Source organism: Staurois parvus, unplaced genomic scaffold (assembly GCF_062004578.1).
Source record: "Staurois parvus isolate SC_StPar_1 unplaced genomic scaffold, SC_StPar_1.0 ptg000350l, whole genome shotgun sequence".
Lineage (NCBI taxonomy): Eukaryota > Metazoa > Chordata > Amphibia > Anura > Ranidae > Staurois > Staurois parvus.
The window spans coordinates 465,667-609,845 of record NW_028318146.1 but is presented as its reverse complement, the minus strand read 5'-3'; the positions used below and the strand labels follow the sequence as shown (position 1 = coordinate 609,845).

General features: G+C 43.0%; 1 protein-coding gene and 1 pseudogene across 2 annotated transcripts; both read left to right on the top strand.

Annotated features, from left to right (window-relative positions):
- Positions 1 to 23,065: 23,065 nt before the first annotated feature.
- On the top strand, positions 23,066 to 139,744 carry CHRM4 (cholinergic receptor muscarinic 4). Of its 2 annotated transcripts, XM_089684558.1 has the most exons (3): positions 23,066 to 23,207; positions 36,449 to 36,693; positions 134,371 to 139,744. In XM_089684558.1, the coding sequence occupies exon 3, from the start codon at positions 134,412 to 134,414 to the stop codon at positions 135,873 to 135,875; it is 1,464 nt and encodes a 487-aa protein (XP_089540684.1). In that variant the 5' UTR covers positions 23,066 to 23,207; positions 36,449 to 36,693; positions 134,371 to 134,411; the 3' UTR covers positions 135,876 to 139,744. The 2 variants fall into 2 exon arrangements, with proteins under 2 accessions (XP_089540684.1, XP_089540683.1); XM_089684557.1 differs by lacking the exon at positions 36,449 to 36,693.
- On the top strand, positions 87,316 to 87,431 carry LOC149456689 (U2 spliceosomal RNA; annotated as a pseudogene).
- Positions 139,745 to 144,179: the final 4,435 nt, after the last annotated feature.

The following is a 144,179-nucleotide window of genomic DNA, read 5'->3' as shown; positions in this document are numbered from 1 at the left end:
AGGAGGAGATTCCTTCTTCTTGCTATAGCAACCAGGAGTGTGTTTAAATTTGTTATGCTTTGCTTTTAGCTGCCCACTTACCTCCATAGCCTGCTGAAAGGTACCACACTGCCCTGCCCATATATCCCAGACTCCACTGTCCCACCTGCAGGCCCAGTGCTGGCAAGAGGGATGTTGGTGGGCGGATCTGAGGGAGACCAGCAAATGTCTGTTTGCTGATCTCTCCTCCAAAATTGATTGATTTATTCTGTTTGTGTGCACCAAAATTACCAAGTATATTTTTACTAAACATTTGCCTTTCAAGAAATATAAAATATTGGAAATTCTTGAAAATATGGGAGCCGTGTTTGCAATATGCCTTTCCCACGATCCCCCCGGCTAGTCTGGGGTTGTGATGTTGCTCTGTATTGGCGTTCTTGGACCCCTGCTCTTGGTCTTGTTATCCTTTTCTTTTTGTACTCCTCTTTCCTTTTCTTTTCCTGTTTGTTTCTGGTGTGGCAGTGGATAGCTGCCTTTAGATTGAGTTACTGTTGGTGTTATATTACCGTTTTTGTCATTTATGTGCCGATGATAGCCCCTGCGTGGGCGCACCTTTTGCTCTGTTAGTGTTACAGCACTGTTTTTTTATTTTTTTATTTTTTTTATGTACAATTGATAGCCCCTGCGTGGGCGTGTTTTGTTGCTCCTGTCTTAAACTGTTTCTAAATTAATAAAAACATTGAAATACAAAGCAAAAAAAAAAAAAATATATAAAATTTTTTTTTTTTGGGGGGGGGGATAACTAATCTTCATAAAACATCCGTATTAAAATGTGTGTGAAAACACAAAAACAGAAATGCCCATAGCAAAAAAGAAAGAAAAAATAGCGCAGGGCATGCATGACTAGGCCCAGAGTGGGGAAGGAGGAACAGAAAGGGTTAAGGTCAGCTCCAAGGGGTTTGTTTTGATAGTGGGGGTATCTGGTTGGTAGAAGGTTGAGGGTAGGTGGGGTTTCCTGCACCTTAGGGTGGGGGATTTCAGTGAGGGGGTGTCAGTTGGAGCTGGACATCAGGAGTGAGAGCTTCCCTCCCGCCCTCCTTGTTTTTGGTGAGTATTGGGTCCCTCCAGGTAAAGGAGGATTATGTTGGTTCATGGGCGGTTGTTGGTCTTTGGAAGCAGTTCTTATCTTGGAAGGTAAAAACAACGGTGTGGGACCCATTGGTGGTATGGAATGCCCGGGGACATTCCTAGTTAACCAAGGTTTAACTGGAAGGTGGTGGTGCTGCACTGCGGACGGTATGGTTGTCTCCAAGCTGGTTGGTTGCGGCTGGAGGCCTAGTGTATATGGTTGTCCGCAGGTGCATTTCGGATTGTTTGAGGGTGCCTTCTAAGACCAACAACAATTCTTTGGGTTTCTGTTATAAGGAATGGTTGGTGTATTTAAACTTGAGTTGTTAATAAAAGGCCATGTTGGCCATTTACTCCAAAATTGGTGTTATGTCTTTTGTTAGTATAATTGGTAAAGGGGAAGGGGGGGGGGGGTTGGTGCGGAACGGTAATGGTGGTAATGGGGAGTGGACAAGCCTATCTCTGGTGCAATAGTCATGTCTTTGCTATTGAAGTGGTTAAAAGGATGGACGCTTCTGCAACTATTCATAGAGCTGTTCTGTTGACTTTTGCATTACTATTTAATTTATGAAGGCTCAGACTGGTAATATAATTAACACAGTTATGTTTTGTACCTTTATTGAAACACGAGATGTACCTGTAACTGAATTCTGCGTTTCATTAAAAAAAAACCAATACATTAATTTAAAAAAAAAAGGAAACATTGTCTGAAAACCATTTTGCCTCTCTAATGCAATAATTAACATTTGAGAGTGTTAATAATCTCATCTATTACTCAGGAGTCAGGACGATCTCTGTACACAAACATCTTAAGGCTCCCATGTTGGGGCCAGAGAGTAAATAGCACTCTTCATCTAGAACAGTGAGCGGAGACATCCCTCCCCTTCTCCTCTGTAGTCACGTTGAGGGATAACACCGTGTCATAATTAGACAAATTATCCAATATTAAAGCCTTACAATGTGCAATGCGTCTGGCCCAAGGGACCGTACATTACAAGGTGATTAGGGCAGGCACACAAAAAACATACGAAAACTTGCCTCGTGTCTCCACTCCCTGGGGTGCAAAGTGAACGCCAAGAAGCATCTATTTGTTAGAGACTAAAATATGGTGTTAATTCATTGCGGCCAAGGGGATGCGAACACTTAGTACCCGTGATTTTAAACAAACCAAAAGCGACCATAAATCTGCATTAAAATAAAAGGCAGAACGCAAGCGGCTAATGTCTCTTTCAAATAATATTATTATTGTTGTTTTCTTTTTATTGGCACTGTGATTTGTTCCATTAATCTTCTTTATTAAAATTCAAAAATGAGTAATTTCAAAGTGTCTCTAAAGTGTTTTTTTTTTTTGTGTGTGCTAGAAATGTAAGAAAAAAACCAATGCCCATGAGATTGCTTTGGCCATTAGGCATGTTGTACCAAAGATTTAATTTTTTTTTTTAATATTCTGTTGCTGTGTTGCACAAAATCATAATGTGGATATTAATTAGAATAGACGTAAAGAGAGGAAGCCATTCCATGTTTTCAAAGGCATACACTCCTCCTTCCACACCAACAACCTTCATGGTGATGTCTATACTTTGGGGTAAAAGGGATGATACTTGAAAAGAAGTGGATATGATTTGACCAAATATGGCTGATTTCTGCAAGACTGAGGGCGGGGCCTAAAGTTGCCATTGCCGACCTTCTAAAAATGCTAGATGCTTGGCTGTGTTTGGCTTCTATGTGTCTAAGCCACAGCCTGGAATAAGAATGCATTAAAGTGGAACTCAACTGTCTATGAGCACCACAAATTGAAAAAGCTATTCAATTCATTTTTAATATTCACAGCAATCTCATCCATCAATCCATGTCTCCATGCTTTATATTGTTGGCAAGAAACACTCCTCTAGCATTTCTAGCCATATTGAGTAAGGGCAGATGATTCATGTACCATGTAGCATTTAGTTCCTAGAATTCATCTGCTCTTAGCTCAGGCATGCAGGCAGGAGGCCATGCTTAGCTGAGAAAGCCCCTCTGCCCCTCCTTCAGATAAAATAAAAAATGCTCATTTAGACTCATGGAATGTATGACATTATTTTGACCCAGGCCAGATATCAGGAAGCAACTGGAGAATTGTAAAAAAAAACAAAAACTTTAAGCCTGGGTTCACATACATGTGCTGCGGTACATCACATGTAATTTGCACAGGAACCACACCGCATTCCTGTGCAAATCACATGTGATTTGTGTGCAGTGCGATTGGAGCCATATATTTTGTATGGCTCTAATCGCACCACACCCACACCAAAAATGTGCAGAACCCTTTTTTTGACCGCACTAGAATCAGAACGCATAGGTATTCACACCTATGCGATCCGATTCTGAACATTGCACCACCTTTTGCAGACCGCTTTCAGGGTGTTGTTAGCTTAACATACACACCCACAGAGGTTCACATGAATGGGGTACGATTCTGATGCGGTGCGGAATTTGCACAGAAAACAGTGCAAATTCTGCACCGCATCAGTGTGAACCCGGGCTAAAACAAGTAAATATAATATACCTTCTTATCTATTTACTAATAATAGCAGCATCTACACCTCCTCCCTTGGCCGACTCATACACTCTCACGGCTTCAACTACCACCTCTATGCCGACGACACACAAATCTATCTCTCAACCCCCCACCTCACCCCCTCGGTCTCTGCCCGAATCACACACCTGCTGAGCGACATATCTGACTGGATGTCGCTCCACTTCCTTAAACTGAACCTCTCCAAAACCGAGTTTCTTGTCCTCCCCCCAGCCCGGACACCACCCCCCATTGACTTCTACATCACATCCAACAACGCCACCATCAAACCCGCCCCGCAGGCCAGAGTACTTGGTGTCATTCTGGACTCCAACCTATCCTTCCAGCCCCAATCCAATCATTAACAAACTCATGCAGACTCCACCTCCGCAACATCGCCAAAATCCGCACGTTCCTAACCCCAGAAACCACTAAACAGCTCATCCACTCCCTCATCATATCACGACTCGATTACTGCAACTCCCTCCTCACTGGCCTGCCTCACCGCAGGCTATCCCCGCTTCAGTCGATCCTGAATATGGCTGCCAGACTCATTCACCTTACCAACCGCTTCGTTTCCGCCACCCCCCTCTGCCAATCCCTCCACTGGCTTCCGATTGCGCAACGGATCAAATTCAAAATCCTAACATTGACATACAAAGCTGTCCATCATACTGCCCCAAATTACATCACCGATCTAATATCCAAGTACCACCCAACACGCACTCTCCGCTCCTCACAAGACCTCCTTCTGTCTAGTTCCCTGGTCCCCTCCTCCCATGCCCGCCTCCAGGACTTCTCCAGGGTGTCACCCATCCTCTGGAACTCCCTGCCCCAACCCATCAGACTATCACCTACTCTCCTCTCCTTTAGGCGCACACCCTGAAAACCCACCTCTTCAGGGAAGCCTACCCCACCCCCTGCTAACTTGCCGATCTCCTCCACTCTTCCTACCACTTCATCACCCACAGCTATCTCCTCCTGTGCCACCATCCCCTCCCTCCTAGATTGTAAACTCGAAAGAGCAGGGCCCTCAATCCCCTCATGTTTTGCATTGTATTGGTATTGTTCTGTCACATGTTCTGTCCCCCTCTGTAATGTACAGCGCTGAGTGAACTGTTGGCGCTTTATAAATACTGTATAATAATAATAATATTAAGGATTAAAAATAGTTCATGTTGATTGACCCTCGCTATTTGTCCTGTTTACTATCACAGAGAGTGAAAGTGAAAGAAAATCTCCAATTTTTGGCTGTCAACAAAACAGGAATAGAGAGGAAATCTTCCAATTGGGACATAAGTTCTGGTGACAACCGGAGATTCCTTCACTTTGGAGGGATTTCCTCTCACTTGCTGTTTTAGCTGTGGGACAGGAAGTGAAGAGAAACCTCCCCAATGGGACAGACATAAGAATGTGGGAACTGTGTGCTGATAATTTCCTTGATTACTTTTGCAAAGTGTTAGCATGGCGGGATTGCTTTTTCACATGAGTTAGCTCCTCATGGCCGCAGACCAAATCACTTTATCGGGCCACACTCCAGAAGGATACTGTCTTTTCACTTGCCCGTGATATCTGTCCCAACACTGGCTACAGAGAAATTTTGAGAGATACCGCGTTGCGCATGTTACATGTTACACTTTGCTTGCTTCAGATATTGTAAGGCCTTGGACACCATGGTCCAAGCCCAGTCTTTACTAGGACTCCGTTACACAGTGGGTCCTAATGTAGGGACCCTGCCGCCTAGAAGGACAAACCATACAGCTACCAGTTCACCCCACAGACAGAACCTCAGTCTCTGGCCACCACCGCCTCCTCTCCTAGGCTGGCTTCTCCTCCTTCTCTTTACTTCTCACACTTAACCAGTAACTTCTTTTACTGAAGGAATTATCATACAGCGTCAACATTTTCAGTACAATTGACAAGATGAAACCATGACATTCTCCACTTTACATGCTGCGCTAGGGCTTTTTGAATATACTTGCTTTTGGTTTTTGGGCAACAAACCACAGTTTAGAGTCCTGTATCAGGGTCCTGCTCTGGGATAGCCCCAAACTCAATTGATTACTTCTGTAGTGTATGGTCCTGCTCCCAACTTCCCATGGGCCAAAAAGAGAGTGAGGCTGGCCATACATTATACAATTTTCTTGAGAATTTTGCTTTAGATTTACCAAAAACCATATAATAGGAGGTCAAACCTAAATAACACTTTCAGTTGTATTCAGTCAGGCAGGCCCTTGCACTATATAGTTGAAGGTAAATCTAATGGAAATTGGGCAGAAAATTGTAAGAAAATTGTATAGTGTATGACCAACCTAAGGCCCGACCTCCTCCTGCATGTATCACCAGGAAGTGATGCATGCAGGGGCAAATAGTTTCACAGCACGCATTAACCTTTAAGTCCCCAAACATTACTCTGTTAATACATCCTACAGAAAAAAACATAAAAACACCTGCCTGCACACAGATGCCAAAAAAACCCAACAGAGGTTATAACCCTCCCTTACACTATACAAAATGTATAAAAAATGTTGCCCTTAGTTCCACTTTAAAGTGTTGAAGTCAATGAATCAGCATGGCAGCCAGTTTGCTAGCATTTTCAGAAGGAGGGGTCATCAATAGCAGTCAACATTTAAATCATGCATGTCTTATTTTGAAAGGTTGGGAGGTATATTCAAAAGAGCTGAAATGTTGCATCGTGCCAACCAGCCAGATTCAAACACAAACTGGAAAATAATTCAAGAAAGATTTTTTTAATCCTAATAGACAATGGTAATGCATAAACTGGGATTTAAGGATTACAGGTGGGGATTTGCATCTCCAAGACTCTGCCATATTAAAACAGTTAATAAAGGTTTGAAGACAATTTTATTCAGACTTTAATATTTTATAACATTTCACTTCTTTAAATTTTGTGTTATATCTTCATAATTTATATGAAATTTTTAATTTGCAAAACACACTGGACACCTATGTAGCACTACTCACTAAGAGCCCCCCTGGTTTTGCATCCCCCTATTTTCTTGCACAGGGTCGCAACACACATTTTCCAACTTTCATTCAGAGTCAGTAACTAGTCCATGAGCTTGCTTTTTGTTATTTTATTTGGGGATAAACAGCTTATGTAGGGTCTAGGGCAGGGGTGGGCAAACATTTTGACTTGAGGGCCGCAATGGGTTCATATATTGGACCCGGGGGCCGGACCAAGAGTAGATGAATGATGTGTATGTGTCATCCATAGTAAGTATAGTAATATTCCCCCATAGTAAGCATAGTAATTAATCCCCCATATAGTAATTCATCCCCCATAGTAATTCATCCCCCATATAGTAATTCATCCCCCATAGTAATTCATCCCCCATATAGTAATTCATCCCCCATATAGTAATTCATCCCCCCTATAGTAATTCATCCCCCCTATAGTAATTCATTCCCTATATTATTTCATCCCCCATAGTACTATTCCCCCCCCAAGTAGTAAGCCAAGTCCCCCCTGTGTCAATTGACTTACCTTTGCTCCGCGCGTTCCTCTCGCCGTGTTCCTGCGCCGTTCTGGTCTTCAGGGCGGACTGTGAGAGGAGCTTAGCTCCCCTCACGTTCTTCACGCTGCCCCACCTACACACATCCTGACAGCCAATGTATCACGCTCCGCAGGCCGGATTAAAAGGTCCGCCGGGCCGTATATGGACCGCGGGCCGTAGTTTGCCCATTGCTGGTCTAGGGGTATATGGGATGCCCAGCTTGACTAGAACAATAACTCTGAGAACAAACTTCACAAAAAATGTAGGATCCTGGAGTTTCTACTCCCTCCAGAGTGGCAACATTCTCTTCAGGGATCAGTAACACAGTCTCTGTGAGGAGTACTTGGTCCCCTCTAAATTAACTTCTTCAGACCCCCAACTAGAACTACCCACCCACCTGGCTGTCTTTTGAAGAGTATCCCAAAGCAACCCATTCCTAAACAGGCTTACAGCACTGTCACAGGGAGTGCTGGTTGGGTATAGCACCTAGCAGCCCTCTCTCCTGTAGGCCCCAGGGGCGTAGAAGTACTCACACTGTCCTTGTGTCCTGTAGCTTTGGATAAACTGCTTTCTGGATTTTTATAGGCTGGTTTTCTTACAGGCTACCAAACTGGTGGACTGTAAGACAGTGGGGCTCCTTCTGTCAGCTTCCTTCTCACCTCCAGCCTGAAGGCGGAGCCCTCCTCCTCTGGGGTGCCCTCCCAGGCTAACAGCAACACTCCTAAGTATTCCATCTTCAGGTATATCATGGGTGAAAATAACTATATATTTGGTGCTTTAGCTCCTTTTTAAGCAATTTTGTTTTAAAGAGTATTTTCAGGGTAGAAAAATGGGAGCTACCACTATTGACCGCTGAATGGTAAGGATGCATGTTCAAAAACAAGTCATCAATGAAGCTCCTGAACAGTTCTATGAATTGGGGATGGGGACCTATTGGGGTGGAAAAAAATGGAAGCTATCACTATTGACCCAGTGAACAGTAAGAACGGCAGCCCTGGAAAATGCCTGTTCAAAAATAAGTAAGCAATGATGCTCCTGGCCAGTTCAATATATTGTGGGTGGAAAAAAATGGAAGCTATCACTATTGACCCAGTGAACAGTAAGAACAGCAGCCCTGGAGAATGCCTGTTCAAAAATAAGTAAGCAACAATGTTCCTGGCCAGTTCAATATATTGTGGGTGGAAAAAAATGGAAGCTATCACTATTGACCCAGTGAACAGTAGGAACAGCAGACCTGGAGAATGCCTGTTCAAAAATAAGTAAGCAACAATGTTCCTGGCCAGTTCAATATATTGTGGGTGGAAAAAAATGGAAGCTATCACTATTGACCCAGTGAACAGTAAGAACGACAGCCCTGTAGAATGCCTGTTCAAAAATAAGTAAGCAACGATGCTCCTGGCCAGTTCAATATATTGTGTGTAGAAATAACTATATACTGTATATATATATACTATGCACTATACACTGTATATATATATATATATATATATATATATATATATACACACACAGTGTGTGTAAAGCAATTTTGTTTTATAGAGTACCTGTCAGGATAAAAAAATTGGACCAACCACTACTGGCCCAGTGAACACCACAGATGACAACTCTGGAAAATGAAAAAAATGTGTGTGACTTGCGAGCCAAACTATATACTCAATAAAGTGTTTCTATGGATCCCCAACATTTAACAAATAACTCAAACTGTGCAACCTAATAATACATTTATAAATGTAGCGCTCCTTAAAAAATATATTAATAAATACTTATAATTTGTGATGAATACATACATAATCAAACCATACTTTTATAGATAAAACAATTATAGTGACATGATTTAAATGGATAAAAAATACAAATACAAAAAAACGTGATTATTACTTTGCTTTAAAAAATATATAGTCCCATCAGTCAATAAGTGATCCAAAAATTGTGACGTGGTGACTTATTAATCATGAAATAGTGACTTTCCGTGATCCTCCAACCAGTAAAATTGTGCGCTCACCTCCTTCTATGCCTAAAAAATTCTAGAAAATGCATGTTCAAAAACAAGTCAGCAATGCATCCTCCTAACCAGATTTATATATTAGAGATGAAAATTACTATACTGGTGCTTTAGCCCCATTTATAAGCAATTTTGGTTTAACAACGGTTTATGAATCTCAGAAAATTAAACTTCTAACTGTACGAGGGTGCAAGTCCCTACTCACCAAATGCCAACTATTAAAAATTAACCTTTATTGAGGAATTTATATAAAATAGTATGTTCAAGACTGTACTTATATATACAGTATATACCCATAGAGCAAGGAGAGCACACAATAAACCGCAATATATATGGTTCCTACTGTCACAAATAACTTCATGCCTTGTTTAGCCAGTATACAGTATATACCTGTAGATATGAGGATAGGTCCAGCAGAGATGACTTCAGAGATAACCAACATTGCCAATAGATCTATATAGAGAGGAGGAGGATAGATATGTTGGTATTCGGAAACATCTATGTCCCATCTCCCTGATTATAATTGTCAAGCCATCCTACATGCATCAGGACCCTATATCTCTCTTACTACTGGTTTAAAGAGTACTTGTCAGGGTAGAAAAATGGGAACTACTACTTCTTACCCAGTGAACAGAAAGGATGACAGCTCTGTAGAATGCATGTTCAAAAACAAGTCATCAATGAAGCTCCCGACCAGTTCCATATATTGGGGAGGGGGTTAATAAGTGCTTAGGATTGATCGAATTCCACGACACACCATCCCTGCCTGTGAAAAACTCTATATTCGGTGTTGACCGTTGGCTTGAAACACATAATAAGACACATTTGTCTCATTTGATGTAAAAACAGTCATTCATCTTCTGTCTGCTCCTGCTGATTCCCAGGCATCTCTATATATCATTTGTGTTTGCACAGGGGCTGCCATTTAAAGGAGCCTCTCCTGTCAGTAGACTGAGCGAAGCGTTGTATCAGAGCGATCTGTGCTCGCTCCTTGTGCTTAGTAGTCAGTGGATGGAAAGGATGGGGGGGGGGGATTCTTTTTATTTGAAAAGATAACAAGATATTCTCAGAGTGTCAGCAGATGCTTTGGTTCCTATTTTCCTCCAGAAGAAGACAGTGGTGGTAAGGCTTCTGGGATTACATCTGGTGCCCAAGAAATGATAATTTTATCATTCATTTTTTTTTTTCCTGGGAGAAGTGCCGGATTTCTTGCACACGTCTGTCTAATCCTTTGAGAGCTGAGCGTGCTGTAAATGTGTTTAACTCTTTACTCAGAACTTAATTACTAGAGATCCCCAGAGTGGCCTAACAAGCAAAATTACAAAGAGGACATTACATAGGAACCCGGCATGAGCAGCTAACCCTTACACTGCCTGAGCACGGTTAGGAAACTATAAAGAAAATGAAAATAACAAGCATTTCTAACATTTACGCAAGCTTTTTAATGATTGCACGTTTGCCCCCTAACCGGTCCTATTATCGCAACAAATGCTCACATCTGGTGCATGTCTTGTGAAAACATTGCCTTTCATGTTCGCGTTTCTTTAATGCCGAACTCTATGCAGATAAGAAACCACCAAATGATGCAGTTATGTATAAAACATCCCGAAATTTATTTTTGTAATGCAACTGGCGTGAGTACCTGAATTTGACATATCAGCCTCTTTTGATGCCCTGCAAGGAAACAGACTGGGAAAGGGAGGGGCAACACCAGGAGCCAATAAGAAGCATAACAAAATACCACGTGGACCACGCATAAATTAAGTGCATTATATTTGACAATACATGAGTAATATTGCTTCACGTATACAAAGTATATAATTGTAACATTCAATCCCAATTCGGAAAAATAAAGTGTCCAGGTGTTGAATACTAATTGGTGAACTTCGTGTAAAAATGACAGGTGCTCCTCTGTGCTCAATCGGTGCTCCTCTGTGCTCATTCGGTGCTCCTCTGTGCTCAATCGGTGCTCCTCTGTGCTCAGTCGGTGCTCCTCTGTGCTCAGTCGGTGCTCCTCTGTGCTCAATCGGTGCTCCTCGGTGCTCAATCGGTGCTCCTTGGTGCTCAATCGGTGCTCCTCTGTGCTCAATCGGTGCTCCTCTGTGCTCATTCGGTGCTCCTCTGTGCTCAGTCGGTGCTCCTCTGTGCTCAGTCGGTGCTCCTCTGTGCTCAATCGGTGCTCCTCTGTGCTCAGTCGGTGCTCCTCTGTGCTCAGTCGGTGCTCCTCTGTGCTCAGTCGGTGCTCCTCTGTGCTCAATCGGTGCTCCTCTGTGCTCAATCGGTGCTCCTCTGTGCTCAATCGGTGCTTCTCTGTGCTCAATCGGTGCTCCTCGGTGCTCAGTCGGTGCTCCTCTGTGCTCAGTCGGTGCTCCTCTGTGCTCAATTGGTGCTCCTCTGTGCTCAGTCGGTGCTCCTCTGTGCTCAGTCGGTGCTCCTCTGTGCTCAATCGGTGCTTCTCTGTGCTCAATCAGTGCTCCTCTGTGCTCAATCGGTGCTCCTCTGTGCTCAATCGGTGCTCCTCTGTGCTCAATCGGTGCTCCTCGGTGCTCCTCTGTGCTCAATCGGTGCTCCTCTGTGCTCAGTCGGTGCTCCTCTGTGCTCAGTCAGTGCTCCTCTGTGCTCAGTCGGTGCTCCTCTGTGCTCAGTCGGTGCTCCTCGGTGCTCAATTGGTGCTCCTCGGTGCTCAATCGGTGCTCCTCTGTGCTCAATCGGTGCTCCTCTGTGCTCATTCGGTGCTCCTCTGTGCTCAGTCGGTGCTCCTCTGTGCTCAGTCGGTGCTCCTCTGTGCTCAATCGGTGCTCCTCTGTGCTCAGTCGGTGCTCCTCTGTGCTCAATCGGTGCTTCTCTGTGCTCAATCAGTGCTCCTCTGTGCTCAATCGTTGCTCCTCTGTGCTCAATCAGTGCTCCTCTGTGCTCAATCGGTGCTTCTCTGTGCTCAATCGGTGCTCCTCTGTGCTCAATCGGTGCTCCTCGGTGCTCCTCTGTGCTCAATCGGTGCTCCTCTGTGCTCAGTCAGTGCTCCTCTGTGCTCAGTCAGTGCTCCTCTGTGCTCAATCGGTGCTCCTCTGTGCTCAATCGGTGCTCCTCTGTGCTTAATCGGTGCTCCCCTGTGCTCAAGCGGTGCTCCTCTGTGCTCAATCGGTGCTCCTCTGTGCTCAGTCGGTGCTCCTCTGTGCTCAATCGGTGCTCCTCTGTGCTTAATCGGTGCTCCTCTGTGCTCAATCGGTGCTCCTCTGTGCTCAGTCGGTGCTCCTCTGTGCTCAATCAGTGCCCCACAAGGATGTGCACTCACCGTTAGCCGTGGACCACCTATCTCTAGGTTGGTCATAAGCACTTGGTTTGGGACTAGCCCAATAGGTGATGGTAAGAATGGCACCAATATTCATTCCTGGGAATTATGCGATCTGGCTGATAGTAACCAATAGGATGATGACCAGCGTGGATATAAATGACAGTGTAGTTTCAGAAGAGCCTTTTTAAACTTTCTCCTCTCCTCCCAGGCAGTAAACCAAGTTTCAGCATGTGAACAGAAACAAAAGCAAACTTCCCATAGTGTAAAACCATAAAAACGTTAATGATGGGGAGAAATTATAAGAATAAAACTCACAAGCAAAGTGCCCATAACCTGGCCACTCAGTGTATTCAGCCTTGCTGCATGTGAATGGGAACCAAGATGGCTGCAGCGTTCCAGCGTGCGTTCCAAAGGGCAAAAATGACGTCAACAGAAGTTGTGTCATCAAATCTCGACAGGTTTTGATCAATGGATCGTCATTAGGAAGTGCAACTGATGGGAGAAGTGAGCAGAGGGATGACCCGTCACTATACTACTGCTCCTTCAAAGTCCATCTTAGGCTGGTAGGAAAGGAGGGGGGTGGTGGGGGGCCAGCCTTATTGCTTAACCAATTGAGCTTTGGAAGGTTTTACCCCCTTCATGACCAGGGCATTTTTTGCTATACAGTACTGCGCTACTTTACCTAGCAATTGCTCAGGCATGCAGCACCGTAATGAAATTTATATCATCTTTTCATACAAATAGAGCTTTCTTTTGGTGGTATTTTCTCATCACTGGGTTTTTTTATTTTTTATAATATGAACAAAAAAGGACTAAAAACTTGAAGAAAAAAAACTATATTTTCTACTTTCTGTTATAAAACATATCCAATAAAAATGGGAAAAAAAACTCCTTTCTTTATTAAAGTTTTACTTTACAAGGGTAAAATCAGCATGCTTGTTATACTCACTGTGGAACCTAATAGACTAATCCTCTGCATTGACAAAAAGGCTGTTTGATCCTTTCTTCTCTGTTCCTCCCCTTTTCCAAGCGACCACCTCTTATTTCATTTTAAGACAGACTGAAAAGTTGTCATTTTGCACATGTTCAGTTTGGTGTGTATTGCTAGAGAGGTGTTTTTTTCTTTGGAGAGTGCATGCGATCAGTACAGGGCCAATCGGCCCTGTCCAGACAGAGGTCAGGGGTTTTGCATCCTCCAGACAGAAAACTCCTCCTACAAGCTTTAACCGGTGCTCTGATAGAACACTGATAGGAGCCACAAGACTGCTCTAACTGCTGATGAGGAAAGGTATTTAGCAGTTTAGATTTACTAAAATAATTGCATTGCCATGTTCTGTGTACTGTGGGAGACCAGATATAGTGAATGCAGGTCCTGGGTTTAATAACACTTTAATTAAGGCCAAAATGTATTCTGTTACAGGTCTTTGGTAAAAAAAAAAAACTCCTCCTCTCAGGACCTCTGTAGTCCAGAATGCAGGCTCTGTGAAATGTGTGACACAGCAGTGCCTACTCGCAGGGCATAGTGTTTACATGGATAGAATAAAGAAAGTGAAGGATGTAAATGTGTGGGGATCGTCACAAAGTAAATTTACAAATTTCAAGATCATTCAGATTAATAGGAATAGGCAAGAAATCATTGAAATACAATGTGAAAACAAATATTTCATTTTAAATCTTCACCATAAATACATTTAAGCTAGTACATGCCCTTTAGCCACTTACCCTCAAGAAGGGTTTATCCCCTTTATGACCAAGCCATTTGTGCGATTCAGCACTGCGTTACTTTAACTGGCAATTGCACGTTCATGCAACGCTGTATCTGAATGGAATTTATATACTTTTTTTCAAACAAATACGGCTTTCTCTTGGTGGCATTTGATCATCACTAGGTTTTTTATTTTGTTATTATATAAATGAAACAGACCAACATTTTTGAAAAAAAAATATTTTTTACTTTCTGCTATAAAACATATCCAGTAATAAAAAAAATAAATAAATAAAAAATCTAATTTCTTGATAAATTTAGGGCAAAATGTATTCTGCTACATGTCTTTGGTAAAAAAAAATCCCCAATGGGAGTATATTGATTGCTTTGTGTGAAAGTAAGAGCATATACGGGCAGCACAGTGGCTAAATGGTTAGCACTTCTCCCCGGTAGTATTAGGGTTGTTGGTTCAAATCCCAAACATGGCACCACCTACCTGGAGTTTGCATGTTCTCCCTGTGCCTGCGTGGGTTTCCTCCCACACTCCAAAGACATGGATTGGTCCTTGAATGAATGTAAGGTAGGCACTTTAGATTGTAAGCCCCTTGAGGGTTAGGGACTGATGTGAATATTATTATACAGGATTTATATGGCGCCAACAGTTTGCGAAGCGCTTTACAATATAAATATACAATATATATGTAAAGTACTGCATACATTGACAGCACTATATAAGTACCTGTAATAAATAAATCTACAAACTATGGTATATATACTGGAATTTAGTCAACTATGATGCTATACTGGTAATGGCAGTGATCAGCAACTTATAGTGGGACTATGATAGGGTGGTGGGCAATCTGGTGCTAACTGACACTGGCTGGGAGATACACTGACATTAACACAGTGATCAGTGCTAATACTGTCACTGTACTAATGACACTGGATGGGAAGGGGTTAATATCAAGGGGGTAATTTTGTGCCTAACAATGTGTAATATGTGCTGCTTTTCCATTAGTATATGGCTGTTTTTCTGTGACACAGCCGATCAGCTGACTTCAGCCAAAATCACTGGTTGAAGTCAGCTGCCAAACCCACGCTGTGTCTAATCCCAGCTAGGCAAGGGGTGTGCATGTAAGCGCCCCAAACCCAGAAGAAGGCTGGTCACCGTGCTGCTGACATCAAATCTTCATTATTCACATCACCTACCCAGGGGAGTTTTCTGAATGTGGCATTCCTGTACTCGTTAACATAAGAGTAATCTTCCTGGCATTACGGCCAAAAAGTCACAATAGTGTGACAAAATGTGAGCATGACTAGGATTAGGGAAAGCCTGGGGCACTCTGGGATAGAAAGCAGAAATAAGTTCTGCACCACGCTAGCAAAATTGTGCGTAAAATCGGAAGTGGCTTAAAGGGGAAGGATTAAACAGAACCTATTTAATCAGGTTTAATCAGGCTTTGATTGGATGTAATTGTTCATGAGGAGCCTTCATATCAGAGTCCTCAGCCATCCCTTTATACAGATACCCCCTTCACAGCAGAGCCCTCTATTTACATCAGGAGCCTCCCAATTCACATCAGGAGTCCTCAGATACAGTTGTGTTCAAAATAATAGCAGTCAGACATCACTAACCTGATCAATCACTGTTTTTGGTAGAAATGATATTTCTACATGGCAAATAATTTCCTAGCAGGTGTAGTAGAGTAATAGAAATCCAACAGACCCAACAGTCATGACATGCATGCTGCTGATTCTGTGTAATTGAATCACTAATTGAAAGGGGCATGTTCAAAATAATAGCAGTGTGGAGTTCTATTAGTGAGGTCATTCATTCTTTGAAAAACAGGTGGCAATTATTGCCCTTATTTAAGGAAGGAAGGCAGGAAATGTTGTACATGCTGGTTACAGTGCATTTCTCTCTGAAATTCTGAGGAAAATGGGTCGTTCCAGACATTGTTCAGAAGAACAGCGTACCTTGATTAAAAAGTTGATTGGAGAGGGGAAAACATATAAAGAAGTGCAGAAAATGATAGGCTGCTCAGCTAAAATGATCGCAAATGCTTTAAAATGGCAACCAAAACCTGAAAGACGTGGGAGAAAGCGAAAAACTACCATTCGAATGGATAGAAGAATAGCCAAAATGGCAATGACTCAGCCAACAATCAGCTCCAGGAAGATGAAAGAAGGTGTAAAGTTCCCTGTGAGTACTGTTACAATTAGAAGACCCCTATGTGAAGCCAAGCTATCTGCAAGAAGCCCCCGCAAAGTCCCACTGTTGAAAAAAAGACGTGCTGAAGAGGTTACAATTTACCAAAGAGCACATTGACTGGCCTAAAGAGAAATGGCGCAACATTTTGTGGACTGATGAAAGTAAGATTGTTCTTTTTGGGTCTAGTGGCCGGAGACAGTTTGTCAGACGACCCCCAAACACTGAATTCAAGCCACAGTACACTGTGAAGACAGTGAAGCATGGTGGTGCAAGCATCATGATATGGGGAGGTTTCTCATACTACAGTGTTGGGCCTATTTATCGCATACCAGGGATCATGGATCAGTCTGAATACATCAGAATACTTGAAGAGGTCATGCTGCCTTATGCTGAAGAGGAAATGCCCTTGAAATGGGTGTTCCAACAAGACAACGACCCCAAACACACCAGTAAACGTGCAACATCTTGGTTCCAGACCAACAAGATTGACGTTATGGAGTGGCCAGCCCAATCCCCGGATCTTAATCCAATAGAAAACTTGTGGGGTGACATCAAAAATGCCGTTTCTGAGGCAAAACCAAGAAATAGAGAAGAACTGTGGAATGTAGTCCAATCATCCTGGGCTGGAATACCTGATCACAGGGGCCAGAAGTTGGGTGACTCCATGCAACACAGATGTACAGCAGTTCTCAGAAACAGTGCGACTACAACCAAATATTCATTAGGTGATTCAAAGGAAAGCAAAATCTTCAAACATTTTTCAGTTTATATAGTGAATGTTTGAGTTTGTAAAGAATAATACAAACACTGCTATTTTTTTGAACAGTCTAATATTCACTTTTCTTCAATTTTTTTAGAGGAACAACACAAATTTGATATATGTTTCTTCATGTTTTGATTTGGAATAGAATGTGTAGTGTTCCCAATGCATTTGTGTGTATGGAAATAAAAGCTATTAGAAGGATTTTGAGCTTTATTCACTTTTTTCAACACACAGCTATTATTTTGAACACAACTGTATATAAAGCACTGCATAAATTGACAGCACTATATAAGTACCTGTAATAAATAAATCTACAAACTATGGTATATATACTGGAATTTAGTCAGCTATGATGCTATACTGGTAATGGCAGTGATCAGCAACTTATAGTGGGACTGTGATAGGGTGGTGGGCAATCTGGTGCTAGCTGACACTGGCTGGGAGATACACTGACATTAATACAGTGATCAGTGCTAATACTGTCACTGTACTAATGACACTGGATGGGAAGGGGTTAACATCAAGGGGGTAATTTTGTGCCTAACAATGTGTAATATGTGCTGCTTTTCCATTAGTATATGGCTGTTTTTCTGTGACACAGCCGATCAGCTGACTTCAGCCAAAATCACTGGTTGAAGTCAGCTGCCAAACCCACGCTGTGTCTAATCCCAGCACGGCTAGGCAAGGGGTGTGCATGTAAGCGCCCAAAACCCAGAAGAAGGCTGGTCACCGTGCTGCTGACATCAAATCTTCATTATTCACATCACCTACCCAGGGGAGATTCTGAATGTGGCATTCCTGTACTCGTTAACATAAGAGTAATCTTCCTGGCATTACGGCCAAAAAGTCACAATAGTGTGACAAAATGTGAGCATGACTAGGATTAGGGAAAGCCTGGGGCACTCTGGGATAGAAAGCAGAAATAAGTTCTGCACCACGCTAGCAAAATTGTGCGTAAAATCGGAAGTGGCTTAAAGGGGAAGGATTAAACAGAACCTATTTAATCAGGTTTAATCAGGCTTTGATCGGATGTAATTGTTCATGAGGAGCCTTCATATCAGAGTCCTCAGCCATCCCTTTACACAGATACCCCCTTCACATCAGAGTCCTCTATTTACTTCAGGAGCCTCCCAATTCACATCAAGAGTCCTCATATATATGCCAGTCATATGTAGCAGCATGTCATGCGAGGAAAATATTTTCGTCCCAACTTCAACAGACCATCAGCACCATCTGAGTGCAGCATTTGAAAGCTAAAGAATGAAAAAGAAATAATGATGTATATAGTTATCATAATACAATCTACAATTTTATGTTTATATATATATAATGTCCCTGATGACGTCATTTATGATGAAACGCGTAGGGCGGAGCCATGCTCGCTGCCACACATGCGTGACTGGGCAGCCATTTTGGATGCTGGAAGATCTTATCTTTGTGCTGTCACACGCTAATATATCTATTTCATCATATGAGTGTATTTATACTACAATAAATTGCGTTATTTGAGGATTTTACACTATGTGGAGAAATCTTTTATTACATGTTTAACGTCATGAGTTTTGGTCCTATACAACTTGCTTGGAGTGGTTGGAGTCACCACATATAGGGATCGGCTTGGGAGGATTACCAATCTCTCTTCCCTCTGTCCATTTCCCTGGAGGTCTTTAAAAAAAGCGTGATGGACCACTCTTAATAGGGGGTCACACACTTTCTGGTAAGCCTTGCATGCAAGTGGTTGGTGTCACGTTGGCTATCTTCGGAAGTCTTTCTATTTCATCACGGCATTTGCGGACTGTTCTGCTTTGACTTCATCATTTGATATTTCACTCACGAGCATTTTGAATCACTTTTGAACTCATTTTGTTTATAATGTTTAAACGCTGCACTTTATTTGATTTATTTGTACAATATATATATATCACCTTTTCTTGGTGATGATTTTTTATCTTTCATTCTTTAGTCTCTTATACTCTTATGTTTTATAGTATATATGTTCTACTTTATTTTTTTATATGAATTTATTTCTCAGTATGTTGATCATATTTCCTTATGATTTGTTTAACAGGACCCTTATGGTTTGTTTCTGAATCCCCAACCAGTCTGTAAGTACAAATAATTCATTATATCATCATATGCTAGTATTAATATGTGTAGCATGTATAAGCTAGTGGCTAATGGGTTATTGTGGCATTGTTTGGGTGCTGCTGCATCGGCCTGCTGGGTGATGTACTTCGCCAGGGTTGCTTGCCCTTATTAGCCCTCTTCTGACATGGCTGCCACATGGCCTGATAAAGAAGCATGCATGCTCCGACTGTGGGCCCCGCCTCCTGTCTCTTTTGAGTCTGACTTCACAATCTGTCATCTGTGGATCCACACCAGCAAGGGAGCCACCAGTGGGGCCTGAATGGACACCGATCCCTCAACAGTGGACCTGATGCTGGTGTTACAGTGAGAGCTTGTGACATGCTTTATTCAAGTACTACTCTTGTGAGTTTCTACCTTACAAATAAAAATGTGGCTTTTAAATGCTGCACTCAGATGGCGCTACTTTTTATCTTCTGTTGAATTTTTCCAGAGTCGCTTCTAGCTTCTCCAGCTGGCGGCCACTACACAGTACAGTATATGGACTCCTTCATGAACTAGTGTTGGACTCTTTTTAACCATTTCTTAATTTTATATAGGTTTCTGTCACCCAATACGCCTATGCACCACCCTCTCTCTCTCCACAATATTCCCCAAGCTTGCCTGGGAATGAAATATTATAATCTTCTTAAATAAAGATTCATCACTATAGTGCAGCATCCCGTCACAGGGAGGGAATCTTGAGGCAGAACAGGGCCTGAACGGAGGTGGACTGGGCCTTGCCGTTGGCATCCTAGCAACCAACGATAGCAGAGGCCTTCTCTGGAGACTGCAGGGGAGAGCTGTGGAGACCAAAGCCAACCCCTGCTGACCTGAATGCTCCCTTGATCATCTACACATCTGTGAAGATGATCAAGGGTAGGGACACCTGTGATCCTGAGGATGGGCAGGAATGTCTGGAAACCTAACGAAAGACAGTGACACCCTAACCTGATGAAGGACAGAGACACTTGCGAACCCAATGAAGGGTGGGGACACCTGTGAACCCGATGAAGAGCAAGAACACCTGTGATCTTGATGAAGGACACCTGTGAACCTGATTAAGGGTCGGGGCAGCTGTAAACGTAAAGAACAGTCAAAACACCTGTAAATCTGGTGAAGGATCAGGACACCTGTAAACCTGATGAAGGGGTCGGGACACATGTAAACTCAATGAAGGGTAGGGTCGCCTGTAAATCTGATGAAGAACAGGGTCAATTGTGAACCTGATGAAGAGGGGGGGAAACCTTTGAACCTAATAAAGGGCAGGGACACTTGTGAATCTGATGAAGAGCAGGGGCACCTGTAGACCTGATGAAGGGTCAAAACAGCTTTAAGCCTAATGAAGGATTAGGACACCTGTAAACCTGATGAAGGGTGGAGTTGCCTGTAAATCTGATAAAGGACAGGGACACTTGCGAATCTGATGAAGGTTGGGGACCTCTGTGAACCTGAAGAAGGGTGGGAACACCATTGGACCTGATGAAGAGTGTTAAGGCTGGTGAACCTGATGAAGGGTTAGGACACTGGTAAACTTGATGAAGGGTGGGGTCATCTGTAAACTTGTTGAAGGGCAGGGCCAGGGACACTTGTGAACCTGATGATCGGCGAGGATGCCTGTGAACCTGATGAAAGGTGGGGACACCTATGAACCTGATGAAGGGCAGGGACACTTGTGAACCTGATGAAGGGTAAGGATGCCTGTGAACTCGATCAAGGGCAGATATACTTCAGAACCTGATGAAGGATTAGGACACCTGTAAACCTGATGAAGGGTGGGGACACCTGCAACCCCACTGAAGGGTGGGGTCGCCTGTAAACCTAATGAAGGGCACTGATGCTTGTGAACCTAATGAAGGGTGAGGATGCCTGTGAACCTAATGAAAGGCAGGGACACTTGTGAACTTGATGAAGGGTGGGGAAACCTGTGAACTTGATGAAGGGTGGGGAAACCTGTGAACCTGATGAAGAGCAAGGACACCTGTGAACTTGATGAAGGACAGAAACACATGTAAACCTGATGAAGAGCAGTGACACCTGTGAACCTGATGAAGGGTCAGGGCACCTGTAACCCAATGAAGGGTTGAGACATCTGTAAACATGATGAAGGATCAGAACACCTGTAAACCTGATGAAAGGCGGGGACACCTGTAAACCTGATGAAGGGTGGGGACACCTGTAAACCTGATGAAGGGTGGGGACACCTGTAAACCTAATGAAGGAAAGGGACACCTGTGTATCTGATGAAGGATGGGAACGCCGGTGAACCTGATGAAGGGTCAGGATCCCTGTAAACCTCATGATGGGCGGGGTCATCAGTAAACTTGATGAAGCGCAAGGCACCTGTGAACCTGAGGATCAGGACACCCATGAACCTAAAAAAGGGTGGAAACACCAGTGAATCCAATGAAGGATGGGGACACCCATGAACCTGAAGAAGGGTGGGAACACAAGTGAACCCGATGAAGGATAGGGACACCCATGAATCTGAAGAAGGGTGGGGACACCAATCAACCTGATGAAAGGTGGGGACCAGGGGTGGACTGACCATTTGGAAACTCAGGCACTGCCCGAGGGCCCGGGGTCAGTAGGGGGCCCCATGAGATGCCCCTGGTACCTTTTTCATAGGCTTTTTTGAGTTTGGGCAAGGACACAGGGGCCCCATGATCCCCTATTGCCCGGGGGCCCCATGAGTTGTCAGTCCGCCCCTGCAGGGGCCCCATGATCCCCTATTGCCTGGGGGCCCCATGAGTTGTCAGTCCGCCCTGCTGGGGACATCAGTAAACCTGATGAAGGGCGGGGACGCTGGTGAACCTGATGAAGGACAGTGACACCCATGAACCTGAAGAAGGGCGGGGACACCTGTGAATCCGATGAAGGATGGGGACACCCATGAACCTAAAGAAGGGCGGGGACACCAGTGAACCCGATGAAGGATGGGTACACCCATGAACCTAAAGAAGGGCGAGGACAACAGTGAACCCGATGAAGGATGGGTACACCCATGAACCTGAAGAAGGGCGAGGACAACAGTGAATCTGATGAAGGGCGGGGACACTGGCGAACCTGATGAAGAAAAGTGACACCCATGAACCTGAAGAAGGGTGGGGACACCTGTGAACCTGATGAAGGACAGTGACACCCATGAACCTGAAGAAGGGTGGGGACACCTGTGAACATGATGAAGGACAGTGACACCCATGAACCTGAAGAAGGGTGGGGACACCTGTGAACCTGATGAAGGACAGTGACACCCATGAACCTGAAGAAGGGTGGGGACACCTGTGAACCTGATGAAGGACAGTGACACCCATAAACCTGAAGAAGGGTGGGGACACCTGTGTACCTGAGTGGAGATGCCTGAAACTATTGTTTACTCACCACTGTACCTTTGCACTGCAGATGAAAACAATCCATTGCATTGATTTGCCAATTGTTTGATTGTATAACACACTTTTTTGGATAAAATATGTATATATGTGCCATTAATTGCAATCTGGGGATTCTTCTTTGTGGGATGTGATTGGTAATCCTGATGGAGAAGTTTGGAGTGCACAGTATTTCCTATAGGTAGGTTGTGTGTTCCTGGACAGGGGACATTCCGCTACAGGCAGCCCCCCTCCCCCTCCTACCCGTCACCTGCCCGCTCCGGCATCCAAAGGGTTTCGCGCCCCTCCGCCAGGTGGGAGCTGAAGCTGGGTACCGCGCCGCCATTGGCCGCTGGGTCGTGACGTCACGGATGCTTAGCCCCGGCCGTCCGCGGGTGGGGGCCAGTCTGTGCGCGGAGCTCGGGGGGAGCGGGAGGGAGCGTGGAGTTCTCCGATCACCAGTGTGGGATGTGTGGGCACTGGAAGTGTGAGGAGTGGGCACCGCTACACTAGAAGGGCACCATGAACTCCCAGGGAGGGGCTGTCCCCTTGGAGGACACAGGTAAGTGCTTCTGGCTGGGCTCACACCTGGAGGAGGGCACACTGACCGCTCACATGGACTGGGAGTCCCGCGAGCTCCACAGATGCCCATTGCAAAAGGTAGCATGGCTTTCAAAGGGTACGCTGGGACTTGTAGTGCCATCACCACTGGAAAGCCAAAGGTTTCCCATACCTAGTGGTAGGTAAGGGGAGCACATAGGTGCAAAGGGACACGCTGGGACTTGTAGTGCCATCACCACTGGAAAGCCAAAGTTTTCTCATACCTAGTATGTAGGGGGAGCACATAGGTGCAAAGGGGCACACTGGGACTTGTAGTGCCATCACCACTGAAAAACCAAAGGTTTCCCATACCTAGTGGTAGGTAAGGGGAGCACATAGGTGCAAAGGGACACGCTGGGACTTGTAGTGCCATCACCACTGGAAAGCCAAAGTTTTCTCATACCCAGTGGTATGTAGGGGGAGCACATAGGTGCAAAGGGGCACACTGGGACTTGTAGTGCCATCACCACTGCAAAGCCAAAGTTTTCTCATACCCAGTGGTATGTAGGGGGAGCACATAGGTGCAAAGGGGCACGCTGGGACCTGTAGTGCCATCAACACTGGAAAACCAAAGGTTTCCCATACCTAGTGGTAGGTAAGGGGAGCACATAGGTGCAAATGGACACGCTGGGACTTGTAGTGCCATCACAACTTCAAAGCCAAAGGTTTCCCATACCTAGTGGTAGGTAGGGGGAGCACATAGGTGCAAGGGGCACGCTGGGATTTGTAGTGCCATCACCGCTAGAAACCCAAAGGTTTCCCATACCTAGTGGTAGGTAGGGGGAGCACATAGGTGCAAAGGGACACGCTGGGACTTGTAGTGCCATCACAACTTCAAAGCCAAAGGTTTCCCATACCTAGTGGTAGGTAGGGGGAGCACATAGGTGCAAAGGGGCACGCTGGGATTTGTAGTGCCATCACCACTAGAAACCCAAAGGTTTCCCATACCTAGTGGTAGGTAGGGGGAGCACATAGGTGCAAAGGGGCACGCTGGGATTTGTAGTGCCATCACCACTGGAAAGCCAAAGGTTTCCGATATCTAGTGGTAGGTAGGGGGAGCACATAGGTGCAAAGGGGCATGCTGGGACTTGTAGTGCCATGGCACCTGAGAGACTCAAAGGTTTCATCTCCCTGTATAAGGTCACTTGAAGAAAGGTGGCCCTGCATGACTGCCATCAGTGGAAGAGGTGTGCCCACCCAGAGACATCTACTGTTTATTTTACACAGCCTGGGAGTGGAAGGGTTAAGCGCTAGACTCATGTAACTGTGTTGTATTATCCTTAATATCAATTTAATGTCTGGTTTGTGGTTCTATTTTGTCATAATAATAATGCACGCCGGGGAGGAAGCAAAGGGTTAACAAAGTTCTAGTATTCTTTTAATTAAATACATATTCACAACATGGAACGCTTCATATATATATATATATATATATATATATATATATATATCAATATGTAACTCAGTAAGCCAAATTATGTGATTATGTCAGCTAATGTCAAAACTTGGTTGTCTATTCCATGCCTTAATAACCCCACCCCAATAAATATATTGGTTCCTTGTTATATATAGTAAATGTGTATTTAATTTTTATCAATTTAGTCTCACCACATCATCTCTTTAAAACAAATAAATAAATACATTTTATTTTTATATATATATATATATATATATATATATTATATATATATTATACATATATATTCTATTATATATCTAGTCCTTCCTTTATATACTTTATGGTGAGGAGACGGTCTGGTGATATATATATATATATATATAAATATATATATATATACAAAATCTTATTTCATGGTTCTGTGTATGTATTATATGCCCCCCTTTAATTATGAACAAGATAAAAAGGTTAGCGTAGCATATATATTGAGATGTGATCCATAACAGTGGTCCATTATTAATTCCTGTATTTAATTATATAAGCATTTCAACTAAAAGGGTTAACAAAGTTTATATGGTGTGATATTTAATAGCCAATAAAAATTAACTGAATCCACAAATTGGTCATTATAGGTCCATGGTCCTTTGATACTGTATATGCCATCATAGGTTCATGTTCCTATCACAGAGGGATTGGAAGGGTTATTAGCGCCCCTATTTTGTGGATATTAAATCCTGCTATTAATAATTGCCTTGCCCCATGAATGGGTCCTAATATGTCCATAGTCCTATGATCCCGATAATGTCATCAAGGATCCATGGTTCTATCACGGAGGGATTTGGAAGGGTTATTGGCGCCATATTTTGTGAATGTTAAATGCTGCTAATAATAATCACCTTATTTAAGGTCATCAAAGGTCCATGGTTCTTTGATCCTGTATATGTCATGATAGGTCCATGGTCCTATCAAAGAGGGATTGGAAGGGTTATCGGCACCCCTCTTTTGAGTATATTCAATCCTGCTATTATTAATTACCTTACTTCATGAAAGGGTCATCATAGATCCATGGTCCTATCACTGGAGGGGTTATCAGCACCCCTATTTTGAGGATATTAAATCCTGCTCTTAATAATTACTTTACTTCACAAAAGGGTCATCATAGATCCATGGACCTGTCACTGGAATGATTATCAGCACCCCTATTTTGAATATATTCAATCCAGCTATTATTAATGACCTTACTCCATTAAAGGGTCATCATAGATCCATGGTCCTATCACTGGAGGGGTTAACAGCACCCCTATTTTAGCCATATTAAATCCTTCTTTTAAAAAATATCATACTCCATGAATGGGTCATCATAGGTCCATGATGCTATCACTGAAAGGATTATCACCACCCCAATTTTGAGGATAATAAATCCTGCTATTAACAATGAATTTATTCCATGAAAAGGTCATCAGAGGACCATGGTCCTATCACAAGGAAGATTATCAGTGCCCATATTTTGAGGATAATAAATCTTGCTATTAATAAACTGACTCCATGAAAAGGTCATCACAGATCCATGGTCCTATCATTGGAAGGGTTATCAGTTTGTGGATATTACACACTGCTGCACCCTGGTCTTGTGTCAGAATCAATGGTCCTTGTGTAGGGACAACGGAGTAGTTCAATCCACATCCGCATCAGTTGTGCTGCTGGCTTCCAGGAGATGATGAGAGCTGAGAAAAAGCTCATATTTGGGGTATGGATCACAGGGGAGCTGTATGCTAAAATTAGACATGCCCCACAGCTGAGCGGGGATGATTAGAGAGGCTCATAAGACGTTATTTAGCACTGGAAGCGACACACAGGCATGCAAATTGCAAAGTAACGAGGGTAACCCTTGTAATGTGACATGTGTAATTGCATCGGATGTAAGCAGAAGAGGAACGTCTGTATAATACAGCAGGATGGAGCAAGTTCACCTAAACCGTGATAGCGGAGAGACGTGGGCATATAAATCCAGGAACGTGGAATCAATGTCTAGCCATCCACTTTCCCTTTAAACATAGAGATGCTTTCAGATGTCTTTTTTTAATGAACCCTGGCTGATTCTATTTGGTACACTTTTGCTACTTAGTATAATAGGACATCCACCAAGAAGATGTCACTTGAGCGCGGCGACAGACTCTTAACAAAAGACACTGCAAGCTTTACGCTTAGTATCCTGTGCTGTTTTAGTACATAGGAATATTCCTGGGTTTGTCTCACCAACATGCCATCTACTCCATCCATTCTTTAGAACAGAGCAATGGAACCAGATCTGGAAGTATATAGAACACCTGTCTGATTGCCTAATACTACCAGTGAAGGCTTGTGCAAGCCAGTACTTACTGTACACGTAGCACGTCAATCTTGCCCCTTTAGTCTATGTAAACCCCAAATCTATATCTGGCATCAGGTGTCACTATATACAGTTTTCTTTAGCAAATATTTTTTTAAATATGTTGCAAAGTTTCTAACCTGAAGATCCTGCCAGTAACAGTACTGCCTGTTGCAGGCTAACAATGCTAAGCCACTGCCTCATAATTAGCAGCAGCGTTGTCAACCTGCAATACAAGCTTCATCAGTTGGCTTTTGGGTTGCCTATGTGATAGTCCAATGATAAGAAAAACCCAATTAGCCAGTTGTAGATTCAGGTGGAATATTTACTGAAGTCCCAGGTGTGTCTCCGTCTCTGCTTGTCGCCTTAATAAAAAGAGCTGTTGTGCTCTCAAAACATTGGTGTAACCATTTTTGCTGATATAGGACTTCAGTAAATTTTCCACCTAGACCTAAAATTGGTGTAGATCCACCTGGATCTACAATGTTAGTTGTAGATCCAGGTGGAATATTTACTGAAGTCCCAGAAGTGTCTCTGTCTCTACTTGTCGCCTTAATAAACAGGGCCGCCGTGCTCTCAAAACATTGGTGTAACCATTTTTGCTCATATAGGTCTTCAGTAAATTTTCCACCTAGACCTAAAACTTGTGTAGATCCACCTGGATCTACAATGTTAGTTGTAGATCCAGGTGGAATATTTACTGAAGTCCCATGTGTGTCTCCCTCTCTGCTTGTCGCCTTAATAAACAGGGCCGCCGTGCTCTCAAAACATTGATGTAACCATTTGTGCTCATATAGGTCTTCAGTAGATTTTGCACCTAGACCTAAAACTGGTGTGCTCGCTTTTTCTTATCTTTGGGCTATCACATAGGGAGCCCAACAGTCAGCTGATGGAGGTCATACTGCAGGTTGGACTTTTACGATACCACTGTTTAGCCTTGCACCCACCTCGATTAAAGGGGCTCTTCAGACGTCAATGCAGTATACATATATCTGACAGACCTGAACATTTTTCACTGCTTAGGGGCTTTTCGTCATTGCTTGTCCAATTTCCAGGTTTGCATGGGTGGGGTAGATATAGAGTTAGTCAAATAGGAGGATTGGTTTAATGAAGGGATTCTGATGTCTTCCCAATGAGCCTAACCATGTTTCAGTTACGCAATTTCATAAAAGTAGTTTAGAGCTAAAAAAAAACTTAATTGGCTGCTTAGCTAATCAAATATTCACATTCCTGGTTTATTGGCTATAACAGCGGTGAAATGATGCTGTAACCTATATTCTATAGACATGTTGCTGTAATGAGATTGGCTGATGTGGGTTCATAATTTTTGCACATCATTGTCGTTAATAGCACCTGCAAAAGTATACGCTTGTCTAGGCATCCCTGTACCATATGGTCAGTTTGTAAATGTTCCTGTCCAACTGAACTTTCAGGTTAAAATACCTAAATACATTCAAGGTGCATCAACATAAAAGGTGTGCAAAGTCTTTTACTTTTTCTATTAAAAGTAGCTACAGTCTGAGTAGAAAATTTTGTCCCCTGCCAGAATTCTGCTCCCTGTGGGGAAGCAGTGGTCTCTTTGCAGAGGTCTGACCAGGGGCGGACTGACTATTTAAAAACTCATGATCCCCTATTGCCCGGGGGCCCCATGAGTTGTCAGTCCGCCCCTGGGTCTGACACCCCCCCCCCCCTTTTGAGTCAGACCCATAGCTCTGCTATCAACACAAATCACACTCCCTGCTGATTAAGAGATACAGTACAGAGAACTCAGCTGGGGGCGTGCTGACTCACTGCAGAGAGACCACTGCTTACACAGAAAGCGAGGGTCCTCCTCTGCAGCATGCTGGCAGTTTTCTACGAAAGAAAATGAACTGTAAGACTTTGCACACCTTTTGTTCTGATAAACCAGGAATATATTTAGCTGGTTTAAACAAAATGCTGAAATGGGCTTTAAGTGAATGGTGTATGGTTAGGAAAACACTGTCAAATAAATCTTTAGCTTTGCTTACAGAAAATCACCAATGTTTTAGACAGCTTTTGTTATTTGAATATAAAATAATGCTTTTCTACAATTAAAAAAATCTAAATGATATGGGGTGGAGGGGAAGATGGTGTTCACGTGCTTGACAAATGTTTGGAGAGTTGCCTTCACTGTTATCTGCCCACGTATAAGCAGAATAATGCCAAAAAAACTCTTCCTAATATACATCTGCCATATGTCACTAGAAGAATCTGCAGTCTTGTGCCTGTGAAGATTCTCACGTAGCCAGGTCATGGTATAGTTAGTAATAGTTAGTCACATTAAACTGGACTTGTTCAATTGAAGATGTTTTGTAGTTTCTCCAAGCCACTACTTTAGTTTTAATAGGTGATGGGAACAGGGGCGGACTGACCATTTGGAAACTCGGGCGCTGCCCGAGGGCCCGGGGTCAGTAGGGGGCCCCATGAGATGCCCCTGGTACCTTTTTCATAGGCTCTTTTGAGTTTGGGCAAGGACACAGGGGCCCCATGATCCCCTATTGCCCGGGGGCCCCATGAGTTGTCAGTCCGCCCCTGGATGGGAACATACCCAAACATTTCTATCCACACAGGTAGGGCAGTCCCTTTAAACCAATCACCGTGAACAATTGGACAATCAACATCTGCCTTGACGCATTCCATAGTATACGAATTAGGGTGACATAGATGCTGGAGTGTATTCCTGACACTCATTAGAACCGAAGAAGTGGCTTGGAGAAGCTTTGAAACTTCTTCAACATTACAGACTAAATCCAATTGAATGTGACAAACTTACTACTATGTTATCTATAGTTTATTTTTCTTTTTTTTAAGAATATTAAACATTCAAGATCATGTGATCAGCTTACCAAATATGTTAATGATACATGTTCATGATTACCTAAATAGGTAGTTAGTAATTACATATGTACATACGGGACTTCATTTGTTTGTTAAACATTGAGGTTCTGCTTCCTGGCTAGTATAATAGCGTAATGATTGTGTTTGCTGCTCTTCGGATTTCAGTCCAAGTCTACAAGTCAACTCAGATTGAATACAATGCATTCTTTTGGTGGCTAATCTTGTAAATTATTTAACTTATGTGCTTGTTCAGAAAGGGTGCTGACGACACTGAGATTTACTGAGGGCAACACAAAGGGTAAACTCCAATTTTGTAGAAAACAAAGTCCTATATCGCACACTGTAGTGCTACAAAATATTATCATTTACAGTACCCTTTAAGAAATAGATATTTACACAAATAAAAAACAATGATCAATATTTTTACAATTTAAACATTACCTAATACCGCATGAAACAAGAACGTTAAAATGCTTTTGGTGCATATACAATATTTTTTGTTGATTTTAGGAATTACATACTTTTTATGTTAATACAATTGTGCAATATAAAATAAGACAAAGGAAAAACAAAAACTTCAAAGGAGCTGTGCTAAGGCTCGATTGGCAAGATACAACAAGCAAATAAAATGCGTTACTCCACAGGTGCACTATAAAATGGGACTATCAAGAAAACACCATATATACCAGATGTGGTCATCAAGGAATTGGAGAAAGTGAAAGTAGGGAGAGGGAAGTTAGGTGGTGGTGGTGAGGGCAGGGAGGGGAAGGGATGAGAGGGACAGGGGCATGTTAGGCTAGGGCAGGGGTAGGCAACCTGTGGCTCTCTAGCTGTTGTGGAACTACATTTCCCATGAGGCATTGCAACATTACAAAACTGACAGTTACAGCTATGACTTGCAGAGGCATGATGGAACTTGTAGTCCTGCAACAGCTGAAGAGCCGCAGGTTGTCTACCCCTGGGCTAGGGGAAGTAGAGGGCTCTGTTATGGGAGGCAAAGGATTAGACAGTAAACACTGGTCCCAACTGTCAAAAATACCACCACCTATAGCACATCTACAGGTGGTTGAGATGAAGACAAACTAATGGCTGTGATACGTGAAATTTAGGTAACACACATCACGGTTCTGAGGTCAAAAGGTAGTAATTCAGCCAAAGATTCCAAACTTTCTGAAATTTCTGGAGGCACCTCCTACTTTCATCATTTGTTCTGTAAAAAGGCAGCATAGAATTTCAAGACATTTTGCAGGAATCCAAGCATGGTTCAGGGTCATTCCAGTGAAGAATTATGGCTTTGTGAGCCTAGTAAAGTAGGTTACCCAACAAAGTGCGAGTAGCAGTAGAGGGCATTGGAGACTCTGTGAGGCCCAATAGGTAGAGATGAGGTGCAGGATGTACGAGGATGCCTGTTAAATCTTGCAGAAACCTGGTGATCAAGTTCCAATAGACTTGGGTTTTTTGGCAAGTCTAGAAAACATCTGTACATTACCAGCATTGTGTAGATGTGGACGAGAAGACCTTATAAAGACTCAAAGAAGTCAATTAGATCTTGTGGAAGAATTTGAATTGAATAAGGGGGTCCCTAGCAGAGATAAGGCACTTAAAGTGGTAGTCCTAACAGTCATCTCAATCCTCCAAGTCCAAAGTTGGGAGATCAGCAGTCCAAAGTTCCTTGCAAACAAGTTGGCTTGTGGAGAAGGATTGGAGCATGAGATAAATGGAAGAAAGAGGTTCATTTAGGAATGGGTCCCTCAAGAAGTTCTCCAGTGCCATTGTACCCACTGTTGAGCTCTGAGGACCGAACTGTGAAAGGAAGGCATGTCTTAATAATAAGTGAAAAAGATGCTGGTTGCCAAGGCCATGAGTAGACTTAAGGTCAACAAAAGGTTTGAGAGTGCCCCTTAACATTGCATGAGCAACAGTCTTTACCCCCTTAGTAGTTCAATCTTCCGAGTCCAAAGTTGAGAGATCAGCAGTCCAATGTTCCTTGCAAACAAGTAGACTTGTGGAGAAAGATTGGAGCATGTGATAAATGGAGGAAAGTGGTTTACTTAGGAATGGGTCTTTCAAGAAGTCCTCCAGTACCATTGTACCCACTTTGGGGCTCTGAGGATCAAACTGTGAAAGGAAGGCATGTCTTAATTGAAAGTGAAAAAAATGCTGATTGCCCGGGCCATGAGTAGACTTAAGGTCCTCAAAAGGTTTGAGAGTGCCCCTTAGCATTGCATAAGCAACAGTCTTTAGCCCCCTAGTAGTTCAGATAGATGGATCCTAGATGGAGTCAAAGTGAGGGATCTGTGGGTTTCTCTGTAATGGAGTGTGAGGTGACCGAGGTGTTTGTGTGTAGGAATTAGATACTTTGGCTGTATACCATGCTTTAATTATAACCTGTTAAATGTGGGCTACTGTTTCACTACTGTGCCAGGCAGCTAGCATTCTCAAAAGGAAATAAGTAAATGCAGCTTAAAGTATATCTATGTTTTAGATATACTTTAAGCATCAAATTAGCTATACTTTTTTTTCTTATTACATAGAAGAAGGAATGGTTACTTCCTGTAAATAATTTACGGGAATTGAATGCATGAAGGTAAAAAAAAATCTTTAGACTTTACAACTACTTTAAAGTGGTTGTAAACCTCAGACATGAAATATGAACAAAGCATATCCCTTTATAGCGTGTACTTGTCTCAATCCAGAGCACTAAGTGTCATTTCTGTCTGCTGCCCCAAGAAAAAAATGACACTTTTTTATGTGGCTGTAGCTGTGTGCAGGCAGCCTATGTCATGCTATGGGGACACAGCAGCTGTACAAACACAGCCACATGTCTTAGGCTGGCCATACATTATACAAATTTGTTACAATTTTCTGTACAATTTCCTTTAGATTTACCTTCAACTTTTTTTGCAATTTTATTTTTGTGTTATTTTTACAATTGTATTTTCTATTATTTCTTACAATTGAATTTAAAAAAAATGTTTTTACAATTTTATTTTTAACAGCCCTTTTGGGTGGCTTTGGTGAAATATCAGAGGTCAGTTAAGAGCACTAAGTGTTATTTCTGTCTGCTTCCTCTGCTATCGGTATGAATCACTTCTGAGATGTTTTCTTGACACCAAGAGAAAAATGGTGACAGGGAGGGAGCTCCAGCAATTTTGACAACCTCAGCTCTGTTCTTGTGAGCTGTATGAAGGATGTGTGCCTCTCCCCTCCAATCAGGTCTCAGAACTCTCCTCGCTGTGCTCCGCAGAGTGTAACTTCAGCTCTCTTTTTTCTTAACTCTCAGATAAGCTTTATAAATTCTGCACTTTGAATGGATGTAGAGAAGAAAATACATCAGATAAACAGGTACAACTTGTGTAGGAAGATTTGTTTTATCTCTGTGTATCATCTGAGGCCAGCCACTTCACTGTACTATACAGTACACTTTAAATTTCCTTTCATTTTTTTATTTTCTGTTATACATGTGAGTGCTATCCTGTAGATCTCTACAGAGAGACCACTTCCTCCAAACAGCGAGCAACAATGCTCCTCTGTAGTATGCTGGCAGGGCACAGGCTTTTCTTAGGCTGTGGCTGTTTTCTAAAAAAATGTATTGTAAGACATTGAACATCTGTTTTTATGTACCTGGAATACATTTAGCTGGTTTACATTGGCCTTTAACATGGTCCTGTCTGGCCTATAGCAGATTGACGGCCGGGAATGACACTTGCCGTTGTGACTGGGCGTCATATGAAATCCTGTCAAAACAAGCCGCTCACGCTGCCGCGGGGCCGCGCAGTGGCGCGATCTGTCACCTGCTGTGTCCACGGGACACAGCCGATGACATATCACTACACTGGTCCACAGCCGATGACATATCACTACACTGGTCCATTGCCAGTGTCATGTGACCATTGTAACCATTCACAGCAGATCACATGTCAATTGTATACAATGGATGGCTTCCATTCATGCCATCCATTGTATACAATTATGTTGTTAGCTGTGACTGGTCAAGGCAGTCACATGATACAGACAGGGCCAGTCACAGCCCATCTGTATCATGTGATCAGCTTTGCCCAATCACAGATAATCACAACAAAAGACTGAATGAATCAGTTTCATTCAGTAACAATGATTGCAAATATCAATGAAATACATTAGTATTAGCAATCATAATGTGTTAAAAAAAAAATCCTGATCACTTGCCCAGAGTAGTTCAATGTTACTATGGTAACATTGTATTGCTGTGGTCACAGTGTGCTGAAAAATAAAATAGTAAAAAAAAGAAAAAATATAATAAATAAATAATAGAAACATTTGAAAAAAAATACAAATTCAATTATTATTGTTATTTTCACCAAAGAAATGTAGCAGAATTCATTTTGACCTAAATTTATGAAGAAATGTTACTTATTTGCAAAATTTTAAAACAGAAACAAAGAAAAGTGCGTTTTTTATCAAAAGTTTCAGGTGTTTTTTTGTTTTATTTAGCAAAAAACTCAGTGGTGATTAAATACCACCCAAAGAAAGCTCTATTTGTGTGAAAAAAAATTATTAAAATTTCATATGGGTACAGCGTCGCATGACCGCGCAATTATCCTTCAAAGTGCGACAGCTCTGAAAGCTGAAAACTGGCCTGGGCAGGAAGGGGGTATAAGTGCCTGGTACTGAAGTGGTTAAACAAACTTGGAATTTGATAATACTAATAGAAGGTTTTTTAATCAACAGGTACGACTGGGTACAGCATACATATGCAGTGTAGGGATGTCTGAGAAGATTGAAAGCGTGTTTGAGTGAGTGCGGAATAACTGAGTAATTTGTGGAGAGACTCAATACAGACAGCAGGGAAATTGCATTACAAGTGAACAAGTATGAGATGATGTCGGGGAATTGCATTATCTGTGGCTGCGTCTGACAAAATGCAGAATAATCACATTACATGTGGACAGGCCAGATACACCATGAGGAGGTTTCATACATTTATAGAAGCTTGTATTATATATTGTGAACACTATGACATGTGCTAGACATTTGCCTATTGACATTTATTTGATAAAGCAAGACCAAGATCCACTGTCTGCATGGAGTTTGTTGCTGTTGTTTGTTTCCTTCCTCTATGATTGCTTGCTGTAACTTATGGACCCATTTGATTAAAACAACTGAACTTTAGGCTTTTAATGGGGCTGTACAAGGTTTGTGTGACTACAAGAACCTCCATCAGATAAAGGATTTCCTTTTTTTCAACTGAATTTCCCTTTAAGTTTTATATTTACAGATAGTGTCTAGCGTGACCTAAATCTGCAGATAAAAAAAGTGTGTTTCATTTTTTTTTTTTACTACGTTTCTTCTAATTACAGTAATCTAGGCTGTCAGCGAAGTTTTTTTTTTTTTCACTTCAGTGATTGAATTAAGCTCAGATTACTGAAAATGAGTGGGAAAATGGAAGGGGAGGCTGCAGGCAGCATGAATGGATCAGGTAGGGAACTACATTACATTGCACAAATGCATTTATGGATAGACAGAGTCCAGATGTAAGTTTTATATAACGTGTGTTCATTTGTACTCTTTTTGTTGAATATGGATAGCTTTTTGTCTGCCATTTGTAATACAGCTTCCATTTCCTTTGGTGTCCTGCAAGCAATCAAAGGGATATATCCAGGACATGCTGGGACTTCAATGCTTATTAATACCAAAAAGGTAAAGGAATAAAAATTCAAAGAGCTCACTGACACTGGTTAGGCAGCTCACATGCGAACAGGGCTACACCTCAAGAACAGCACTCAGAGCTCAAACCAACAGAAGGAGCACCATACCAAATTCATAAAGGAGTTAAAACAATGTGTTTCGGGGGCAAAACACATTCCCCCTTCATCAGGGCTCAGTAATGTTTGCAAATCTTTAAATGGATTCAGGGAATTAAATGCCATAGAAATCTTAAAGTGTTACTAAACCCAGGACCCTGCATTCACTATATCTGGTCTCCATGGACCCTGCATTCACTATATCTGGTCTCCCAGGACCCTGCATTCACTATATCTGGTCTCCCCGGACCCTGCATTCACTATATCTGGTCTCCCTGGGTCCTGCATTCACTATATCTGGTCTCCCCGGACCCTGCATTCACTATATCTGGTCTCCCCAGATCCTGCATTCACTAAATATGGTCTCCCTGGACCCTGAATTCACTATATCTGGTCTTCCAGGACCCTGCATTCACTATATCCGGTCTCCCAGGACCCTGCATTCACTATATCTGGTCTCCACAGACCCTGCATTCACTATATCTGGTCTCCCCGGGCCCTGCATTCACTATATCTGGTCTCCCTGGACCCTGAATTCACTATATCTGGTCTCCTAGGAACCTGCATTCACTATATCTGCTCTGCCCGGACCCGGCATTCACTATATCTGGTCTCCCCAGACCCTGCATTCACTATATCTGGTCTCCCCGGACCCTGCATTCACTATATCTGGCCCCCACAGTACACAGAACATGGAAGTGCAATTATTTCAGTAAATATAAATTGCTAAATACCTTTTCTCATCAGCAATTAGAGCAGTCTTGTGACTTCTATCAGTTTTCATTCTGCTCTAGGAGGATGCAGAACCCCTGACCTCTGTCTGGACTGTGCTGTTTGGCCCTGTGCTGATCACTCTCCCAAGAAGAAGAAGAAAAACTCTCTAGCAATACACACCAAACTGAGCATGTGCAGAGTGACTCCACACCATATGTCTTATCAGGAGATAACAGGGGGACACTGGAAGAAGGGGAGGATCAAAGAAGTCAGGATCAAACAGCATTTTTACACAATGCAGAGGATTAACCCCTTAGGATCTACAGTGAGTATAACAAGCATGATTTACTGCATATACAGACTGATTTTACTGTTGTGGGTTTAGTAACACTTTAAAAATCAGAGGAATCAAATGAGGCAGAATTGTGCCAGTAAAACGGCTTAATCATACTGGCTATTTCAGGACAATTTGTTGCTCTAAGGTGGATGTCCATTGTACCTTTCCACCTAGTGACATATTCCTACTATCATCATTACTAATATTCTATATTGATGAAGTTCTTAAAGTCCCCTGAAACAGAATAGCTTCTGTATTATCTTACACTCACCTCTCTGGGGGCCCCTATCTCCTACCACCCTTCAATCCAGTGTTGCAAGCTCCACCAGACCCTTCAGCATTCAAGACTTCTGGCAATGTTAGATGTCTGTGCCCCCCGCTGCACACTGTGGTTATTTCCTCCACCCCCAAAGTCACTACAGGACCCAGCAGTGACATAAGGTTCATCATAGCGTACAGCGGGGAAATGGGCATCCAACACTTGTGGAAGTGTTGAATGCTGAAAAGACTTGGAAACACTGGAGAGGAAGAGAAGTAGGAGACATTGGCCTCCAAAGAAGTGAGTATAGGCTGCTACCTCTTCAATCTTTATTACTGTTCTCTATCAATGAACTTTCAAGGCTTGGATGTACATTGGCTGTTTATTGAGGGGTGCCTAGTACAAATGTTTGCAACATCTCCTCCTTCTTTCCCTATCTCCTACCACCCTTCAATCCACTGTTGCAAGATCCATCAGACCCTTCAGCATTCAAGACTTCTGGTAATGTTAGATGTCTGTACCCCCCGCTGCACACTGTGGTTCCTTCCTCCACCCCCAAAGTCACTACAGGACCCAGCAGTGACATAAGGGTCATCATAGCGTACAGCGGGGAAACGGGCATCCAACACTTGTGGAAGAGTTGAATGCTGAAGATACTTGACAGCACTGGAGAGGAAAAGAAGTAGGAGACATTGGCCTCCAGAGAAGTGAGTATAGGCTGCTACCTCTTCAGTCTTTATTAATGTACTCTATAAATGAACTTTCAAGTCTTGGACTTATATTGGCTGTTTATTGAGGGGTGTCTAGTACACGTTTGAAAAATCGACTTTATCAAATATTTATTGTTTAGGGTCATCGGATACCGCCAATGCGTTTTGAGGTAATGGCCTCCCCTTCTTCAGGGCTTAAAGTGGTTGTAAACCTCAGACATGAAATATGAGCAAAGCATATCCCTTTATAGCGTGTACTCAGGGTGGACTGACAACTCGTGGGGCCCCTGGGCAATAGGGGATCATGGGGCCCCTGTGTCCTTGCCCAAACTCAAAAAAGCCTATGAAAAAGGTACCAGGGGCATCTCATGGGGCCCTCTACTGACCCCCCGGCCCTTTGGCAGTTTCCAAATGGTCCGACCACCCCTGCGTGTACTTGTCTCAATCCAGAGCACTAAGTGTCATTTCTCTCTTTTTTATGTGGCAGGAGCTGTGTGCAGGCAGCCTATGTCATGCTATGGGGACACAGCGGCTGTACAAACACAGCCACAGGTCTTAGGCTGGCCATACATTATACAAGTCTGTTATCAATTTCCTTTAGATTTACCTTCAACTATGTAGTGCAAGGGCCTGCTTAACTGGATTCTATTGAAAATGTTGTTCAGGGCTGACTTTATATTATATAGTTTTAGGTAAATCTAAAGGAAAATTGTATAATGTATGGCTAGCCTTAATTTGGCAGGTGCGTAAAAGGAGGTGCACAGCCCCAAACACAGACATTGGGCATTTGGAGCCACTCACCCACACCTGTACACCTGCCATAATTAGGACCCGTGGCGCTATTCGTGCAGCTCCTGCATCCCCTTGGAGTAACAGGTGGCTCCAATCGTACAAACAAAACGTTCATTCACACTTTATGGGCCAGAGAACCCATGTAAATGAGTCATGTATTACTGGGTTTTTTTTGTTTTTGTTTTTTGCAATTTTATTTTTGTATTATTTTTTACAATTGTATTTTCTACTATTTCTTACAATTGAATTTTACATTTATTTTTTTTTACAATTTTATTTTTAACACCCCTGTTGGGTGGTTTTGGTGAAATATCAGAGGTCTAAACAGATCCCTAATGTCTCACTTTTAAGACAGAGAAAGTGATTGAGGACAGTCTCTGACTCTGCAGTCTCAGCTGCAGAGAATGAATGAACAGGAAGAACTCTGCTCAGTCTCCCTGTTCATTCACAAATTGAAGCATAGTAAACACAATTTACTATGCTTCATTTATGAACAAACACAGTGAGTGGTTGGTACTGATCACTCCCTGTGTTCATTCAGGAAAGGAAGTGGCTATCCATCCAGAAACAATCCCCCAAAGCAGGAGGGGGAAGAGGGGAAGCAGAGCTGAAGTGGGGACCAGAGGAGCACACAGCGGGACCTGAGCAGCAGAAGGGAACCTGGAAAGCAGGGGCAGAATTTACTGGTTTCCCCCTGCAGCAGCTGAAAGTAGTTAGAGGGAGAGGAGGAGAAGCTGCACCTGCTATAGGGGGGAACTGTGGGCGGTCGGTTCCAGTAAATGCTGTCCCCGCCACTCCTCATGTCCAGGTTCTCCTTCCTTCTGCTTGTCAGCTGGCCAAGCTCCCCTGTTAAATTAATGGGACCTGGGCAAGATACAGGGGGACTGGTGGTACCACCTTATTGGTGCCTATGAACCAGCACTTACTCATGATGGCCATGGCTAGAACTGGTAAAGGGGGGATTTTTCAAAGTTATTGCTCAAGAAAATGAAGCATGGAGACATGGATTGGGGAGTTTGCTTTGAATATTAAAAATGAATGAAATAGCATTTTTAGTTTGTGGTTCTCAGATACAGTTTAGTTCCGCTTTAGAATGTTACTAAACCCAGGACCCTGCATTCACTATATCTGGTCTCCCACAGTACACAGAACATGGAAATGCAATTATTTTAGTAAATATAAACTACTAAATACCTTTTCTCATCAGCAGTTAGAGCAGTCTTGTGTCTTCTATCAGTGTTCAGCAGAGCACTGGTTGAAGCTTATAGGAGTTTTCATTTTGCTCTAGAACAGGGGTGTCAAACTGGCGGCCCTCCAGCTGTTGCCAAACTACAAGTCCCATCATGCCTCTACCTTTGGGAGTCATGCTTGTAACTGTCAATCTTGCAATGCCTCATGGGACTTGTAGTTTGGCAACAGCTGGAGGGCCGCCAATTTGACACCTGTGCTCTAGAAGGATGCAGAACCCCAACCTCTGTCTCGACAGCGCTGATTGGCCCTGTGCTGATCACATGTACTCTCCCAAGAAATAAAAAAACCTCTCTAGCAATACACACCAAACTGAGCATGTGCAGAGTGTCTCCACACGTTTTATCAGAAGATAAGAGAGGGACACCGGAAGAAGGAGAGGATCAGAGAATACAGGATCAAACAGCATTTTTACACAATGCAGAGGATTAACCCCTTGGATTCCACAGTGAATATAACAAGCATGCTTTACTGCATATACAGACTGATTGTACTGTTGTGGGTTTAGTAACACTTTAAGTATCAGTAAGATAATATCCATCTTAGAACTTGTTATATTAGTTCAGTGCTTTCTAGCACAACTTTCTTTTCCATTGATATGTAAGAGCTCAAGATGAAAAAAAATTCCAGATAATTATACTAGCTAAGTTTAAAAAAAAAATGGTTTTATTCCTTTTGAAGGAATAGATAGGTGGACTGAACAGGGGAATTTCTATTTGCTTAAAGTCATTTTTTCCTAATGTATCATGTCATTAGGAGCTCCACAGCAAGGGAGGGGAGCAATCGGGATGGTCCGCTGGCCTCTTTGAAGCGCTGCAGAACATGTTGGAGCTATATAAATGAATAATTATTGCTGCTCCTAATATGCCAGCAAAGCACACTAAGCAAATTGGATGTATCCATACATAGTTTAATTAATGTTCCGCGGCTCAGTATCTGCTGGTTAATTACCCTTGCTTCCTCTCCCTTGATCTCAGCGCTGTCTACGTGTAGACAGGAATGTATGGATCAAGCTTGTTTAGCTCTCCAGCTGTGCCTCAAACACCATGACTGTGTCTTGCCGAACATCCTCTGGATTGTAGCCTCGCCATCATGCCGTGCAGAGAGCTATGAGGCCGAGTGATGTAATGGAACCCATCACAACCAACCTGAAATCTCTGTGACGACTAAAGCAAGACAAAAGTTGGGTTACTTTAATGTGTGTGTCCTCAAAGCACTTTGAATATGCCCAACTGTGGGTTGCCTAAAAATTGGAAAGATTTTTTTTAAATGTCTGTATATTAAAGTAGAACAGTCCCGCCATTGGATCTAACTCACCACCAGGGGCAGACTGACAACTCATGGGGCCCCCGGGCAATAGGGGATCATGGGGCCCCTGTGTCCTTGCCCAAACTCAAAAAAGCCTATGAAAAAGGTACCAGGGGCACCTCATGGGGACCCCTACTGACCCCGGGCCCTCGGGCAGTGCCAGAGTTTCCAATTGGTCAGTCCACCCCTGCTCACCACATCTCTCTTTTAGATCTTATTTCTATATCACAATTAATGTATGTGCAATTTAATGTGGACCTGTTACCAGATCTATTTTTTTATGTTGAGTATATGCATGCTAAGACATATAGGTAAGTGTAACACTTCCAGGTATTTATTAGCTCTCATACCCACATGAAAGAAAAATATATTTGGGGCAGCACAGTAGCTAAATGGTTAGCACTTCCACCTGGCAGTATTAGGGTTGCTGGTTCAAATCCCAACCACAGCACCACCTGCCTGGAGTTTGCATGTTCTCCCTGTTCCTGCATGGGTTTCCTCCAGGTATTTCAGTTTCCTCCCACACTTCAAAAGACATGCTGGTAGGTAAATTAGACCCTGTCTAAATTGGCCCTAGTATGTGTATGTATGAATGTAAGTTAGGGACCTTAGATTGTACACCCCTTGAGGGTTAGGGACTGATGTGAATGTACAATATATATGTAAAGCTCTGTGTAAAACTGACAGCACTATATAAGTACCTGAAATAAATAATAATATTTTAAAAATATTCTACCCAAATATATTGCCATGTATTTGAAATGCTACAATTTTGGCCACATTCAATATATTTCAATAAATATATATATACTGCATGTTGAAATTTCAAAAACAAATTTCAAATATACGGTATGTCTTTAAAAATTGAAATCTACATTTTTGGAATGCATTTACAAATATATGTAAAAATATATGTTAAAATTACTTTTTTATATGTTAAAAAAATCTGAAGAATATATTTAACAAAAATATATTTTTAAAAATATATTCTTCCTGATAAATATCATTGCATGTCCTGGTATGTAAGTATACCTAAGCTCTCCTATGCCTACTACCCCATAGTTGTATATCAGCAGTGTAAGATCTAAGGCACTGCTGTCTCTGTGTGATATTTGGGATATTTAGAGAGAGATTTGGTGATATCCCTACTGCTCAAGAAAATGCACTAGACAAAAGAAATCTCAATGTGTATTAACTACTCAAGGATTCTCAAACATCTGGAGCAGTGGTCTCCAAACTGTGGTCTAATGGCGGCCGTTTGCTTGCCTTTATCTGGCCCTTGGGGCACTTTTCCTTCCACTGATACCAGACACTATTCCTCAGACTGATGCCAACAAAGGTGCACTATTTATCCCACTGACGCCAACAATGGTGCACTATTCCTCCCACTGATGCCAACAACGGTGCACTATTCCTCCCACTGACGCCAACAATGGTGCACTATCTCTCCCACTGACACCAACAATGGTGCACTATTCCTCCCACTGATGCCAACAACGGTGCACTATTCCTCCCACTGACGCCAACAATGGTGCACTATCTCTCCCACTGACACCAACAATGGTGCACTATTCCTCCCACTGATGCCAACAATGGTGCACTATCTCTCCCACTGACGCCAACAATGGTGCACTATTCCTCCCACTGACGCCAACAATGCACTATTCCTCCCATTGACGCCAACAATGGTGCACTATTCCTCCCACTGACGACAACAATAGTGCACTAATCCTCCCTCTGACGCCAACAATGGTGCACTATTCCTCCCACTGACGCCAACAATGCACTATTCCTCCCACTGACGCCAACAATGGTGCACTATTCTTCCCACTGACGCCAACAATGATGCACTATTCCTCCCACGGACGCCAACAATGATGTACTATCTCTCCCACTGATGCCAACAATAGGGCACTAATACTAAAGAAGAATTGTTTACTCCCACTGACCAATAGCACCAGCAGACAGGGAAAGTCTGTGAACTGAATAAAACAGATGCAAACACAAAGGGCGCACACCTAGTGCATTAAGCACAATCAATTATTTTTAACAGGAAAAGTGTAATCAATCCTAAGTGACAATATACATATAGGTATTACACTCATAAGTATCCAGCTTTGTGACTGTGACAAGTGCATATACATTGGATACATATGAGTGCAATACTTATTTTTTTAATCATTAAAGATTGATTGCTCTTAATGCACTAGGTTTTGCACCCTTTCTGTTTGCTTCAATGATCACAGAAAAAAAAAACCCCTGTGATATGAACTACCTAATTAGAAAGTGATATGAACTACCTAATTAGAAAGTAATATACTTACAGCCATTCTCTGGCCATCACAATCCACCCAGAACGTTCTTTGGTTCATTATCTATAATAAGGATGCCTACTGGAGATCATACAAGCTTTGGTACTCTGCTATACTGTGTCCAATGGCCATCACATTTTTACCACCTGATGTAGCCATTCTTGTCACCCCCTTTGGTTGCCTGGATGCTGGCACAGCTACCAAAGACAACGTGGCACAACTGCCAGTGTACTATAAACCAAAGATGCTATGTGGCTGTGCATCAATTATTGACTGGTCCACATTGTCACTGATTGCCGGGATGCATGCAGGTGGGCTGCACAGCGTCGTTAGTTGTTAGGGTGCAAGCAGCACTAGCATCCTAGCAACTGCCTTAGTAACACAGTGTGTGTACAGGGCAACTTTACTGAAATGCAAAGAGGATGGGTACTCTGACCTCAATGCCACCCCCTCCAAGTGCTGCCTGAGGTGGCTGTCTTGAGCTTGACTCAATGGCACACTTCTGCCCCCAATTATCCCTTCCTCCCACCACTTACCCACCCATTCACAATGTTTTATTCTAAATACCTTCTGAAGCTTCTTATTATTCACCTAAGTTTGCCTCCCATGTCCTGCACTGGTGCCAATCAAGCTCTGAAGACTGGCTTGTGCTGACTGGTCAACTCTTCATGTCATCACAATGCTCTGTAGTCTTCTGGAACCTAAGAGGACTGTACTGCTGGACACCCCATAGGAAGTGTATGTCACCCAGTTGACATACACACCTGAGGGGACCTCCTTCTCTAAAATTTGGAAGATAGAAGACTTAGGACTACAGATTTAGGAAAGTAAAAGGGGTTTATTAGTGTGGGGGGATAAGGGTGGTGGTGGGTTTGATGCTTGAAATACAGCTTTAGTAAAAATGTACATATATGCGGATTGGATGCGAATTGAACCAGATCCAATCTGCATGACATGTGAAAAAACATTGCTTTGTATGGTGCCTGTTCACATATGTTCGGTGAACTGTCCCTGTGGATTGAAAAAGAGTCCTATCTGATTTCTGAGCAGTGCAGTCCGGTTCAGGTGTGGATTACAGGCTATTGACTTCTATGGGAACCATTTTTAAACTGCACGTCATCAGTTGTGCACAGGATAAAATCCTGTCCTGAACCTGATCTAAACCTGTCCTGAGCCGGTGAACAACTAATGTATCAATTGACTGACACCTGAGCTTCAGTCCACACCGCACATGTGTGAACCAGCACTTAGGACCTTTGTTGGTGGGCTTTCGGTTGCTTCACTTGGGTTTTGCAATCTGTACAATTCCTTGCATTTCTCCTATTACTTTAAGCTGTCAAATGCAGGTCAGAAGACGGTCGACTGCAAGACAGATGCACATGTAAGTGAATTCTGAATGCTCTCTAAAGCATCTCAAACTGATGCTATCCACATAAATCCAAAGCTCTTCCACACTGGCCCATGTATCTCAATGCTCTGTTTAATTGGGCAACTTTGTGCAAATGAGGTTTAATGTTGATAAATGTAAGGTTCTGCACTTGGGGGCTAAGAATATGCATGCATCATTCATACTAGGGGGGGTACAACTGGAGGAATCAATGGTGGAGAAGGATCTGGGGGTTCTGATAGATCACAGCTTAATAATGGCATGCAATGCCAAGCTGCGGTTTCTAAAGCGATCAAAATCCTCTCTTGTATTAAAAGAGGTATAGACTCCAGAGAGAGAGAGATATCATATTACCCCGGTACAAATCATTAGTAAGACCTCATCTGGAATATGCAGTTCAGTTTTGGGCACCAATTCACAAAAAGAACATTGGGGAACTGGAGAAAGTGCAGAGAAGGGCAACCAAACTGCTGAGAGGCATGGAGGTGCTCAGCTATGAGGAAAGATTAGAGGAACTGAATTTATTCTCTCTTGAGAAGAGGAGATTAAGGGGGGATATGATCTCCATGTATAATACATAAGGGGGGATATGATCACCATGTATAATACATAAGGGGGGATATGATCATCATGTATAATACATAAGGGGGGTATGATCACCATGTATAATACATAAGGAGGATATGATCACCATGTATAATACATAAGGGGGATATGATCTCCATGTATAATACATAAGGGGGGATATGATCTCCATGTATAATACATAAGGGGGGATATGATCTCCATGTGTAATACATAAGGGGGGGATATGATCCCCATGTATAATACATAAGGGGGGATATGATCTCCATGTATAATACATAAGGGGGGATATGATCTCCATGTATAATACATAAGGGGGGATATGATCACCATGTATAATACATAAGGGGGGATATGATCTCCATGTATAATACATAAGGGGGATATGATCACCATGTATAATACATAAGGGGAGATATGATCACCATGTATAATACATAAGGGGGGATATGATCTCCATGTATAATACATAAGGAGGATATGATCACCATGTATAATACATAAGGGGGATATGATCTCCATGTATAATACATAAGGGGGGATATGATCTCCATGTATAATACATAAGGGGGGATATGATCTCCATGTGTAATACATAAGGGGGGGATATGATCCCCATGTATAATACATAAGGGGGGATATGATCTCCATGTATAAGACATAAGGGGGGATATGATCACCATGTATAATACATAAGGGGGGATATAATCTCCATATATAATACATAAGAGGGGATATGATCTCCATGTATAATACATAAGGGGGGATATGATCTCCATGTATAAGACAAAAGGGGGGATATGATCTCCATGTATAAGACAAAAGGGGGGATATGATCTCCATGTATAATACATAAGGGGGGATATGATCACCATGTATAATACATAAGGGGGATATGATCTCCATGTATAATACATAAGGGGGGATATGATCTCCATGTATAATACATAAGGGGGATATGATCACCATGTATATTACATAAGGGGGGGGGATATGATCTCCATGTATAATACATAAGGGGGGATATGATCTCCATGTATAATACATAACAGGGGATATGATCACCATGTATAATACATAAGGGGGGATATGATCTCCATGTATAATACATAAGGGGGGATATGATCTCCATGTATAATACATAAGGGGGATATGATCACCATGTATAATACATAAGGGGGGGATATGATCTCCATGTATAATACATAAGGGGGGATATGATCTCCATGTATAATACATAAGGGGGGATATGATCTCCATGTATAAATACATAAGGGGGGATATGATCTCCATGTATAATACATAAGGGGGGATATGATCTCCATGTATAATACATAAGGGGGGATATGATCTCCATGTATAATACATAAGGGGGATATGATCACCATGTATAATACATAAGGGGGGGATATGATCTCCATGTATAATACATAAGGGGGGATATGATCTCCATGTATAATACATAAGGGGGGATATGATCACCATGTATAATACATAAGGGGGGATATGATCTCCATGTATAATACATAAGGGGGGATATGATCACCATGTATAATACATAAGGGGGGATATGATCTCCATGTATAAATACATCAGTGGTTCGATTGCCTCTCGGGGGATTGGGAAGGATTTTTGTCCCCTGCAGGAGCAAATTGGATCGTGCTTTGCTGGGTTTTTTGCCTTCCTCTGGATCAACTGTGGGTGTAGGACTATAACTTTTTTTTTTTTTAATGGTTGAACTGGATGGACTTTTGTCTTTTTTCAGCCAGACTAACAATGTAACTATATATACTTACTAGGTGGCAGGGGGGGACTGACCATTTGGAAACTTGGGCACTGCCTGAGGGCCTGGGGTTAGTAGGGGCCCCATGAGATGCCCCTGGTACCTTTTTCATAGGCTTTTTTGAGTTTGGGCAAGGACACAGGGGCCCCATGATCCCCTATTGCCCGGGGGCCCCATGAGTTGTCAGTCCGCCCCTGCTAGGTGGTATTTTATTTGCATATGAAAAGTAACAGAAAATTCATAAACGGTAAATATGGGCAAGAAGAGCAATCGGATTTAGGCAGCAGTTAATGATAGGGTCACTTGACATGTGCCCCAAGCACTAATGACTGTTCTTCTTCCAGCTGCTGTTCATTTGGTAGTTGATGAGCAACTTACAAACTAGCATGCATTGCATTTTGAAGGCGTTATAGTGAGTAACATGGAGTGAAACATGTCTAAAAAAAAAAAGAATAAGACAAATAAAGATATTTATGTAAAGCTGTAGAGTATGTGGGGCAAGCAGATGGATGGAGACTAATTAGCTCTAAATGGAGTAATATTAGGAAATACGTTTATATGTATTAAGCAGATGATGTCTGGCATATAAAGGGATGCATATGTCAAAGCTGAGACTATGTGGAGGCGTATGGTTAAATATTGTTATAATGGAGAGTTTTGGTGTTCAGTATGCTGAATGTATATTATGTGTGCTGTCTTCCTCAGTTATAATATTATCTGTATATTTGAAATAAGTAATATATATAAATTATACACATTTTTCATGTTACTTATTATACTGCTCTATACCTAATTTTAGGCTCTGTTCAAACCAATGCATCTTTTTAGTGCTTTTTTCTTTTTACAGTCCATTTAACATGGTCTCCTATGGAATATGTTCACATCTATATTTTTTTGGGCTGCTGTGTGTTTGGAAAGGGCCAGGGACATTTTTAAAAGCATCATTTTTGCTAAAATAGAGTTCAATGGAGAAGCTGCTGAAATGCACGGTAACTGCGTTTTTGCCGCGTTTTTGCTTTTTACATTTTTATTCTACACAGCAACAAAAAAAAGTCACTTTAACAAAAAAAAACTGAACAAAAAACACAAAACACTGTAAAAACACATTTAAAAAACGCATGTAGAAAAATGCAAAAGAAACTGCAAAAAGCACTGGAGAAAGCATCAAACGCAAAATGCATATATGTGAACCAAGCCTAAAGATGAACTTTAGGGGCAGAAAAATATATATATATATATATATCCTTGCACTGCTCAGGTTAAATGTTTGTTATTTCTAAGGGTTGGAGGAAGAGCCTATATTACTTACCATATTTCCCAGGTTCAGGGCTCTCCTCTCCCCCATTGTTCCTAGGGCTGTGGGTCCTCCCTCAGCATCATTAACCTCCCTGGCGGTATTCCCGAGTGTAGCTCGGGGTAAAGTTTCAGTACCAAAAGCGGTAACCCTGAGCTACACTCGGGCTTACCATGCGGCGCTGCATAGGGATTCCCTGCAGAGCTTACCTTGTCCTGCGCTCCCGCGATGTGTCCCCTGCAGCGTCCCCGGCCATCTCCTCAGCCGGCATCTGGCTCCTGTGTTCCGGTCCCTGTGACGTCGGGACGTATGGGTGCCGCCGCCGCCGGCGGCGGCGGGAAACTTGAAAATTTAAAAAAAATGTCATTTTTTTCAAAACGATTTTACATAGTAAAACATTGCTGTTTCAACCCATTTCACATACATTTTGTCCCGAGTTCTTTGTCCTGTGCCCTTTCTGCATTTTTACTGTTCTTTCTGCCTGGAAACTTAGAAAAGTCCAAAAAGTGTCCCTTTAGGTCAAAAGCGGGTTTAGATCAGCTAGAGAACAGCGATAGTAAATCAGAACCACTTGCAGAATTGAGTGATGATTCGTGGGGGAAATTCGTCATCAGACACCGAAAACGATTTTGCGACTTTGCTCAGCAATGTGCGAACTTGGTGCTATATTTCAAATTTCAGTGTTTTTGGTTAGATTATATTATTGAATTAAATGTAATATTATTATTTTATTATTTTTTATGATTATTTATTAAATTATAATTTTTGATTTTGTGTTTCACATTTTATCATACCCGGGGTGTTTAATAGACTGATTTCAGCACCAAAAATCTGAAATAATCATACCGCTAGGGAGGTCAAGTAAGAGGTGTCAGCGCTGGCCTGGTCGCATGGACGGGGGGGGGGGGGGGTTGCACTGCAAGGCAAGGTATTATTTTCTTTTCCAAAGTTGGCCTTCCAAAAAAAAGCTCTCAAGTACTTGTTATAGAACAACTGTGGCCTGCCGATGAAGCAAATCATGTGCTGTAGCACAAATTATAAGTCCATTTGCCTTACAGTTTTGTCTTTGTCCCCTTGCAAAGCCCTACAAATACCTCTTGATTCTGCCAGTGAAGTCCACCTAATGCAGCTTCCTGTGATAGTGTGGCAACAATGCTGCTACGCTCCTGGATCCAGAGCAGAGTTGTCACTCTCACACTAAAGTGGGCTGAACAAATGTTGCAGGGGGCGTGGCTATCAGCATTGTTACTGCCAATTTAGTCCGCAGCATGTCAATCAGCACCTGGCTGCACCTAGTCCCACCCACTTTCTGAACTGAAGTTACTCTTTCTGTTGCCGAAACCTGCCCACTGTGATCTCCAGGAGGAGGAGCTTGTGAATTACATATGCAGAAGTATTTGGCTCATTCAGGGAGGAATCTGTGCATCAGTAATTGGAGCTGGTACTTGTTTAGACTGTCATACAGGAGCATTTAGTTGTACTTTAAGCCCTAGTTCACAACAGATCTGACTTTGGAACTTCACTTGAAGTCACACGGTTTCAAAGTCGCATGTCAGTACAACATCAGGTGTGATTTGGCAGATATCTGTATGACTTCATGCACAGATGTCTACACAAGTCGCACCTAGAATTGCAAAGAGTAGTGCAGGAACTACTTTCAAAATCCATTGGAGTTGCACCATTGTGAACTGTTCCATTGCAGTACGGTGCGACTTGTCATGGGATTCAAAACTGTCAAATCGCATGACAAGTCATAGCAGTGTGAACCAGGGCTAAGGGACAATTGGTAAAAGTTGTCCATTAAGACCAGTGGTGTATTTAGGTTACAATAGGGACCTTAGATTGTAAGCTCATTGATAGGTGTGTATATACAGTTTGTAAAGCACTGTGTAAATCGTTGGTGCTATGGGTAGCACCCTGCCAAAAGTTAGGCTAAATTTAGTTTCTGGCTTGGCTTTGCTCATTGGGGTCTGGTCAAGGTGTCCTTAAGGTCAGTGGTTGATTACTTCTGCCTGCTTCTGGAGGAAACTTCCAGAAAATAGAATAGGAGGGTCAACCACTAACATGAATATTTTGCAGACCCCAGCCAATCCCTGGAATAGAAGATCCCCAGAAGGTGGCTGGAGAGGTGATAAATGTTTGGGGAGGCCTGGACAGAGCATTCTTCCTCAGCTAGGAGAGTTCCTCTGAAGCTGCTGCCCATGGGAGGCAGCTAGTGTGAGATGAAAGTTGCAGTTGGAACCTTGGCTGAGGGCCTGGAGAAGATTGCTAAAGTGACCTTTTGGAGGGCATTGCTCTAGGAGTCCTGGTCTGGAGAAGGATCTTTTTTTTTCTCTCTCCCTGAAGAATTTCATATGGAGGTTGGGTGGCATGCTGCCTACTGCTCTGGGATTTGATTGTCTACCTGTTGATTTCTGCACTGTGCTTGGATTTGTATCTGTGGCAGGTAGCCCCTGCCTGGGCATATTTTCAGTGGCCACTTTGGAGGTAATTGCTTCAAAAGCCTTTAAATATATAACTATACCTGTTCTTAGATAATCCCACTATAGAAGCTTACAAGTATTCATTTCCATTTAGCTTTCGTTGGTGAGTTCTCTGTCCTGCTCCATATCCAAGCAGCATTAAATATACTTCCAATTTTCCTAATTTTCCCATGATGGTCTTCTTTTTATTCCTGTTTCGGTAATTTAAGAAGTAACACTGATTTTCCCATGGCTGAAGTTTCTCTCGCACCCAAGCTAATATGACAGGTGGGAGTAAGCAAGTATGAGTCACAGGCACGTTCTGGAGCTTCAGTTCTTGTGAGGAATCTAAATGAGAACTCCAGGCAAATGTAGCATTTACAGTGTGCCCAATATAGTTACCGGTGTTCTGTCTAACTCTGTTATGTGCAGTCGTCCACAACTCTGCATTAAAGGGCCAGTCCTCTCAAAAGAGATGAACAAGAAAACTTGACACTTCAGCGCTCAGAAATGGTAGGAACACCCAACATATTGCTACAGAGTTTTGTCAGAATCAAGCAACCCAAGCTGGAAGGGTAGGCGGTGCAGCCAAAGCTCTGAGAAAGGGGGCCAGTTCCCCAAAATGCATCATCTGGCAACATCATCCATTCACCATTTGGTGTTGGATATTGGATACTTTTATGTGTTCTACATGCTATCAGTCTACTTATCTAGTGAATATAATTTATGTCTTCCTTTACTTGTAATACAGTGGTCAAGAAAATGCACTAGGCATCTGCGCCCTCTCTATTTGTGTTGGGGCCTTGGCAGAGGGCCTGGAGAAGATTGCTAAAGTGACCTCTTCTAGGGCATTGCTCTGGGAGTCCTGGTCTGGAGAAGGATCTCTTTTTTTTTTTCCTCCCCGAAGAGTTTCACATGAAAGCTGGGTGGCATGGTGCCTACTGCGCTGGGATTTGCACTACAAAGCTTCTCTACCTGTTGATTTCTGCGCTGTGCATAGCTCTGAGAAAGAGGGCCAGTTCCCCAAAATGTGTCATCTGGCAAAGTCATCCATTCATCATTTGGTGTTGGATAACGGATACTTTTATTTTGTGCCTTATGTGTTCTATATGCTATCAGCCTACTTATCTTGTGAGTATAATTTATGTCTTCCTTTACTTGTAATACAGTGCTAAATATAATGCACTAGGCGTCTGCGCCCTCTCTGTTTGTGTTTACTATAGGTTTAAGTGGATCCTGGTGGGCTGAATCTGCTCTGGCTTTTTTATATACTATATATATATATATATATATATATATATATATATATATTGTGTGCTTCTGGGATGCAGGCTGTTGCTGGGTTTCTGTTCTGGTCTGCAACTTAGTTTCATCTAAGGATACGAGAAAAAAAGGGAAAGCACCCACTAAGTGCAGTATTAAAAGCAGACTTTCTCGAACAGATAAATCCACTCTCAGGATAGGATAAACAGGATCGCTCATCATGAAAAGAGGCACCGCCACTTGTCCCCATCCTGCAGGATCCATCAGTCTTCTCCCGGCTGCTGATGGGTGGATGGAGTCAAGCTGGGACGCTAAATGGATACCCAGAAATCTCCTTTGCCTAGAAGTCTCCTGTACAGGCCAGCAGAAGGAGCAGCAAAGCTCTGAGTGCGTAGCCTGTCTGTAGTACCTATCCTTCCCCTCTGTGACATCATAACCTGTCCATATGTGCACTCCAAGCTGGCCCAAAAGACTTCCGGGTTGCCAATTCATCAGCGGCTGGGAGAACACTGGCAAATCCTAACGGATGGAAACAAGCATTGGTGCCTGTTTTCATGATCAGTGATCCTGTTTATTCTAATCTGTGAGTGTTTTAATGGTTTGAGATTAAAGCCTGCTTTTAATACTGCACTTAGTGGGCGCTTTCCCTTTTTTCTTTTATCCTTTTCCATACAGAGCTGACTTACTCTGTGAAGAGCTGCCGCTATGCCTGTAGTGCTGCATGGACTGTCTATGAACTTTTTACTGAAGAACTTTTAGAGTGCAGAAATTTACATTAACCCTTTCTGTGTGCCACATATTTATCCCCTTAGTTTCATCTAGCTGAGAGCATCCTCCTGTTACAAGTCTGTAGTTCTGGAGTATTCCATACACCCCAACCCCTCTCCTGTTACAAGTTCCACAAGCAAATTAAATTTAAAAAGACAACCCCTAGACTGTTTAATGGAGCCAAATGGACTGTTGCCTGTATGATCTGTAGCCTCTGCATTGTTTGGGGAAGAACCAGTTAAAAATCAACGGCTCCTTCAGGGGTAGCGCTACACGTGCAATATTTTTTTCCAAGCAAGTGGAATTACCCAACACTTGGACTTCCATTGTTGACCTGCATTGAACGGTGCTAGTTGCTGGACTGTTATGCTGACCTTCTGGCCTCCGTGTCCTTTGCCATTTTCGGAAGGAGGTTGTCTATGGCTGCCTCTGTATTTCAGTACAGGTTTTTCTTAAATTCCCTTTAACACCTTTTCAGTCAGATCATCTTCACAGTATTAAAGGTGAAGAAACAGGTTTTTAATGTAGGAGGGATGTGAAGGATTCTAGTGATACACTTATTAGAGAGCGTTAGACTAAGCACACACTTCAAGGGCATCTGATGCATTGTTGGAGGAACGTCAGAGAATCCAGCTTTGTGTCACTGTTTTGGGACATTGCCAGAAGGAAACGGCAGATAACGTGTCCCTTTGCAGACTCCATCTGAGCTACTGTGGATTCAGCACAGCTTTTTATATTGTGATCGTTTATTTTTTAATTACACTTTGTGTTTAAACTGATGCTAATGGGACTGTTCCGGGACGGACAAATATCGTCTGCATGACATGTTCTCCGTCTGTTGGTTCAGTGCCAGGAGTAAATAGGAAGTATATAGAAGTCTTGATCAAAATATAAACATTTAAAAATCCTAGGCTAATGTCACAGCAGTGGTACTAATGCTAGCGTGAAATTGCTAGTAGCAATTCTTCACTCCTTCCCTATGTACAGCTCTCTCCATTGGGGACAGATTTGCGTTCCAGTGTGTTTTTGATGCGTTTTTCCACATTCCAGATGTGTTCCATACAGAAAAAATGCAACATGTTCTACTTTTGTTGGCTGCACTGGAATGCACATGGCTAGTGTGAACGAGGGCCATTGGATTCCATGTTAAACACTGTCCATGTGTTTTTGATGCAGATGTCCATGTACTGGACTGCATCTGTTGTGAATCAGCCCTTAAAGTGGATTGGAAGTCAAAAAGCGAAGATTTGTTATGTTATCCAGGCACCTAGTAATGTTACTTGTGCTAAGCAATACCCTGAAAAATCTGCCTTTATCGTTAAAGCCCTTTAAAAAAGCAAAGCTAAGCAGTGTACTTCCTGGTGTGTGACTGTGCCTAGGCACTCCTGTCTCTGCAACCACATACAGTATATTGCTAAAAGCATTGGGACACCTGCTTTGACACGCACATGAACTTTAATGGCATCCCAGTTTTAGTCCGTAGGGTTCAATATTGAGTTGGCCCCGCCCTTCGCAGCTAGAACAGCTTCAACTCTTTTGGGAAGGCCGTCCACAAGGTTTAGGAGGGTGTCTATGGGAAGGTTTGACCATTCTTCCAGAAGTACATTTGTGAGGTCAGGCACGGATGTTGGACAGAGAAGGCCTGGCTAGCAGTCTCCACTCAAATTCATCCCAAAGGTGTTTTGTTGTGTTGAGGTCAGGACTCTGTGCAGGCCAGTCAAGTTCCTCCACCCCAAACTCGCTCATCCATGTCTTTATGGACCTTGCTTTGTGCACTGGTGTGCAGTCATGTTGGAACAGGAAGGGGCCATCCCCAAACTGTTCCCACAAAGTTGGGAGCATGAAATTGTCCAAAATGTCTTGGTATGCTGACGCCTTAAGAGTCCCCTTCACTGGAACTAAGGGGCCAAGCCCAACCCTTGAAAAACAACCCCACACCATAATTCCCTCTCCAGCCAAACTTTACACTTAGCACCATGCAGTCATGCAAGTATCATTCTCCTGGCAACCACCAAACCCAGACACGTCCATTGGATTGCCAGACAGAAAAGTGTGATTGGTTAGAGAACACGTCTCCACTGCTCTAAAGTCCAGTGGCGGTTTGCTTTACACCACTGCATCCAACACTTTGCATTGCACTTGGTGATGTAAGGCTTGGATGCAGCTGCTCGGCCAAGAAAACCCATTCCATGAAGCTCTCTACGCACTGTTGTGCTAATCTGAAGGCCACACAAAGTTTCGAGGTCTTTAGCTATTGACTCTGAAGACAATTGGTGACTTCTGCACACTTTGTGCTTCAGCATGCGCTGACCCCTCTCTGTCATTTTATGTGGCCTACCACTTGGTGGCTGAGTTGCTGTTGTTCCCAGTTGCTTCCACTTTGTTATAATACCACTAACAGTTGACTGTGGAATATTTAGTAGCATGGAAGTTTCAGAGATGGACTTATTGCAAAGGTGGCAACCTATCACGGTATCACGCTTGAATTCACTGAGCTCCTCCGACCCATGAGATTTGGTGATGTCACTTTTGTACTGCTGGTAGTTCATCTTGCTGGAGGCTCTGACATGATGAAGCACAGCTTTATCAAGATGGCTGTCTCCAGACAGTGACATGGTACAGAACAAATGATGGTAAGAAGTATCAGCTGCAGGGGGCCCCCAGGCAATACTTCTCTCTTTAAAGAATAACTAAAGGCCAAACTTTTTTCAAAGTTTTGGATAGTGTGGAGAGGGATTAGAACAACTGCCAGGTCTTTTTTTTGCTGTCTGTACCCCCATTAGTGAGACTTTCCCTCTCTATTTCTCCTGTTTACCATTATCATTAAACGTGAAAGTTAATTGTAAATCCCAAATTATGGGTTGTCCCCAGAAAAGTAATGGAGGGGAAATCTTCTAATGGGGATACTAATTCTGGTGATTTGGTGGTCCCCAAGGGATTACTTTAATTTGTAGAGATTTCCTCTCACCTCCTGTTTTGGTTATGGGACAGGAAGTGAAGGTATATCTCCCCAATGGGACAGATATGGCAAAAAAATTTAAAAGGGTTATAACACTCCCTTACTCTATCCAAAATAAAAAAAAAGAGGTTTTGACTATAGTTCTACTTTAAATGCTCATTTGTAAAAAGAGGATTGTAAACATACAATCCCAGTTCTAAAAAAGTTGGGTTGCTGTGAAAAATCTACATAAAAACAGAATCCAATGATTTGGAAATTTCAAAAACCCATATTTTATTCACAATAGAAAATAGAAAACAATATCATATATTTAAACTGAGAAAACGTACCATTTTAAGAAAAAAATAAGATCATTTTGAAATTGATGTCAGCAACACGTCTCAAAAAAAGTTGGGACAGGACAACAAAAAGCTGGCAAAGTTAGTAGTACTAACAAAGAAGAGCTGGAAGAACATTTTGCAACTAATTAGGTTAATTGGCAACCGGTTAGTAACATGATTGGGTATAAAAAGAGCAAAATTTCAAAACAATGTTCCTCAATGTAAATTTGGAAAAACTTTGATATCATCACCTATGGTACATTTTCTATGTTTAATCAAATATGGGTTTATAAGATTTGCAGATCACCGCATTATGTTTTTATGCAGATTTTACACAAAATCCCAACTTTTTTAGAATGGGGATTGTATAAAAAATTGTATAATAAAAACATGAGTGTAAAATTTAGAAATTTAAAGTATAACTAAGGGCATTTTTTTTTTTTCAGATAGAGTAAGGAAAGGGTATAACCCCTGTCTGTGTCTCATTTGGAATTCCCTTCACATCCTGCCACATTATCACAACAGAAATGACTCCAAAGTGAAGGATCATTGGTTGTCACCCGGGTCACCAAACTAGTGCCTCCATTGGAAGATTTGCCCTTTATTACTGTTCTGGTGACAACCCAGAATTTTGGATTTTCTTTCACTCTTAGTGATTACTAGGAGAAATAGAGAGGGTGAATCTCACTGACGGAGGCAAAGACATCAATAAAAAACCAGCAGGATTTGTAATCCTTCTCCCCTCCTATTTAAAAACTAACAAATGTTTCTCCTTTAGTTATAATTTAAAGCGATGCTAAAGGTTAATTTTTTTTTTAACCTCCTTAGCGGTATTCCCGAGTGTAGCTCGGGGTAAAATTTCTATACCAAAAGCGGTAACCCCGAGCTACACTCGGGCTTACCATGCGGCGCTGCTCTGGGAGTCCCTGCAGCACTTACCTTGTCCTTCGCTCCTGCGATGTGTCCCCTGCAGCGTCCCCGGCCATCTCCTCCGGCATCCAGCTTCTGTGTTCCGGTCCCTGTGACGTCGGGACGTACGGGCGCCGGAATCGGCGGGTAATTTGAATTTTTAAAAAAATGTCATTTTTGCTGTCATTGCTGTTTCAATGCATTTCACATATATTTTGTCCCTACTGCTTTGTCCTGTGCCCTGCCTGCATTTTGAATGTTCTTTCTGCCTGGAAACTTAGAAAAGTCCATGGCGTCCAAAAAGCGTCCTTTAGGTCAAAAGTTGTTTTAGACCGGCTAGAGAACAGCGATAGTAAATCAGAACCACTTGCAGAATTGAGTGATAATGATTCATGGGGGAAATTCGTCATCAGACACTGAAAACGATTTTGCGACTTTGCTCAGCAATGTGCGAATTTGCCTGTGTAATTCAAATTTCAGTGTTTTTGGTTTGATTATATTATTGAATTAAATTTATTATTATATTATTATTTTTTATGATTATTTATTAAATTATAATTTATGATTTCGTGTTTCAAATTTTATCATATCCGGAATGTTTAATAGACTCTTGTTCGGATAGATTTCAGTGAGTTATTCCTAAAAATTACAGCCTACAATAAAAAACTACATATTTCCATGCAAAAAAATGGTACCGCTTTCAGCACAAAAAATCGGAAAGAATCATACCGCCAAGGAGGTTAAATAAGAAACGTTATACTTACCTGCTCTCTGCAGTGGTTTTGCACAGAGAAGCCTGTATCCTCCTCTTATTGGATCCCCTGCTGGCAATCCTGGCTCCTCCTTTCTGTTGGGTGCCCCCATAGCAAGCAGCTTGCTATGGGGGCACTCGAGCAAGAGTGTTCCCAAGCTGTGGCTCCGTGTGTGAATGGACACAAGCAGCAGCTGTGACTGGCAATGATTGACAATTTGCTGTCTCAGCCAATGAAGAGGCAAAGACCCAGGACAGCCACGACCGTCATGCATATCACTAGATCGCGATGGGGCTCAGATGTGTATTGAGGGGCTGAAGGCACTGCTGAACACAGAAGGTTTTTCTTAGCTTCATGTATAGAATGCATGAAGTTAAAAAACCTTGAGCATTTACAACCACTTTAACTAGAAGTAAAATTGGCCAATATATAAAAAAACACTATAAATACTAAAACAAAAGCTATAAAAGCCAATTACATTTTGTGCACAAGATTTTTATTTGCAGTGTCTTCCTCTTTTATCCTAGCCCAATGGAAAGTTTGGTTTCTGTGCTGTCACTCATTGACCTTGAAGTACTGTGACCTAGCTGAGAAAACGGGACATTTTGAGCTGCTCGTACTCTGAAAACAGAGGTTTGATTGTCAGTTTACAAACAAGGAAGCTATCGAATCAACATCATCACCGGATCCAGATGGTTTGGTACTGGATATTACTAAGAAAGAACTAGCTTAACAGTTTATTGGAGCTATTCATTAATTATCTATTGGGGAACTATGACATCCTGCCAAGATTTCACCTACATCCTTTCTTTCCAAAGGGCAATTTAAGAACAATACCTTCCATACATAGCAACATCACACAATGTGGCCACAGGTGCAGATTGTAAAATAGGATGTTTTGATAATTAAGGATCCAGTTTAGAGCTTATGACCAATCTGTCATAGGTTTTCCCATGATGTTTCCTTGGTTTGATCTATGTTCATACAAACAGTGCAGTGATGTGTACTTTTCGGTCACAAGCCAATTTCAGCTTTTGTTATCTCAGTGAGAACACTGAAAGAAGATTGCTCATTGAACCCCTAAAACATGGGGTGCTTTGTAATACCAAGCTTCCATGGTCACTGGTTATGGTCAACTTCATTTTACTTCATGCTTCTTAAGCTGGACATACACTAGTAGATTTTCAAAAGACCATTTGTATAACAATTCTCTGTACATTCAATGATTTGAAAAATATAATTCGAATCTACTTTGATATTTGTTTTGCTTTTCGACTTTGGAATAAATGGACATTCGCAAACAAAAACCACTTAGAAATTTGTTCAAGGAAAATTTTCCATCCTGCTCATTAGACATTTCTCATTACCATGTTTGAAAATGAACATTGACCTGACCCCACTAACAATTAGAAAATCAAACAAATGTTCTTAAACTTTGAACTAACTTCTACTAGTGTATGGCCAGTTATACTGTTGGCTAGTGAAGCTGCGCCTGATAGTAATGGGTCAATAGTAAGAAGCGTAAAATGAAGGGGTGCAGACCAAATCTAATAACCATGAAACTTGTCAGGATTTGCATTACACAGCACCTCGGTCCCGGGTTTTCTGGACCACCCACACTATTGTTCCCACTATTTATTTATGGAAGTTTCAAATGTGATGTGATGGGACCATACTACACAAACATGTATGCAGATGATACATGTCTACCTCAAAGATATATTTTCAAAAGAACTTGTGATTATAGAGATATGGGAGTTGCCATTGATGACTAGGTTTTTAAAGGTTGACCTGGAACAGGAACACAATAAGCGAAGTATCACTAATAAAGGTAGTAAAGCCAAAGCCACAATCACAAACCTGGAGCTGACACCTTTTAAAGAGTCAACAGCAGTGGCTGCTCCTGCATTTCTTTATTCCGCCCTTTAATAATACTAAGCCCCATTTCATATTTTCAGACAGAATCCTATCATAGTGTTCCCTGTTCCTGAAGTTAAAATGCTGTGCACTCCCTGGTCTATACAGGGCCAGCACAGTATCTTCTGAGCTTTATTTGTTGTCAGTAAAGAAGTGCTAAGTACCAGGGGTGGACTGACCATTTGAAAACTCGGGCACTGCCCGAGGGCCTGGGGTCAGTAGGGGGCCCCATGAGATGCCCCTGGTATCTTTTTCATAGGCTTTTTTGAGTTTGGGCAAGGACACAGGGGCCCCATGATCCCTTATTGCCCGGGGGCCCCATGAGTTGTCAGTCCGCCCCTGCTAAGTACGCTACATAATCATAAACAATAATCAAATAAATGTTGCTGCATAAAAAATGTGCATAAATTAATTGAAATGATATAAGTCCACATTCATATATTAAAAAGGTCCCAAAATTCAATAACACATTGCTGTGTGCTAAAGAAATCCTCCAACGGAAAGTACATAGGTGTCCACAAATGCTTCACACAAGAAAACAAAAAAATCAACCTCTTACCAGACACTGATCTCCAATCAAGAGATCAAATGAGCAGATGGTGTTCAGATCCCACATTGACACCCTAGTTAGCCATATCAAGGATGTAAAGGATTTCCGACAAGACGAATCGTGATCAGAAACGCGTATGCGCATAGGAATTCCCAGAGAAGAATTACCAGTTGTGCGCATACGTGCAGAAATGCGCGATCGCGCACACGCACGGTACAGATTGGCGCCAGACGGCCTATTTAAGAGTGTCTCTGCCTATGTTGAGTGCTGACTGGTCTTCAGCTCCCCCGTGTCCTGCTTGTTCCTGTGTGATTCCTTTGTTGCTGACCCGGCTTGTTCCTCACCTGACTCTGATTGCTCTCCTGATTGATACTGGTCCCTGACTTCAGCTCTGCTCCTGACCTTGGCTTTCATTCTGATTCTGTACCGTGCTGCCCGACTTCTGATGACTCTGGCTATTCCCATGACACTGCTCCAGTCTCTTACCCTCACTACTTGCCTTGCTCTGGTGCACACCTGGCAATCTACAAGACATGCTCTGCTTGTTACTACTGTGCCTTAATCAGTAGATCATCGGTCTTCCAGAGTCATCATCTGAAAGAGCTGCAAACAACAACTACTGGCGCTCTTGTTTCCCTGCGTCCTAGACTCCATCTGTTCCAACTCCATTGGGGTCAGGGCTAGTGACACAAGTGAGGCCGACCTCCTCATTTCAGTCTCCCATCAGGTACGTGACAAAGGAGATGAATAGGAAATGAATGGACAACTGCAGGTTCACTTGAACAAATCCATCACATCAGACAGCTCTCCACATCATGCAAGGAAAGGTTTAAAACAGAAGGATAAAACTTCATAGTGCGACCCAATAAACCAGCAAAGAATTTATTAAAGTATTGCACTTACATAGATAAGGTGCATAAAGGCACTGTAAATATTTAAAATTCCTGCGTTATCAGACCACTGGCCAGAACAAGGTGACGTCACAGAAAGCTCCGTTTGGTATTTTCTGGTGTTCAGGGAAAGAGTAGCAGCAGTTCACTAATTGTTTCACTATTGTTTCAGAATATATATTTTTCACACATTTATTCACATGTATTGTCTGGGGTGTAGCGCAGGTTTTTTCCCATTTTTTCAGTAAAAAAGTGCTACAGGAATGGCAGGGAGTGTGTATTCTGACGGGGGAACAGATGGCATAGTCTGTACTTGACAGAACAATGTTCTTTAGAAGCTGGATTGACACACCTTGTCTGCACTGACTGTAAGATGTAAACAATGCACCAGCACCAGATTAGCCTGGCAGTGGAAAGGAAACTTGCTTTGGAAAAAAAAGTATATCTATATACAGTATGTGGTCAACAGTCTATAGGCACCTGATTATCACACCTTGTTGAACATCCCATTTCAAACCATGGCTATCGATATGTAGTGGTGGTCTCCTCTTTGCACCTATGACATTGTTCTGGGTAGGCTTTCCACAAGATTGTGGAGTGTGTCAGCGGGAATTTGTGCCCATTTAATGTAAAGAGCATTTGTAAGGTCAGGTACTGATTGTGGATGATAGGACCTGACTTGCATTTAGCTTACCAGATCATCCCAAAGGTGTTCAGTAGGGTTGAAGTCAGGGCTCTGTGCAGGCCATTGGAGGTCTCCATACCAAACTCTTCAAACCATGTCTTTATGGATCTGGCTTTGCACACAAGAGTACAGTCACGCTGGAACAGAAAAGCCCTCACCTAGACTTTTACCACAAAGTTGGAAGTGCACAATTGTCTAAAATGTGTTTGTATGCCGTAGTGTTAACAGTACCGTTCACTGGAAACAGCTGAACTCAGTAATTAGGAGGAGGATTTGGGGAGAGCATATATGTAAGTGTGATGGTAAGGGGTCCACTCTTTGGCCATATAGTGTATTTACAGTCTGACAGCTCATATTTTGCCTAATGCAGCAGTGGATTCTTTTAAAATTTATAGTTACCTTTTAAACATGTTAGAATAAAATGTGTATACAAAAAATCACCACCGCCAAAAATAGTGAGATAATTCCTAAATAAATGCTGCTACTCCTTAGTGTAAACACTAATAAAATAACAATAAAAAACATCAAACAGTGCAAATCAATACTCACAAAAAAATTTATATAATAAATAAAAATAATACAAAAAACTTATAATACATATAATATAAATTGAATAGTCCCACTCCACCAAAATAATTATTGAGAAGAATATGGTGAGTAGAGTGAAATTGCAAAGTCCTTATTCAAAAGACCCTTGACCTGTGTTCATACCCGTTTGTGCTCAGATCACAAACCGCAATCACCAGATAATGGTAAAAAATTGGCTTAATTATGGGTTTGGAATCCTAGACCCATTCAGTTCAGCCTCCAATCACCAGGTTTAGGTGAAACTCCTCCAATGCAGGTATAGATATATGCCTCAGAACTCCAAACCGTGGTTAAAACCAGCCTCCAACCTCCAGGATCACCAGAGATCACTTGCCATAAAAAGATGATTGGTACAGAGAAAAAAATGTATATAGTGTAATACTGCAAGACTCAAACAGGATAAATGCAAATACCAAACCACTCACATTTTAAAGAATATAATCAGCATTTATTGTTTATATGGAGCCAGAACGCCACATCACCAGGGTAAAGATCTCCTAGTCAGCAATAGATGACAGCATGTAAGAATTCACCCTCAAGCAAGAGGGTGGATTCTTACATGCTGTCATATATTGCTGACTGGGAGATCTTTACCCTGGTGATGTGGCATTCAGGCTCCATATAAACAAGCTGATTATATTCTTTTAAAATGAGTTTTTTGGTATTTGCATTCATCCTGTGACACCTCTCCTGGCACTGCCAAAAATGCTATTTTAACCCCTTGATGCCGACGTCACACAAATATGCGACCTCACGGAACTGGACTTTTTTCCGTGGGGCCACATGTTTGCATACTTGTCTTTGTGCTGGTAGCACGCCCAGCACAAAGACCGCGGTGTCACTGAAAGCCCCGGGTCCCGTTCTAACGATGGGGACCCAGGACTCCTGATTCTGGGTCACATAATCGCTGTGATAGCCTCTGATTGGCTATCACAGTGATCAGTCACTGTACAGCCCGGCCCCCTTGCTTTTTTCTCTCCCTATGAAAGGTGAAGAGAGATACATTATATCTCTCTAACTTCTGGCATAGAGAGAAAAAAAAAGTTTGTTAAAAAAAAAAAAAAAGAAAGATAAATAAATATTAAAAAATAAAGAAAAATACCTAGATCAAGGTTTGATCTAGTTCAGTGCCAGGGTTAGTGTTTGGGTCAAAGGTCAGGATTTTAAAAAAAAATTGGTGTCAGTTAGTGTCAATGTCAGTGTCAGTCAGTATGTTTTAGGTAAAAAAAAAAAAAAGACAAAAACAAAATGTGCACTACTGTTTCTGGGCTGTACTACGGGTACAAACAACAAATAACATACACATATATGGTATCGCTGCGATTGTCAAGAGCTGGAAAATTTATTTTGGGTTGTTCTTTGGTGGTAGGTTATGGTAGTAACAAGAAACACAGCTAAATAAAACATTTTTTTTTTTTTACTATTTTGGCCCAGTTTTCCTTTGATAATAAAACAAAATAAGGAGATATCCTTTACCATTTACCACCAAATGAAAGCCTAATTTCTCCTGAAAAAATCAAGGTATAATCCACCTGGATGTACAAAGTAGTTGTGATGATATGTACGGTTATACTAACACATGTCAACGTTGCAGAATTGTGCTTAGGCATTTAGATTTGTTTTACCCTAAGGCATGAAGGGGTTAAAGTAGATAGCATAGAAAGCTGATCTTCCTCTATCAGTTGTTTAATAAATGTTACACTTACAGTTTTTTCTTCAAGGCATGGAGGGAAATGGCTGCAGGCTTGATGAGGCCTTGCACACTCGTGGTACAGGCCCAGTCCACAAGAGAGTTGTGCTGTTCAGCAGGCCCCAACTTAGGTCCCTGGTGCTAGACGGGGGTCCATATAGCCACCAATTCACCCCTCCAACAGAACCTTCATCATCGCCCACTACTGTCTCCTCTCCCAACTTGTTAGCCCCAACAATCCCAGCCTATGCACCGTGGAAAGTGAGTTTCCCATGCGGTACTTTATACATGCTCCTTATTGGAACACTGATATAATGATGTTCTTTCACATTTTTCAAATGGAGGGGCAGCTTCTGTCTATTGTTTGTAAGCTACACAGTAAAACCAGGCACCCTTACAGCCTTTGTTCTTTAAAATTAAAAATTAAAGTAGATCTAAACCCCATAGCAAAAAATCTCATATATGGTTTAATATGGTAATGTCATTTTAAAGGCTTTCACCCTCTTTGAACATGCATATTTCATTAAAATACCTGATTATCCTTGTTCAGGCACTTGTTATAGGGTGGCAACTGTATCTTAGTTAAGCTCTTGCGTTGTCACTCTACTACATGCACCTCTGGTAGACACTCCAGGTTACCAACCCCATAGGAAACCCTGACTGGTCCCCCAGATGGGAGCACAGACCGACAGAAGTTACACTTCTCGGTTCTTCTCGCACTTCTCGCTTCCAGTAGGGGTGCTCCACCATCATTCCTGCTTGCGGGGAAGTTTGGTTGTATAGTACTCCTGCTGGAAGGATGGGGGTCCTGATGGTTAATACAGGCTGGAACAGAAACCGAGGTGCCCACAGGCAGTTGGGGCCCAGGAGTAATTCCCCCAGGAACACCAGAGGGGCCCAGGTCCTCCTGGTTTGAACGGATCTACCTTGTCTGGCCAGGGGCCGGGGAGGCAGAGAGTCCACGGAACAGTGCCCCCTGAGTGGTCGCCTCAGGGGTGCTCTTAGTAGCACATGGGGATGGGATCCCAAGTGTGAAACGTGCACATGGTCACTGATCCAAAACACTTTTTCTGCACTGCGACTTTTAGGGCTAGGCCTTTTGGCTAAGTCCAGGGCAATTTTTATGCTACAGAACTCAGGGCCTAGCCAGTGTACAATTGCACAGCCACTTTTTTTATTTTTACTTACTTATTTAGGTAATTTATTTTTTCTCCCACGTTTGTTTCACTTTCACTTATGTGTATGTTTTTTTTCTCACAGGATGGTAAGGTGTAGGTCCTTGGGCCTACCCTGAAGTCTAGGGGGAGGATGTGTGGCCTTTTGGTTCCTGTCTCTAGGGGGTCTCTCTTCGGGAGAGCCCCCTTACCTGGCACTTGGTGGCTGGCTTAGGCAAGCCACAAGGAAAGGGGTCCGCCAGGCCTTTTGGCTAGTAGGACCACATGGGAACCTTAGTCCCTGTCAGGAGCTTCGTGCCCCGGGAGATCAGGGTAGAGATCCTATCCCTTCGGGGGGTGGACAAAGCACACCCCTAAGTGCACTTTTTTGTGTTGGTTTTGCACTAGTTCACTTACCGGTTTTCGTTTTTCGCACCTCCGCGGACTTAAAAAAAAATATATATATACAGTGGGTATCGAAAGTTTGGGCACCCCAGCTAAAAATTTGTATTAATGTGCATAAAGAAGCCAAGGAAAGATGGAAAAATCTCCAAAAGGCATCAAATTACAGATTAGACATTCTTATAATATGTCAACAAAAGTTAGATTTTATTTCCATCATTTACACTTTCAAAATAACAGAAAACAAAAAAATGGTGTCTGCAAAAGTTTGGGCACCCTGCAGAGTTAATATCTTGTACTGCCCCCTTTGGCAAGTATCACAGCTTGTAAACGCTTTTTGTAGCCAGCCAAGAGTCTTTCAATTCTTGTTTGAGGTATCTTTGCCCATTCTTCCTTACAAAAGTCTCCCAGTTCTTTGAGATTTCTGGGCTGTCTGTCACGCACTGCTCTTTTAAGGTCTATCCATAGATTTTCAATTATGTTGAGGTCAGGAGATTGTGAAGGCCGTGGCAAAACCTTCAGTTTACGCCTCTTGATGTAATCCCCCGTGGATTTCGAGGTGTGTTTAGGATCATTATCCATTTGTAGAAGCCATCCTCTCTTTAACTTCAGCTTTTTCACAGATGGCATCAAGTTACCATCCAAAATTTGCTGAAATTTTATTGAATCCATTTTTCCTTCTACTCGTGAGATGTTCCCTGTGCCACTGGCTGCAACACAACCCCAAAGCATGATTGATCCAACCCCATGCTTAACAGTTGGACAGAGGGTCTTTTCATTAAATTCTGTGCCCCTTCTTCTCCAAACGTACCTCATTCCTGCCAAAAAGTTCAATTTTAACCTCATCGGTCCACAGAACTTGTTTCCAAAATGCATCAGGCTTGTCTATATGTTCATTTGCAAAGTTCAAACGATGATTTTTGTGGTGAGGACGTAGAAGAGGTTTTCTTCTGATGACTCTTCCATGAAGACCATATTTGTACAAGTATCTCTTTATAGTGGAATAGTGTACCACAACTCCAGTGTCTGCCAGATCTTTCTGGAGGGATCGTGCAGTCAAACGTGGGTTTTGAATTATTTTTCTCACAATCCTGCGAGCTGTTATGTCTGATATTTTTCTTGGTCTTCCAGATCTTGCTTTAACTTCCACTGTTCCTGATGACTGCCATTTCTTAATTACATTCCGAACAGAGGATATTGACATCTGAAAATGCTTTGCTATCTTCTTATAGCCTTCTCCAGCTTTGTGAGCGTCAACTATTTTCAGTTTCAGTTTTCTAGACAACTGCTTAGAAGAACCCATGGTGCTGATTGTTGGGGCAAGGTCAGATGAGTCTGGGCATTTAAAACCTTTGAGATTGCCATAACCTGGTCTTCCCAGATGATGATTGAGAACAATCCATGACACTGGCAGGTCTCAGCTTGGCAAAGGGGGCAGTGCATGCTATAAATTCTGCAGGGTGCCCAAACTTTTGCAGACGCCATTTTTTTGTTTTCTGTTATTTTGAAAGTGTAAATGATGGAAATAAAATCTAACTTTTGTTGACATATTATAAGAATGTCTAATCTGTAATTTGATGCCTTTTGGAGATTTTTCCATCTTTCCTTGGCTTCTTTATGTACATTAATACAAATTTTTAGCTGGGGTGCCCAAACTTTCGATCCCCACTGTATATACATAGTTACACTGGTTCAAGCTGGTCTAATGTCACTATGTTCTGTATAAATTATCCATTCCTGGAATTCTTTCATTTGGAAGCATCAGTGTCATTGCATTTTCCAGTTGGTAGACAGGAGAGAAGTCTGTAGCTCCCCTCTTGGCTGCATTCTTGCATGTTCTTGGATTGGAATAATCTATGTTCCTGTAAATAACATGCATTGCCAGTGATAAAAAGATTCAATATAAAGTCCTACAGTTTTTCTAGGTCTCATTTTTATGCAATGTCTTTTGGAATTATATTGGGCCACCTCCTTCTGGAACCAGAGGAAGGTACTGGCCATCGGGTACTGAAAACTGTAGCTTGAGATAGATCCAAGTCATTGCAGACTCCCTCCCGACATATATAGTTATTTAATAGGAATTGTTGTTTAAACTGTTGCAGCGAGGCTTTTGACCACAACTAGACAGCTACTTTGAGGGAAACCCTAACATAACATAAATGTGTGAAACCTTAAAGGCCCTTTCACATTCGTTTTTTTATGTTTTCCTGCCATGTGCTTTTTATTGCACATGAATGCATTTTTATTTGCGTTGCTATGTATTTGCAGTGTGATCAGTTATTTGTTACCATGGACACTTCAGTTCAAAGTTTAGGACAGAAATATGTTCCTATGTCCTGTATTTAAAAGCCTGCACATTAACACATTCGTGCTTTGTGTATCATGTCCATTTCTGCTTGTGATGCTGTAGTAACCCTCATCATTTTCTAGTTTTTTGAAAAAGCCATCGTGAGCCAACAATCATGATTGAAGTGATGTGAATGGTTTCATTTATGGCAATTAGAAAATAACTGACTTCTCAGTTACTGGTGGAGGGAGCGTTGCATGCATCAGTTGGCCAGCAGAAGCCTATCAACTTTTAATGTACGCTACCATTGTCAACAGGCTATTCCAATAGAATACTAACTAGAGGTGTGCAAGCTACTGAAGATACATGCATTCCACCAGAACACGTCTATAGGCTTTTCAGCTGGACTGCTATTGTCACCAACCTGCTCCATATATTTCAATGGGACAGCAACTAGAGGTATACAGGCTACTAAAGTTCCACATCCATACTCTACATGGCCAGAGCAGGCCTACCGAATTTTCAGTTGAGCTACCATTGTCAGAAGCCCAAGGGCTTATATCCACCAGGGGCGGATTGACAACTCATGGGGCCCCTGGACAATAGGGGATCATGGGGCCCCTGTGTCTTTGCCCAAACTCAAAAAAGCCTATGAAAAATGTACCAGGGGCATCTCATGGGGCCCCCTACTGACCCCAGGCCCTCGGGCAGTGCCCCAGTTTCCAAATGGTCAGTCCGCCCCTGATATCCACTGAAAGCAAACAAGGCGGATTGCACACAATTTTTTCACCACGATAATGCAAATTTATGGCAAAGTACAGATAGAAAAAAAAGCACAGTGAAAGGTTTAAGAATGGTAACGCTTTGCAACATTCCAAGCCCAAGGTTGGTGACACATGTTCAAACCAGGGGCAGACTGACAACTCATTGCCCCTGGGCAATAGGGGATCATGGGGCCCCTGTGTCCTCGCCCACACTCAAACCACATCACAAAAGCCTATGAAAAGGTACCAGGGGCATCTAATAGGGCCCCCTACTGACCCCAGGCCCTCGGGCAGTGCACGAGTTCCCAAATGGCCAGTCCGCCCCTGGTTCAAACCATGTTGAAATCACTTGAAAAGCTTTTGAATTTGTATAACCAGTGTAGACAAGCCCTAAGTGCTCCTTATGTACTCTGATAACTGCAGACAGTATACAGCCTACTAAAGGAGCTCACGCCCACTCCACGTGGCCAGTACTTGCCTATCAGCTTTTCAGCCGAGCTACTATTGTCACCAGCCCAAGTGCTCTATATATATTTTGATGGAATATTGACTGGAGGTGTACAGGTCAATGATATAGTGCCTTCGACCCGCTGCATATAACTGTGTAGCTATGTAATTTCCTATAATTACTATGGAAGATCACTGTTGATCCACCCCTTTCCCAATGAGCTGGTTAATTATTTGAGAACAAATAGGAAAGATTACTTCTTGCTCTATGCAATGTATAATTAGCATATAAATAGCATGTCCCTGAATGCATAAGCTTAAGAAATATACTAGGCTAAAAAAAAGGCTTATAATAACATAAGACAAAGATAATTTTTGGTAACGCTCAGCTGGTGCGTGTGTGTGTGTGTGTGTGCGCGCGTCATTTTTTTTAGCTCTCTTCATTACTTCTGTCCTCCTTCTACATTGTAGGGGTTGAAGGCAGCACTTGAAGCTTTACTTTTCAGCAAAAACTGGAGTAGAACGTTTGCAAAAAAGGTTTCCCATGTAAGCACCAGATAAGTTCCAGTTTCCAGCATTTTGGAGCATCTAAATATATATCTGTGTATACACCTTTAAAACAAGGAAACACATAGGTGTCTATTTAGAAACATTTTCTGTGCGAGCGCATTAGCATTCATGAAATTTTAATGAATATTACCCTTATGAATGTTTTTAATATGTGCAAAATGTTATTTTTGGATATTTAGTCTTTCGCAAGGTGTAACATTCCCCAAAACCCTAAGAACATTTGATCCACAGAGAACATAGCCCAAGAACATTCAACCAGAAGCGAAACTAGCCTACATGTAAGCAGGGGCGTACCTACACTGGTCACAATTGCAACCCAGCCCCTTGCTTCAGGCGGCCCATGCAGCCCCCCTGTACACCTGGATAGTAGGAACGGTGGGGACGGCTGCATACAGAGGAACCGATCTCTCCATTTTCCTTCTGCAGCCGCTGAATACCTGCTTCTCCTCCTCTCCCTCCCCCAGGCATTCAGCGGCTGCAGAAGAAACATGGGGAGACCGGTTCCTCTGTATGCAGCGTCCCCGGCTCTCCTCCTATCCAGCTTCATTCTGCTGGCGGTCTGTGTGCTCTCCTGCCCGGCTGTGCTCTCTCTTGGCCCCCCTCATCCTGCGTGGGATGCTGTGAGGCTGTAGAGCGGGTAAGGAGCCAGTAAATACCAGCCTCTTCTTTGTCTTAATGAATAGAATCAGTGATCCGTATCCGTATGTTTGTTCAAAACTGAGGCATAGTATACTATGTATAGTGTTTCACCAAAGCCCCCTAACAGGATGCCTTAAAAAATTGTAAAAATATATATAAAAAAGGTAATAAATAATAATAAAAAAATTAAAAAAACTACTGACACCAGTGGTGGAACTACCAGGGTCACAAAGGTCACACTTGCAAGTCAGAGGGAAGGAATCAGCCAGGAGTCACTTGCACCAAGTCCTCGAAGGTTCTAGTTACGCCACTGCATTCAACCAAAAGTAGACCTAAAAACATACCCTAAATACATTTAACCAAAAAAAAGGCCTAAAGCCATACCTCTTAACTTTCTGAGAAGGGAAAGAGGGGCACCCTTTGGCACAAAGTGTGTAGAAAAAGTATATGGCTCAGGAAGAATTAATAAGCAAGAGATGATTGTCTATACCCGATCACAATCTATCACAATGTTTCCTTTATACTGTTTTTTAAAAAACAATAATGTGATAAAAAGGTTTTGGTGAAAGGCTTAGTGTAGTGTAACACTTTTGGTAGTTAAAGTGGAACTTCACCCCTAAAGGGAATTTCTGCCTCCCCCTCCCCTCCTCTTCAACTTTTGGACACTTTTTTTGGGGAGTGGGTACCTGGTTTTGACATGTACCCACTCCCAATTCCGTATGGATCTCCCTTCCCTACCCACAGCCTCTTGGGACATGTCACAGGGGAGCTAGCTGTGAAGCTGCTTTGAATCACAGCCAGCTTCCCACAGTTAGCATGGCGGCTCTGGGGACCAGAAGACTGGCGAAGAACCGGCCTGGGTGAGGACAACACTGGATCCCGGGACAAGTATGTATCCTTTTATTAAAAGTTAGCAGCTATAGTGTATGTACCTGCTGACTTTTAATTTTTTTTGGGGGGAGGGGTGGGACTGAAGAAAGTTGTGGGGCTGTGCTCTGGGTGGGGCAGATGGCCCTCACCTGCCATGTACATAACTGTAAGCCCACCAGGTTATTGGACTACGCCAGGAAGTGTTACTTCCCTGCACATGGGGTACCCTCACTACCAGAGGATACCTCACATGACCCTGGTACCAAGCTTCATAATGGGCTGCTAGTCACATTACACCACTTCTTGGTTACCTGTGGCAGTTGCTTACTCCATCTACTCCATGTCAAGTTAACCTCTTGTGACTGCTTCATACCCTGTATGTGCCTTAACTGACCCAAATGAGTTTAACTGTCAATTTGACTTTCATGCACTCCTTTAGTAACTTCAGACCAGGCTTAGAAAACCTTTCACTGCTTTACTGAGAATTCAATGGCAAAACATGATAAAGTGCAACACAGTTCCAACACTTCCCAACCCTAACTTATTTTTCTGATTTGTGGCTGCCCAGGCATACCTGAACAGGAGATAGTCCAACACAGGTGTTTATCCATATTTGGCAGTTCTTCAAAATGGTCAGCATCTTCAGACAGACTACAGGACCTAGCGGTCCCCTTCCACAAAGCGTCACAGTATCCCCAACCCAGCACCATACAATGATCCAGGTCAAGGCACCGTTCTGGCACACGAACACTGTCCGGATCCCAAGAGCAAAATGAAAGTGAAAGTGTGAGAGAGGACTCTGGTACCCGGCCTTCCCCCCTTACATTAGTAGCACAGGATGGGTAGGCTTGGTCCCAAAAGCCCAGGAAAAAGGACAGAACAGTTTAACCCCTTTCCCTGGCTTCGGTCAACCACTGCTCACTAACTAAAGTAGGCAGCCTGCCTACAATCTCCTTAAATATTGCCTTTATTATAAAGGCCTACACATCTGTCCAAAATTATTATTATTATTATATAGTATTTATATAGCGCCAACAGTTTGCTCAGCGCTGTACATTATAAAGGGAGACAGTACATGAGACAGTACAGTAACAATACAATACACGAGGGGTTCGAGGGCCCTGCTCCTTGGAGCTTACAATCTAGGAGGGAGGGGATGGTGGTACAGGAGGAAATAGCTGTGGGGGATGGAGTGGTAGGAAGAGTGGAGGAGTTCAGTAATTAGCTGAGGGCGGCGTAGGCTTCCCTGAAGAGACAGGTTTTCATAGTGCGCCTAAAGGTGAGGAGAGTAGGTGACGGTCTGATGGATTGGGGTAGGGAGTTCCAGAGAATGGGGGAAGCCCTGGATAAGTCCTGGAGATGGGCATGGGAGGAGGAGACCAGGGAACTAGAGAGTAGGATGTCTTGTGAGGAGCGGAGAGTACGTTTTGGGTGGTATTTGGATACCAGATCGGTGATGTAGTTTTTGGCAGTATTATGAACAGCTTTATAAGTCAATGTTAGCATTTTGAATTTTATCCGTTGGGCAATCGGAAGCCAGTGGAGGGATTGGCAGAGAGGGGTGGCAGATGCGGAGCGGTTAGTAAGGTGGATGAGTCTGGCCACAGCATTCAAGATAGACTGAAGCGGGGATAGCCTGTGGTGAGGTAAGCTGGTGAGGAGGGAGTTACAGTAGTGAAGTCATGATATAATGAGGGAGTGAATGAGTTGAAATGAGAGACAACTGAGAAGGAAAAATAAACAGAGGACTTTGGTTTCTGAAAAAGGACAATCCCTTCCAATGAGGGACAGTTGGGAAGTATACCTAAAGCAATAGACTAAGAATAATCAACCAGAACAGAAAATAGCCTAAAACAGTAGCCTAAACACATTTGACCAAAAATAGCCTAAACATTGATCTTAGAACATTCAACCAGAAGAGAAAATAGCCTACAACTATAGACTAAAAACATTCAACCAAAACAGCCTAAAACATTAGTCTTAGAACGCTCAACCAGGAGAGAAAGTAGCCTAAAACAATAGCTTAAATAGATTCAACCAGAGTAGCCTTAAACAGTAGCTTAAGACCTTTCAACCAGAAGAGAAAATACCTTTCCACCATAGCCTAAGAACATTTGACCAGAAGAGAAAATGACATTCTAATATAACCTAAGGACATTGGGATCAGAAGACAAAATACCTTGAGAATGTTCAATATTGCCCCATTTTGTTGTCAGCTAAAGCTTTATACATTTTATATGTATAAAATCCCTCAAAAAAATGAGGAATTGCTAGTTAATTTTCACAGAATAAGTCTGCATGCAATATACAATACAGATACTGTACACATTTGAAATATGTATATTTAGCAGCCATACCAATCAGTATTGTAATTCTGCCTTTCCAATCTGGATATTTACAACATGACTTTTTGGTAGTGAAATTCAGCAACACAGATAGGTCACCCCGATCTCTGTTGTTGTGACTGGAGAGTGAAGGAGCAGCAGGGCAGACTAATGAGCTCATCCTTCTGCTCTCTTTGTCATCTTTATCCTTATAACGCAGTGCACGTGATTAGCTCCTCCCTCTCCCAGTCTGAGTTTTGTTACGCTGAGGATTATAGGAAGCTATTACTTGGTTAAATTCTAGTTGTATTCAAAATACATTTATTTATTTATTTTTTATTATTTTTTATTTATATTTTTTTAATGAGTACATAACTGAATTAACCAGTGTTTTTCGGCAACTGCCTGGAATAAAGCTTAAATCCACGGAGACATAATTACAGGATCTGCTGATATGGATTTTTTCTAAAGGAGTAGACTTAATGATTTATCCTGATCCTGACTTCAAAACCTAGTGAAATACAGTAAGCTTTGTTCTAAACGTGTGAATGTTTTCACATCCGAACAACAAACATTTTATACATAGACCCCTTTATGCCACTGATCCTATGAAAGATAGACTTCTGACTAGTGGTGCACCGAAATGAAAATTCTGGTGACGAAAATTCAAAATGCACTTGGCCGAAAACTGAAACCGAAATGCGCAGTTTTTAAAAATGAATATATATTTTTGGGAAAAAAATACATTTTGATGAAAAAAAAAATATATACCCAATTTTTTGGTAAAATATGACAGAGGATGTTACGGCGAGTAAATAGATACCCAACATGTCACGCTTTAAAATTGTGCATGCTCGTGGAACGGCGTGAAACTGCAGTACTTAAAAATCTTCATGGGTGATGCTTTAAAAATGTCTACAGGTTAACAGTGTAAAGTTACAGAAGAAGTCTAGTGTGAGGATTATTGCTCTTGCTCTGACGTTCGTGGCGATACCTCACTTGTGTGGTTTGAACACCATTTACATATATGGGCATGGCCTACGTATGCGTTCACCACTACTTGTGAGCACAAGGGGGACGGGGGCACTTTAAACTTTTTTTTAATTTATTTCATTTTTTTTATCACTGTCCCTTTAAAAAAATTTGTATTCACTTTTATACTTATCCCAAGAAATGCATGTATCCCTTGTAGAGGCGGACTGACAACTCATGGGGCCCCCGGCAATAGGGGATCATGGGGCCCCTGTGTCCTTGCCCAAACTCAAAAAAGCCTATGAAAAAGGTACCAGGGGCATCCCATGGGGCCCCCTACTGACCCTGGGCCCTCAGGCAGTGCCCAAGTATCCAAATGGTCAGTCTGCCCCTGCCCTTGTGATAGAAATAATTAGTGATAAGTCCTCTTTATGGAGAGATATGGGGTCAATAAGACCCCACATCTCTCCTCTGCAATGTAAAGCACTGAATCAAAAAAAGTATTGATCTAGTGCTTTAAAAAAGAAAAACAAATGGCCGGAACTGGAAGTGACATCGCACTGGTCCTCCAAGGGCATAGAGATGAGTGGAGGCCATCTTTCCTTCACTCATCTCTATAACTAGCGCCCGGATCGTTCGATGGTTTCTTAGGTAAGTCTGAGAACTACCGAGTGGTGGCCGTTGGAGGGGGGGCGAGGTTTTTTTGGCACCTGTATCGGTGCTTGTTTTTATATCGGCCGACGACTGAAAGGGGTGTTTTCGACCACCGAAATTTTGGTGCATCCCTACTTCTGACGTTTCTGACCCACTGAAGCCAGTGGGTGGGATTTTAACAGCCAGGAAACTATCATTTTCCAGAAGGAGGTCAGCAAAGCTTCTGACCATATTTGTCCTCTTGATAGGTTTACCTTAATTAAGAGAGTTAAGAGGCCAGATGGTTCAGCCCACAAGGTTCCACCTACAATTAAAATATATCATGTAGCCCCACTTGTACTGACATGCTGGGTGTTGTACTACATGTTCCAGAGATTATAGCAGGGGTGGACTGACCATTTGGAAACTCAGGCACTGCCCGAGGGCCCGGGGTCAGTAGGGGGCCCCATGAGATGCCCCTGGTACCTTTTTCATAGGCTTTTTTGGGTTTGGGCAAGGACACAGGGGCCCCGTGATCCCCCATTGCCCGGGGGCCCCATGAGTTGTCAGTCCGCCCCTGGATTATAGTATACATAAACCCAATCACTAAAATTCCCTATAAGGCCTCTATCACACGGGAAGACTCGCCAGCGAATCTGCCTGCTCAGCGCAGGATCTATCCACTGATCCCTGCTGTGCAGGAGAATGACAGATCCATGTCCGCTCCGCTTATGCAGAGAGGACACGTACACAGCCCGCCTTCCTCTATGGGACCATCTGTCCATTTACATTCAACTATCATCCGATTGGCTAGACAGATGGTGAATGGATCCTCGTCTGTCTGATCGGATTAGATGCAGGCGTGTCAACTGTCTGACCTCACGGAGTCTGTGGACTCCTGAGTGTGCATGACATTAACAGAGCCCTGTACTGAACAGGAATGTGAACATATGGTTGTGGTACTTTATGCTGTTGTGCACACTCTGGAGCTGAGTGGCCACTGAGGTCCTACTGCTGCTACCGTGTCAACTACCTTTTGTACCACTAGCCCCTCCCTCCTAGATTGTAAGCTCCGAGGAGCGGAGCCCTCCTAACCCTCTTGTATTGAACTGTATTGTTGCCAGGGGCGGACTGACAACTCATGGGGCCCCCGGGCAATAGGGGATCATGGGGCCCCTGTGTCCTTGCCCAAACTCAAAAAATCCTATGAAAAAGGTACCAGGGGCATCTCATGGGGCCCCCTACTGACCCCGGGCCCTCGGGCAGTGCCCGAGTTTCCAAATGGTCAGTCCGCCCCTGATTGTTGCTGTATTGTCTCCCTTTATATTGTAAAGCGCTGAGCAAACTGTTGGCGCTATATAAATCCTGAATAATAATAATATCCGCCGGTCCATAGAGGGCAATGGATGGTACGATCGGGTCCACCTAAAAAACAGACAAGCACACCCGATCTGTTTGCCCTTGTGAAAGAGGCCTAAATTGATGTGATTTTTAATGTGATTTTCAACATTTCTACCTCTGCAGCTTCCATTAAAATAACACTGGCGATCCTGCCATGAAGGCCCATCTCGGGCACTTCCTGCTACAGGGTGACAACGCTCTTACCCTGTCTCCCAACTGTGCCCCTACATTGTCACCCTGCCAGTGGAGACTATAAGCAGTTGTGCCACTGAACCACAGTTGTCACCATCAGAAAACTCACCCTGACAAATGCCATGGAGTCCAGGTAGGCAGGAAGTGGCTGCAAAAAGGTTTCAGGAGATCAGCAGCACTGAGATGCAACATTGGATGAAAAAAAATTGGATGACAGTAAGAAATTACCAATTATGACACACAGTGCTTTAGCAAAACTAAATGTTATTTGGGCAGAGTTTGCCTTTAATTAACGTGCAGAAATAAAATTCCATGGCTAGAACATATTTGATATGCCAACATGTACACATAGCACCTTGTTCAGCCTGACAAACGATATCATGTTTAACAATCTGGTCGTCGCTCATCGATGGCTGCAGACCTCAGACAACGAGCTCCAAAAATAGCGCATTCCTTGCGTCGTTATCCCCTTTTTTGGAAAAAGAAAAAAAAAATCCGCTGTCCCTTCCCGAGATCTCTCCGTCACTGTCTGCCTTTCAACCTGAATATTTTCCTGTGTCAGAATGAATGAGCATTTTTCATGCATCTTCATAAATCAACATTTTGTTCCCATAGCACATAAAAAATAAAACGTCTATTTATCCTCTGTGAGTGCCTGCTCCCCCCCCTCTGTCTACCCCAGGAGACAGGCATCTGGGTTTAATTTGATATTTGCTTAATAGAAGGCTATGTCTCAGCAGTGTCAGGCTGTACGCTGATTAGGACTGCGGTATGATTGCTGCCTGCTCCTGCGATCATAGGCTTGTCGCTATTGACATACTTGTCATTTTCGGGGGGCTGCACAAATAAGGAGATTTTATGAGACAGATTTTTTTTTTTTTTTTGCCATGTGTTCTGCAGTCCTACACTAGGGAATCCTAGCAGCGTTAATTAGCAGGACAAAGTCATTATATTGGCAGAAGTTGTCTGTAGCGACTACCGTTAAGCGGTGGAAGGGTAACGCTTCAGTGGCTTTCCTCTGATGTCAGCAAAGCAATTATGGCCCTTTGTTTAATAAGGTGGAAAACAAGGCTCAGGGAGCTGTAGGACATAGCAACCCATCAACACTCGGCTTGAGGCTTATTATTACCTTAATGACTTATTAACTCAATATTATTGGTACATGCCTGCACATACCTGTGTGGATTTATTAGCCCGTAGCCACAGTTGGGTTTGCCATTGGTGGCTCCAGGTGTTGCATCCTTACTATTCACTATATGGGCAAACGTTTGAGGACACCTAACCCATTGCACTTAACCACTTCCAGTCCGGACACTTTTACCCAGGGGCGGACTGACGATTTGGAAACTCGGGCACTGTCCGAGGGCCCAGGGTCAGCAGGGGGCCCCATGAGATGCCCCTGGTACCTTTTTCATAGGCTTTTTTGAGTTTGGGCAAGGACACAGGGGCCCCATGATCCCTCTTTCCTATAGGAAGGAACCACGAACAGTGGAGGCCAGTGGCTATAGCAGTGGAAAGGTCCGCACAGAAATCAGCAAGATTAATACAGAAGCAGATTCATCTGACGGGTGAGGCCGGCTCACCCAAGATGCAGGATCTAAGCACTAACCGGTCTTCATTAGAGCTCCTGATGGTGGAGATGGATTTTGCTATTTGCTAGTGCCAGGGTTCCCAGAATCACCCCACCAGGAGGTGAGCAAACTGGGGTGCAGTAACAGATTTAGCAGATAGTGATCAAGCAGAAGCATAGTCTGTAACAAGCCAGGGGTTGGTAACAAGTGGTTGCAGGTTGGGATCAAGTGGAACCATAGTCGAGAAGCAAGCCAAAGGTCAGTAACAAATAGTTGCGGGTTGGGATCAAGTGGAACCATAGTGGAGGAACAAGCCAAAGGTTGATGACGAATAGTTTCAGTTTGGGATCAAGCAGAAGTGTAGCTGAGGAAGAAGCCAAAGGTTGGTAATTAGTGGTAATGAAGATGCAAATGACAGCAGGAATGTATGAAACAAAAAATCGGCCTGGAGAAAAGAACAAGAAACTGGCAAATATGAAGTGCAAAGGCATGTCTTAAATAGGATGTCCGAGGAGCAAGGAGATCCAAGGTTCACCAGAGACCAGACAAGAAGGTAAGCTTGCCCAAGGCAGGGCACTGTCCAGCAACTCAGGTAGTTCAGCAAGAAGACCCATTGTCATGCACAGCAGATCTAGATCTAGGTCCTGATTGGTCCAATCCTTACCCTATTATCACAATCTGTGCTCCTATTGGGCTCAGTTTTTGCCAAGAATGTCAATTTATGCTCCTCTAAGAGCTTGCCAGTGGCCTCAGGGATATAACAGACTTGTCTATCTTCATCAATACCCATTCCTCCATTCCCAGTGTTAATTCATCTCCTCCCTACCATCCTTCTGATAACAGAAGTCAAATCTTATTACATCTTCACAATCTGCACAGTAATAATAGCAGTCAGAAAAACACTCATTAATATGACTCATCGGCATGTTCTTCACACATATAATGAGTTTGTAACACATACTCATAGTATGCCGCGTGTTATCGTTAAAGAATCACTCCGCTCAAAATAGATACTTTTGCTGTGCAAATATGCTGGATAATAAAACTGAGAATTTTTTATTTCCCCACAAGTTTGGCAAAAATTGGGAGATTTCTGTAAACCTTTTCAATTTTAGGAAAACACATTGAAGTCAACATAGGAATGACAAAATGAAGGTGGTCTTTGGTGGTTTCTAAACGTGTTCTGGGCTTTAAATGATTCTGAGGGTTACTGAAGCCAAAAATCAGGTCCATATTATCCTCATTATTTTCTGTTACTTTTCACAGAAAAAAAACAGCATAAAAAAGGTTAAGTAAATGATATAAAGCCAAACTATGGGAAATCCCAAAATGATCCCTCATGGTGGGGCTGTGCCTACACTGCAAGGGTTAGCAGCTTATTTAGTTTAGGGGAGAGGAGAAGCACTTTTACTTACCTGATCCTCTGCTACGGCAGATTGTGCTCCCGCATGCTCCACTGGTGGGTTTTTCCTTTGCATCTTCAAGTCCAGTGCAAGGCTATGGTCCCTGCTTTGGTCTTGATGGCATCGGGACCTTAAACTGCTGGAGCGTAGGGGAGAAGACACTAGCAGCACAAACAGGAAAGTTAATCTGCTATAACAAGTCCCATAGACCTAAATCAAAAATGAACTCTTACAGCGTAGGCCCAACCTGAGCATAAGGGATCATTTTCAAGTTTCCCAGGGCTGGGCCCTTAATGTGCCAATACACAAATATTCAAATACACCCACTTTGAGCAGCATTCCAACCCAGTAGTACAATAGCTGGCATTGCACCCTCACTGCAGCCCCCCCAAATTGCTTATGCCATGCATTGTGGTGCTCTCCCTTGAAAAAAACAGGTCATATCTATTTTTGGCTGCGTTGTAATGCATTGGTAGCCTGTGCATTTGAATGGGCTGCCTTAAAGCACTGCGGGTTAAGGCATGACATATTTCTTAATGCTCCATAATGAAGCACTAAAGTGTGATTGGGTCCTAAATTAAACAAAAAAGTTAAATACACCCCCCAAAAAAACACACCCTCTAAATAAAGTTGAAGAAAGTAGATCATATTAGATCATAGAGTAGAAAGTGATGATAGTTTAAAATGTGCATGTATGTAAAATAACCTGTGAACACATAAAGATTATTTTACATACATGCACATTATAACAAAAGAATGACATAGGTGGGTCATCATCAATGACTGAAAATATTTTCATTTCTTGACTAGAGTGTCCCTTTAAAGTCATGCTTAATTTTAGTTTAAATCAGCTAATATTATATTCACATGCATTCCAGGTGCATTAGAATAAAATGTATGCAAAGTCTCTGGTTTCCTCTAGAAAATGGTCAAAGCCTGAGTAAAAGAGAAAAGTCTGCCCCTTGCTGGGATTTTGCTGAAAAAGACCATTGATGTTTGTGTGGAAGCAGAGGTCCCTCTGCAGAGGTCTGACACACTCCAGTGCAGATTCAGAACTAGAACTCTCCATTCAGCAGGGAGCTTGAATTTTGCTTATTGCAGAACTATATCTCTGACTCAGTAGGGGTATGTAGAGCCCAAGGGCCCGGGGTCAGTAGAGGGGCCGGTGAGAGGCTCACTGGGCATAATTTACTAAGCGGTATCTTACTGCATCTGAGTATGTGGTAGGATACCGCTCAGCATTTAAAAAAAAAACGTTTTAATGCACCAAAAAATGCTACTAAAATACTGCATGAGTTATTTTATCAATTCTTGCGGTATTTTAGTAGTGAAAACCACGTGTTAATGTTTCAGCTGTCAGCAAGGTTCCCTATTGACAGCTGAATGTAAAAGAAAGAATTGCTGGCCATTAAAAAAATAATTTACAAAACGGAGTGGGGTCCCCCCCTCCAACCATACCAAGTTCTTCGGGTCTGATGGATTTTGAGGGGAACCCCATGCCAAATTTTTAAAAAAGGGGGGGCAAGATCTGGGGGCCCGCTTGCTAAAGGGGGCTTCCATATTCCAATATGGTGCCGGCCCCCACAACCACAGGCCAGGATTGTGAGCAAGAGGCCCTTGTCCCCATCAACATGGGGACAAGGTGCTTTGGGGGGAACCCCCCCGAAAGCACCCCCCCCATGTTGAGGGCATGTGGCCTGGTATGGTTCAGGAGGGGGGGGGGCCCTAGTCCCCCCCCTTTCCTGCATGCTCGGATAAGGGTCTGGTATGGATCTTGGGGGGCCCGCTTGCTAAAGGGGGCTTCCATATTCCAATATGGTGCAGGCCCCCACAACCACAGGCCAGGATTGTGAGCAAGAGGCCCTTGTCCCCATCAACATGGGGACAAGGTGCTTTGGGGGGAACCCCCCGAAAGCACCCCCCCATGTTGAGGGCATGTGGCCTGGTATGGTTCAGGAGGGGGGGCCCTAGCTTGTCCCCCCCTTTCCTGCATGCTCGGATAAGGGTCTGGTATGGATCTTGGGGGAGACCCCCATGCCATTTTTTATAGATTTTGGCGTGGGGGTTCCCCTCAAAACCCATACCACTATGGTGACACTGTACTGTAGGGTGATGGTATGTTTAAAAAAAGAAACATAAATAATAATATTAAAAAATAAAATAAAAATGTATAAAAATGATTTTTAAAAAATTATAATTTTTGGTTATAAACTAATTTGGGTTATTTTTTTTACTAAAAAGATAACAATACATTTTGGCCAAGATTTATGAAGAAAGATTATATATTTGCAAAATTTTATAAGAAAAACACTTTTTTTCAAAATTTTTGGACTTTTTCATTTATATAGCAAGAAAAATAAAATTCCCAGTTGTGAATAAACACCACCAAAATAAAGTTTTATCTGTCTTAAAAAAATGCTAAAAAATTCATATGGGTACAGTGTTGCATGACCGTACAATTGTCATTCAAAGTGTGACAGCGCTGAAAGCTGAAAATTGGCCTGGGCAGGAAGGGGGTGAAAGTGTCCGGACATGAAGTGGTTAGACAGATATTACATAGACCGCGGGATGCAGGGTTGTCATAGTGTGGCTTATAGAACGGATTAACTTCCATTTCTTCTGAATCGTGTCTATGGACTACATGCCTGGGCTGGCTTCCATCTTACTATAATCACTATTCTTGGGGACGTCTTTAGTGTTTATTGTCTGTTGTGAGTGGGAGAGCTTAAAGTAAGCCACAGCTGCCAATTCTGTCTGATAACCAGAGGAAGTCTCCAGGATTGAGGTTCGGTCCCAGGAAAAGCTGCTATTTATTAGTATTGCAGAGTGAATATTCTCCAAATCTGTTTACTGATTGTAATGGTCAGAAACCCCTAGACCAGTGGTGGCGAACCTATGGCACGCGTGCCGCAGCGGGCACTCAGAGCCCTCTCTGTTGGCACGCGAGCAGCTGAGCATCGGATAATAGCGCACATAGGGGCCATGCACTCGCTTGGATAGGAGTAGTGGCACCAGGCGATGATGTCACGAGCCACGACTCATTAGCCACGACTTGTCCGAGCTTTCGCATGGCCGGTCAGTGCACTGCCAAGGATATATATATATATTGGACTGGCTGTGAGTTTTAATAGATTCATTTTTATTAACACAAAATTTTAGCATTTGCTGGTGATCACTTTGCCCCCTTGTGCTGGTGGTCAGTGGAACTTTGCCCCCTTGTGCTGGTGGTCAGTGGAACTTTGCCCCCTTGTTCTGGTGGTCAGTGGAACTTTGCCCCCTTGTGCTGGTGGTCAGTGGAACTTTACCCACTTGTGCTTGTGGCCAGTAGAACTTTGCCACCTTGTGCTGGTGGTTAGTGGACCTTTGCCCCCTTGTGCTGGTGATCAGTGGAACTTTGCACCCCTGTGTTGGTGGTCAGTGGAACTTTGCGCCCTTGTGATGGTGGTCAATGGAACTTTGCACCCTTGTGCTGGTGATCAGTAGAACTTTGCCCCCTTGTGCTGGTGGTCAGTGGAACTTTGCCCCCTTGTGCTGGAGGTCAGTAGAACTTTGCCCCCTTGTGCTGGTGATCAGTGGAACTTTGCACCTTGTGCTGGTGGTCAGTGGAAATTTGCCCCCTTGTGCTGGTGATCAGTGGGACTTTTCCCCCTTGTGCTGGTGGTCAGTGGAACTTTCCCCCCCCTTGTGCTGGTGGTCAGTGTACCTTTGCCCACTTTTGCTGGTGGTCAGTGGAACTTTCCCCCCTTGTGCTGGAGGTCAGTGGACCTTTGCCCCCTTGTGCTGGTGATCAGTGGACTTTTGCCTCCTTGTGCTGGTGGTCAGTGGACCTTTGCCCCCTTCTGCTGGTGGTCAGTGGAACTTTGCCCCCTTGGCTGGTGGAAGCTCTGTTGTTGTGTTTTTGTTTTAAGACAAATGATGTTAATGTATGGGTTGTTTTTTCTAAACTAAAACCTCAGTATTCAGGTGTAATTGTAGTGTTTGCACTTTGCGATAAATAAGTGGGTATTATTTTGGATTCATTTAAATTCATTACTATTGTAAGGATTAAAAAAAAAAATTATATATATATATATATATATATATATATATATATATATATATATATATATATATTTATATATATAGGGTGTGTGTGGGTTTTCTGCTGTCATTCTACTTTTCTGTTTTCTATTCACTTCAATAAAAAGTCGATTTATGAATGCTTGCTATGGGTCATTGTGTTTTCCACATCCTCATTACTTTCTGTACCACTATATAGGCTTGTTGATGGTTTTTGGCCCCGTTGTTGGACATAGGCATCCATGTCTGAGAGGACACGTCTGAGCACACCCTCATGTGTTGGCCTCCTTTAGCACATTGATCTTATATCATGAAGGAGACCAGCTGGAGATGCTGAGTCTACTCCTCTGACCTTGCTTGCTGTGTGTCCCCGACACCAAAAATATCTTATTTAGGCGCCAAACCTGAGCCATTCAGTTCTATTTAAAGCTGTTAGTTGTGGTTGCAACAAAAATAATCGTTTACCTGAATGCTGAAATAATCCTATGAGGATTGAAAAACGCCATTAACCTTTACAACAACCTGTGTATACAGTATATGACAAACTGTAATGGTTTGAGGACCCTTTTCATTCTCTTTTTGTATAGACTGTCTTTAGTTTATATGGTTTTAAATGGATGTTTTACATTTGTTTGTACTAGAAGCATACCATCTGTGCTTTACAAAGAAACAGTTAATACATAAAGGATTCTCAGAGCAATGTGGGCTAACAAAAGAGCCAACACAATAGTATCTGCCTGTCTTAAAGTGTTACTAAACCTAGGACTCCGCATTCACTATATCTGGTCTCCCAGGACCCTGCATTCACTATATATGGTCTCCCAGGACCCTGTATTCACTATATCCGGTCTCCCAGGACCCTGCATTCACTATATATGGTCTCCCCGGACCCTGCATTCACTACATCCGGTCTCCCCGGACCCTGCATTCACTATATCTGGTCTCCCCGGACCCTGCGTTCACTATATACGGTCTCCCAGGACCCTGCATTCACTATATCTGGTCTCCCTGGACCCTGCATTCACTATATCCGATGTCCTCGGACCCTGATTTCACTATATTTGGTCTCCCCGGACCCTGCATTCATTATATCTGGTCTCCCCGGACCCTGCATTCACTATATCCGGTCTCTCAGGACCCTGCATTCACTATAGCTAGTCTCCCCAGACCCTGCATTCACTATATCTGGTCTCCCAGGAACCTGCATTCACTATATCTAGTCTCCCAGGACCCTATATTCATTATATCAGGTCTCCCCAGACCCTGCATTCACTATATCCGGTCTCCCCGGACCCTGTATTCACTATATCCGGTCTCCCCAGACCCTGCATTCACTATATCTGGTCTCCCGGACCCTGCATTCACTATATCTGGTCTCCCAGGACCCTGCATTCACTATATCCTGTCTCCCTGGACCCTGCATTCACTATATCTGGTCTCCCAGGACCCTGCATTCACTATATCCAGTCTCCCAGGACTCTGCATTCACTATATCCAGTCTCCCCGGACCCTGAACACAGATACAACACTCAGGGGATAATCCCCTGACACAGGGCGGGGCAATCTACATTTAGTAACAAGATATACACAGTTATTCAAACTCCAGCAGACAGTCCTATCAGGAGGGAGGGCTGCTGGAGACTCCCCCCCCCCCCACTAAGCTAATACACATAAACACATACATCCCTTAATAGTTTGCTCCCAAACCAGATAAACAATAGAACAATGGGATGCAGCCACACAACACCAAGCAATCCAAAACCCCCACCCCACCTATCTCCTAGACAGGTCTACACAATATTAGGACAGATCACCCTGTACCCCTAACAGCACAGGGTGACTTACACATAAGAGGGATATGGGGAGCTGAGGCAGAGGTCTCCCCACCCCTCCAAAGTGAGCTGTGTTCAATGGGCCCCCCACCCAAATGGACTCCCGTCACAAGGATGCTTTGTAAGCACACGTATGCTGTAAGTAAAGATATATTTGTCTTGTGAGAACACATTACGTTCTTTACAGCTAAGCATTTAACAAAAATATCTTTCCACTATAAATCCATGTTCCCATCCCTCTCTGTAATTGCTGGTTTTCTAATATGTACAGTTATCCTCCTCTGCTGTCTAATCGGGCATTAAAGTGTTCTGTCTTGTTGGATGTGGCCTTTTCACTTGTGCCCTTCTCCTCCACTTTCATTCATCAGACGCTTGCATGACACCCACCGAACACCTTTCCTCCCCTCCATTATAAGCGGGTGTTGTTTCCTGTTTACCGATACGTTTTCTCCCGCTGTTCCCGGCTAGAATTGGAATTAATCAGCGTCGCACCTCCCGGATCCCCCAGGATGAACAGCAGTCATCTTCCTTCGGTGATGTTGGCTTCTCAAAGCTTTAAACTAATTAGACAGGTTTATGTTATCAATTTTTGTCATTTCATTGCTTCCATGGCAACTGCAAAGTTTGATGTGTTTGTCAATCTGTGGTCCCTTTTATCAGAACACCAGCTTCTGCGTGTTTTTCTCAATTTATTTTCAGAAATATCAAGAATATCATGATCTAGCCCAGTGTTTCTCAACCTTTTTTCAGCCAAGGCACCCTTTAAAATTATGGGCAGTCCCAAGGCACCCTTTACAATTATGGACAGTCCCGAGGCACCCGTTACAATTATGGGCAGTCCCGAGGCACCCTTTACAATTATGGACAGTCCCGAGGCACCCTTTAAAATTATGGACAGTCCCGAGGCACCCTTTAAAATTATGGGCAGTCCCAAGGCACCCTTTACAATTATGGACAGTCCCGAGGCACCCTTTACAATTATAGACAGTCCCGAGGCACCCTTTACAATTATAGACAGTCCCGAGGCACCCTTTAAAATTATGGGCAGTCTTGAGGCGCCCCATTCTAAAATGCGAAAAACCATTCTAATAGTTTTATATAACGCAGCAACATCCACACATGTAGGACACCCAACATTAGAGGTGATTTTTTCTTCCAAAGCAAATACACTTCTGCACACTGGTACAGAGTAGTATTCCATTGTTTCTCTTCTCCCTCAGTTTTTCCTCCATCACTGAGGATGAGTCAGGGGAGAGTCAAACAAGGATGCTGTGCAGGCGGCTGACATCCTCCTTACCAACTGGTGATGCCATTGGTTGCCAGGACGCCAACGGCTAGAAGGTGGTAATGGTGCACAATGAAAACCTGTGGCTTTGTGTAACTAAAAGGCAGGCTTGCTCCACCCGCTGGCTTGTATAGAAGTTTTGAGCAATTTTTAGACATTTTGCCAAGGCATCCCTGAAGAAACCTCAAGGCACCCTGGTTGAGAAAGGCTGATTTAGCCTACTAGTAAGAGAGAGAAGGGATGCCTGTTACGGGTTGAGAATCTGCTCCCTCTAGGGTAGGGGTGTCAAACTGGCGGCCCTCCAGCTGTTGTGAAACTACAAGTCCCATCATGCATCTGCCTTTGGGAGTCATGCTCATAACGGTCAATCTTGAAATGCCTCCGGCCTTTTGGCTAAGATCAAGTGTAGTATCTGTTCTTATCAGTGTCCAGTAGGGGTGCTCCACCATCATTCCTGCTTGCGGGGATGATTGGTTGTATAGTACCCCTGCTGGTAGGATGGGGGTCCTGATGGTTAGTACAGGCTGGAACAGAAACCGAGGCGCCCACAGGCAGTTGGGGCCCAGGAGTAATTCCCCCTGGAAAACCAGAGGGGCCCAGTTCCTCCTGGTTTGAATGGATCTACCTTGTCTGGCCAGGGGCCGGGGAGGCAGTGAGTCCGCGGAACAGTGCCCCCTTAGTGGTCGCCTCAGGGGTGCTCTTAGTAGCACATGGGGATGGGATCCCAAGTGTGAAACGTGCACATGGTCACTGATCCAAAACACGTTTTCTGCACTGTGACTTTTAGGGCTAGGCCTTTTGGCTAAGTCCAGGGCAATTTATATGCTACAGGCCTCAGGGCCTAGCCAGTGCACAATTGCACGGCCACTTTTTTATTTTTTTAACTTATTTTTTCTCCCACGTTTGTTCACTTTCACTTATGTGTGTGTTCTCTTTTCTCAGGGTGTGGGTCCTCGGGCCTACCCTGAAGTCTAGGGGGAGGATGTGTGGCCTTTTGGTTCCTTCCTCCCCTGTCCCTAGGGGGTTTGCTCTTCGGGAGAGCCCCCTTACCTAGTTCTTGGTGGCTGGCTTTGGCTAGCCACAAGGAAAGGGGTCCACCAGGCCTTTTGGCTAGGAGGACCACACGGGAACCTTAATCCCTGTCAGGAGCTTTGTGCCCTGGGGGATCAGGGTAGAGATCCTACCCCTTCGGGGGGTGGACAAAGCACGCCCCTAAGTGCACTTTTTTGTGTTGGTTTTGCACTAGCACGTTTTTTGTTCACTTACATTTTTTTGTTTTTCGCACGTTCACGGACTTAAAAAAAAACAAAATCTTGAAATGCCGCATGGGACTTGTAGTTTGGCAACTAGCTTCCTTGTCTCCTCTTCCCCTGCTCGTCTCCGGGACTTCTCCAGAGCTTCCCCCATCCTCTGGAACTCTCTAGCCCAATTTATCAAACTATTGTCTACTCTGCTCACTGTTAGGCAATCTCTGAAAACCTATCTCTTCAGGGAAGCCTATCCTGCCCTCAGCTAATAATGGAATCTTCTACTCCTCCTACCAGTCCATCCCCCACAGTTACTACCTTTTGTACCACTAGCCCCTCCCTCTTAGATTGTAAGCTCCAAGGAGCAGGGCCCTCCCAACCCTCTTGTATTGAACTGTATTGTTGCTGTATTGTCTCCTGTTATATTGGAAACAGCTGAGCAAACTGTTGGTGCTATATAAATCCTGTATAATAATAATAATAACAGCTGGAGGGCCGCCAGTTTGACACCCATGGTCTAGGGCAGCGTTTTTCAACCACTGTGCCGCGGCACACTAGTGTGCCGTGAGATATTGTCTGGTGTGCCGTGGGAAAAATTGCAATTTCATCCGTAACATGTGGCCTTGGCTCACAAATAGACCAATCATTAGAACAGCAATGGGCAAACTACGGCCCGGCGGACCTTTTAATCCGGCCCACGGAGCGTGATACTGTCAGGATGATCTGTCCCCCTCAACGTATCTGCGCATGTGCCGGAGATCGCCGATCGGCTGCTAATGCCTGAAACTGGCACATGCGCAGATACGTCGAGGGGGACAGATCCTCATAGGAGACAGATTTTCATGCTACACCGGAACGCCGAGAGGAACGCGCGGAGCAAAGGTAAGTGAATTGACACAGGGGGGGCTTGGGGACTTAATATGGGGGATGAATTAATATGGGGGATGAATTACTATGGGGGATGAATTACTATATTGGGGATGAATTACTATGAGGGATGAATTACTATATGGGGGATTAATTACTATAGGGGGGATGAATTACTATGGGGGATGAATTACTATATGGGGGATGAATTACTATATGGGGGATGAATTACTATGGGGGATGAATTACTATATGGGGGATGAATTACTATGGGGGATGAATTACTATGGGGGATGAATTACTATATGGGGGATGAATTACTATACGGGGGATGAATTACTATGGGGGATGAATTACTATGGGGGATTAATTACTATATGGGGGATGAATTACTATGGGGGATGAATTACTATATGGGGGATTAATTACTATAAGGGGGATGAATTACTATGGGGGATGAATTACTATATGGGGGATGAATTACTATATGGGGGATGAATTACTATAGGGGGGATGAATTACTATATGGGGGGTGAATTACTATGGGGGATGAATTACTATGGGGGATGAATTACTATATGGGGGATGAATTACTATGGGGGATTAATTACTATGGGGGATGAATTACTATATGGGGGATGAATTACTATGGGGGATGAATTACTATATGGGGGATTAATTACTATGGGGGATGAATTACTATGGGGGATGAATTACTATATGGGGGATTAATTACTATGGGGGATGAATTACTATATGGGGGATGAATTACTATGGGGGATGAATTACTATATGGGGGATAATTACTATGCTTACTATGGGGGAATATTACTATACTTACTATGGATGACACATACACATCATTCATCTACTCTTGGTCCGGCCCCGGCGTCCAATTATAAAATACTTTATTATTTCATAATAAAGTAATTATAAAATAATTTCTTTGTGTTTGATTCCTATTCAAGAGAATTACTTTATATATAGTCAATATAGGCACAGAGGTAAATTTTTTTAACATTTTCTAATGGTGTTGTGCCTCGTGATTTTTTTCATGAAAAAAGTGTGCCTTTGCACAAAAAAGGTTGAAAAACACTGGTCTAGGGAGTGGATGGCAAGGACTTGGTTGTAGCAGCTGGGCAGATGGTGGCAAAAACCACAAAGTAGGCGAAGAGTGTTTGACACGCCCGTTTGGTGGGAGCCCTCAGAAGGACCAAGGAGAAGAATCTGAGGGCCCACCTGGTCTTCTCCAGATCTGCTGGAGGAGAAGATGTTATGTTGCAGGTTGTAGCCCTCTGACTCACCTGAGTATATCAGTAAAACAAAAACAACACCTGCGCTAGGGACCCAGATCAGAAATGGACAGATGGGACAATATTTGAAAGTTCATCTATTAACCGATCAAAGGTTGTGCAGCTCTAACACAAGGCTGAGGAAGTCTAACATAAACTGTAATGAAAACAAAAACAGAAGCGCACCAACCTTGCGCATTACCTTAGTATAAAAGAGTAAATTTATTGAATTGAGATATATACTCACAAAAGTGGCAATATATAAGGCATATAAAATCCATGATTGAAAACACTGGAATAGGAGACATGTGCAAATCCCATCTCAGGGTGAAGCTGATGCGTTTTGAAGAAAGATCCCTTCTTCCTCAGAGAAGATGGCCATGTGAGGGCCATTTTTACATGCAACGAGATGAAAAGATGGTCCATGCAAGTCAACTGGGATGTAGTGGCTGCCCAGACACAGGCACTGCTCCCAACTTGACAACTGTGTGGGTGCAGGTGCATGTCCCTGAACTCACATTGGCTGCATTTGGGGACACACATGCACACCTACCCACACCTACATATATGTAAACTTGAGAGCATTGGCTGTGTCCATACAGCTGCTGCATCCTAATTGACATGAAAGAGACTGCCTGCAAGAGAAGGCACAGAACACCAGTGCATCCTTGAAAACATGAGCCTCACACGGATGTATGCCCCATGTGAACATGGTCTAGGTAAATCAGTATGCACAGGAACACACAGAGAGGCATAGAGGAGAAGCACAGACTGGGAGGGCACAGGTGCTGATAACAAGAGGATGGATGGAACCCTCTGGGAAACACCATGGTGCAGAGAAGCAAGAACTGGCTGGAGTGCGGAGGGAGACACAGTGCTGGATGCTGGCAGGAGTGCACAGGATCACTGGAGCAGGGCACAGCAGGGGCGTATTTACAACAAGGCAAACAAGGCATCTGACTAGGGCGGCATTTTTCAGGGGGGCAGCAGTGCCCCCCCGGAAGAAGGGATGGAAGAAGGGACACATGTGGCATGGGGACCAGATGAGATCCGAGAGAGGTTGCAGGCTGCTTAATGATGTATGGAAAACCCGACTCGCGTTCCAAGGGATGCCCGTAGCTGTGAAGGTGAGTTCTCTCTCTCGCCATGGCGGGGAGTATTAGTGGAAGGCTCTCTCAGGGGGTTGGGCAGGGTTGTTGTTGGTCAATGTCAGGCTCTATCTGTGGGGGGCACCTAATTTTTGTGTTGCCTAGGGCAGCACATAACCTAAATACACCCCTGGGGTACAGCCTATGGAAAACTGGGATCAAAAAAGCAAGCTTGGGGTCACAGGCTAGAACACACAGGGGACACAAGGTTGGAATGACTGACGACTCCGGGAAACGCTGGGACCAGAGAGGCACACAGGAGCTGGGTACAGGCTGGATGGACAATGGAAACACTGGAGCTCTTTTGGTTTAACCCCTTCCTGCCACTGTCTCCTGGCCCTTTAAGAGGCTTTAAATGCCGGGTGGTGGAGGTGAGCATTTCAGTCATGTGACTGCTATGATTGCAGTCACATGATCGGAAAGCTCCCGATTGCAAGTATGCATTGGAAGCTTTCCAGTACCTGCTGGTTACTGTGCTGGGAGCGTGCATGGAGCAAGCAGGGAGCGTGCTGGGAGCGTGCAGGGAGTGTGCTGGGAGCGTGCAGGGAGCGTGCTGGGAGTGTGCAGGGAGCGTGCTCTCAGCACAGTCAATTGTTTATAGTGGGCCGCATATATGCGACTGCTCAGCGTTAAAGCCCACCCACTGAGTGCCGCATATATGCCTACAGCTGGCAGGAAGTGGTTAAACAAGCATGCTCATAGGGGCCACATTTGCCCATTTATGAGTAGACACCATTGGCTCCAGACATGTCTCTGGAGAACAGGAGCAATGGACTGGAATATTCTAATCTAGACAAATCATCCTCACTCCAATACCAGGCAGTCATGTCTGTAGGAGCCCTGTGGTGCCATTAAATATTAGACAATAGAGTGACAGTAATCTTATGTCTGAGAACCCTTTAGACATTCCAAAAAAGTCATTAAAGTACTACTAACAGCTTTTTTTTCTGAAATAAATCTGTTTTAATGAATTCAGTACAACACTTTGTGGTCTACGTATAAGACATTCATTGGGCAAACATCATACACATTCATGCAAGCTGCACACATTTTGGCTGTAATTTCTCTAATAGATTCATTCTCAGGATCATGAGTGGCATCTAGTGGCCAAAATGCAGTATAATCTCTCTTTCAGGTATTTTAGAAAACTATATAGAATATTGGCCACTAGGTGGAGTTGATGATCATAGGAATTCATCTTTTACATAATGTTTGTGCAAAAAATTGTGCAGCCTGCATGAGTGTGTGCGACATTCACCCAATTAATATTTTATAAAAAAAACTCCAACATATTTCTTTAAAAAAAAAGTGCTAAAACATTTACTCATAATTTATTCCAACTGCAGCCTGGAATTCCTGTGTGTACAGCAGGGGCGGACTGAAAACTCATGGGGCCCCCAGGCAATAGGGGATCATGGGGCCCCTGTGCCCTTGCCCAAACTCAATAAAGCCTATGAAAAAGGTACCAGGGGCATCCCATGGGGCCCCCTACTTACCCGGGCCCTCGGGCAGTGCCCGAGTTTCTAAATGGTCAGTCCGCCCCTGGTGTACAGCTTCCCCAAACTTCTGGTTGGGGGATTTTGCATACTCTCTTCCGACCCAGCTGACTACAGATCCCATGGTCCATTTAACATGATTTCCTATGGGACGGGTTCATATCAGAGTGGTTTCACCCGGTGCGTTTTTTGAAAAGGTTTAGGGACCTTTTTGAACGCACAAAGTTGCGTTTTTGATTCTATAGACTTCAATGAAAACGCTGCAGAAAAGCATGTATTGCATTTTTGTTGCATTTTTTATGCATTTTGCATTTTAAATCTGCCTAGCAAGAAAAATGAACCCCCCCACAAAGAGAGTCAAGGATGCAGAAAAAATGCAAGTGCAAAAAGCAATGCAGAAAAGGCTCAAACGCGATCTGCATACAGTAGGCGTGAACCTAGCCAAAGGCTAAGTTCACACCTAAGCTGTGTGCATTTGATCCATTTCTGCAGTGCATTTTTCACACGTTTTTGATGCGTTTTGCATTTTTTTTTGTTTTTTTACTTGCGCAGATTAAAACACATAAAAAATGAATCAAAAATGCACTACATGCTTTTCTGCAGCATCTTCAATGAAGTCTACAAAACCATAAATGCAACGTTTTGTGTTTAAAAAAGTCCCCAAACCCTTCCAAAAATGCACCAGGTGAAAACACAGACTTTTTTAAACGCCATACATTGCATTTATGGTTTTATAGACTTCAATGGAGACCAAGGACGGAGTGACAACTCATGGGGCCCCCGGGCAATAGGGGATCATGGGGCCCCTGTGTCCTTGCCCAAACTCAATAAAGCCTATAAAAAAGGTACCAGGGCATCTCATGGGGCCCCCTACTAACCCCGGGCCCTTGGGCAGTGCCCGAGTTTCCAAATGGTCAGTCCGCCCCTCATGGAGATGCTGCAAAAAAGCATGTAGTGCATTTTTGATGCATTTTTTACGCATTTTTGATGTGTTTTAATCTGCCCAGCAACAAGTAACAAAAACAAAAAAAAATGCAAAATACATCAAAAGCTTGTCAAAAATGCATGTTCAAAAATGCACTGCAGAAATGGATCAAAGGCACACTGCATAGGTGTGAACTTAGCCTTAGGCTACTGTATTCAGGTTGCGTTTGAGCCGTTTCTGCATTGCATTTTGCGTTTTTTCTGCCTTTTTGACGCATTTTGCGTGGGGAGGGTGTTTCATTTTTCTTGTTTCTAGGCAGATTTAAAATGCAAAACGCAGCAAAAACACAGCAAAAACACAATACATGCTTTTCTGCAGTGTCTCCGTTGAAGTCTATAGAACAAAGAACGCAATGTTTTGCCTTTAAAAAAGTCCCTGACCTTTTCCAAAAAACTCATCGGGGTAAAAACGCGGAGATGTGAACCTGTCCCATAGGAAATCATGTTAAATGGACTGTACTGCGTTTCTGCAAAACGCAAAACGCTGCAGAAAACACATAGGTGTGAACCTAGACTAAAGGTGAGACATTTTCATCACTGGTGGCACTAGAAACATTAATAAAACATACATGTTGTGTGTACACCCATTAAAATGATCTTTTATTTATATTTCATGTGTTAACGTGCCTTTCACATATCCAGTGATTTTTTTTTTTTTTTACTGTATTGACAAAGAATGTCCACTTTACATTGACATGCTTCAGATCCTAAATAAACCTTTTATTACCCTAAATACTGGTGGAATCTGGTGGCATCTAAACTACTGACAAAAAGGCACATACTCCGTAGCTTCTGACATGGTCGGTGATAATGCCCCAACACCAGATTCCAGATATGATATAGAGATATTCCTAATAATATTGCAATCTAGTGGCTTATGCAGGCCATAAACAGGTCAAAAACCGTCTGTTTTACAAAAAAAAAAAAATGAAAAATCGGTTGTTCAATAGGCCGACGTTACCACCAACGGTAAAAAAAACGGCCGATTTTCGTCCTGTCTACGGCCGGCGTTTAATTACTTCTGTCCCTGCAGAGAGCTCCGCTATTATATTTGACATGAAAAAGTATTGTGGTTGCAACAATGTATCTATTTGTTTCCATTTTGGATACAGATGTTTTTATTCGGACACAAATAGATACATTGTTGCAACCGCAATACTTTTTCAAGAAAAAGAAGAAGAAAAAAAGAAGAAGAATTCCAGTCCGCTATTATATTTGACATGAAAAAGTATTGCGGTTGCAACAATGTATCTATTTGTGTCCGAATAAAAACATCTGTATCCGAAATGGATACAAATAGATACATTGTTGCAACCGCAATACTTTTTCATGTCAAATATAATAGCAGACTGGAATTCTTCTTTTTCTTCTTTTTTTTCTTCTTTTTTTCTTCTTTTTCTTTTTCTTCTTCTTGCAGGTCACGGCTCATGCGCAGATTTTTTATCAGTAAAATGATCGGCCAATTTGCCCATCATTGCCGGGAAAATCGTCCGATCGGTAAAATCGGGTGATTTTTTTCCAACTTTACTGATTAAAAAAAAAAAGTGGCAAAACCCCGAAAAATGGCTGACCAATTAACCCACTAACAGTGCGAAAATCGACCGTATTTTTTTTTTGGCCGACAAAATCGGACGATTTTCAACCCGTCTATGGCCTGCATTAGTCTGTCTTGCAGCACTGGGGCCCCTGGTTCAACTCTCATTCAGGATACTGTCTGTGTACAGTTTGCATGTTCTCCCTGTGCTTGTGTTGGTTACTTCCGGCACTCCAAAGACATGCTGGTAGGTTAAATTAGCCCTAGGTGGTAGTAAAAAGTTTTGAGACTAGTTTTGTAACACGCCAACAGATGGTAGCACAAGGCTGCACACACAGTCACAGAGAGCACCGACCTTCGTAAGTCAGTGTGCCAAAAAGATCTTGTGTGCATCGCGAGCTGTGCAGTTGGTGCTATTATAACCACATGCATTACCACGTCTGCTATTTCATCATGAACAGCAAGTTAGAAGAAAAAGCAAATGTGAAATTCTGCATGAAACTGGGCAAATCGCTGGATCTCCGTAATGTCAAAACAGCAAACTTTGAGCTGGATCTTCCTGTTTGGGAAGAGGGCATTTTTGGGGGGTTGAGCTTGTTGAAGGTCTTCCTGATCTCTCATCATCTTCCAGTAATGTTCTTCCGCTTGTGGCGCGTGCCACTCAAAATGCCTCGAACGACTCATTGCAGCATCACCGTAAACTTGACGAATCATGTCAAACGTCTCTGTGGCAGATTTGCCCAGCTTCACGCAGAATTTCACATTTGCTCTTTGTTCTAACTTGCTGCCCGTAAGGAAATAGCAGACGTGGTAACGCACGTGGTCAGATTAGCACCAGTTGCACAGCTCCCAATGTACACAGGATGATTTTTTTGGCGCACTGACCTACGACGGTTGGTGCTCCCTGTGACTGTGTGTGCAACATTGTGCTGCCATCTGTTGTTGTATTACAAAACTTTTTGATACCACCTCATATGTATGGATGTGAGACAGGAAACTTGTAAGTTCCTTGAGGAACTAATGTAAAGTTCTGAATAAAATGTTAGTGCTGTACAAACACCTGTAATAAATAATAACTCAGTCTGCTATTCTACCCATCTACAGAAAAGAAAAAAGCAAAAGCTTTTTTATTGCCTCTCAAGGGGATCCTTCCCAGATCTTCAACTGGAGCTGCAAGGGTGAACCATACTTCTCCTATCCATCCATTCATCCATCCCACTGCTGCATTTCATCATAGACTTTGCCTTCATATGGATTAGTTCGCAGCGCACATCCCAGAGGAGCGCTGTATATACAGAAATGTGTGTTCATACACGGTCCTTTATCAGCTGGTGCTTCCAATGGCTATTGCCCCATAAAACCACAACCATTTTCACAAAAGTGGGAGTAGTTGTATAAATTTTTTATTAAAGGATAACATCTTCAGAGGAACTCGACAGGGCTGTCCACTATCCTCACTCCTATGTGTATTAATAATAAAGCTGTTAGCTATACCTTTGCATTCTAATCCTATATTAAAGGAATTATCCAGGGTGCGGTCGAGCATAAATGTGAACTATTTGCTGACCATATCCTAATATTTATAACCTCTTCCACTACTACACTCCCAAACTTATTTGTAGTACTAAAAGGGTTCTTTAGGCTCTCCAAATTACAGGTAAATCGTTCCAAATCCCAAGCATTGAATCTAGACCTGTCCAGCCCATATGGAAGAAAAATATATTTGAAATATATTTAAAAAATATTGTTCCAAATATTTTGACATATATTTGAAATACTACAATTTTGGCCTTTGCAATATATTTATATACACACACTGCATATTGAAATGCGTTTTTAAATATTACATAATATTTTATTTATTTCAGGTACTTATATAGCACCATCTATTACACAACTCTTTACATATATATTGTACATTCATATCAGTCCCTAACCCTCAAGGGGTGTACAATCTAAGGTCCCTAACTCACATTCATACATACACATACTAGTGCCAATTTACACAGGATCCGATTAACCTACCAGCATGTCTTTGGAGTGTGGGAGGAAACTGGAGTACCCAGAGGAAACCCACACAAGCACAGGGAGAACATGCAAACTCCATACAGGAGGTACCATGGTTGGGAATTGAACCCATGACCCTTTTACTGCAAGGCAGACGAGCTAACCACTAAGCCACTGTGCCGCCCATATATGAAAAATATTTTTAAAAATATATTTTTTAAAATATATTCTTCAGATTTTTTTAACATATAAAAACGCCATTTTAACATATATTTTAACATATATTTGTAAATGCATTCCAAAAATGTAGATTTTTATTTTTAAAGGCATACAGAATATTTGAAATGTATTTTTAAAAAATGTTTTCATATATTTTGTAATATATAAAAAAACGCATTTCAATATACAGTATATATATATATTTATTTATTGAAATATATTTTGAAATATATTGAATATGGCCAAAATTGTAGTATTTCAAATATATGTCAATATATTTGGGAAGAATATTTTTAAAATATATTTCAAATATATTTTTCTTCCATGTGGGAAGGAGGTGCTTGATTCTCTCAAAACTCACTTTGACATTCATTGGTCAATGTCTACTTTCTCTTACTTGAGTATTTATGTGGTATACTGTCTATATATAAAGTGAAATGCTCCCATATGCACAACTTTCATAAATGGTCAGCTTTGTCATATTCCTGGTTTGCCACAATTTCAGCCATAATAATGAATCTTTTTCCAAAGATTCTGTATATTTTTAGAGCTCTGTCCCAACAGGAGAAACCTTGATTGATTTCAGAGTGCATTGTTAAGCTTTATTTGGGGATCCAAGGGCCACCTTAGCAAAGAAGACAGTTTGGACCAAAGGTCCTTAGAGGTTTTGGTCTAACACACCTGAACAAATACAATCAGGCTACAGAACTAGCTTAGCTGGCATTACGTATTGTATGGCATTTGGACTATAATGGGTCCAAATAGAGTCTCTCTTCCAGACCGTATACTATAGACACCTTGATGGAGTGAAGTTATAAATTCACATCTCCGATCCTTTCCCCATCCTTATCACATTCCCTTGCATTGTGGGGAGAAAAAACATCAAACAGGATTTTAGGTATCCACATTGTCTCTTTGGTGCCAACCAGGGGCGGACTCGGGCCCGGGGTCAGTAGGGGGCCCCATGAGATGCCCCTGGTACCTTTTTGATAGGCTTTTTTGAGTTTGGGCAAGGACACAGGGGCCCCAACTTTTGGAAATCCAAGTTTTAACCCAGGGATGTGTCAATGATCCTTTTAATGGTGGAGTAGTAAAGGATTCTTCAAAATAGGCAATTTATTTTCTGACTAAGGGATTTGTGACATCACTTACTTTAGGACGAAGTATTAACTTACCACAACGGCGAAGTTCAGATCCCTTTTTACAACACTTGTGACTCTGACACTTTGTGGGCGTCTTTTGAAACAATAGGAAAGTATTAAACTAAGGTGAAAGGTCAGAGCTTTACCATTTACATGCTATTACATAAGTAAGATGATCCTGAAACTGTCTTATATGGCCCTTTGGGAAACTGATTTGAACGAGGTCTTTGGGTTTTCCAAGTATCACAAATTGGTGGCTAATATATCTGAAGTTTCAGTTACTGCTGCTTTAATAGAAGTAAATTACAAGCAAAGTTACGTGGTCCCCACTACGATAAGTACGTTTAAGCCAGAAGCTTTGTGCAAGTGCTTTTGGGATGTTCAGGTTGGAGTTCCATGTATCACATATTGTGGTTGTGGCCTAAAGTTCAAATGTTTTGGACCAAACTTTATACACTCATATATAAGTTGACCTTAGTTAATAGAAAAAAATGTCCTAATGAGGCATTGCTAGGCAGCACAGGTTTTCATGTTCTCAGAGGGTTGGGTAAACTACTCTTACACATGTTTTCAACCAGTAGAATTTCTATAGCCAGATGTTGGCATAAGTCTTTGATTCCCTTGGAGTTAGTTAAGAGCAAACTTAACTGGATCATGGTTAATATTAGGTTATTAAGCATTTTGAACCACTCATGATCTAAATTTGAAGCCACCTGGGACCTGTGAATCTGCTATACCTCACCCTTCTGACCCAACGCAGAGATTGCTTGCATCTGTTCCTCCCTATTGCCTACACATTTTCCTCTTCCTTACGTTTTTCATTTTGTAAGTGTTGACCATTTTCATGTGTATGCATGATCTTGAAAAATGTAAATTGTGTAGTGTACCTTATATTATAATCAAATAAAAAATATAGCTCATCAGAGCAATGCTTATTCCTCAAGTCAGTATTGTTTCCTAGATTGGAATAGTTCCACCTTTGGTGGGATTGTTCAGATTTTCAGCTTTGAATGGGATAACATTTGTTAAAACTGGGTGTTATTTGACAGAATTTATTTTAGAAGTATAACTTGTGTATGTTGAGGTCAGGGCTTAGTATATTATATGCCCAAACATTTGTGGAAACCAGACCCCTGTAAGGACCCTGAGCTAAGCTGGAGTATCCCTAATAAAAAAGAGTGTATTTGCACCTAGGCTGTAACCAGCCTGAGTTCTGTTCACTTTTTCTGGATTCTGCTGGTTCTCCTAAGATAAATTCATTGATTGCTTCTGCCTGTTAATATTGAGGGGATTCCGTAATCAGTGGAGGAAGGACATTAAGTGAGTTATGAATATTTGCCTAACCCAAACAATCCTTGAGGTTCATTTTCAGTTTGGGAGATGATCAATGTTTGGATAACTCCTCCAGAGTTTTGTTTCTTCTGGGCTTCTGCCAGGAGACGACATATGCGGGGAAGGATTTTACATGGTACTTGCCTCAGTCATGGGCATGTTCTGGAGGCCTAGAGTTCTAGCTGCCACACCGCAAACCACAGCCCAGGGTTTTGGGGAAGAGGCTCTTGTCCCCATCAACATGGGGAGAAGGTGCTTTGAGGGGGAGCCCCCCCTGCCCCAGAGCACCCCCCCATGTTAAGAGCATGTGGCCTGGTATGGCTCAGGAAGGGGGGGGGGGGGGCGCTTGCTCGTCCCCCCCCTTTCCTGACCTGCTGGGATGCATGCTCAGATAAGGGTCTGGTATGGATTCTGGGGGTGACCGCACACAATTTTTTTAAAATTAATTTTGGCGTGCGAGTTCCCCTCAGAATCCTAACCAGACCCAAAGGGCTTAGTATAGATGGAGGGGGGGACCCCATGCAGGGGCGGACTGACAACCCATAGGGCCCCCGGGCAATAGGAAATCATGGGGCCCTTGTGTCCTCACCAACACTCAAACCACACCCAAAAAAGCCTGTGAAAGGCATCAGGAGCATCTCATGGGGCCCCCTGCTGACCCCGGGCCCTCGGGCAGTGTCTTAATGGTCAGTCCGCCCCTGACCCCATGTCATTTTTAGTATTATTTTATAATTGCCTGCCTTTTTTTTTTACATTCAGCTGTCAGTGGGGAATCTCGCAGACAGCTGATTACTCAGGTCACTAGGGACTCAGCGGCCCGCTTTTCTCTACTGGCTAAAAAAAAATTCCAAAGCTCAAAAAAACAGCTAAAAACGCTGTATAAAAACATGGACAAATTGCGGGAAAATATGCGCGAAAAATCAAGCTAAAAATGCTGAAAAACGCTACGCTCAGAGGTGAATGGAGCCTCAGAGCTTGCAAGCTCCTTCTACAGGCCTATACGTCTCCTCCAGGCCTGTAAGCACTGCAAGCGGCCATGGTTTTCAATCATCGGCGGGTCCCGCAGGACGGGGACACTATGACCGTGCAGGCACGCTCCGAAGTGCACTTGTGAAGTCAGGTGCTGATACTGGGTAAGAAGACCTGGTGATGAGATGTAAATTACTATTAGCTATAACTGGAAAAGCACAATTGCTTTAAAATTATTTAGAGGGAATTTCAAAAACAGAATTTTACCTAAAAGGGGAAGTTCCGTTTTTCCGCCTCCTCCCCTTTTCTCTTCCAATTTGTGGACATTTATTTTTATATTACCTGGTTTTGTCAGGTACCCTCTCCCACTTCCACTCAGATGGTGAAGGCGATCAGTGCAGAGATTCCCACCCCCCGCTGCCGGCAGCTTCTGGGACATGTCATAGGTCACAGAAAGCTGCGGGACCATTCACAAAGTGCAGCACGTGCATGCACAGTAGGAAGCACGCTGTGAAGACGCTAGCAGTCACAGCCGGCTTCCATTAGTAAACATGCCAGCACTGGGGATGGTTCAGGTGAGGTCAGAGCTGGATCCATGGACAATATTTGTGGCTGCAGATTTTTTTATTTTTTTTAAGACACTGAAGATCCTCTGTAATCTGGCATGCATGAAAAACAGTACATGGTTATGACATTATATAACATGGATGCACCAACACTTCCTTATCTTCTCCTATCCTCCCTCACAATATGCATATTCTATTCTATGTTGTACTTTCCCATTCTCTTTTTATACCTTTTAAGTCTTAGAAAATGACAACAGTCATGTATCATTATAATTTTTATTTTACAGATAAGTTCCCTATTGGACAAAGTAAATGCACATAGCACATTGTCCCATATACCGTATTTTACGCTCCATAAGACGCACCTGACCATAACACACACCTAGTTTTTAGAGGAGAAAACCAAGAAAAAAATATTCTGAACCAATGGACTGCAGACATGGTACAGGAAATGACCAGAGACTGCGTACATAGTACAGGAGATGACCAGAGACTGCGGACACAGTACAGGAGATGACCAGAGACTGCGTACATAGTACAGGAGATGACCAGAGACTGCGGACATAGTACAGGAGATGACCAGAGACTGCAGACATAGTACAGGAGATGACCAGAGACTGCAGACATAGTACAAGAGATCACCAGAGACTGCAGACATAGTACAGGAGATGACCAGAGACTGTGGACATAGTACAGGAGATGACCAGAGACTGCGGACACAGTACGGGAGATGACCAGAGACTGCGGACATAGTACAGGAGATGACCAGAGACTGCGGACACAGTACAGGAGATGACCAGAGACTGCGGACACAGTGCAGGAGATGACCAGAGACTGCAGACACAGCACAGGAGATGACCAGAGACTGCAGACACAGTACATGAGATGACCAAAGACTGCGGACATAGTACAGGAGATGACCAGAGACTGCAGACATAGTACAGGAGATGACCAGAGACTGCGGACAAAGTACAGGAGATGACCAGAGACTGCGGACACAGTACAGGACATGAGCACAGACTGCGTACATAGTACAGGAGATGACCAGAGACTGTGGACATATTACAGGAGATGACCAGAGACTGCGGACGTATTACAGGACATGACCAGAGACTGCGTACACAGTACGAGAGATGACCAGAGACTGCAGACATAGTACAGGAGATGACCAGAGACTGCGGACACAGTACAGGAGATGACCAGAGACTGCGGACATAGTACAGGAGATGACCAGAGACTACGAACATAGTACAGGAGATGACCAGAGACTGCGGACATAGTACAGGAGATGACCAGAGACTACGGACATATTACGGGAGATGACCAGAGGCTGCGGACATAGTACGGGAGATAAACAGAGACTGCTGACATATTACAGGAGATGACCAGAGACTGTGGACATAGTACGGGAGATGACCAGAGACTGCTGACATATTACAGGAGATGACCAGAGACTGTGGACATACTACAGGAGATGACCACAAGCTGCCGACATATTACAGGAGATGACCAGAGACTGTGGACATATTGCAGGAGATGACCAGAGACTGTGGACATAGTACAAGAGATGACCAGAGACTGCGGACATATTGCAGGAGATGACCAGAGACTGTGGACATAGTGCAGGAGATGACCAGAGGCTGCGGATATATTACAGTAGATGACCAGAGGCTGCGGATATATTACAGTAGATGACCAGAGGCTGCGGACATAGTGCAGGAGATGACCAGAGACTGCTGACATATTACAGGAGATAACCAGAGACTGTGGACATAGTACAAGAGATGACCACAGACTGCGGACATATTACAGGAGATGACCAGAGACTGTGGATATATTACAGGAGATGACCAGAGACTGCGGACATAGTACAGGAGATGACCAGAGACTGCGGACACAGTACGAGAGATGATCAGAGACTGCGGACACAGTACAGGAGATGACCAGGGACTGCAGACATATTACAGGAGATGACCAGAGACTGCGGACACAGTACAGGAGATGACCAGAGACTGCAGACATAGTACAGGAGATGACCAGAGACTGCGGACACAGTACAGGAGATGACCAGAGACTGCAGACATAGTACAGGGGATGACCAGAGACTGCAGACATAGTACAGGAGATGACCAGAGACTGCGGACATATTACAGGAGATGACCAGAGACAGCAAATGTACTACAGGAGATGATGAGAGACTGCAGACCTTTGGGGAGCGGGCGGGGGGAGCAAGTACCTGAATTTGACAGGTACCCACTCCCACTACGGCTGTAATCGCCTAGGCGATCTGCAGCGGAAGTTGTGCTCCGTCCCTCCCTGTAGTCTTCTGGGACACGTGACAGGTCCCAGAAGACTACTGGGCCATTCACAAAGCGCAGCGCTTCTCACGCATGCACAGTGGGCACCCGGCTGTGAAGCCGCAAGCTGTCACAACCAGGTGACCACACTGAGGAAGCCAGCGCCAGGGAGGGAAGACGGCTGGTGAAACCAGCAGTGATGAGGACACCACTGGACCGAGGAACAGGTAGGACCGAGGAGCCGGCCTGGTATTCTAACACAGCAGTGGTGACGGGGGGAATACCAGGCTGGCCACTCCATATACGCTCCATAACATGCAAAGTGTGTGTTATGGAGCAAAAAATACGGTAAGTGTTTCTATCCCTATATATGAGGACTGACCTGTCCCCCTCCCCTCCTGCCATGGCTAATCTGACAACACCTATGAAGGAGATGGCTGATTCACAGCTGCATTATATCTTGGCTGTGAGTATTTTCTCATGAGAAACAATGGCAAGGGCAATGCAGAGGCTGACATGCCCCCCCCCCTCTGCATTCCTCTTGCCTTTGACTCAGGAAAGTGCTCACAGCTAAGACAAGCTGTAACTATGAATTAGCCATCTCCTTCAAAGCTGTCGTTGGATTGGCTGCAGCATTGGGGAAATGGCAGATTGGACTTTTTATGTTTTTAAGGATATAGGGGTTCATCCGTTCATGCCAGCTGCTTTATGTGATCCGAGCGCTCACTTTGTTCTCTCTTTTTTAACAGGTTGGACTTTGTAACTGGGTTTAGAAAACACTTACAAACATAGGACAAGGTACTACATGTACTTTGTCCCATAGGAGTTGGAACAGTAAAATAAAAATATAGAGGTCATTAACTAGGTATATAGTTCTGTTCCAACAAGTATATACCCTATGCTTGGCAATGTAAAATATTGTAATGGATACAAGAAATGTTCCAAACAAATATATGTTCAATCTTGTAGATGATGTCATCCATATGCAGAGTTTTTCTTTTCCCTGAAGAAGGAGTGAAGTCACTCTGAAACGCGTTGGATCATATAGAAACTATCTCTGTAATCATATGTATGGATGGTGATGTTACAACATTTTCAATGACTAGTCAAACATAGTCATAATCATCAGTCCATCCCCTCATGCCAGGGTACTAGGTGTAATCCTAGACTCCCATCTGTCCTTTCAGTCCCAGATCCAATTGCTGGCAAAATCATGTAGACTCCACCTCCGCAACATCTCCAAGATACGACTGTTCCTAATCCCCGAAACCACTAAGCAACTTATCCACTAGCTTGTCATATCACACCTCGACTATTGTAACTCCCTCCTCATTGGCCTACCTCATCACAGGCTATCCCCTCTTCAGCCTATCATGAATGCTGCTGCCAGACTCATCCACCTCACTAACCGTTCTGTATCTGCCACCCCTCTCTGCCAATCCCTCCACTGGCTCCCAGTTGCCCAACGGATAAAATTCAAAACACTAACTATGACATACAAAGCCGTCCACAACACTGCCCCAAATTACATAACCGATCTTATCTCTAAATATCACCCAACCCCTACAATCCGCTTCTTCGCAAGACCTCCTACTCTCTTGCTCCCTTATCTCCTCCTCCCATGCTCGTCTCCAAGACTTCTCTAGGGCGTCACCCATCCTCTGGAACTCCCTACCCCAATCTATCAGACTATCACCTACTCTACTTACCTTTAGGTGATCACTGAAAACCTATCTCTTCAGGGAGGCCTATCCCTCCCTCTGCTAACACTGGATTCTTCTACTCTTCCTACCACTCCATCCCCCACAGTTTTACCTATTGTAGCATTCACCCTTCCCTCCTAGATTGTAAGCTCCAAGGATCAGGGCCCTCAATTCCCTCTTGTATTGAACTGTATTGTTACTGTATTGTCTCCCACTATAATGTAAAGCGCTGAGCAAACCATTGGAGATTAAGGGGGGATATGATCGCCATGTAATAAGCTATATAAATCCTGTATAATAATAATAATAGTCATACTGGGTATCCTTATCATGCAATTAATACTTTGATGGTAATGCTGTACTATAAATTTGGACGATGTATTGTATGGTATGTCTACATGTTAAAATAATTTTTTGAAACAATAAAAAGCTTATACTTTTTATAAAATGTTTTTCAGTATATATGCCTTCAAAGTCCCAAGTCCTATAGGGGGTCTTTTCCCTTTATTTATCTTGTAATTCTGGTGATGTTGGCTACTGATCAGGAAACCCCTTTTCTTCTCTTTTTTGTATCTTCTCTTGGCAATGTAATCTATAATAAGTGACTGTCTAAAATTTTTTCAATAAACAGAGATTTAATAAAAGAAAAAAAAAAGATTTAGAGGGGTGTCAACATATTTCTGTCCATATACAAGCTTTTGTTCATTTAGTATATAGTATATCTTGATTTCAGTGGTTGGGAGTTATTTTATCTATATTAAAATATCATCATTATAAAATGGGTGTTTAGTTGGAATGTTTAGCATGTGTTGGTGCCTTTTCATTCTCTGATGTGTCTGGGATCTTCCTAGAAGAGAGCAGTGTCCCTGGAGCCAGCCACCATCTAAAATAACCTCAAAGTCAGTGACACAGAATTGGGTTTGGGGCATCACGGAGTTTGCTTAAAAGCTTTATGCAATCAGCAGATTAAAGTTTTATTTCACTAAGAGAGACAAAACACTTGAGCGAATCTGCATGCATTTCCAGTCTGTCAGATCATTACCACTGTAGCGAGCGAGGATTGCCTCAGTTTATTTATTAAACAGGAATACACTTAATTTAAAGAGAATTCTCGGCTGCACATTTAAGGCAGACTTTTGTAGCTGAACCTTTTCCTTTTTTTTGACACTGTTAGAAAATCCTGTAGTCTTTATTGATATATTTTTAACATCTTTATTTTTATTAAAGGGAAACTATAATTTATATAAAGATTGATTTTGGATATACACATGAATGTGAGAACTTACAATCAGGGCTTATTCTCTCAGAAAATAGGTGCAGGAACGCCCCCTGTCTGAGTCACCTCTTGTCTCCGCCCCCTGCCCACCGCCGAGCACCATTCTTTGGCCCCCCTACTCACCTCCCAGTACCACCCCTTTTAGAGAATACAGAACCAAGTACCATTTTGTGGTGTTAAATAATTGGTATGCTATTGAGAACAACAAAAGCAATAAAATAGATCCCCTGTAGCCAGCAACAATCTATCCCCCAGCAACAATAGATCCCCCAGCAACAATAGATCCCCCAGCAACATTATAACCCCCATCAGCAACAACATATCTCCCTGCAGCTAGAAATCTTAGACACCTTCCTCAACAGTGGATCCCTCCCAGCAACATTTGACCCCACAGCAACCTAAGACTCACCCCCATCGACAATAGATCATCCAACAGCAACAATACGCCTCCCCAGAAGCAATAGACACTCCCCAACCCACACAAAAAAAATCCACTCCAGCGATGGGGAACTGGAGAAAGTACAGGGAAGGGCAACCGAACTGATAGGAGGTATGGAGGAGCTCAGCTATGAGGAAAGATTAGAGGAACTGGGGGATATGATCTCCATGTATAATACATAAGGGGGGATATGATCACCATGTATAATACATAAGGGGGGATATGATCTCCATGTATAATACATAAGGGGGGATATGATCTCCATGTATAATACATAAGGGGGGGATATGATCTCCATGTATAATACATAAGGGGGGATATGATCTCCATGTATAATACATAAGGGGGGGGATATGATCTCCATGTATAATACATAAGGGGGGATATGATCTCCATGTATAATACATAAGGGGGGATATGATCAACATGTATAATACATAAGGAGGGATATGATCACCATGTATAATACATAAGAGGGGGATATGATCTCCATGTATAATACATAAGGGGGGGATATGATCTCCATGTATAATACATAAGGGGGGATATGATCTCCATGTATAATACATAAGGGGGATATGATCTCCATGTATAATACATAAGGGGGATATGATCTCCATGTATAATACATAAGGGGGGATATGATCACCATGTATAATACATAAGGTGGGATATGATCACCATGTATAATACATAAGGGGGATATGATCTCCATGTATAATACATAAGGGGGGATATGATCACCATGTATAATACATAAGGGGGGATATGATCACCATGTATAATACATAAGGGGGATATGATCTCCATGTATAATACATAAGGGGGGATATGATCACCATGTATAATACATAAGGGGGGATATGATCACCATGTATAATACATAAGGGGGATATGATCTCCATGTATAATACATAAGGGGGGATATGATCTCCATGTATAATACATAAGGGGGGATATGATCACCATGTATAATACATAAGGGGGGGATATGATCACCATGTATAATACATAAGGGGGGATATGATCTCCATGTATAATACATAAGGGGGGATATGATCTCCATGTATAATACATAAGGTGGGATATAATCTCCATGTATATTACATAAGGGGGGATATGATCTCCATGTATAATACATAAGGGGGGATATGATCTCCATGTATAAATACATCATTGGTTCATATAGTGAACTCGGTGTAGAGCTATTCACCCTGAGGTCATCACAGAGGACAAGGGGGCACTCTTTACATCTGGAGGGAAAGAAATTTAATCTCCAAACACGGAAAGGTTTCTTCACAGTGAGAGCTGTGAAAATGTGGAATAGACTCCCTCAAGAATTGGTTCTGGCCAGCTCAGTGGATTGCTTCAAAAAAGTCCTGGATTGTTTCTTAGATACACAGAATATAACTGGATACTAACAGTTATAGGTAAAGTTGATCCAGGGAATATCCAATTGCCTCTCAGGGGATCAGGAAGGGATTTTTTCCCTGCAGGAGCAAATTGGATCATGCTTTGCTGGGTTTTTTTGCCTTCCACTGGATCAGTGTTTCTCAACTCCAGTCCTCATGGACCCCCAACAGGTCATGTTTTCAGGATTTCCATTATTTTGCACAGGTGATTTGATCAGTTTCACTGCCTTAGTAATTACCACAGCTGTTTCATCTGAGGGAAATCCTGAAAACATGACCTGTTGGGGGTCCATGAGGACTGGAGTTGAGAAACACTGCTCTAGATCAACTGTGTATATAGGATTGTAACTTTTTTTTTTTTTAATGGTTGAACTGGATGGACTTTTGTCTTTTTTCAGCCAGACTAACTATGTAGTGATAATAGATCAGCCAGCAGCACACCCCAGCACCCTTTGTCGTTACATATAGTTAGTGCTGGAGGTGCCAGAACTGCGTTACCCCACATTCCCGCTGAAAAAAAGCCCTGCTTATAATTAAGCGTTAAATATTTTAAAAAATCTCTTTCCAGATACTGTAAATCTGCCTTGCTTCTTTAAGCTGCTTATATACTAGTAGATTTTCTTTAAAAAATTTGTACAAACATTTGTGCAAAAATTCTCAGTACATTTGACAACTTGACGAATGTTTAATTTGCTTTTAACATTCGATTTTGGAACAAATGAACTTTCCAAAATAAAAACCACATCACTATTACAAATTCATTAATTTGAGAAAAAATTTCAGCTGTTCCTTCAAATTTTCTCATCACTGTGGTCGAAAACAAACAATTTGACACCACTAATTAGTAGAGAAAAAACTGAACGTTCTTAAAATGCAAAAATTTCAAATGAAATTCTATTAGCGTTTACCAGCTTTAGAGTTTTGTGCAGTGACTATGCATTAGTGTCCTCGCTCCCAATGTAAGCCTATGGACCTGCTCATACCGATGCATTATAAGGCATTGTCTAGGTGGCTTGAGCAATGATTGATTTTAACAGTGCAGATGTTTAGCGTGCTGATTGCATTGTTATCTCAGCAATCATTTTGCAAGAAGGGAAATTAAGTCCGAAATTCAGGCACATGGGAGAATCCATAAACGTGTACGTAAAATTCAGTCATGAATATGGAACAGCAAGCAAGCAAACTGTAAAAGTCACATTAAAATACTTTTAGGTAATTTTCACAGTGACAACTTAAAATGTGCAATCAAGAAATCTTCAGTAGACTGAAAGAGAAATTGTTTGGTATAAAGATGTGGTTCCTCTTGCTGGATGGGAACTTCTAATCTATTGGAGGAAGCAATGATTTTCTTATACAAAGAACATCCATAAAGGTTTTCGATAGAGGTGATAGGAAGGCTAGGGGTAGTAGAAGCTGCACTTACAACTAAGCCTCCTCTTTTGAGGGCCAGTGGAACCCACCATTTCCAAAGACCTCTCCTTCGTCATTACCCTGAGCACACATGCAAATGCTTGTAGACTGAAAAAGGAATTGTTTGGTATAAAGATGTGGTTCCTCTTACTGAATGGGAACTTCTAATCTATTGGAGGAAGCAATGATTTTCTTATACAAAGAACATCCATAAAGGTTTTTGATAGAGGTGATAGGAAGGCTAGGGGTAGCAGAAGCTGCACTTACAACTAGGCCTCCTCTTTTGAGGGCCAGTGGAACCCACCATTTCCAAAGACCTCTCCTTCGTCATTACCCTGAGCACACATGCAAATGGCTTGTAGACTGAAAGAGGAATTGTTTGGTATAAAGATGTGGTTCCTCTTGCTGCATGGGAATGTCTAATCTATTGGAGGAAGCAATGTTTTTCTTATACAAAGAACATCCATAAAGGTTTTCGATAGAGTTGATAGGAAGGCTAGGGGTAGTAGAAGCTGTACTTATAACTAGGCCTCCTTTTTTGAGGGCCAGTGGAACCCACCATTTCCAAAGACCTCTCCTTTGTCATTACCCTGAGCACACATGCAAATGGCTCCTGGAGGTGAGGGCCATCTTGCACAGGTGTAGATGTTGAGATGTTAGATGTGGAGGAGAAATTATCAGAGTTATGGGTTTTCAGTACAGGAGGTAATGATGTGGGCTATAAAGTCCAAAAAAGTCTGGAGCACTGGATGCATTGTGGGAATGAAACCTAGATATATTGTATATATGTTTGATATCTCTCAACATGGTACAGGAGGGACAAGCAATGCCACTGCAAACAGTGTACATTCAAGTATAACGTTTTTGATGGAGCGGTTTTTATGTTGTCTGTGTACTCCCTGGGGACACCCCTCTATTATTTTTTTTTTTGTGATTGTTGTCACTGGGGCAGGGAGTGAATGAAAATCCAGAATTTTACAGTTGTCAGCATCATAGGAGGATTTGCAGAATTTGTCCTCATTTTGGAGAGATTTCCTTTCACTTCCTGGTGGACATGGACAGCAGAAAAGAAAAACTGACAGGACTTTCCTTAAAGCGTACATGGCATAATAGCCTTTGCATGAGCAAAAACATTTTCCGATGTTCAGTTCCTCAAAAAAAAAACTGACTGGAAGTGCTCTACAACTTACCTGTGAAAAGATTGTGACAGGCTGAATACAGAACGGTAATTTTATCTGCCAGAAAGTATCAGTATAATGTCAGGGTGAATAGACAGTATAAAGGAGCCCTGCAGAAACAAGCTACTATTATGGCTACGCATCATTGTGTTCACATGTATTGTGGTAGAGATAAAAGCAGAATGAACAGGCTGCATGTTGTGATCTGAGAGCTGCTGACGTGCTATTGGCTTTCTTCTGTATGACTCACTTCCCTACACAGACTGCATTGTGTTCTGCAACTGAAAAGATCTCATATGAGTGTACCATATATTGATTTAATCATTCAATCATCCCCATAAAGGATTTCCAAACTTGATTAGACAATATTTAACATGTCAGAGTTCATTTGTTATATACATGAATAATGATTAGTGCCAATGTGGTTTCTGTTATATTGGACAGACCACACACAAACCAAAGGAAATGATTGCCCAGCAAAGGTATTCTATTAAAGTAAAATGAATTGAAGTGCCATTGGCGAGACATTTTGTTGAAAAGGGACCTTTAGTGTCACAGCTGGCATTTATGGCTATAGATTGTGTACAAAATTAAGGAGGAGAGGCAACCGCTTACTAATTCTGAAAACTTGGGACGCAAAATGGATTCATGATTCAAATACGATAAAACCTATGAATCTTAGATCCCTTTCAAATTAGCAATCCAATGACTGATCGGATGGTCCATGTATCCCCATGGGTGGGGTGTAAGTGGTGTCCATGTATCCCCAGTGGGTGTAAACTGACTTGTGTCCGTTTGTACCTGTTTGCCTCCAATCCGATAAAAAAAAAATGGAAGGCGATCCGTCCCACTTCGTCTAGGTCAGGAGTCTCCAAAACTTTCTAAACTTTCTGTCCTTCAGACTTTAGGAGGGCTGGAGTGCCCAGTGGGAGTAGAAAATGTCCCAGTGTCAGTAGGAGTAAAAAAAATGACATTGCCCCATCATTGGTATCAGTGGGAGGAATAGTGCCCCATCATTGGTATCAGTGGGAGGAATAGTGCCCCATCATTGGTATCAGTGGGAGGAATAGTGACCCATCATTGGTATCAGTGGGAGGAATAGTGCCCCATCATAGGTATCAGTGGGAGGAATAGTGCCCCATCATTGGTATCAGTGGGAGGAATAGTGCCCCATCATTGGTATCAGTGGGAGGAATAGTGCCCCATCATTGGTATTAGTGGGAAGCATAGTGCCCCATCATTGGTATTAATGGGAAGCATAGTGCCCCATCATTGGTATTAGTGGGAGGAATAGTGCCCCATCATTGGTATCAGTGGGAGGAATAGTGCCCCATCATTGGTATCAGTGGGAGGAATAGTGCCCCATCATTGGTATCAGTGGGAGGAATAGTGCCCCATCATTGGTATTAGTGGGAAGCATAGTGCCCCATCATTGGTATCAGTGGGAGGAATAGTGCCCCATCATTGGTATCAGTGGGAGGAATAGTGCCCCATCATTGGTATCAGTGGGAGGAATAGTGCCCCATCATTGGTATTAGTGGGAGGAATAGTGCCCCATCATTTGTATCAGTGGGAGGAATAGTGCCCCATCATTGGTGTCAGTGGGAGGAATAGTGCCCCATCATTGTTATTAGTGGGAGGAATAGTGCCCCATCATTGGTTTCAATGGGATGAATAGTGCCCCACCATTGGTGTCAATGGGATGAATAGTGCCCCATCATTGGTGATAGTGGGAGGAATATTGCCCCATCATTGGTGGTAGAGGGAGGAATAGTGCCCCATCATTGGTGTTAGTAGGAGGAATAGTGTCCCATCATTTGTGTCAGTGGGATGAATAGTGCACCAGCAATGGTATCAGAGGAAGGAATAGTACCCCATCTTTATATTAGTTGGAGGAAATGTACCTAATTGTTTATATCAGTGGAAGGAATTGTGCCCCATCATTGGTGACAGTGGAAGGAAAAATGCCTCATAGTTGGTGCTAGTGGAAGAAATGGTGCCTCTTGTTGGTGCCAGTCGAAGGGATAGTACTTCGAGAGCCAGATAGAGGCAAGCAAAGGGCTGCATTCAGCCCACGGGCTGAAGTTTGGAGACCACTGGTCTAGGTAGATCGGATCAGAAGGCAGTCAGGTGTAAACGGACAGCTGGTCTGCCCATAGAGCAGAGTGGGCTCTGTCCGTGTCTGCTCTGCATAAACTAAGCAGACATGAACCTGTCATCCGCCCGCTCTGCTCTGATCTGTCCACTGATCCCCTGTGGATCAAATTGGATTCTGCCCGTTGTGAAAGGGGCCTAAGTGTAAATTTGTAAATGTGATGAGCTCCTACCTCTGTCAATCTGCTCTTTCCTCCTAACAACATGCTCCTTGTAGCACTGCAAAACAACATCAAGGTGCTTCTTTTCCTTCTCCCAGCCTGAGCTCTGCTGTACAAGGTCAGCAAGAGACTGATGCCAAGTCAAATTTAGATAATTACACTACTTGTAATAAAAAATACATTTAAAGACTGTATCAGTGAGCACAGAGGATGCATTAATATACATCTTCTATATGTGCCTGGAGTTCAGCACAACTTCTTTCTGCCCATGTAAAGCATTTAGTATTATTTTTATGTTTGAAAATATCTTTTATAACACACACATGTACATGTAAAAGTATATAGCACACCATTCAAAGTAGTGTTTATATTTGGATACAGGGGCGGACTGACCATTTGGAAACTCGGGCACTGCCCGAGGGCCTGGGGTCAGTAGGGGGCCCCATGAGATGCCCCTGGTACCTTTTTCATAGGCTTTTTTGAGTTTGGGAACACAGGGGCCCCATGATCCCCTATTGCCCGGGGGCCCCATGAGTTGTCAGTCCGCCCCTGTTTGGATATATTAATTTTTCAAACAATAAATACACCATAGTAGCTCACAAGAACTCAGCTTTATACTAGCAAAGAGATTGGGCTTTAGCATCCATATGCCGCATATATGCGTTTACAAACACCCGCGGTTTCTGTGCTGAGAACGTGCACTCTGCGCACTCCTAGTGCAGTGACTGAGCTGTCACAGATAGCTTTTGGTCTCTAGTCAAAATTGGGAGCTGATCGGACAGGCTGTCGATCGTGTGGCCACTATGACAGCCAATCACACTGATTGGGAAGTCCGCTCAGCCCCCGCAGGGCATAAATACTCATTGAAAGGGACACCGCAGCTGGGCAGAAAGGGTTAAAATGTCTGCAATCAAAGTTTGTATTCAGTAAACATAGTAAAAAAGGTCAATTGTAAAAATAAAAAAAATCAAGCAAAAGTGACCCCAAACCGTTGACTTTTTCTTAACCTTTCACATAAAGAAACGCTCCAACTAAATAGACAGAATCTTCGTTCTTCCCGTCATTAGACCGCCATACAAATGGCCGCATTAATATTCTATTTCCAGGTTCTGCTCCGTAAATGTTTCTCTCGATAATTCCCATATCGTGTTGAGTTACGCCTATCGTGTCCTTTGTCGGAGTAAAACGCCCAAGTCATTAATTTGGACCCATTACCTCCACGTTTTGCTGCGTGGATGTCTTTAAGTCAGCTAATAATAATTTTTTCCAGTTTGTTAGTCTTAAAAGAGTAAGGGATCGGCGTAATTACCTCCTCCTATACTCGGCACAAAGCTCCGGAGCAGGGGCTATCTTTCTTTTAACATCGCTAGAATTGTAATGAGTCTCTCCTCTCATTTGCATAATGGAGCCACCGCTAAAAGGCATGAGAGGATATGGAAGAGATAAATATAATAGCTCCAAATGTAAAGAATTCTGAAAGAGATAAATAGTTGTCATCTTAGATATCATTTCGGAAAGACTGGAAAAGGTATTAGTGGTCACCAAGGAAATGTTGAGGGTTTTTTTTTTTTTTTTACAGATAAAAGCTGTGTGGGCTTGTCCTATATACTTGTTTAATTTGCCTTTAAAAGTAATGTATAGCGATCTCCATAATGTATTAGGAGGACTAACAAAGTTTTAAAAATATATTAATAATAATAATTAATAATATAAAAATAGATCATCACCCGCAGCTATCACCTTTTGTATCACCTCCCCCTTCCTTTAGATTGTAAGCTCCACGAGCCGGGCCCTCCTATTCCTTCTGTACTGAAATGTATTGTAATTGTCTCCCTTATATTGTAAAGTGCTGTGCGAACTGTTGGCACTATATAAATCCTGTATAATAATAATATTAGTATTAGTTACATAGTTAGTCTGGCTGAAAAAAAGACAAAAGTCCATCCAGTTCAACCATAAAAAAAAAAAGTCATAATCCCACAGTTGATCCAGAGGAAGACAAAAAAACATTAGTAGTAACATTGTACTACTTTGGGGAAGTGATCAGTATTTTTTTTTTTTTTTTACACAATTTGCTTATAGCAAAGAATTACTTTGCTATAAGCAAGCATTTACCTGAATGACATCTATTCATTCAGGGTTTTTTTTTTTTTTGTGCTTAGCTGTGATTTGGCCACAGCTAATCACATGACATGTGCATGTGATTAGCTGTGACCATTCACAGCTAGACAGTAGTATACAATGGATGGCATGAATGAAGCCATCCATTTTATACAACTGTCATGTGACCTGCTGTGATTGGTCAACAAGGTTGATACTCAGATCTGTCATCGGCTGTGTCCGAGGTACATGGCCGGTGACAAATCGCGCTGCTGCGCGGCTCTGCAAGCGTGAAAAGTGCCCATTTGGCGTCCAACCCGGAAATGCAGTACATTTTGCCGGCCGCCTTTTGGCTATTGGCCGGGTGTGTATTGGTTAAAGACATAGAGTATATTTGAAATGTATTTTTAAAAATATTTTTCATATATTTTGTAACAAAAACACATTTCAACATACAATATATATATATATATATATGTATTGAAGTATAATTTGAAATATATTGAATATGGCCAAAATTGTAGAGTTTCAAATATATGTCAGTATATTTGGGAAGAATATTTTTAAAATATATTTCAAATATATTTTCCTCCATATGGGATGTGTATGTATGAATGTGAATTAGGGACCTTAGATTGTACACCCCGTAAGGGTTAGGGACTGATGTGAATGTACAATATATATGTAAAGCGCTGCATAAATTGATGGCGCTATATAAGTAACTGAAATAAGTAAATATATTAATATATTAATGAAATAATATAAATTCCAGAGATCACCTTCCAGGGGGTGTGTCCCTGACTACCTAGGATTGCAGGAAGTGAGTATAATGACAATGGTTGCCATTGGTGGAGAGGACTTTCTTGGGAGGGGCACCACTGGAGACAAGGTGAATATTGCAGTGAGAATATTTTTTATATTAAAAATGGCTTTCGTATTACTTTTTTTTTTTTTTTTTTTTTTTTTTAGAAAAGAATGTCAACTGAAGTTCTACGTTAGGCAGAGTGAATTGTGATTTTTGTTGGTTTCAGTAACTTCACTTTACATTTTGCCTCATTAAATAGAAGTCTTTGACAGTAGACGTCAACTTTGTAATAAGAAGACAGATCCTGCACAGCATGCTAGCAGATAATATAGAACATATGAGGAAATGATAACATGTTACGATGCGCACCGTTTAAATATAAATGGCCGTGTTGGGTGCACTTACCGCCATAGGACATATGTATCGGCTGACTGGCCAGGAGTAGGCTGTATTGTCTTCGCTTGAATGCCATATAAGTGGTAGTTATCAACATTTTCTGTCCATGTTTCCTCACCATATAATCTTTTCTCAAAGTTCACAGAACATCATTGAGTATGGCGGAGGACAGGCAGGATGCACTTACTGACGTGCGTGGGATAGTTACTCTTTCCAAAGACTGTTCTGTCATCTCTGGTAGTCAAGTTGATCCTGGCATTGGCTGTAATATTCCTGGAGAATGTGTCTGTGGTATGGAGGAAACCATGGGGAACATAGCTTGTCACACCTACCAGGCAGGTGTCACCAATCAGGAATGCGGTGCTGTGACACCATAGACGTGGTGACAATGTAGTCTCCTCACATATCGAAGAATTTATAGTCATAATGGACTTAAAGGAACATTTTGGAGCATTTCATGTCAGCGCCGCCATATTCATTGACATATTACAAGGATTTAGCTCCTTCAAACCTATTTTTGTGATCCAGGGCTTTTCTTCAATGGGAACGCGGGGGAACGTAGTTCCACCACTTCCAGCATACAATGGGGTGCTGGGGTTTGCTAGAGGGTCTATTGCCGCTGGATGTGTGTGGATTATTTACTGCTGGGGAGATCTATTGTTGCTGGTGGGGGATCTATTCTTGCTGTGGATTATTTGCTACTGTTGAGGGAGGGGGTCTATTGTTGCTGATGGGGTCAAGTCTTGTTGGAGATTATTTGCTACTGTTGAGGGAGGGGGTCTGTTGTTGCTGGTGGGGGATCTATTCTTGCTGGGGATTATTTGCTGCTGTTGAGGGAGGGGGTCTATTGTTGCTGGTGGGAGGTTTATTCTTGCTGGGGATTATTTGCTACTGTTGAGGGAGGGGTCTAGTGTTAGTGGTGGGGGGTCTATTCTTGCTGGGGATTATTTGCTACTGTTGAGGGAGGGGATCGGTCGTTCAATCAGCTGACATTACCACTATTGGTAAAAATGGTCGGCTGATTTTCCTCCCATCTATGGCCGGCAAATATATAGAATATATGCAGAAGAAGAAGAAATAGAATACGAATTAAAAGAAGAAATAGAATATGCAGAATAAGAAAAAGTTGCAACATTGTATCTATTTGTATCCATTTTGGATACAGATGTTTCTATTCGGATACAAATAGATACAATGTTGCTATACTTTTAAATGTCAAATATAATATTGGACTGAAATTCTTTTTTTTCTTCTTCTTCTTCATATTCTGTTTCTTCTTTTCTTCTTCTTCTTCTATTTCTTCTCATTCATATTAAATTTTTTTCCTTTTCTTCTTTTCCTTCTTCTTTCATGTCACTGCTCATGCGCATTTTTAAATATCGGAAAGAGATCGGCAAATTTGTCCATCATTGCCGCGAAAATCGTCAGAATGACAAATTTGGCACATTATTTTCCAGCAGGACCGATAATCTAAAAGGTCAAAAATCACGAAAAACGGCCGACCGATTACCGCACTAACGATCTGAAAATCGGCCGATTTTTTTTTCCAGCCGATTTTCGGTCGTTTTTCATCTCATCTATGGCCCGCATTAGTCCAGAAAAATTATAATTCTCCAGAAAATCCTCCAAAAGAAGTACAGTGCTGTAAAGCTCTTCATAAAAAAACACCCAGTGACACCAAACCTGTGCAAATGGTCAGTAGCTTACCAGATGACGTAGACCTATGCTGTAAAGCAAATGGTCTACATGTGCCTTTTGGGTTGTTCCAGTCACCCTGCCAAAAGGATTATCTATGCTGCAATCTTTTTATCTGATAGAGTTGCTCAGTAGGTCTCAAAAGTAAAAACACAATGCCAGCCCGTAGTGTAAAACTGTATAAAAGTACTTTATGACTTAAAACAAGCAGCACATCATATCACAGCATAAGAAGTGTTCCCGTGGGCTGCTCAAAAAACTGTCCAATCGTCTGGCAGTACATAATGACGTCACTCCTGTAAGCCCCACCGACACGTTTCATCACAGATGACGTCATAGTGGGATGGCCTTACAGGAATGACGCACTGCCAGACAATTGCAAACAACTGGACAGTTTTTTGAGCAGTCGTCTTCAATCATCTGGCAGTGTGTAATGATGTCACTCCTGTAAGCCCTACCCGACACATTTCATCACAGATGACGTCGTCAGGGAGATGGGCTTACAGGAATGACGCACCATCAGACAATTGCAGTCAACTGGAATAAAGTGTTATTAAACCCTAAAATTTGAAACGCAAGTATAGTTGTTTAGCTTGTCTGCTGCTTCTTCATCACCACTTGAAGACCAGGCCTTTTCTTGCACTTTTTGTGTGCCATAGAAAATAAAGCGGTGGGTGCTACAATTTTTTTTATCTCACACGGTTTTTAAAACACAATTTTTTAAAAAAAAATTTTTTTGAATTTTAATGCAAAAAATACTTAACCCAATATTTTTTTGTAAAATGTAAAAGATGATGTTATGCTAAAGTAAAGAGATACCAAACATGCCGTAAATTTTACTATTCATATGCGACTTTTGCAAGCCTTTACAGGTGACCACTTTAGATTTACACGGGACGTCTGGTGCTAGAATTAATGCCCATAATCTGACATTCGTGGTGATACCTTACATGTGTGTACATCGCTGTTTACATGCATGCAGGACCAACACGTGAAAAACTAACACATGTGTTCGCATTTGCGCATAAGCATGGGGGGATGGGGGCGCTTTAAAATGTTTTTTTTTTTACGTTGTCGCTTTAATTTTTTTTGTCACTTTTATGTGCATGTAAACATCCCTTGTGACAGCAATAGGCAGTGACAGGTACTCTTTATGGAGAGACCTGCACATCCCTCCTCTGTCATTAAAAGCATTTGATCACTATATCAGTAAAAAATAGTGGCGTTTACATTTGGGGAAACCAGAAGTGATGTATGCTCATCGCTTCTTGTTTGCTATACCATAGAGGCAAACAGAGCGGCTCTGGTCTTTGTCCGCCCCTATGATCAGCTGGTGGAAGTGCCGGCTGGTTGACCAGGTGTCCCGATTGTTAAGGGACAGTCTGAGAAAGCTGCGAAAGGTGGAGGAACGAATTCCCCACGAATGCCCCCTCCTGATGCTTGCAAAAGTGATCCAGCAGCTAGTTAGCCATTAGGATTGCTTTTACAAGAGAGACGATCGTCAGCTCTAAAAAAACTGTACCAAGATGATGCTTGTGGCTGCTGGCATCCTCCTGGTATAACCACTTGAAGTTCAGTGATGTATGGGTATGTTGCTGGTCTGCAAGTGGCGGTTGGCTTTCTTCTTCAATTAGCTGGTCCAAAGGTCTCTGCCGCAGGCTTCCTCTTCTAGGATGGTTCCATAGTCTTGTGGGGTCCCATGCAGCCACCTCTTCTGTGTCAGCTCTGCAGCAGCGGAGGGGACACAGACAGGGTGGACTGACAACTCATGGGGCCCCCGGGCAATAGGAAATCATGGCGCCCCTGTGTCCTTACCCACACTCAAACCACACCCAAAAAAATCCTATGAAGGGTACCAGGGGCATCTCATGGGGCCTCCTACTGACCCTGGGCTTTGGGCAGTGCCTGAGTGCCTAAATGGTTAGTCTGCCCCTGAACACAGAACTGTCATCGGCTTGCTCAGCGGGGATCAGTGCAGAGATCTCCCGCTGAGCAAGTGGATCTGCTAAATGGGTCCGTTCCGTGTGAAAGGACCCAACTCCTGACTACATAATTGTGCTGTACGGATCACGTCATGCAGAAGAACATGTCGTCTCCCTAGCCTGGGGTGCCAATAATTCCTCCTTGTGGAGAGGCGTATTTACATACAGTTCCCAGGGAGCTTTGTCTGAAGACCTGCTACTCGCACTTAGGACTTCAGTGAGGGTAGCCAAGGGCCCAATACATGAGGCATATATAGGACTGATATAGCGGTCGTGTTTAAAAAAAAAAAACTTTCACTGTCCGGTTGTCTCTTAAAGCAGAACTCCGCTGTTACATTCTGTGAGCAGGCAGGCTTTATGTTGTATGCAATGTCTCTTCTGCAATAAAGCAAACCTACCTGCTTGCTCACAGCAATCCCCAGACTGTAAAGTGAGGCGCACATGCACAGCTTAGCTGACCCCTGTGTACCGGGAGTCCTGCGCATGCACATAAGAGACATCCAATGAAGATGGCTGAAAACCAGCTCCAGTGACGGGGACCATTGAAAAGGTGAGCATTGACCTTTTAATTCAGCTTTAAAAGGTAATTTTGTTAAAAAAAAAAAAAGTTATATTTTAGGTAAAAGTGAAGCTTGGTGGAGTCAGCCATGTTCTTCCCTCCTGTAAGTATGTTCACCTCCAGGGGCGGACTGACAACTCATGGGGCCCCCGGGCAATAAGGGATCATGGGGCCCCTGTGTCCTTGCCAAAATTCAAAAAAGCCTATGATAAAGGTACCAGGGGCATCTCATGGGGCCCCCTACTGACCCTGGGCCCTCGGGCAGTGCCTGAGTTTCCAAATTATTATTATTATTATACAGTATTTATAAAGCGCCAATAGTTCGCTCAGCGCTGTACATTACAAAGGGGGACAGAACATGTGACAGAACAATACCAATACAATGCAAAACATGAGGGGATCGAGGGCCCTGCTCTTTCAAGCTTACAATCTAGGAGGGATGGTGGCACAGGAGGAGATAGCTGTGGGGGATGGAGTGGTAGGAAGAGTGGAGGAGGTCGGCAAGTTAGCAGGGGGTGGGGTAGGCTTCCCTGAAGAGATGGGTTTTCAGGGTGCGCCTAAAGGAGAGGAGAGTAGGTGATAATCTGATGGGTTGGGGCAGGGAGTTCCAGAGGATGGGTGACACCCTGGAGAAGTCCTGGAGGCGGGCATGGGAGGAGAAGACCAGGGAACTAGAGAGAAGGAGGTCTTGTGAGGAGCGGAGTGTGCGTGCTGGGCGGTACTTGGATATTAGGTCAGTGATGTAGTTCGGGGCAGTATGGTGGACAGCTTTGTACGTCAGAGTTAGGATTTTGAATTTGATCCGTTGCACAATCGGAAGCCAGTGGAGGGATTGGCAGAGGGGGGTGGCGGAAACGGAGCGGTTGGAAAGGTGAATGAGTCTGGCAGCCGTATTCAGGATGGACTGAAGCGGGGATAGCCAGCGGCGAGGCAGGCCAGTGAGGAGGGAGTTGCAGTAGTCGAGTCGTGATATGATGAGGGAGTGGATGAGCTGTTTAGTGGTTTCTGGGGTTAGGAACGTGCGGATTTTGGCGATGTTGCGGAGGTGGAGTCTGCACGAGTTTGTTAAAGAGTGGACTTGGGGCTGGAAGGATAGGTTGGAGTCCAAAATGACACCAAGTACTCTGGCCTGCGGGGCGGGTTTGATGGTGGCGTTGTTGGACATGATGGAGAAGTCAATGGGGGGTGGTGTCCGGGCTGGAGGGAAGACAAGAAACTCGGTTTTGGAGAGGTTCAGTTTAAGGAAGTGGAGCGACATCCAGTCTGATATGTCGCTCAACAGGTGTGTGATTCGGGCGGAGACCGAGGGGGTGAGGTGGGGGGTTGAGAGATAGATTTGTGTGTCGTCGGCATAGAGGTGGTAGTTGAAGCCGTGAGAGTGTATGAGTTGGCCAAGGGAGGAGGTGTAGATGGAGAAGAGAAGGGGCCCGAGGACAGAGCCTTGAGGGACCCCAACAGAGAGGGGGAGTGAGAGGGAGGTGGTGGCATTATAGGTAACGCTGAAAGAGCGTTGTGACAGGTAGGATGAGAGCCAGGAGAGAGCAGAATCTCTGAGGCCGAGGGAGTGTAGTTTTTTGAGGAGGAGGGGGTGGTCGACTGTGTCAAAGGCCGCAGAGCGGTCAAGGAGTAGGAGCACTGAATAGTGGCCATTAGCTTTGGCGGTTAGCAGGTCGTTGGAGAGTTTGAGTAAGGCAGTTTCGGTGGAGTGTAGGGGACGGAAGCCGGACTGTAGGGGATCAAGGAGGTTGTTGTCGTTGAGGTGAGAGCATAGGCGGGCGTAGACTAGGCGCTCGAGGAGTTTAGATGTAAATGGGAGCAGGGAGATGGGTCTGAGGTTGTTCGGGTCATTGGGGTCCTGGGAGGGCTTTTTAAGTATGGGGGTGATGTGTGCATGTTTCAGAGGGGAAGGGAAAGTGCCTGAGGAGAGGGAGAGATTAAAGATGTGGGTGAGGGAGCGTAGGATGGAGGGGGAGGGAGGTTGTAGGAGTTGTGAGGGGATAGGGTCAAGGGGGCAGGTGGTGAGGCGGGCATCAGAGAGGATCTTGGAGACTTCTTCGATGGTAGTAAGGTCAAAGGTGCGTAGTGTTGGGGGAGCTTCAGTATGAGGAATGTAGGGTGGGGTGGGAGAGGAGGTCAGAGCAGTGGTGGGGCCGTGGGAGAGGGGTGTAGAGGGGGTAGCTGAGTGAGGGGGAAGGGGGTTGGAGGGAGTTTGAGCAGCGACAAAGTCCCTGTGGGTTATGTCGAGGGGGAGGGGGGATGAGGGGGTAGCTGTGTGAGAGGGGACGGGTTGAGAAGGCGTGTGAGTTGCGGCAATGTCCTTGCGAATTGTGTCAATCTTGTTTTTGAAGTGATTGGCAATCTCAAGGGCAGTGAGTGAGGTGCTGGGTGGAGGTGGGGGTGGCGAGAGTAGAGAGTTGAAGGTGGAGAAGAGTCGGCGAGGATTGGAGGAGAGGACCTTGATGAGGGTCAGGAAGTAGGCTTGTTTGGCAGTATGGAGGGAGGAGGTGTAGGTGTGGAGGGCAGATTTGTATCGGGTGAAGGCTTGTTGGGATTTGGTTTTGCGCCATAGTCGCTCCAGGGCACGACTGTGTCGTTTGAGGGTTTTGGTGTGATCAGTCTGCCAGGGCTGGAGCGGTCGGGGTCTGATGTTGCGTGTGGTTAAAGGCTCTAGTGAGTCAAGGGCTGTTGACAGCGCATTGTTGTAGGCGGTCATAGCCAAGTCGGGGCAGGACAGGGGGAGGATGCGGTCATGGAGTTGATCAACTGCGGAGTGGAGGGAGGCAGGGTTAAGGTTGCGGAGGTTACGGCTGGTAGTAGTGTGACATTTGGAGGGGTAGGCGTTGGAGGATGAGGAGATAGAGAAGGTAATCAGGTTGTGGTCAGAGAGAGGGAAGGGGGTGTTAGTGAGGTTGTGGGGAGCGCAGCGGTTGGAGAAGACAAGATCAAGGATATTACCATCGGAGTGGGTGGTGGATTGTATGCACTGTGCAAGTGCAAAGGAGGAGGTTAAGTGGAGGAGACGGGCTGTGTCCGGGTTGTCGAGGTTGACAGGGATGTTGAAATCCCCAAGGATGATAGTGGGTAGCCCAGAGGAGAGGAAGAAGGGTAGCCAGGAGGAGAAGTCATCCAGGAAGCGGGATATGGATCCAGGAGGCCGGTATATCACAGCAATCTTCAGGGGGGTTGGGGAGAATAGTCGGACGCAGTGGGCCTCGAAGGAGGAGAAGGATAGGGAGGGGGGGTTTGGGAGGACTCGGAAGGTGCTCAGCGGTGACAGGAGCAGGCCAACCCCACCACCTTGACGACCGTTGGGCCTGGGTGAGTGGGTCCAGGTGAGACCGCCGTAGGAGAGTGCAGCAGGGGAGGTAGAGTCAGTGGGCTGGATCCAGGTTTCCATGATCGCTAGGAGGTTGAGGGAGCGGGAAACAAAGAGGTCGTGGATGGCGGTAAGCTTGTTGCACACCGATCGGGCGTTCAGGAGTGCACATGAAAACGGGGGGGAGATTTTAGGGAGCAGGGGGACAGATACTAAGTTGCGGGGGTTGCGGCAGGACGTGGAGGCGGGAGGGTTTTGTGCGGGTGAGGGAGGTGGTGGAGGGCCAGGATTCGGGGAGATGTCCCCCGCGGTTATGAGGAGGAGAAGGGTGAGAAAGGTGGCATGGGAGCGGGATGTGCAGGAGCGTGAGAAACTACTAGTGGAGGTGTTTGGGTCAGTGGGAGAGTGGAGTAATAGGAGGTGGTGGGTGCCATAGAGGGGTGAGGGAAGCAGTGAGGGCACAATATACAAATGTTTGGGAGGAGCAGAGGGATATAGTGAATGGATTTTGGGAACAGAGGAGAGGAAAATGAGAAGGAGGAGTGGAAGAGGCATTTTGGGGAGGTGATGAAAGCAATAGTAGAGAGATGATAGCAATGAGGGGTAGATGTACAAGTTTTGGGGTGGAGCAGAGGGGTAAAGAAATGAGATTTGGGAACAGAGGATAGTAATATGAAGAGGAGAAGAGGGGTGTATTATATAAAAGGTACACGGAGTGGGACTCAGATATGTAAAAAAGATATTTCCCAGGGTGTTTCCTTGCAGTCTGTCCAGCATGCAGTAGAGTTTCTTGCTGTTGTTGTGTCTTCCTGCTGCTTAAGTTCAACTGCTGTGTTTAATTGCTCTGCAATCATTCAAAGCCGCACTCCATCATAAGCAGCACCCCCATCAGAGACTGTGCCCCCCATCAGAGATCTCCCCCATGAGCTGAACTAAATTTATAGGGAGATGCTCAAATGAGCATTCAACTCCGCCCCAATTAGAAGCTGATAAGGCTCACATGAATAGGGGGGGATGTTTCTTAGGAACCAGGCCACAGTCATAAACCTGAGTGCGCCTAGAGGTGAGGACAAGTCAACAGATACACAGATATAATTACAACATTTGTTGAGAATTTAACAGGAGTCAATGCGTTTGTCTGGTTAAGAGTGGAGGTAGCAGATAAATGCAGTTACCTGTGAAAGTAGAGAAGGCATAATTAAAGTGCTGTGTTTAACTGCTCTGCACTCATTCAAAGCCGCACTCCATCATAAGCAGCACCCCCATCAGAGACTGTGCCCCCCATCAGATGGTCAGTCCACCCCTGTTCACCGTGTTAGACTGACTGAACTATGCAAAAAAAATGCCTTAATTGGTTAGAAGTACTTGCCCCCCCCCCCCCCCCTCTACCAATGCAGCTAATTCGGGGGATTGCAGGAAACGAATACCAGACTTTGCTCCCAGTGATTGTGTTACCGGAGTGATCAGGAGAGGGGCCACTGGAAGGAATTACATTATGTGCAATGGTTAGTTTGTTTAAAGCACACACGTGCAAAGAGCAGTTTAAGACTGTTTTATATAGACAGTTTATAAAGAAGTTATTATTATTATACAGGATTTATATAGTGCCAACAGTTTGCTCATCTCTTTACAATATAAAGGGAGACAATACAGATCAATACAAGAGGGTTAGGAGCAGGGGCGGACTGACCATTTGGAAACTCTGGCACTGCCCGAGGGCCCGGGGTCAGTATGGGGCCAAATGTGATGCCCCTGGTACTTTTTTCATAGGCTTTTTTGAGTTTGGGTAAGGACACAGGGGCCCCATGAGTTGTCAGTCCACCCCTGGTTAGGAGGTCCCTGCTCCTTGGAGCTTACAATCTAAGAGGGAGGGACTAGTGGTACAATAGGTAGTAACTGTGGGGTAGTAGCAATAAAAACCTGGCGGGGGTTCTACCCTTCCTCACTCCATTCCCCCATAAAAAGTTTTGGATAAAGACATACCTAAAGTTCATTTATAAAAGAAGAAATTCTAGAAAGTTGATCTATGTAGATCATATAATCATTTATAAATGTGTGTATTTTATATCTGTAAATACAATGTGATCCTACAGAGACCAGACCATGTACAGCACGGAGCTCCGGTCTTGGAATTACACTCAAAATTCTCAATAGTTCTCGATGGGAATGAATAGCAAGAGTGGGGGGGGGAGGGGGGGGGGTTCTTGTTTCAGTAATAGAACAACACTGCCATCTGCTGGCTTATTTAAAAAATGGGGCTGTCCTGGACACCTGTGCCTGTTACCTAATGCCTGTGTAGTCTGGAGACTTTCTCAGCCTTTTTGCCTTGGAGAAATTCTTAAAATAATTTTCAGGTCTTGGGGAATCTAAAACCATTTGGGGAAAGTAGGAAAAATGCTTCTTACACTGGTGACCATTGGCAGTAATGCCCCACTTACAGCGGTGGTCAGGATGCCACCTTTAAAGACAGCTAAAAGACCATTGGTATCATGCAGCTGGTTGTGTCAAGTGGCGTTTGCCAGTGCCGGGACAACATCAATTAAAGCCAAGGACGAACATGCCAAACTACAACCCTCCCCCAAGATGTATAAGCATTATGTGTCAGCAAAAATCCCCTCCCCCCAAAAAAATCAAGCACTATTCTGCACAGGGGCGGATTGACAACTCATGGGGCCCCCGGGCAATATGAGATCATGGGGCTCCTGTGTCCTTGCCCAAACTCAGAGAATCCTATGAAAAAGGTACCAGGGGCATCTCATGGGGCCCCCTACTGACCCCGGGCCCTCGGGCAGTTCCCTGATTCTGCATATTTACCCGCTAAGCATAAATTCCCCCTCCTGCCAGTACAAATCCACCCCCCCCCCCAGAAGAAATGCCCCCCCCCTCATCCCCCCTGCCCTAATCAGCCCTTCTAGCACAAATCCTCTACCCCTGAAACATCCCTTCTGAGCACAAATCCTATCCCCCCACGCCACCCCCCCAGCACAAATTCACCCTTCCTAGTACAAATCTCCACCCCTTCCATATTTCCCCTCCTAGCACAAATACCCCCAATCATCCCTATTAGCACAAACACCCTCCCCCCTCCTCAAAATAAAAAATGCCCTCCTAGCACAAATCCCCTCCCTACCCTACTCTATGACATTTTCTAGCACAAACCCCTCAAATCCTCTTTCTAGCAAAAATAATCTTCCCCCCACCCCCCTCCCAACAACAATCCCCCCAAATAACACTCTTAGCACCCCCTCCCAAATTTCCCCTCCGATAACAATTCTTACCCCCTGCCCTTCCCCAATTTCCCCCTCCCTAAAAAAATCCCCTGCCCCAATCTCTCTGCAGTGCCCCTCCACCTCACATGATAACACAGTGCCATGGGCAGTCGCCCCTCCTGCCCACCCCTTGTCCTTGGCTGGCATTGGCCCTGGAACTATACTGACACCCAGGGGCGGACTGACCATTCGAGCACTCGGGTCAGTAGGGGGCCCCATGAAATGCCCCTGGTACCTTTTTATAGGCTTTTTTGGGTGTGCTTTGAGTGTCTGCAAGGACACAGGGGCTCCATGATCCCCTATTGCCCTGGGGCTCCATGAGTTGTCAGTCTGCCCCTGCTGACACCCAGGGCTGCTGTTCGAAACCACGGGGCCCCATACAACCAACCTGACAGGGCCCCCTTCAAAAAAGTTTACTATGCTTCAGTTATGAATGAGCACAGTGAGTGACCGGTACCGATCAGTCATTGTGTTCATTGAAGAAAGGAAGGGGCTGGTAAATGTGACATATTTACTGGACCCTTCCCCCACTCTCCATCCTGAAGGATCCTATTGTCTGCTTGCAGCTGCTGGTGGGAAGAAAAGGAGGGAAGCCAGCAGCACTACAGGGGTAGGGGCATACAGGGGGGCCTGGACAGCAGCGGAGAAACGTATGGTGCACAGAGAGGGTGATGGGTGTGACAGAAGGCATATACTGGAACCAATCCCCTGTATGGCTCTCTCTGCAGCAGTTGAAAGCCAGCAGGAGGGAGAGGAGAAGCAGCCAGCTTTCAGCTGCTGCAGAGGGAGCCATACAGGGGATCGTTTCCAGTAATTGTCCCCCTGCCACACCCATCGCCCTCCTTGCCCACATCCGACTCACCCAGCTACCTGGGCCCCCCTGCTGGCTTGGGCCCCGTACAGGAGGACTGGTGGTACCCACTTATCCCCAGCTCTTCTGACACCATCAAATCACACCAGATCAAACAGCCACAGCTTAAGGAACCCCCAACAACCTCTGGAGGAATCTTAGGGCCCCATGGGTAGGACTGGCTGGTCTGGACTGTTTATTGTTTTTATTAAAAAAATAAACTCCTGCTTCCATGTATTTTATGTGTAATAAATGATAGTGAGCAGATAGCAACCAGTCAGATCCCAACTGTCATTTTTCTTGTGCAGATTACGTGAAAGCTAGAAGCTCTGTTTCTTGGCTATAACAAACGTCCCATATTTCTGATACGAGAAGGAGGCGCTGCTTTTAGAACATAGAAAGGACACACTCCTATTTACATAGACGAGGATACATTAGTGGAAGTGGAAGTCAGGGCAAAATATAAAATAACATAGATGATGTGGTCTATCAGTAGCATTGAAGGCTGAAAAAAGATGCAGACAGGCAGGTTCATACAATGTCTCTTCTGCAAAATGTACATGCTCAGTTCCGTTTACATTTTTGGGACAGTGCTAGTGTCCTGGGATGAATGACTCCCACACATATGCGGGAGTGATGTCATCCTATATCAGCCAATCAGGATAGCCAAAGACCAGCACCCAGAGAAGTCGCGGAGAAGATGCCATAGTCCCTGACTTTAGTTCTGCTTTAACACAGCAGGTTTTTATTAGGCACATCCTGCCCGTAGAGCTGTTATTTCTCCTCTTCCCTTAACCTCTTCTGACAGTCGTACACATATATGGATCCCTGGAATCTTCCAGGATCCCCTGAGGAAGCCATGTGAACACCATAACAACATGCATAGGGCGGAGGCAGGTGACATTGATTGACAGCTGTAATCAGCAGGTTTTTATTTAGTCGCATCCTGCCTTAGAGCTATTATTTTTCCTCTTCCCTTAACCTGTTCCTGACAGTCATACACATACATGTATACCCTAATTCTTCCAGTATTCCTTGAGGAAGTTATGCGACCATGACGGCACACGTAGGGTGGAGTCAGGTGACATTGATTGGCAGCTGTAATCAGCAGGGATTTTTTTTTGTCAAATCCTGCCCATAGAGCTGTTATTTCTCCTCTTTCCTTAACTTGTTCCTGACAGTTGTACACATATATGTATACCCTGAATCTTCCAGGATCCCCTGAGGAAGTCATGTGACCATAACAACATGCATAGGGGGGAGGCAGGTGACATTGATTGACAGCTGTAACCAGCAGATGATTGCAAACAACTGGACAGTTTTTTGAACAGCCCATGGGAACTCTACTTATGGTGGGATATGATACCCTGTTTGGCCGGTATTGGCCTCTCTGGAATGTAAGTGCAATACCTTGTTTTAAACAATACAGTACTTTTATACGGTTTTACACTATGGGCTGGCATTGTGTTTTTACTTTTGAGAACTACTGAGCAACTTTATCGGATATAAAGATTGCGGCCAGGGGCAGACTGACAACTCATGGGGCCACCGGGCAATAGGGGATCATGGGGCCCCTGTGTCCTTGCCCAAACTCAAAAAAGCCTATGAAAAAGGTACCAGGGACATCTCATGGGGCCCCCTACTGACCCCAGGCCCTCGGGCAGTGCCCGAGTTTCCATATGGTCATTCCGCCCCTAATTGCGGCATAGATGATCCTTTGGCAGGAGAGTGGCACACTCCCTAAAGGCGCATGTAGACCATTTGCTTTGCAGCATAGGTCGACATCATCTGGTAAGCTGCTGACCTTTTGCACGGACTTGGTGTCACTGAGTGTTTTTTATGAAGAGCACTGTACTTGTTTTGGAGGATTTTCTGGAGAATTATAATATTTCTGGACTTACTTTATCACTTTCATTTCTCTGAGGAATACACTGTTATATTATTTTGCATTGTGTAATGTACATTTAGGTGTTATTCATTATTCACTTTATTATAGTTTGTTTCTAATTAGCTCCACACTATTATACAATCTATTATATTGCTAGTGGCTGGTTATTGCTGGTGAGATTTATTGGTGCTCGGGGGTCCATTGTTGCTGGAGGATTTTATGTTGCTAGGAGGTCAATTGTTGCTGTTGCTGTGGGGATCTATTGTTGCTGGCTATAGGGAAGTGGGTAAGGGGATGAAGGCAAGGGGTAACTTGGAAGGGGGAGTATTTGAACTTATTCTCTGAGGAAAAAAGGCCCTAATTAACATAGAGGGGGAAGCGTGGGACTTATTCCACACAATATATGGCTGGGCATGGAATTTAACGCTGAGCCGCCACACATGTGAATCCATGGGGGATGGCTTTCTGTACAAGAACATGCTCTGTGCACCTTCCCAACAGTAAAGCTATTATAGACAACTCCTGATGATTTTTCATCAAGCTTCTAATCATGTGGCCGCTTTGGCAATCAGATTGATATCTGCCCAATGATACTCATCGAGTTCCAGAGCCAGCAACATGGAACGACAGGAACAGCTCACACTGGACCAGCTCCATACTCACTGCACCACGTCCTCCTTAACACAGCAGGCTAATCATATTAGATGTTATTTGATAGAAATCATTCACTATCTCCTTTTTCCTTCACAAGTCTGAAACGATCTGCCGAGATCTCTTCAGTATTTCCCCTTTGATTCCGCCATCTAACTTCACACAGTCCAACATGGTTAAAGGGTTTGTATTTTACTGCTGTGACCTGAAGAAGTCAGGCTATCTTACTTATTATATTTGTATTTATACTTGGGATACTAAGCATATCTTACAGAAGCATATCTGCAAAACTGAGAAAAACATGTTTCTAAATATGCTGGGCATGTAAGCCCATTGATTAGAGTGGAGCTCCTCCCAAAAGGGGAAGTTCCGCTTTAAGCCTTTGTCCCCCGCTCCCCATTAAGGATTAGCACCTTTGGGGAGCGGGTACCCGAATTCGACAGGTACCCACTCTCAATTGCCTAGGTGATCGGAAGCGGAAGTTATCCCCCCTCCCTGTAGTCTTCTAGGAAACATGACAGGTCACAGAAAACTACGGGGCCATTCACAAAGCACAGCGCTTCTCGCGCATGCGCAGTGGGCACCCAGCTATGAAGCCGCAAGCTGTCACAGTCGGGTGCCCACACTGAAGATGTCGGCGCTGGGGAGAGAAGATGGTCTGTGAAGCCAACCGTGGTGAAGACATCGCTGGACCGAGGGACAGGTAAGTGGCTGTATTTTAAAAGTCAGCAGCTACAGTTTTTGGAGCTGCTGACTTTTATTTATTTTTTTTAGGTGGAACTCCGCTTTAAAAACTGGAGAAAATGAACAAGAGCAATTTTCGACTGCAACCAATTTAATATTTGTTGGGTAGGTTCAATGTGAAAGCTATTTCTCAATTTGTTAGCAGACTTCGCACTGATCAACAACGTTGAGTTAGGCTGGCTATACACAAGAAGAATTTTGTTTGAAATGTTTCAGAACATTTGTTTGATTTTCTACAGTAATTGTTAGTGGGATCCAAGGCTTTTGTTAGAAACCATGGGGGCCCCATACAGAAACTTTGACAATGAAAGGCGGAATTGCCCCTGAGGTCTCTGTCCAGCCCCATGTGGGTAACCCTATACCAAGAACCATTGCTGTCACATGGGGAGGAAGGAAAGCCAGTCACAATGTCACTTTGCATCCCCATGCAAACAGAAAGATGCCTTCATGAGGAAAATAATTTTTTTATTTTGTTCAATTTCTGTTCAATTCAATTTCCTTACAGCTGTTTATATCTTAAAGTACTTGTAAATCCTCACCTTGTAAAACAACCCATTCAGTTTAAAATAGAAATGAAAGGCAAAACATGTGTGTATATATAAAAACATATATAAAAACATTGTAAATACCTTTCATCCCTTTTTATAAGTGATCACATTCCCTCTGTTCTCAGCTGCAGAAGGGGGAGGAGAAACAGCATCACATTAATCTTCCCAGTGATTGGCTGTGCGAGGGGGGTTTAGGACAGCTCTGATCATTGGAGAAGAGCAGGCTAAGTTCCCAGGACAGCTAGAGAACTGACTACACTGTTCTCTCCTGCTTAGTGTGGTCAGTTTTTATTAGGAAAGCAGAGGGACTGGCAGGAACCCCAGGGTTTTCACACAAAGGAAGCAATACAAAAAAACAGAATACTTATTTATACAAGTACATGGTACAGCAGGCATATATCAAGAATATGAAATGTTGGGTGTACATATTCTTTAAAGAGACTCTGGTGGTGATATCTGTCCACTAGAATTCCCAGCTCCAAGCAATCACCATGGCCATTGTGATGCCAGATAATGTTGTTATTCTCCTGTGTACTATGAAGTCAGCAAATATATTGGGGAGGCCACCTTCAGTATGGCTTTATGGGAGTGGGCAGAAATGGAAACTGCTATGAGGAACTATCTCCATTTGAGTCTCATAAATTTAAACAGCTACTACTGGTGAATTAATGCACCAATAGCGCCCCAATAGTGAGGCTGACCTTTAAGCCTGCCATAATTCACCTAAACCCTACTCTAAGTTAACAGCTAGTTTTCCATCCAGGGGCGGACTGACCATTCGAGCACGAGGGCCCGGGGTCAGTAGGGGTCCCCCTGAGATGCCCCTGGTACCTTTTATTGGCTTTTTCATAGGCTTTTTTGGGTGTGGGTGAGCACACAGGGGCCCCATTATCCCCTATTGCCCGGGGGCCCCATGAGTTGTCAGTCCGCCCCTGTTTCCACCCGCAGCCTTTTTCAGGACCTGAAAATTGGGATTGTCCCTTCAGTATTGGAATGCATGGAAGGAGTGTCTTAAGTACAACAAGGGGTATAACAGCTACCCAGTTTATTATAGCTGATGAGGTTTAAGGTGCTGCTCGGATCCTAGCCTGGGGGTCTCCAAAAAGCGCTCCTTTGGATAAAGAAGTATTTGATTCCCTTTTTGTGGGGGAACTGGCGTTCTCATCTGGACTCTCTGCTCATACAAGTTAACTAAAACCATTAGGGCTCAGGGGGTTGTCAATTCACCCCAGCTGGTTGCCCACACTGTTCTTGGTCACACTTGCTGCTCCTTACATCCCAATACATTTATGTGTTGCATGTTTTTTTCCTCTTCTCTGCAGCTTGGGTATTATATCACTCAGAAGTGTATCAGTGCATTGTGTTAAAGTTGATTATAATACTAATTACCATAAGAAGTAGACAGTTACCTTTATTTTTTTTTCAGAGCAGACAGCAGTTTCAGAAACTTTCCCATTTCTAAAATATGCTTCGATGGAAGCTTTGTGAATGCTCCCTGAGCAGCGGCACTCTGTTCAAAAATAGAGCAACTTTGGTGAATTGGGACTAGAGGAACTGTCAAACTCATTAAAATGGCACACTAATTAACTAATAACAATGACCTAAGATGCTAGTTGCTGTCATCTTTGAAAGTCATTAGGCAAGAACCAAAAAAAAACATGTCTGACCTTCTCAGCAACATTCTAAACGCGTTTGGTGACATTATACTGTGCGTTGAATTATCTAGGTGACAATGTTTGTGACAATTTTACTTTAATATAACTTTTTCCCTTTCTCTTCATTTTTCTTTGCAGATACTTTCTACAATCTCTCTGCATCTTATTGGCCAACTACAATGGAAAACACCTCATGGCTGAACACGACAAGCATTGATACGCAAAGCCCAAATTATACAATGGGCACGAGAAGTCCGTACCAAACAATGGAGATGATTTTCATTGCCACAGTCACGGGCTCACTTAGCTTAGTCACTGTGGTAGGAAACATTTTGGTCATGCTTTCCATCAAGGTCAATCGACAGTTGCAAACAGTGAACAATTATTTTCTCTTCAGCCTGGCCTGTGCTGACCTTATTATTGGTGTTTTCTCTATGAACCTCTATTCTGTGTATATTATTAAGGGCTACTGGCCTCTTGGTCCTATTGTGTGTGATTTGTGGCTGGCCTTAGACTACGTGGTCAGCAATGCTTCTGTAATGAACCTCCTGATCATCAGCTTTGATCGGTATTTCTGTGTTACCAAACCATTGACTTATCCAGCTCGAAGAACCACCAAGATGGCAGGTCTGATGATTGCAGCTGCCTGGCTCCTTTCCTTTGCCCTTTGGGCACCTGCCATCCTATTCTGGCAATTCATTGTGGGTCAGAGGACAGTGAAGAATGATGAATGCTACATCCAGTTTCTTTCCAATCCAGCAGTCACTTTTGGCACAGCCATCGCAGCCTTCTACCTTCCTGTGGTCATCATGACCATACTGTATATTCACATTTCATTGGCCAGCAGGAGTAGGGTCCGCAGACATTGTCCAGATGCCCGACAAGAGAAGAAGAAACCCATTAGCTCTATGAAAAGTCCTCTGATAAAACAAACCAAGAGTCCTCCCAAACCAGAGCCTTTGGAAGCAAAACCAGAAGAGGAGAATGGAGTAAGAAATGGAAAAATAGAGAAATCTTTGACCAACCTTCAGTCAGTGGAGGAAAAAGAGACCTCGAATGAATCAAGCACGGCCAGCATGAATCACAATCCTCCAGATAAGCAGTTGAGTAATAATGCGTCTTCTGGTGTTGTCTTGGCCCCTACTCAGAGTATACAGTCTTTGCACCCAAGGGTGAATACTGCTTCAAAGTGGTCGAAAATCAAGATTGTCACCAAGCAGACAGGTAATGAGTGCATAACGGCCATAGAGATTGTGCCTGAATGCTCAATACCTCTGCACAAAGATTCTTCTGGCTTGCCAAATACTCGTCCAGGCAATGTGGCACGGAAGTTTGCAAGCATTGCACGCAATCAGGTGAGAAAGAAACGTCAGATGGCAGCTAGGGAGAAGAAAGTTACCAGGACAATTTTTGCAATTCTGCTAGCATTTATCATCACATGGACGCCTTACAATGTCATGGTCCTCATAAACACATTTTGTGAGACTTGCATCCCTGAAACAATGTGGTACATAGGCTATTGGCTCTGCTATGTGAACAGCACAATAAACCCAGCTTGTTACGCTCTGTGCAATGCCACCTTCAAAAAGACCTTTAAACACCTCCTCATGTGCCAATACAGGAACATTGGTGTAGCCAGATAGGCTTAAGGAACTTACATTGTAAACACTCGCTTTCATTCTTATGATGTAAAACAAGTCATTAATGGAATTTAGAGACTTCCCTGAGCAAAAATCCTCAGTAGCTCATGGAAAGCTGCACAAAGGACATTTTTTTGGGTTCAGCAGCAGGATTGTAGGTAGATATTAATCTAATGCAATCGGCATTCTCTTTAAAAGAAAGTCCTGTTTTGGAGGACACTATTTAAGTAAACCTAAAGACTAAAAACAGTTTTGACTTGAAATGAGATGTTCCATATCTTAAACAAAGAACTATATAAATTATGGTGTAGTACTGACTGGAAGCTTAGCAGGAAAACAAAATCTTGTGAACAGTCACCAGTTTGATGGCCTTGTTGTAGACCTTCTTTAGACCATCTTGAAAAGCATGTTATATCAATGCTGTTACAGTCTTGCAGAGCATTAATCTTTGATGAGTAAACCAATCAGTGCTCTGCTGTACAGTCTTTCTTCCAACACTTGGAACATTTCTGTAGTAATGGTATAAATGACCTGTTACACCCCTGCTAAGTATTTTCCATATGCCAATGTTATCTGCTGTCCTTACCTATACTGCAGGTCACCACTAGTCTATTCCTTGGTGTGACATAAAAATCCGCCTACAGCAATCTCTATTCTTCGTAAATACCCACAACGCACTTGCATTTGGATAGACCCTTGAGACGGTCTAATCTTTTGGTGCAAGCAATTCGAGAATCAGCTGCTGGGCAGTCTACAGTAGCCAAAACCTCCTTTGATTCCTCCTAGGATGTTAAGTTATGAAGTTGGTTGAGGTGTTGGACTATCTTATAACAGACTTATATATCATTTGTTTTCCATCCAGTTTAGAGAGTTTTCAAAAAGATACAATATGACAAGATAGTCCAGACAGAGCACCTTATGAGAAAAGATATGATAATGAAACACTGCTTCCTGTTGACCACACTATGGATTAACTTCAGGTCACCAGGGTCATAATAATTTAATAACGATTCAGTTCAGGTTTGGATTTATTTGCTTATTACACAAGACAAATAGCCCAGCATTCCATTGATTTTTTAATTCATTTTCTAAAATAATAGCACACAAGTAGTTCTGTTATCATGTTTGCTGAAAGTATATCTCAACCCCTTACTTATGTGGGGTCCAACATTCCAACGATCTACTGAATTTCCATCTTAGTTGTCAGTCTCATTTGACACTTACATTTTAGGACTGATCTGTACAAGCAGGAAAGAGCATTCTATTTTTTAGGTCAAAGATAAAAAATAGCACTAGATTATTATCTCTCTGGTGACCTGAGGCAAGCTTAGAGCAACTTAGAGCACATCAGTAATTTCATAATAAACACGGTGAAGAAGGAGGGTAGGAGGTTTGAACGCTGTACATATTTCTTCAGTCTTTGTCCATTCCAGAAGGACATCATTTGAGGGTTACTTTAGTACTGTATGCTTCCATGGTGTTTGCTTGTTAGCGCTGCAGCACATTCATTTTGGCAACATTTTGGGGAAGGCATTTTTCTGTTCCAACATGACAGTGCCGCTGTGCACAAGACCAGCTCTGTAAAGCTTGCTGAATTTGGTTTGGAAGAATGCAAATGATCTGCACAGAGCCCTGATCCCAACCCTTGCCTTGCTGATGGAATGGAATGCCGATTTCAAGCTTTCTTGTCCAGCTTTAACATTTGACCTAACAAAATCCCTGAAATATTTTGTGGAAAGCCTTTCTAGAAGAGTGAAGGGTGTTATAACTGAAAAGGAAGGAGAGGTATCAATTCCATATTAATATCAATGGTTTTTGGAACATCCAAAAATTTTGTATTGAGGGGGTCAACTATATTTAATCCATATAGTATGCCTTCCACAGGTTTTTTAGCAGTTTGAAAGAACTGCACCACCATTTTCCTGCTGAGCAAAATACTGCTGTTCTCTTACTTATAGATTTCACAAGTGGTCTATGACATCAACCAGCATTTTGAGATATTCAGACAAGACAGAGAGAAAAGTCCACGCCAGATGTCCAGCATGACCATATAACATAATTTCATAATAGTTGAGCATCTTTTATGGTCCTCTGTGAACCCCAAAATTGGAGATGCTGAGTTTAAAAGATCTAGAGCCTGGAAGGTTGGACTCTTCTCCCTGTTTGTCACTAAATGTGATGGGCGGTGGTGGTGATGGATAGAAAAGTACAGGGGTAAGATGAGCCAAAGCTTGGCCTTTCAAGCTTGGAATGATATTTGTGTAATTGAATATTTTTTGGGTTTTTGGGTCTATCAGGAAGTGTTAGAAAATAACCCAACGTATGTTCAAACACCTATAGGAGGCTAAAATTAACGCCCGGCTTTAGCCATTAACCAATTAGGAAGAATTTGGAAAATGATTCTACACATGGGATACTGGTAGCAAAGATGCCAAAAGTTGCTTGAGATAAAGTAACCAGCACTAGGTGTTTGGTTTAGGGATACCATGACTAGGGATGTTGGTTTAAGACAGTGTTTCTCAACTCCAGTCCTCATGGACCCCCAACAGGTCATGTTTTCAGGATTTCCATTATTTTGCACAGGTGATTTGATCAGTTTCACTGCCTTAGTAATTACCACAGCTGTTTCATCTGAGGGAAATCCTGAAAACATGACCTGTTGGGGGTCCATGAGGACTGGAGTTGAGAAACACTTGTTTAAGAAGACCACGTCATGCTATAGGCTGAAGTGGAAAAGGAATTGTGAATAACTTTACACCACTAGTAAAGCAATTACATATCTCAGTTTTTAGAATGTATGCATGGTCAAACTCAGAAACTGCTTAAATGATATGGGGTATGTGCACTCCATATCAAAAAGCCTTGCTAATTTAGAAGTGCCTCCTGTCATCACTCCAAATATACTTACTGATTCTGGCAGGAAGTTTGTTATGAATTAATTTCCTTTTGGACAGGTAACAAGCCTAAGATAAAGTCTACAAAAATTGCTCTAGTGTTCTCATCCATCCAGGTGCAATCTCAAGCCAGACTACAGTTGGATGTTTCGGCGTACCTATCACTGGCATGTCCCATTGTTGTCTGTGCGAAAACTCCTTCTTGGATTGGGCTGGACCATGCCTAGCCAGACCCCTCAATGTGTTGATTTCATGGGGTGCTGGAGCAAGGAGCAACAGCATATGTTGCTGAACCACATTTCCTCTACAGAAAGTACCCACAGGGGCTCATGGGAGTTGTAGTTCTGTTGACAGCATCACAAGAAGGTGATGTGTAGTTACAAATGCAACCTGTCTACCTAGCCAGGATATTTTTGCACACTAGTAAAGGAGGCCATAAGAGATAAGGACAAAAAAATTTAATAAAATCACTTTCCTAAAAAAGTTAACATCTAGCCTTCAGCAAAGAATTCTATAAAACATTCATAAATAAAAATGAGACTTCATATTTCCTTCGACTAAGCTGGAGTTTTAATGCATTAAGGTTGAGGAAAGCTGTTCTAAAACATCTTGAGAAAATTGGTGCCTGCCTTTAGTACCCTCCTTCTTTACACCCAACCATGTGCTGTCATTTGATGTGTTGCACCTAACAGCAAGCCTGGGAAGGACATCAATTATACACCAAAACAAGTCATCATGGTTACTTTTCGACCTGTGCCAAGATTACAGCATTTGTTCTTGCGTAGAGATGGACTTTTCGATATTTTTTTATAGAGTGATAAATATTTATTAATACTGTCTTTGTATCTGCATGATTCTGGCTACAGGCAGTGTCAAACTTTCAGTGTTGCAGCGTGCCTACCTGGCAGTGACAAGGGTAAAGCACATGCTGGGTGCAAAATATCTTAGTCATTAAACAAGTGGTCTCTCTCAACTGTCTATGTGTTGTGTTGGTTATCCTTTAACCATCTGTATATTTTGTGGTTCCATCAGCGGTTGTCTAAGAAGTCAGCCCCGTAAATCTGGAAAGCTCAAATACTTCAGGATGTTTCAAGCACACCTATTACCTTTACAACAGTTTTAAAACTTGTGGGATCCTTCATACTAGAGAGTGAATATTGCTAAGTACTATACAATGCTATGCAATGTAACTCTACACCACTGTCTGTATTTTGTGGCCCATTCATAAAATGTAAAAGAAAAACGTATTCCTGCGCCAAACAAACTACAAAATCTAAACTGCTGCTGTGGAAATTGTGAAGAAACACAAACAATAAGAAATATAAATAAACAGCGCAAAAAAAGATTTCTAAATCCACTCATAAAACATTATTATATAAAGTGCATAAATTAATAGTGAGTGTCCTCAATTATATTATTATAAAACACCAAATGTCCATGTGTAATAAAGATCAAAAATTCCAAAAATGTCTTCAAATATAAAGAAAAACTTCCACCTTCCACCCGTGCAAAAACCAACATCAAATGCATTCACCAGAACTTGGTGAGTGAGAAGCCTTTAGGTAATTTTAAAGGGATCCTAAACCCTCTTTAGCATCCACTCTATAGAATTCTCCACCATCCGAATAGGCTCCACCGCTCAACCAGGAGAAAGAAATCTCAAATAGTGTAATATTGCCAAATAATAATAAGATTTTCAAACAGAGATTAAGGCCACTCACATGTCAGCAACTTGTAAAAGGCACATCTATTGAATATAATAGCCTCCAGATGAAACATGAGCGTTTTAACAGCCTTCTTATTCCAGGAATCTCACATCAGCCACAGGATAGAGCAGAGAATCCACACAGACCAACACAGCTCCCAAAGATGGCCGCTGGAACGCACCATTCAGCGTGCGCTCCACTCACCAGACGTACGGGGTATGGACCGGAAATGCGTCAACGCGTTTCGCCCCTCCCATCGGCGTTCTCAAGACCTTGAGGACACTCACTATTAATTTATGCACTTTATATAATAATTTTTTATGAGTGGATTTAGAAATCTATTTTTGCGCTGTTTATTTATATTTCTCATTCATAAAATGTAGGCCACAGTGTAAAGCCAGCATTTTTTCATAGAGTTCTCTCTCCATAATATGTGATTAGAGGAGCTGCCCACACATGACATTGATGAGTCATGCGATCAGGCTTTTTTTTTTCTTCAAAGCAGCTGTTTGGCCATAGTAAGGACCTACTTTAAAGTGCAGTTTAATGCAGCTTTTCTCAATCTTTTTACCCTAAAAGAATCTTTGAAATAATTTTCAGGTCTTGGGGAACCCCCACTAAAATCAACTTATTAGGGGGTCAGTGGGAAAAAATGCTCCTTACATTGATGGCCAGTGGAAAGAATGAAAAGTGGTGGTCAAAATGCCACCCTTACAGATAGGCAAAAAGATCATTTGTGTGATACTACGCACTCATCTTGTGGTGTTGGCCTTGGAACGATCAAATGGGAGGTCAGTCAGCTACAGCTCAAGGAACTTCCTAACAAACTCTGTAGGAACCCTGTTTTAAGAATGGCAAGTGTAATTTGCATCTCCAGCCATTTTTTTCAGTTTTGGATAAAGCAGGGAAGTGTCAGAACCACTGTCCTTTTAAACTGCTCTCTATAGCCCCATTTGGTAGATTTTTCTAACTTTTGGCAAATTCTCCAAGTATGGCAGAACAAACACCAGTGAAACATTCTTTTTAGTAGAACGGGTCAAGATAGAACCCCCATCAGCACTTTATCGCTGTCTAGGCGATAATACTGTCACCAGAATCAAGACCTCAGACAGTAGGATTTCCTACCTTTCCCTACTTTATCCAAAACTATACTAAAAAAAAGTTTGGGTTGGAGTTACACTTTTGACATGGTTTCTCTCTTTATTGAAGGCAACTCTGATTCAAGCCCATCCATATCCGCCATAGTCCAGATTTTTGTTCCAATGACGCCCTATACTTAGGTAATAACAAGCTTCTCTTAGGAAACTACCATTGGTGAACTCCTCTATTGGTATTTGGAGACCTAGGCATTAAAAAACAGTGATTAAAACAGCAATTAGGCTTGGAGATTTGTATTACGGCTACCTCTTTGTACCTTGCTGTTGCAGCTTTTCACCTGCTTGGCACCATAGCTCCTCTTCTTCTACATACAAGCTGATACCGCAGAAACACTCATCATGCCAGTTACTTTATGGGAATTGACAGGAACCCACTTGAATAGAATGGTGGGGGTGCATTTTGGGTGTTATCACTAATAGCCCCATGATCATGGTTTAAGGGTCATATCCACTGTGCATGCTTCATTTAATAAGAATTTGTGGTTAAAGGTTTCTTTAAAATGGAAGTTCATAAATTGCATTCATCCTGTACATAAAAGAAGAAATAATTGTGAGGGATGTTTCATGAGCATGAGATAACAATTTATGTGTACTTCATGCAGCTAGATGACCAATAATACCAGGGTGCTGCAATGACAGAAATGATAGAAACATAGAAAAATGATGGCCAAAAGAAAGACTGAGTGGTCCATCAAGTCTGCCCAGTTTTGTTTTCTTTTTTGCTTTCTTGGGTTGAGTATAGATCTATGCTTGTACCAAGCATGTTTGAAGACATTTACTGTTGACTGGCTCACTACCTCTGCTGGAAGTTTATTCCAAGCATCAACTACTCTTTCAGTAAAATAATACTTTCTATGATTAGTTTTGAACTTTCCTCCAATTAGTTTGAGGTCATGTCCCCGTGTTCTTGATTTTGGTTTCATGTTGAAAATACTGCCTTCCTGAACCTTATTCACCCCCTTGATATATTTAAAGGTTTCAATCATGTCTCCCCTTTCCCATCTTTCCTCCAGACTGAACATATTAACTTCCTGTGAAGCCTCTCCTGATATGTTTTATCCCCCAGACCTTTCACCATTTTTGTTACCCGTCTCTGGACTCATTCTATTTTATCAATATTTTTTTTTAAAAAAAGGTCTCCAGAACTGGAAACAGTATTCTAAATGAAGTCTCAATACACTGAATACAGATCTATATAGGGGAATCAGGACCCCCTTCCTCCTGCTGGTGATCCCTCCAGTGATGCATCCTAGAATTCTATTCACTTTCCCCACTGCCTGATCACACTGTTTGCTCATTTTAATAAGTTCCCCCAAATCCTTTTCCTCTGTAGTGCTGGCCAGCACTGTATCCCCAATGTTGTACTCTCTTAAGGGATTCTGTTCCCCTAGGTGCATTATTTTACATTTAGAAACATTGAACTGCAATTTCCATTTCTTTGATCAATCTTCCAGCAATGCCAAATCATGTTCATGTTTCATACCTTTGTGTCATCAGCAAAAAGACATACCTTGCCCAAGAAACCTTTTCATTATATCACTTACATATAGATTTTATAGAACAGGACCTAGTACAAAACCTTGTGGTACACCACTAGTGACTGGTCTCTGTTCTGAGTGAACCCCATTTACAACCACACTCTGATATCTACCCTTTAGCCAACTGCATATCCACAGAACATCCCAAGGGTTAAGTCCTAGCTTGTACAATTTCTGTATTAGTCCAGTATGTGGAACTGTATCAAATGCCTTGCTGAAATCAAGATATGCTATGTCCACAGCACCACCCTGGTCCTTAACATTGGTAATATGGTCAGGAAATTCAGTCAGACTAGTCTGACATGATCTGCCCTCAGTAAAGCCATGCTGCTTTAGGTCCAGCAAGTTGTGTATTTTTAAGTGATTAATGATCCTTTTTAGGAGTGATTCCATTAACTTGATTACAACTGATGTTAAACTCACTGGCCTTTAAATGCCAGCTTCTGCCTTGCTGCCCTTCTTGTGGATAGTACAATATTAGCTGTCCGCCAATCATGGGGAACTTCTCCTGTTAAAATAGATTGATTAAAAAGATCCATTAATGGTCCAACAACTATACCTCAAAGTTCTCCTAGAACTCTGGGATGAATACCACCAGGGCCTATTGCTTTATTAAGCCTTAACCAAGCCAGTTCCTCTGTTACCTCTGTCTCCAGAAATCCTAAAAATGAACCATTACTAGAACCAATATGATTCCCCATCTTGTTATTACTAGTACAATGTATTTCTGAGAAAACTAAACAGAAGTAATTGTTTAAGTGGTTTGCTACATCCAAGTCTCCCCCAACATAAGTGTTGTACCCAGTTTTCATTTTAGTAATCCCATTGTGTTTTTTCTTTCTATCACTAATCACTAAAAAAAGGTTTTTATCTCCCTTCTTAATAGATTTAGCAATTTCCTCCTCTTTCTGTGCTTTGGCAGCACTGATAATGTGTTTGGCCTCCTTTTGTTGATTTTTATACTCTTCTCTGTCAGCTACAACTCCTGTTTCCTTGAAATTTCTATAGGCTA

Bases quoted from the DNA above. Each gene is read 5' to 3' on its own strand.
- CHRM4 (XM_089684557.1), top strand. From the start codon at position 23,168: ATGAACTCCCAGGGAGGGGCTGTCCCCTTGGAGGACACAG. The intron at 23,208-134,370 runs GTAAGTGCTTCT...TTTTCTTTGCAG, and splicing joins TGTCCCCTTGGAGGACACAG to ATACTTTCTACAATCTCTCT.